The sequence below is a fragment of the Leuciscus leuciscus genome (genome assembly GCF_965113295.1).
Source record: "Leuciscus leuciscus genome assembly, chromosome: 5".
NCBI lineage: Eukaryota > Metazoa > Chordata > Actinopteri > Cypriniformes > Leuciscidae > Leuciscus > Leuciscus leuciscus.
Window position 1 is genome coordinate 33,392,316 of NC_138729.1, and position 138,085 is coordinate 33,530,400.

Genomic DNA, 138,085 nt, shown 5'->3' on the forward strand with positions numbered 1-138,085 from the left:
TCATTTTTACAATTTTAGCCAATCGAGCACAAAACCAAGGAATGTTTTTGAGAAACACAGCAATGAAGTAATGAGAATCTAGAGAGAAGAATTCAATAACATTTCTTTTTCAGTTATTTTAACATTGCCTGATAAAACCTTTTCAAATATTTTGAAGTGTGGCTCTTGTGCAAATATCTTTCTTATATATTACTTGCACAAAAGAGTGCTCAGTGCTTTGCTAATCTTCATCTATCAGTCATCAGTCATCGCCTAATGGAATCAAACAGTCTATAATGAACCAGTTACTATGCGGTGAAAGTTGTTGACTGTTAAAATGCCAGTCAGCCAGGTGGCCAATTCAAGTGACATCACTAAACATAACTTATGCTCTCATCTCATTATGATGATCTTATTCATTTCAGTCCATTTCAAGTGACATTATTTCTCAGAAGCTACTGGTTTCTGTAGAGGAAGTAAAGAATGTTTACAAACAAATATGAATGAACATTAATTTTATGCCTCAAAAATGTGTATCTTTCAAATATGACAGTGGTTTTGAAATATTTCACATTGTCTGTGTACGTCTTTCTGTAGTTCCAGTCCACTACTTCCACTTTCTGGCGCATCATATCACAGCCCTTGCAGAGTTGTCACTCACTCTGTGAAGGGTCTTTCAGACATGAGGCATTGTAATGACACTGACATTGTCAGTGCTTCAGCACATGCACTTACAGTACTGTGCAAAAGTCTTAGACATGTTAATATTTGAATTAGTTAATAGAAGTTAAATCATAAATAAATTCAATTTGTGATTTTATTTTTGAAAGCATTCTCACTTTACAGCATTTTAACACAGTACTGTAGCTTTGCAGGAAGGTTTCTTCAAGCATCTTGGAGACGTTTCCGCAGTTCTTCTGGATTTAGTTTGTCTCAGTTTTTTCTGTTTCTTCATGTAATCACAGACGGACTCGATGATGGTGAGATCAGATCATCCTGGCTGCTGTCAGATTCCTTGTGCATACAGAAATCTCACTGGATTATTACAATTAATGGCAAAAAGAATGTTTGGAAATGTAAACTGGTATTTCCTACTGACACACTACAGCAAAATATATAAATAACTGACTAAAAACCTTTTTTTGGGGGGAGGCATTAACATGCCTAAGACTTTTGCACAGTACTGTATGTTCAAAGCAAATTTAACCACAGAGTGATGGAAAGCATTAGCAAGACAGCAAAAGACGGAAGGGTGGTGTATTGCGTAGACAACCATTACTAGAAGTACTGTTATTCCATAATGCACTGAAGCATAAAACATATTGCCCATTAAAATACACCTCCATTAAACATGAAGAGAACATCATGATAGACTCGGCACCCAACAAATCTAGAGATGTAAATTAAATCAAAGTTAATTAATCGCATCAGGAGGTACGTAACACGGTGCAGGAGGAAGCATGCATGAAGTACCTTGAGTGTTACTCTGAATCAAAGTAATTATCCTCTCAGAGAAAAAAAAACTAAAACAATGTGCAACCTTCAGTGAGTGATGCTGTGGATTATCAACTAATTCTTTTTTTAAATTCATGTTCCCGCCATTATCCTTAATCAAAAAACTTGATCAAAACTTCCGCTCCCCCTCGACAATGGACCCGTTTCACAGATTGTGATGATGCGTTTTCAGAGTTATCAACATCGCCAATGTAGTAGTTTTACATATTTTCATTAAAAAAAATTTAATACACATTTATAACGCTATCTATTTAGTGTTATATTACCTTGGCAGTAAATGACAAAAAAACTAATTAACGCTTTGGTGAGGGTGCTTCTAATATAATTGCTGAGGGAGTGATGGCATATTTAAAAAAAAAATTCTCTTCTGACCAATGTAATCAATCTCTCTATATTTTTCCTCCTTTTGGAAAGTCGTGGAAACTCTATCACAGATTTGTTTTCTTGTGCTATTGAAGCAAATGGAAATACAAAATGTATCTTTGCTGTCGTCTCCTGTTCACTGCTATAGAAGTTTACCCAACTATAACGACTTCCGCTTCTAACCCCGGAAATGAGAAAAGGATCCATGACATCTCTTTTCTGATGACGTGTGAACCGGCGCAATGGCTGGACAATAATTCCTTCCCTCCAGCAACCTGTCAGTCACATGAGATTGCAGCAGTTAGCAAAAGACAACGATTCAATCAATCCTGACGGACAAAATGAAGTCATTCGAGAAACTGTTACACTTATGCATTTGGCAGTTTTACTTGTTCTCTCCTGTTTATCGAAAAGGTTTGTCTTAGAAATGTCCTTATTCAATGTCTTTTTTTCTTCCACATTGTCATGGTGGGTTTGTTTTCCCAAGGCATATTGAAAGTTTTGGACAGTCAATCAGCAGCAACAACAAAATATGGCTTATAACCGTAAAAAAAGAAAACAGTTTTTTTTTTCTAACTGCTTTATTAAAGTCTTAATCCGTGTGCACAGGTCTGAACTACTAACTTGCTCTTATTTACACGTTCTTTTGTCACTGTGACAAAAAAGAGATTTGGATCAAAGCTGTGATGCTAAACAGCTGTAGTTCAACCTGTCCATTCATTGTACTGGAGTCTGTTTTCATACTAAATAAAAACACTGTTGTTAAGCTGCTGTGCATTGAAAAAATTAATAATAGACAGAGAAAGAGAAGGAATAGACAGTCAGACTCAGTAAAAGTATGAGAGAGGGAATAAACCAAATTCTATCACACAGATGAAGTGGGAAAACGGCTCAGGAAAAAATAAAAGAGTTAGGCCAGGCAAAATCAGGGATGGAAAAAGAATGTGTGAATGAAAAGTGCAGAGAGAGAAAGATTGAATTGGAGCTGGTGTCATTGATAACTCAGCTCCTACTGACAGAACACCCCAGTGGTAAAGAAAAGGCTTAGGTAGATATCGATTTTTGAGAGCAGGCTGGTCTTAATTTACAAAGTCAAAGCTGCTTAAGCTGGCCAGTGTTTTTTGGTTTTTGGTTTTTGTGGTGTAAACGAAGGCACACTGCACTACCGAATAAATGAGGAAGAAGAAAGGCAAAGAAGGGCCTTTCAGAAACAGGCCAGAGACAGATAAAAAGGAGCAATGAAATGCAGCACACTAACTGGGCAACTAAAATGAATGCAACTGAAACAAGAATTAATTCTGAATGAATCCTGATCACTTCAGTATTACTGCATGTCCATGTAGCAAAGCATTAAATGTACAATTTAACATCAATCCTATGACTGTTTCTTAAAATGGCTTCTAAGATGCCACTCACCTCCCAGAAGCCTTGTTGTGTATCACCTTAGAGCAAGTTCAATTAGATGAACAAATGTCATATCAACAGTCAAATAAAATATTTATTATGTAAAAAAAAAATGTGTTAAAGAGGCTATTATAACAATAATTTTCATTTCTATTGCACTTTTCACAAAGGCAAGGACACTTCACAACAACTGGAGCTAAAACAAAAGAATTCCAAAACAAAGAAAGCACACAACAGAAAGAAATAAAAGATGCAAATGTGCCCATGGTCAGTCATATTTTACATACTTTTCCTGACTCGTGAAATATTAATATTTCATTTTTAAAGCTCCAGAGTTTAGAAAAACAAACTTAGTAAAATGAATGTCTATATTCATCTCCCGAGGTATCTAATTAGACTTCATTTCTGTGTGACAACCTTGAGACTTATAGTGCAGAAGTCATCAGCTTATCTTTCAATGCTCCAGAGACTGGGACTTATAGGAAACAGATCTGACTCTCTAATTACACTCTACCTCCCTTTGATTACCTGCCCTATGAGCAGAGCACGCTCACATGGGCGACTGATCTTCAAGTTCCCCCTTGATGAAGTACCCAACGGAGGGATCATGTCCAAGTGATTAGTGAATCACACTATGGCTTTTGAACAGAGTATACACACCTGTCAACTTGTTTGGTTCAAGGATCACCGTGCTTTCTCTTAAAATGACTCTAATTTTCTCTGAGTCTCGATTTTAATTTGATGTTTTTCTTTTTTTGTCACTCGTTTCCTTTATCCTATTTCCATTTCCATATTCTTTCTTTCTCTATCACTCTTTATCTCTCTTATGAGCGTTCCTTCAGTCATATCATTTGTAATAAGGAACCAACTGCAGCTTCAGTGAATGTCTTTTCGCTTTTCTTCTCCCTTACTGACAAGGTAGTAACCGTTAAGGAGGGACCCGGCATTACAATATTATACCGATATCCAGGTCACGATGCAATCATTTTGTAATTCTTTTCCCTCTTCTCTTATAACCACAAAAAACAGGTCTTTTAAATTTTTTTATTTACTTTTTCTCCCTGAGGTCCACTTACAATGTTGCAACAAAGACATTCTTTATTTAGATTCCAGATTCATATAATCTTTTCTAATGTTCTCTAAAGAATGCTTTTTTTTTTTCTGAACAACCATATAGGCATCATTGAGAAGTAAATGTGAGTTGTCATATAGTATTAATATTTAATAAATATCGTCTTTTTTTTCATTGTGGAGGAAGTTTTGAGTTTTGAAAGTCACAGTACTGTATGTTTTCATAAAACAACTCTCTTTTATCTCACAAGATCAAGGAAATAGTTGCTTAACATATGACCCCTTTAATGATGCAGCTCATCTATTTATAAATCAGTCAGATATAGCAGCACATTGTGTTCAGCACTAATTCTCCATAAGATCACTGAGAAAGCAGTTTTCACCTTAAAGGGATAGTTCAGCCAATAATAAAAAGTGATTTACACACATTCATATAATTTCTAAGCCTATGACTTTCTTTCTCTCTCTGTTTTGTAGAACACAAAGCAATGTATCTAAAAAAGTCTTCTTGTTGTTGTGAATTGTTTTGTTATCTTAAGGATTTCCCTTTTAAAATATACCAAACAGCTGATATTACATCCATCTCTCTCACCTTTCTCCCTGTGGAAATCCTTATGACAGCTTTAAAATACTATTTTTGAAATGTATTTTTTAGCATTCAGCTGCTCTTTTGTAAAAGCTGCTCTCGTAAACAACAAGAACAGACACATCATCATAAACATTCTTTGTGCAGCTTTGACTAGGACAGAATCATTTGACACAGTCACAACATGTCCCTAAAGGCATCACTGTGTCAATTTGGTTGGGATCATTGGACATTTTTCTCTCTATTCCTCCTTTTCCCTCTACTCTGACAGAACTCTAATGTATCTTCCTCTGTGTTTAAGGTGCTCAGCTTGTACACCACACTGAAAAGAACTTCGCCTTTCTCTACTCTCGTGGTACAGCAGGATCATGCACAGTCCAAACTAAACATCCAGCTAACAACTAAAGAGGTATGGACTCTGTCTTGTGGCTGTCTTGGTGACAAGGATTAAGTATTGGGGTCTTGGCTAAAGAGTGTTTCCATTCCACTGAATAAAACAGTTTGTAAAGTCCAAAAAGTTTGAAAAAGTATTTTTTTTTCTCATAGCTTATACAGTAAAGGCATTACCGTTCAAAAGGATGCATGGTTTTTGAAAGAAATCTCTTTTCTCACCAGGGAGGAGTTTATTTGATCAAAAATAAAATCAATTATATTGTAAAATATTATTACAATTTAAAATAACTTTTGAAAAGCTGAATATGTTTATTTAGTGCTCAAGAAACATGCTGAGAACAGTTTTGCTGCTTAATACTTCTGTGGAAATCTTGATCCACTTTTTTTCTTGTTCTCAGAGTATTAAGACAGCATAACTTCAGTCCCTGAAGACTAAGAATATAGAATGGTTTGGAATTATAGATCTAGAGAGTTAGATATGAAACATCTTGGGCGGATGTGAACTCTATCCAGCGGCAGATCTGGTCCTCTGGGATGTGTCATTTTCTTGCCCGTTTGACCTTTTTTTAAAAATGGTTGAGGCCTGCACTGAGATTTTGCTAAAACGAAGATAAAATGTAAGATGTGCTACAGTGTTTGTGAAATGAGATGTCTAGATGTCTATGAAATGAATAGTTTTTCCTGGTAGTTTTGATCACAGTGTCATATTCTCAAGGTATCACTGGCATTTCATATTATAAATGTGCCTCAAATATGACTAACAGCATTTAGTAAACCTCATTTCAAATGAAATGACAATAATTCTGGAGGGATGAGATGAGCTGATGTTATAACTGGCCTAAGATTAATATCACTTCATCTTAATTTTGTTGTTTCCATGACCATGAAAAAAAAAATTTTTGCTGCACTTAGTCTAATTCCCATTATTAAAACAGAATTAGGAATGTCAAGGCAGAAGGCCCAGACTGCTCTCTTCATTTATCAGTGGTCTGGCAGCATACGTTTTAAATGCTGCAGAGAGGAAATGTCAAATAAGCAGCCCTCCGCACCTTATCAACAGGAAGTGAAGAGAACTTTTCTCTGTCACACACCATGCCTCTGAATCCCTTCTCTCAGAGAAACACATACACACGTACAGCAGAAATGTCTTCTCTGTGAAGAAGGTACAGATTCGACTCATATGAACTGCGATCTAACCAGACTGCTGATGCAACTTTTTTAACAATTCTCCTGTCATCACCATCCAGAGCCATCTTTATGCAGGCTGTGCAATGAATAAATTAATGCCAAGGTTAAAATATATAGAAAAATTATTATGAGTTCCCTATACTGGAAATAACTGTGGACAAAGAAGGACTTATTTTATAAAGATTAAATTCATCTTAATTTAATGTATGTCTGTGTATGTATATAACAGCATACATAGGCTATGCACATAAACACACACACACACAGGATTGGTGTGTGTACAGGTTATACAGTATATATGAGCCAAAACATTATGACCAGTTACAGGTGAAGTGAATATCACTCAACATCTTCTAACAAGGCCACAAATTAAGATCTGGGTATTAGATGGTAAGCGAACAAACAGTTCTCGCAATCAATGTGTTGGATGCAGGAGAAATGGGCAAGAATAAAGATCTGAGCAGCAAAGGGCAAATTGTTATGGCAAGGCGACTGGGTCAGAGAATCTCTGAAACGGCAAGGCTTTTGGTTGCTCCCGGTCGGTAGAAAAGAATAGAATAGAATGAGGCATTTATATAGCGCTTTCATATGTACTACTGTACACCCAAAACGCTTTACAATCATATCAGGGGATCTCTCCTCAACCACCACCAGTGTGCAGCATCCACTTGGATGATGCGACGGCAGCCACAGTACAACGGCGTCAGTGCGCTCACCACACACCAGCTATAGGTGGAGAGAGGAGAGAGAGTGATAGAGCCAATTCAATGTAAGGGGATTATTAGGAGGCCGTGATTGGTAAGGGCCAATGGGTGGAATGTGGCCAGGACACCGGGGTTACACCCCTACTCTTTACGACAAATGCCATGGGATTTTTAATGACCACAGAGAGTCAGGAACTCGGTTTTACGTCTCATCCGAAGGACGGTGCTCTTTGACAGTATAGTGTCCCCGTCACTACACTGGGGCGTTAGGACCCACACAGACCACAGGGTGAGCGCCCCCTGCTGGCCTCACTAACACCTCTTCCAGCAGCAACCTGGTTTTCTCAGGAGGTCTCCCATCCAGGTACTAACCAGGCTCAGCCCTGCTTAGCTTCAGTGGGCAACCAGTCTTGGGCTACAGGGTGATATGGCTGCTGATAGTGATATGAATTTACCAACAGTGGTCCGAGGAGGGACAAACCGGCGACAGGGTTGTGGGCACCCAAGTTTCATCGATGCACGAGGGCAACGAAGGCTATCCTGTCTGATCCGAGCCAACAGAAGGTCTGCTGTGCCACAAGTCACACAAAATGATCATTATAGGAGGAATGTGTCAACACACTCTGCTGTGTTTGGGGCTGAATAGCCACAGACCAATCAGAGTGCCTATGGTGACCCTGTCCACCATTGAAAGCGGCTACAATGGGCACACATGCATCAGAGCTGGACCTTGGAGCAGAGGAAGAAGGTCACCTGGTCCGACGAGTTCTGTTTTCTTTCACATCACAATTGTAAAGTGTGCACAATTTACCTAAAATTTTACGTGCCACCTACCTGAAAGAAGGCACTGGAATGCGCATTACCAACAAGACCGTGAAACTGAATTTAATTCAAGTCTAACACGACACTATCTCATAACCAATTCGAACGAATTTGTACGAGTGATTAAAAGGTGGCTAATTCGTACGATTTGTCTAAACCCACGTGATGGGTAGGTTTAGGGGCGGGGTCAGGGGTAGGTAATTCGTACAAATTCATACAAATTGGGCAACTCATAAATTATGTACGATTTAGCAAAAATCATACAAATTTGTACAAGTGAGGTCATATGAATTTGTACGAATTAGCCACCTCCTAAAATTCGTGACTCTTGGCTTCACTGACTCAGTTCAGTGACTCTTGGCTTTCAGGTCTGTAGACGTTTTTTTTGCGCTACAAAGCAAAGAGCTCCTCCCAGGGAGGATGTGACCCTCTGCAAACAGGATTCAAGATTGAAAATCAAACAAAGCCTAGCATGCAAAAGTATGCCAAGATGAAGATGACAGCAGGGAATATTCAAATCACTGTCTAATATTTTTTGTTGTTTTGTTTTTTACAGTTTGTAACAAATTCTAAAGAGTTAAATTATGGTGTAAAGTTAGACAAGGGCAGATATTGATGGAAATATATTGGGATGCAATGTCCATCATAAGTAAATTGGACTTGTCAGATGTCTCATAAAATAATATTTACATTAGTTAATAAGACTTTATGAAGCCAAAAAAATAAAAAAATAAATCAAATAAACTGAGGATACCGACATACTGCATTCAGATAAAGCTCACAGAAGGGCAATACTGTATATTTAAAATCTAGATTTATAAGATCATCATCATATACTACTGTTATTTGAGAAATTTGGACAGCAGTCTGCTCTAGTTGTGATTACAGCTGCACTGTTTACTGCAAAAGAGAATATGTTCATTTGTGTCAATAACAGCTATTTAATAACAGTATTTCTGGAAACCTAGGGCAAGATTTGCGCGAGTGCAAACCTTCTTTTGGCATTAAAAAACTAGGATTTACTAAAGACACGCAGTGAAAAGGACGTGCAGAACATTCCACTCCCATCAGCGCTTTATTTGAATTGTTCTCTCACGCCAATTTGCCCTGTTTAGTAAATCTTGTCCCTAGTGGGTTTTTTTTTATGTCAGGATCCTGGAGTGAAAATGTAACATTCACTCCAATCTGACATGGCTCAAAGGATTACACCATCAACTGACAACAGATGCATTTTTCAAGCCTCTAAACCCACAGTTAACAATGTTAACTCAATTTATTTCAGCTTTGAATTCAATAAGCCAGTTTAAAAGATAAAGTTTCTCCTGAGATGCATGCCAATCACAGTTCATAACCATTCACTGTAATCCATCGCTTGAGGACAAACCTTACCAACTTCAAGTACATAACAAATGTATTTCAGTTTGTGTCTCTGAGTATGTCCTCCATTCTGTGCTATGAATCATGTAATTGTTGTACTTTTTTTTTTTTTTACAGTGTACTCTCAGTGTGCTGCTCTCAGCGTTCAGCTTTTGGCATCAGTGGCAGGCGCTCAGTGCGGCATGACATGGAGGTATTCAAGGGAAATGGGCCTAATTATGTGTTTTGCAGGCTCAGCCGTATTTGGAGAGATATAGCTGTTAGGAAAGTGAAATTCATAATTGATATAGGACCTTTACAGTATAGCCAGGTTTCCATCCAGATATTTTTATGTGAATTTAGGGGTATCACATTAAAAGTGCTAAATGGGAACAAAATGTAAAACTTAAAAAATGCACAAAAAAAAAAAAATGGTTTAACCCAACCCTAACCCTTGCTTAAAGTTTCTTTATTATTATTATTCTGTAAAAAGAAGTGTGCATAAATTACAATGGAATTACGATTCATAGATGGAAAAAAAGGGACCTAAAAAACTTTGCCTCAAGTCATGTGACTGAATAATTCGCTCAGAAAATTCATCAGACCAAATCATTATATAACGTCTCAAATGTTGCACTGGTCATTCTGAAAAGCATGCCGTCAATGATTGAAACACTGTCACTCAAGACAAGGCATCTGTTGCCTGCTAGGAAACATTAAGTTTGTTTAGAGCTGTGTGCTCTAAAGCGCAAGTACCGTTAATATATAGAATACACTATATATATATATATGTGTGTGTGTGTGTGTGTGTGTGTGTTTGTGTATATATATATATATATATATATATATATATATATATATATATATATATATATATATATATATATATATATATATATATATATATATATATATATACTGTGAGGAAAATAAGTATTTGAACACCCTGCTATTTTGCAAGTTCTCCCACTTGGAAATCATGGAGGGGTCTGAAATTGTCATCGTAGGTGCATGTCCACTGTGAGAGACATAATCTAAAAAAAAAAAAAAATCCAGAAATCACAATATATGATTTTTTAACTATTTATTTGTATGATACAGCTGCAAATAAGTATTTGAACACCTGTCTATCAGCTAGAATTCTGACCCTCAAAGACCTGTTAGTCTGCCTTTAAAATGTCCACCTCCACTCCATTTATTATTCTAAATTAGATGCACCTGTTTGAGGTCGTTAGCTGCATAAAGACACCTGTCCACCCCATACAATCAGTAAGAATCCAACTACTAACATGGCCAAGACCAAAGAACTGTCCAAAGACACTAGAGACAAAATTGTACACCTCCACAAGGCTGGAAAGGGCTACGGGGAAATTGCCAAGCAGCTTGGTGAAAAAAGGTCCACTGTTGGAGCAATCTTTAGAAAATGGAAGAAGCTAAACATGACTGTCAATCTCCCTCGGACTGGGGCTCCATTCAAGATCTCACCTCGTGGGGTCTCAATGATCCTAAGAAAGGTGAGAAATCAGCCCAGAACTACACGGGAGGAGCTGGTCAATGACCTGAAAAGAGCTGGGACCACCGTTTCCAAGGTTACTGTTGGTAATACACTAAGACGTCATGGTTTGAAATCATGCATGGCACGGAAGGTTCCCCTGCTTAAACCAGCACATGTCAAGGCCCGTCTTAAGTTTGCCAATGACCATTTGGATGATCCAGAGGAGTCAGAAAGTAATGTGGTCAGATGAGACCAAAATATAACTTTTTGGTCATAATTCCACTAAACGTGTTTGGAGGAAGAAGAATGATGAGTACCATCCCAAGAACACCATCCCTACTGTGAAGCATGGGGGTGGTAGCATCATGCTTTGGGGGTGTTTTTCTGCACATGGGACAGGGCGACTGCACTGTATTAAGGAGAGGATGACCAGGGCCATGTATTGCGAGATTTTGGGGAACAACCTCCTTCCCTCAGTTAGAGCATTGAAGATGGGTCGAGGCTGGGTCTTCCAACATGACAATGACCCGAAGCACACAGCCAGGATAACCAAGGAGTGGCTCTGTAAGAAGCATATCAAGGTTCTGGCGTGGCCTAGCCAGTCTCCAGACCTAAACCCAATAGAGAATCTTTGGAGGGAGCTCAAACTCTGTGTTTCTCAGTGACAGCCCAGAAACCTGACTGATCTAGAGTCAAGAGAAGATCTGTGTGGAGGAGTGGGCCAAAATCCCTCCTGCAGTGTGTGCAAACCTGGTGAAAAACTACAGGAAACGTTTGACCTCTGTAATTGCAAACAAAGGCTACTGTACCAAATATTAACATTGATTTTCTCAGGTGTTCAAATACTTATTTGCAGCTGTATCCTACAAATAAATAGTTAAAAAAGCATACATTGTGATTTCTGGATTTTTTTTTTTTTAGATTATGTCTCTCACAGTGGACATGCACCTACGATGACAATTTCAGACCCCTCCATGATTTCTAAGTGGGAGAACTTGCAAAATAGCAGGGTGTTCAAATACTTATTTTCCTATGTAGTTCTATGTTTAATAAAAAAGCCACAGTGGCTCCAACAATCCTTCCTAATTTGCACCAATTTCCACAGAATTTACAGTTTTGTTTTTATGAACGCATGCATGCGCTGGAAACGCGCTTTATTCGCAAAATGATATTCAAAATCAAAAAGCTCACTAGTTCAGTTGTCAATCAGTTCAACTTATAGGGATAGTTCACCCCCAAAAAATTTAATTCTGTCATCAATTACTCACCCGTTCCAAACCCGTAAGACTTTCGTTCATCTTCGGAACACAAAAGAAGATATTTTAATGAAATCTGCGATATTTCTGCCCCTCAACTGACAGTCTACGCAACTACCACTTTGATACTTCAAAAAGTTCATAAAGAGATTGTAAAAATAATGAATATGTGGGTCATTCTCATGTGTTACGCAGCACGTTTAAGCTTCCGCAAGATCCAATGAGGTTTGCTCTCTTGAGATGAACAACATGAGGGCGAGTAAATGATGACAGAATTTTTGGGTGAACTAACGCTTTAAGTTTTGCAATGAAATGAATGAATACTGTATGGTTTGCATGAATAAACTAGTCTAGTCTTATTGGTCGTAATAAATAATAGTTAATTAGCTGCCGCCACAACAACATAGTTGTGCAAACATTAATGCAAATAGAGATTTCTTAAAATGAAATACGAAAATAACCTTGCATACAAAGAGCTGCCACAGCTCATGAATAGCCTTCAGCACTGAGGGGGAAGTGAAGCGTTTCTCACAAAATGTGCTGTGCTGCTGACTGTTTTCCATTTCCCAGGAAGAGAAGGAGAGGAAAAAAAAGAGAAAGAGAGAGAGAGAGATGAGATTTGTTTTGTTCTTTAATACTTTAGATGAGTTCAGATGCACACACAGCTCAGTAATAAGGGGCGATCAATCTTCATCATCACAGTTGTTCACTGAAATAGCCATCAAACAGTGCGTCATCTTCATGCCTCATTTGGTCACTCCATCCAAACACCCTCACCCCACAGCATCACGTCACCCTCTCCTCTCTTGCATATCCAGCTGGTTTCTTGTCATGTTTTTTTGCTGTCTGTGATACTGAGGCAGTGGGTGGGCTTCCCTTCCTCCCTCCCTCTCTTTCTCTCATCCAGCACCCATTACCAATGCAGCACCAATGACTCAGCCTGCTTTCTTCCATCTTACACCCCACACACACAAACAAACCAACTCATATACAAACAACTCACTCAACACATGCAAAGCACATGCCCACAGTCACCCTTCTCTCCCACACACACAAATACATGCAAACGCAATTAAAACCCACACACAGCCACTGACCTCTCAATCCCTTCAGATCCCTATAATAAGGGCAGCAGATATGTCCAAAACAATTAGCGCTGTTGACTACTTGCATGCACATAGTCATAATAAGCTCACGTAAATGCAACACTTAATGAAACCTACTGATGGGATGACAAGTAGTCACGATGTCAGCTTGCGACTGAGCCACCTTCCTGCAAAACACACACACACTGAAAGTGTGTTGCATCATTCATATGATTGCTACAAACACATTTCAACAATAGATGTCCACATAGAATGTACAGATCAGGAAAAAGTATGTGAACCCTTAGTAACAACAATAGTCTGGTTAAACGAATAACACACAAACAGTGCAACGTTATTCACAGTGCAAGGGAAAAAGGTATGTGAAGCCCTAAGCTGAGGACTTTCCCAAAAGATACCATCGGTTTGCATTTGCAGTTGGAAATGCAAGGAGCTACTGCGGGTTAGTGCGTAGTCGAGCTACAGCCTTCATTTGTCAAGTATACATGACACATTGCATAATCAAATATTTAAAAGATTAAATACGCCTTGAGATTGTAGTGTACATACATTTTTTTTGTTGTTGTTGTGTGCAATCAATGAATGGTGCTCATAAACAGCTGTTTAGATTGTTGACGAAGTTGCTGAAAATCATTATAGGTCTATTAGTCAGACTATGCAAAAACTGGACAAGTAGAATTTCATTCTGACCTAAACATTTAGCGAAATAGAGATTTTAAATGTTCATGTAAACACACTTATTCAAAAAAGATTGGAGGTGTTGGCGCCTTATCCTATTAAAAATTCTTAGAAAAGTGATCTTAGAAGACATAAAATTAAGAATAAGAGAATAATCTTACGAATATGGTTAAAAAAGGTACACGCTTTGGCGTTCATCAGTTCACAGCAAGACAAACTGTCTATAAATGGACAATATTAAGCACTGTTGCTACTCATCCCAAGAGTGGGCGTCCTGCAAAGATGACTGCAAGGGCACAGATGAAAAATACTCACTGTTATTAAGAAGAATCAGAGATTGCCAGCTAAAGACTTACGGTACAAAACAATCGGAAACACGCAAATGTATTGTTGACGTGTCTATAAACAATAAACAAGAATGAAGTTTAGGAGAACATAATGGAGGATATTACTGCTGTTCAAAAACAAAATAAAACATTTATGCACATCTGAAGTTTCAAAAGAGCACCTGGGTGTTCCATAGCACTACTGGCAAAAATAATTGTGGACTGACGAATTCAAAGTTGAGCTATATGCGAGGAAGAAAAAAAGAAAGAAGGAAAAATAGGCAAGCACAACATCAAAAACTTATCTCACCTATAATCTATATGGTGGAGCAGCTATCATGGTTTTGGAGTTGCGTTGAAGTTGAACCTGAATTAGCTTGCTATCATCGGCAGAAAAATGTATTCTCTTAATTTTTTTAGGATGTTTGCAGTAGAATGTAAGGCCATCTGTTCGCAAATTGAAGCTGAACAGAATTTGGATGAGGCAACAGGACAACAACCCAAATCACAGGAGTAATCAACAACAGAATGGCATCAGCAGAAGAAAATACGCCTCCCGATGCGGCCCATGACCTCGAAAGCGATTCACACCAGACATCCAGAGAATATTGCTGAACTGAAACAGTTTTGTAAAGAGCACTCCTGAAAAAGTCCTTCTGACTGATCCGCAATTATAGGAAACGTTTGCTTGAGGTTATTGCTGCCAACAAAGGTCAGCCAGTTATTAAATCCAAGGGTTCACATACTTTTTTCACCCTGAATTGTTCACACTATAAGTTCAGTAAAGACACGAAAAAATATCATTGCTCGTGTGTTATTTAAGCAAACTTTTATTCTAGATATGGCATGTTGGGGGCCAATGTATACTATTGCGAGTTACATTTTCCTTCCTTCACAGCTTAAAATGCTGTGCTAGCTATGTTTGTTCTTTCTCTTTATATCAGATATGCTGTGCCGAAACATCCCTGTGGAACACAATGGCAGTTGGAGGCTTTAAATAAAACGATGGCCTGATTACAAGAGAGAGGGAGGGAGAATGAAAAAGGGAATGAGGTAGAGAAGGAGGCACTGCCAAGCTGAACCAAAGATAAAGCACATATTTTGGATGACTGATATTGCTTATTTTCAGTTGCAAGTGTGAGACAAAATAGGGTTTTTGTGTGGACATCCCAAGAAGAAATGAGAGAATACTACCTTCAAAATGATGGATAGATGCAAGTAAAAATGAAAAGATGATTGAGAGATAATGCCGATTTGCAATGCAAAAGACCTCAGACATGCAAATAGGCTTATTTGGTAGTAGGGCAGAAGGCCACACACAGATAAATGATTAGAGACAAGCTTAAGAATGAGAATGATCAAGGATTCTGGGAAATGTAGTTTTACATCAACTGCTCATGTATCTCAACTGATACAGCATGCCGCTAGCAACACCAAAGATGTGAATTCAATTCCTAAGGAACACACTTAATGGTAAAATGCAATGTAAAAAATGTAAACCAATTTTCTGTAAGTTTGGATGAAAGCATCTGCCAAATGCATAAATTCCTGTAAGGGCAACAAACATGAGTTTAATTTAACATAGTTTAGTTTGATGGAAATTTACAATGCCCCAAAAACATAAAATATTGACTTCATAGAATATTGACTACGGATTCATAGAAAATACATAAATAAATATATATAGTTAAATTGTCTAAGATAGCAGGCTAGTCTCAGGCAGATTCGATTCAACAGGCAGAGTAAACTGTTCATGACACCGGCTCAGGCATGAGAACCAGCACTATCTCCGTGAAAAGGGTATGTGGGATAATATCACTTCTTTTGATGGATCATAAAGACACAAATGTTTGAAGCTATTTTCTAAAAGAGAGATATTGCAGACAAGCAAATTCTAATAACTCTCCAGCGAACAGGACGTGGACAGAAATTTGAAAGTTGCAAAATGACTCATCGTCCTGATTCAGTTCAACTCTTTTCGGCAAGGTCCATTTCACCGTCACACAGGCACAGCCCACATGTGCATGCAAAGTGCTGTGTGTTTCAAACAAACAGGTCAATATCGCAACTAAATGCTTCAATTTCGTAATTAGCACTTAGTGGAACTGTTAGTTAACCAACACTGTGAGGCAGAGAAGAGCAGTGAGCTTGAAAAACCTAGCTAATGGCTAATTCACAAGTCATAAACATTAGATGAGCTCCACTAGCCTTGAGAAACAACGGAGCTTAACAAACATGTCTGTATTATTAATACTTGTAAATTTGTTTAATTTAGCCAAACATTTCTCTTGACTCGTAAACAATAAAAGCAGGAGTCAGTGGCACATTTACCCCCTACAATGTCAGTCATGTGCATGACACAGAGGCTGCATATTTAACTTGCTTAATGTGTTTCTTTTTGTGAGTGCTCAGGTGTTCTTGACAGATCCTTTTCTGTTTTGAGGCCAGCTGTCCACGGCAGTTCACACAGACGTCTTCATCTTCTTTCTCTCTTAAAACACATGCACATGAATCCTGTTGTTATGTTGCCTTCAAAACAGAAGCAACAGCACCACCGGCTCCATTGGCACATTCAAGGGTGCTGGAGTTAAAACTTTCATGAAGCCCTTTCACTATCGTGTTCTGTTCATCATTTTTCAAGGTCAGCACTTCATGGGTGAGACAAAGCCCGTGGAATAGCACAGAGAGACTGAAGTCGACAGAGCGTCAGGTTTCAGCATTTTTAGCCATCTCCTCTGGAGTGTGCAGTGTCAGGTTGTAGTCACGCAGCGTGAGAGCTTCGAACCCCCTGTTCATCCGTAACACTGCTGCGAAGCATGTGCTAATTAGTCTGTGTCTCTCTTCTGAGCATGAGGTGAAGTCAGTTCTGAGAGAAAGACCAATATAGTAGTAGTGAAATGTGCTTTGGAGCAAGACAAAGAGGACACTGTTGTGAAATAAATCCGGTTTCTATCTGAAATAGAATTTCATTTCATCTACAATTGGCTGACAAACACTGCATTGATGGTGCTATTAAAGGGATATTTCTCCCCAAAAATGAGAAACAAAAAAACAAAACATGGTTCCAAACCCGTACTTTTTCCTCTGTGGAACAAACAAACAAACATATATTTAGCAAAATGTCCAAGATGCTCTTATCTATAGAATGCAAATGGATAAGGACCAGGAGGTCACAGTTTATTTTCTTTGAATGGAAAACAGAAACTTGGAGTCAAACAAATTAGGAACAACAATGATGACAGAATTTCCATTTTTGGGTGAACTATTCCTTTAAAAAAAAAAAAGACGTTCTGCTGTTTAACTGAAGAACATTATGCTTAAAATGAGGCCTACTGCCAAAGGAATTCATCACTTATGAAGGTGACCTCTCAGTACATCCAAGAAGAGAATATATCCTCCTTGCTTTGAGTGAGATGAAAAAAAAAAAACCCTGCATTGTAAGCCAGTGAAGGTCATGGCTAGTAGCCACCGCGTAAAACCAGTTACCATAATAGAAATGCACCAAGCTCATCCTGAAAATATTCCATTGCCTCCCTTTATTACCTCCTCCCCTCTATCTCTTATATTTTACGCTCTCCTTTCCTCCCTCCTAAAATTGCTTTCTTCCTGATATACAGTCTTGTTGTCATTTGTTTGGACTCATTGTTCCCAGCAGCTCCCATGTGTCTTTCTCCTCCTCTTTTTTATGTCTTTACACTGTTTAAGATTTAAGTGACGGAGCAAGGACTGAAACATTCCAAAAAGAATTTTGGAAAAAGTCTATTTACTTTCTTTTAATGCATATTCCTGGTCGTATTGTGAAGGATTTGTCAGTTATTTAGACATTCGCACACCATTCTAGCATCAAAACTAATTTGTCTTAATAATCTGTAATAAAAAATGTGTGGTCATTGCTGTGTTCTGGTATGTAACATCCCCTTTTCACCACCCAATCAATTCTCAGTGGATTCCCAAAGTCCTGCCCTACATTTTTGTCTTGTTCGACACTTGTCACATTACTGTAATTAAAGGGATAGTACACCCAAAAATGACAATTAAGTCATTATTTACCCACCCTGGTGTTGTTCAATTGCTCAATGACCTTTCTTTTCTTTTTTGTGTTTTAATTGTCTTGATTTCTCAAAATGGTGTGCTTTTCCTAGGCGAGCCAGTGTGAACTGCTGTGCTAATACAGTCTCATTAACACTACACAGCAGACCAACGGCTAAGATCAGGACTTTCGCTAAATAATACATTTAAATTTGTCCTAAAACACTTGGAAAATACAATGTATAGGATCATTCTGTGATACTTTTGCATCTTTTTTTGTCACTATTCACTTCCATTATAGGAACGAGCATGTGCAGGACATTTAAAAAAAATATCCCCTTGAAAAAGAAAGAAGGTCAAGCATTATTAGAACAACACCAGCGAGAGTAAATAATGACTGAATTTTAATTTTTTGGGGTGAACTATCCCTTTAAGTAATGTGTTGTGCATGGCAACTCGCATTCACTAAGTAAATTAAACGAAACATTCATGTTGGTCAAGTGGGTGTGTGCCGTTGTCTTTACTTACAGATAAGGAATCAGTATATTTAGCAAGCAAATTCTACTAACTAATAACTACTTCTAGTCATTATTACTAAAAGGACTGTACTTCATGACTCTGAAGCTGAGGAAATGAAGCGAGTTTGATGTGAAATGCTTCTCGCTGATGCTGATGTTCCCTCACCCCCAATAAAATAAATATTAATAATAATAGCAATACACAATTTAACAATCTTAGATACGAAAATCTTAAGAAAGGAGGCAGAATACTCTCCGTCCCACTTTATGTTGTCTGTTTTAGACTTGGAGTGATGCACTGCAGTCCTGTAGCCCTATATATTTCTGTAGAGTCCTGATGTTTTGAGGTTACCAGAGACTGCAGCGCTGCAAAGCTATCACATGTGAACATCACAATTACACATCAAGCTCTTGCTCCAGGCATTAACATGGTGCAATTTTAGTATCACTGAACCATCATCCAGTCTTTCCAAATGACACCTTGTTCCATTCACCAACTGAGTGCTACAGTTTCATATCTAGATATCAGCAAGAGGCATCGTAATGACATTTGTGTTCACAATGATTCTTTACAGAGAAAATGGCATAAGGAATGATCTAATCTCATAAATTTGAAAGAGTGGCAGAGGAAGATCAAATGTTTATACAATTTACTCACCCTCACATTGTTCTAAACCTGTATGACTTGTATTCTTTGTGGAACAACATACAGTAACTGAACTGGTCCCCATCCACTGTTAATGTATGGAAAAAGAGCAGCTTGTACATTCTGCTGAATATCTCCTTTTTATGTCCAGCATATTAAAGAAAGTCATATGAGGGTCGGTAAACGATGACAGAATTTTCAATGATCACTTTAAGGGCAACTTCTCAGAAACATGGCGAATGAGAAATTGCACTTTCTACTGAAACTGTGGCACAATAAACCAATGAGTGGGTGAAGTCGCCATTACAGAGATACCCAGAGCTCACTGAGGAGATAATAGCATGACTAGCAGAACTTCACCTCAGCCTACTTAATAGCAATAACGGATATCATCGCAAGATTGATAGTACAAACCTTTTAAGTATACCATAAAAATAATGTTTTTTCCTTCTGTATTATATGAATTTGAATGTGGTTATGAATCAAGCACATGCAGTACAGCCCTCAAGTGTTTTAAGTTCAGGGAAGTAGGTGGCATTATGCAACACACGCTAGAGAGAGTCTGCAAATCAGAGGAAAAGTGAAGAAACGTACTGGTGAAAGAACAACTAGAGCTCTCAGAGAAGGTCTCCACCCACAGTTTTACCTTGAGTGGATAGACATTTGTGGGTAGATGAGAAGAAAAGGTCAAAACTTGTTTCTGGACTTTTCTTACTAGGTCTTTTCTCATTAACCTCTATTCTAGTTCTTTCATCCTCTAATCAACATATCTCCATCTGCAGAGAATCTTCCCCTCCAACTCCTGCTGCACCTTATCCTTATGGGAAGAGGGATGGACATACTTGAACGAGAAGGAGAAAGGGTGAAATCAGACTTTGCTAAAGTCAGTTTAACTAAGTCTAGAATATAATCTCAGCAACTTTCTAATCTATTTAGCAAAATCATGCCATAAATAAAGGTCTCTACATGTCAACAGATATTCCAGATATAAAGATTTGTTGGCCGTCCCTGTACTCTTACGTGATTTAATCTCAGAGTGAGACTTTCATCTATCAATCAACCCGGTCTTATGAAAAGTCAAAATCTTAAATTGTACGAGTTGAGAAACGTACAAATCAAACCAAAACCTAATAAAATAGAAGAAATCTATTAAAGTGTTTTCGTAAAATGTAAGTGGGATGTTACAATACATTTTCGCTATCTTGTATGAATTATTACTAGTTGTCATTTTGACTATTACCAACCAAGTATCACGAGAAGACCGTTATTTGTTCAAGATGTCAAAATTTGTTCAATAAGATGCAAATGATTTGTTCAAAATTGTAAAAAAAACAAAAAAAAAACATGTACAGTGTTACGAAACATTTTCGCAATCTTGTATGAATTGTGGCCTAGTTGTTATGAGTGTGTTGCTATCTGGACCACTTTGCGGACTTGTAACTTGTAAACAGGACTTTGCTTGTAAGTGGAGAGCCAAAAATGTGTGTACAATACACATCAAATGCTCATTAAATGGACTGTGCCCAGTTTGAGACTGTTCTTGATTTCTTCATTAACAGCATGGACAGATTAACTGAAGACCTGTGTTGTGGTCATAATACCTTCTGCTATTGACCAGGGCTTGTTTCCTTGATGAAAGGAGAGGAACAGGGCGGATTATGACAACAAAGCACCCAAAAGCCCTTATTAAGAATAATCAAACATATGCTAAAGTAGAAATCAAATCTAAAATAGTCTCCTGCGTCTCTCAGAGCAATCAGACATGTCCCTCTGTGATGTCATTAAATCTGGGTTAAAAGGCTGAGCGGGGTCTCGCTCTCGTGGGTTATTTAAACAAGCCAATTAGCTTGCAGGCAGGTCTCTGAAGAAGTGACACTTGGGAAACAGGAAGTAGGTCTCATTAGTATTGTGATGGGGCATTCCTTTAATGAAGTTCTTAGATGTCTGTGACAGATGATGTGATGTCATTTCTGCTGTGATGGAATGCTACATTTGATTCTCTGAAAAATGAGAGGATTTGGGGTGCCACATGTGAAATTAGGGCTAGAGTTGGGACTTGAGTTATCGTGGCTAAATGCTCATTCTGTTGGTAAAGAAATGACTACAACCTAAAACTGTTAAATGTTGCTTTTGACTCCAATTTTATACATACGAAAAAGTTAAATAAAAACAAAACAACTTACTGCATGACACAGGACTGCTGAATGAAGAAGCTCTATTAACCTATTTTCAATGTTCTGTTGAAGGACGAACGCTCTAAAGACAGTTTTATTTTTTCAACAACTACAAGGACGGAAGAAGGGTGGAAGAAAAGCTATAAAGTCTTCCATCATACTCATCAGAGATGCTAAAGAAAAAAAGGCCATGTTCAGAGAGGCATATTGCCATACTACTTGTACTATTTTTGAGGTATGCAAAATCTCTGAATGCATAGAACTCCCTATGCAAATGTGCACTATACAACACACTGAGGAATACTGTATCCCACAATGCAATGACTGTATTTATGTATGAACATGAAACAATAGCATTTCATCAGCATTTTTTTTTTTGTTCAAAGAGGATAATTGAACGCTTATTGCTGAATTCACCGTGTAATATAATGTGGTCATGAAACAGCAGTGCAGCGTACAGTCTGAAATAATCACCATGACATATTGCAAGTTGTTTAAGATATTTAGAGATACATTTTAAAATATGTTAAAACAGAAAACGCTTCACAATATTCACAATATAAATGCAGCCTCGATGAGCATTAGAGACAGATGACGTTGCAAAATGCTTACCAACCCCAATCTTATGAATGAAAGTGTATGCATTATATACCGCCTAGTATGCCACACTCCCTTCTGAACACAGCCAAAGAGAGAGAGAGAAACAGGAAAAATAGTCTAAAACTCTCATATTGCAACAATGCAGAGACATAAAGAGAACGATTTTCACAATGACGTCTTTAGCTCTGCCAAAGGCAAATTAAGTAGAAAAAACTGAAGTAAGCCGCAGTGTATTGACAGAAATATTTGATGTGTGTAGTTCTCGAGTGTCAGGAGACGAGCCACGGAGGGCAGCTGACTCTAGTGAAGCAGAACTCAGCCTCAGATCATCTCAGCCCGGCCCTGCACTGCCTACAGGCATTGCAATGGAGCTTGACATCAGAGAATTGAAAACAAATGCAAATATTCTCTCCCCAAACACACACAAAGCAAGCCTTTTCTCTCAGCCTCTTTCTTACATACAGGAAATCAAACCTGCAGCGTTTGACAGAAGTCAGAGAGCAGATCATTGCTTTTCTCTAGAGCACACTCACAGCAATGAGATTCATTTCACACAGCACTTTCGCCTCAATTTCATTTCGTGACTGGACATTAAAAGGACATACCGCTAGGAGAGTGTCTGAGACATTTGAAGAAAAAGAAATCGTATCAGTTAATGAACACGATGAATAATTTAGCTAAACTAGCTTCTAAGGGATCACGAGCTGTTTAACTATCATTTTCAACACATAGTAATCATGATGTACATTGGTGAACCTATGCAAATATGTTAATCTATTAGCTGACAAAACTTCCTTGGTCAAACATATGATGTTGCATACACTTTACTGCCAATAGTATGTAGACACCCAAATGTGCTAACTGAGCATTTAAATGTCAAAACCATTGGCATTGGACGGGACAAAGTGATGAGATACAAAGCAACATAACAGTTTGCTTCTACCGGTAAAGAGTACAGGCATCAAAGATTATGGCAGCAAGACACAAAAAGAGATCAGCAGCTTAGAAAAATATAGGATTGTTGCGCAATTACATTTTGTTTTTGACTTGCAGTCGTAAAAGACAACTTACTGCAGGCTCATTCTCAGTGAATTCATACACTCATAAAAGTTTTCAAAGGCTTTTGGATCCCAAAAGAATACACATCTTCCTGTTTGTGTAATAATAATCAAGTCCTCACATCCATTGTTCGTCTATGAAAGTGTCACTGTTTTCCTAAGAGTGTGACTGGTTCATGCGAATAAAAAGTACAGTGTAGATAATGTAACCCTGATGGCAGCATTTCTTACATGATTTAAGATGTAAATACAAAAATGTGTCGTTCCTGTGCATCAGCCCGCCTGTAATCTTGAACTAGCCTATATATTCAGAGTTCTTTAATTATAATGAAACTAGTAGCCTACAATGCTATTGGCAGATAGCCAAAGACATCCACACCATAAGAGCTACATACAGTATGAAAGTAAACTACATGACTGAGAATGTTTTCAGGGGTTACATATTCAATTTGGTTTCTCAGCCAGCAAAGTTGCTAGCTTAGTTGCTAACATGATGCTACAACTACCACAAGGATGCAATTCAGTTTCTCATGTGCCTTTCATATGGAGTTGGAAATATCATAATTACGAGTTCTGAGGAAAGACTGACGTTGCATTTACTAGGGGGAAACTCTGAATTCTAGGTGACGAGTTGCGCGAGTAACACAAGTTAATTGGATTAATTATTCATTTATTAATTACTTTCATGGCTTGCTCCATGAAATAAATATTTAGTTTTTATACAATATTAAATTAAGTGATAAAAATGATTCATTGGAATTCTTTTTGGAATTCAGATATAGCTATTGGGGTTTATTGTTCACAGTATAATGTTTAGTGTAGTAGTGTAGTAGTGTATTTAATGTATAGTGGTTTACTTTACATTTGTTGTCTCTACATACATGTTGCATTAATAATATTACTGAACAAAAATTTAAATAACTTTGCAAAGTCATTCATTAGGCTTACCATTTAGAACAGGCACAATACTTTGAGACATATAGTTGAGAATTATCTATAATTCAGAGTTTCCCACTTGTAAATGCAACATTGCTGGGTCATTCATGAGCTTTGAAAGCATAAATATGACATTTTCGACTCCACTTGAAGGTTGCATTACAGCACAGGTACTTTTCACTGTTTCTAAGCTGCTAGCAAGATGCAACATAAGGGCTACTACAGCTAACAAGGATGTGAGTTCAGGCGCTTAACGAATCAGCTAACAGTTGTAATTGTTATGTAGTCTTGTATCTGTAACTGGTTAGCAACTAGCACAAGTTTGAGTTAAAACGGTCTCTGTGGTTTATTTTCTTGAACAAAATGCATGAATCTCATCAACTGACGTTGACCACTGTCCATACTTTACTCAAATCAAAACCGCTATTGTAAAAATCCCATGGACATTCTTGGCTAGAAAATTCTAATTCTCAAGTATTAGAACTACAAACCAAACAGCTCAATTCTATAACAAGCATTCTATAGCCTACTACTGTATTCATCTAGTGCAAGCCCTTATTCCTGCATAACATGACGCCGAGCCAAAATACAAATCATCTGCTGTGAAAGCACCATTAATCTGGACTCCTCTTCAGCGAAGCCTGAATCACAGCCCCCCACCCCCTCCCGGGACCAGCACATCTACAGATTATCAGTTACTCCGTTTTTCACTTCACTCTCCCTTTTTCCCATATCCGAGGTGTAGGTGTGAAGAGAGAGTTTCGCGCCATCCCGGTGTCAAAGGCTATTTATACTTCTTCAAACCCACAGCCTCACGTCCCCACTGGGTGACTTCATCATCATCATCATCATCATCATCATCTTCTCCCCCTCTGCTGTCGCAGCTGTAGGGTCTCACTGCTGATGTCCAGCTCGTGGGAAGGCAGGGAGCGGGAGAGGAGGTGTGAGGAGAGCTGACTCACAGGTAATGAGGGGGATGTTACAGTTTAGAGCTCCTCTGAATCATCACTGTCTTCTCCAGCACAATCACCATCATCATCAGTGACACGTCTGTCATTCAGTGTTTCTGTGAATGGAGAGAAAGAGGGAGGCAGAGAGAAACACTGGTGGTACTATGAGGTAAATTTGTCCACTTTTATCCGTGAAGATGAGTTCCAGGGTGTGGCTCTGTCACGTGTCGACCGTGCATGCGTGTTTGTTTGAAAGCAAGAGCCTATATTTAGACGAACGGTTACAATAAAACAGCAGATGGTTTACATTCTAGGAGGGAAGAAAATGCTGACATGGGAGGGACTATTTGTATTACAAAAAAGGAGGGTCCATGTGTTTGCCAAGCCAAAACACAAACATATAGACGTGAGACCTCAGACACCTCTGCTGTTTGTATTCAATTGGATCAGGGTGCTGGGAATGGTGTTAATATTCAAATGGGAAAGGGGAAACGAACACAAAAACTTTATGTTGGCTCGATGTTTTAATGGACTTGTAAATGTTACATTTTATTGAAGTTAGAGTCAAGTTTCATAAAAACTGGATTATGTGTAATTTAGTATAACTTTCAGTAGCAAGCCACATTCGAGGCTTCAGGCTTCATATGTAAGGCAGTTTGAGATGAATTTATCCTTTCAGCACGGGGAAAAAAGAAGGATCAAAACAGAAATGACAAGATAAAACTTATTTAGTACTTATAAGTACATATGCAGCTCCATACGAAATGTGATAGCTTTTGTTAAACAGCAGCTGCACAAACTATATGGAATTTATTTTTGGGAAAGGTTTTCAAGGTCAAAGCGACATAAACCTTGAGGAATATCAATATGCTAGAAGTATGGCTGTAAAATTAATCTTAAATAGAAGCTGCATGGCAAATTTTGTGATTTCAACTTTTCAAAAGTTTTTTGAAAAATTTCAAAAGAATGTAAAATAGGCAAGGAACAATTTACAGTAGCAAAACAAATTGAATTCTACAAATCCAAGTGAATAAACAAAATGTCTTCACTTAAGTCCGCTCAATGCAGCGTTATTACCGTTAATGAAAACTAAATGAAAACATTTTCGTTAACTGAAATAAAATAATATGTAGCAAAAAACAAACTAAACTACATTATAATGACTCCAAAACTAAGTCAAATAAAATAAATATTGCTACAACAATGTAGCAATGTTTTTTTGTGTGTAAAGTATATTATAAAACTCATGATAAAACAACTCGCCAACAACATGCTCAAGTTTTGACTTCCAAGTAATTTTCTGTAAAAGAAAGAAACCCTTAGGCACATGAATTTGCATATCTTGCTTTTTTAATTAAAAACAAATGAGCAATCAACCCAGAGCAGATTTTTCTTTTTTTTTGCGTGACATTGCAAATCAATTCAAAAGGGTCAAGTGTAAACTTACAACAATATAGTACATTATGACATTTCTTTAATGTGGAGGGCTGATTTGAAAAATTATTTTCATATCAATTATTTATGCAATTGTCCATATTCACAACTATATACATTCATGTCAAATTCAAAGCAATTGAAGCCATGAACTCTGAGAAGAAGAAAAAAAGAAAAAGAAAAAAACATTCATAAAAATAAAATAGATAGAAAATGCTCCAAATTAAACTATATAATTTTCTTTAAAAATAGTTGAAGAGAGGACTTTTACAATGATATGAAGATTAAATTAAGATTGCTTCATTTTAAACATAGGCACATCGTTTGTTAATATCTGAGGCTTTATAGTGACAGGAAGTTTTCCTGGCAGACATTTTGAAATGTTCCACCCGAACTGAGGCTGAGCAGGGCCACCAAACGTAGCCAGTGCTCCATGCTAGTACGTATGTAAACAAAAACATTGAGGACTAAAGGATCTGTGTCCGTCGTTGGAGCTTTCTTTTCAATTACAACACCACCACCACCACCAACCACCCCCAATATCTCTTCTGGAAGATAAATATACATTTCTTTTTCAAACAACAATGATTCTTTGGCATAAATAACTACCTATCTCAATCTCTTTCCAACTAAAATTAAATCAAACTGAAATAAAAATCAAAGACCTGAATACCCCTGTCAAGAACAAAAAGCTATATTTCATAAAAAAGAGAAACACTTGGCTACAGGGCAAAAATGACAATTAATAAAATAGGCTAACTATTTAGATAAACATTGATTAGAACTAAGAACCTTTACGTGACTGGAAAAACAGCAACATCTCTCTCTGTTAGCCAATCAAATGCTTCACTCAAGATTCACCCTAAAATGTCCCTGTAATGATAATAAATATATATTTTTAAAGCAATACAACTTCCATAACCGTATCCATGTCACCACAGTTAAAATACTGGTGAGTCTCAATCACTAGATTAGAAGGAAACCGCTTCGATGGATGAAGTTTATGATTATCAAGTTCTGCACCTTTTGACCGTCCACTAAACTCGCAATTGTGTATCATTTAACAGATCAAACACTTAAGAACATCTCCAACCGCAGTAATATTACAGAATAGATCTATAAAACACCAACCAATATGCCCCAAACAGTAATGGACATCATGATTCAGTCCAGTGTTGCATGCAGCACAACATAAAGTGATATTTCTGTACATAGTGCTCTACATTTCCTGGTGGTATGCTGCACTACGAGTGAGTTGAGAATCTGGGACGTGACAATGTAAGACACAAGCACTGACATTCCACTTACTAGGACATTTCATAGCTTTGTTAACTGGCCCACAATCAGTTGAAAGATCACTTTGAGTTGCTCTCTTAAGGCAAACGGCGCCTTCTGTACTCGAATGGCACATCAAACTCGGTTTCATTTTTTTTAGATATTACTCGCAAACATCAGCCGCCATTTGTCTAGAAGCATGTGGTTTTCAAGTGTAACTGCTAGCTGCTAGTACTCAACAAACATCAGCTCATCAGGGTCCACTGAGGGTGAACAGAGACAAGGCCCCGCGGTTTTGGATAGATATCGAAATATTGTGAATCGTATATGTAGTCTCGGGCCACTTTGTGTCGGCAGCTTCGTATTTTTAGGCGATGTGTCCAGGGAGAGTGTGAGAGAAAGGGAAGGTGACCTGTTTTTACTTTGATGGATTGTCTTGCCCACGGTGGCAAAGAAAACGAAGGGGCGGAGAAAGAAACACGTGCTTATGAGTGAGAAACAAATTTGGCACAGCCCACTAAACTCTCATTGTTAAAGAGGAGGTAAAACAGACAAGGTGAGCCCAAAAAAAGAAGAAAAAGGAAAAATCCTTCGCCATCATTTCAAGAGGAAACTTTTATGATTATGAAGAGACACGAAACATCACCGCGCCCCTCACTTCATGATTAAACAGTGAAGGGTTGGGTTTACAGGTGGATTTTTCTGGAAAACGTATGTGGCCCGTTGCCGCCGCAGCCGTCGAGCGCAGAAGGCCGTGTCCATGGGGCTCTGGCAAGCTTCCCGTCTTTCATCTCCATCTCTCTTTCATCCCTCCTTCACGGAGACAGGTTGAGCAGCTTAGTGGATTTATTTGGGTAATTAATGGCCAGGCTGATGGCTGCGATGTTCTTCAGTGCCTATGCAATAAAACAGGGGAAAGAACAATATAAAGAAAAGTGAGTGCAGAAGGAGAAAGAAAAAAAAAGGGAGGGAGAGAGAGAGAGAGAATAAAACCATTAAGCAAAACATTGTGGGTAATTTATCAAACCGTTTCACACACCTGTGGCCCTCAGAGCTCAGCAAAAACACCCACACACAAACACACAATTATTACACTTCAAATATGCCACTGCTCAACCCATTTAAAAACTTTTTTGGCACAAAAACACTTTTTGGTTAACAACATAAACCACTTGTTTGGCTGTCTGTCATGAATATTACAAGCATGTTTTTATTGAAGCTAAAAAGGTGCTTGGGAGAAGATAAATACAGAGCATTAATCCCGTCCTACACATCACAATGTGGTCCTTTAGCCGCGCCACACCCAACGCGATAATGGGGTTAATGACTAAAAGCAACAGAGTTGCCCCCAGCCCACACACAAACACACGTATATGGAGGATGGGAACACATACGCCTCATGTGAGAGTCAACACAGGTGTTTTTATCAATATCCTTTCTAACGTTCAGCTGTTTTAGCATAATATTTGGTTAGAGCCATCATGTGATGAGGAGCGCAAATATTTATTTCACCAAAGGCAATTGTGTCACAATTGCCATTATCTCTACAAAGGTTGTAGACTCTTACTTTTAGAGAAGATAAGAAGTATTTTCTCAAATTGCCTTAATATATGTTACTGAAAAAGAAGTAACACAAATAAGCAAATGAGATCGCTACTGTATAGTAATAATAAAAATACACTTTCATTAATTTTTCATCAAGTATCCATACCGCACAATGACTGTCAGTCATCAAGTTGTGCTAATAAAACAAGCTTTACACATCATTAGACATTACAGGATCATTATTCCTCATCAACATATGGTGGGATCATCCATCAGAGCCAACCTTTTCACTTTGCTGTGGTTTTCCCGTGAGTTAACAGCTTTACAGCACAAGTTACTGCACTGGGCTCTGCCACATCTCACTTTAAGCAGTGAACCAATGCCACTGAAAACCCAATGTGGCTCCTGTTATACTGTAAATGTACTCATTTGAAGATGGGTGCATCAGTTTCTTGTCCTCATTTGTCTTAATCAACTGCACAACCCTTGCTTACTGTATATTGTATAACAAGATCTGTTATCTTTCTCTTCTTAAATGTCAAATTATTAATTGGTATATACAGATTAAAAATATTATTACAGAATTAATTACTAAAACTGGTCAATCTCTGGTACTCACGCTACTTGCAAATGTACTAAATTACCAGTTTAATTGACAGTCCATCATTATTTACAAGGGAAGACCATCTTTTTGCTTATCTAATTTTTAATGATACAGATGTGGTGTTTATGGCATATGTTCTCCAGACATGCTCATAAATGTTCATAAAGCCCGGTCTGGGCTAGGAAAAAAGGTTTTTCATTATTTTCATTTTCTAGGAACAGCTTACAAACTCTCTTCAAACTTACAGATCTTTAAACTATTGTTATGTAGGAATTTCAGTTGTAATCTGAATCACTGATGATTTCCATCCTACCTGTCCTTTTTAGGTAGTGCTTTTATGATGTCTGCTCTTGATTTTAAAATGAAAAATAAAGTCTTGAAAATAAAAAAAATTATATATATATATATATATATATATAAACTCAGCAAAAAAAGAAACGTCCTCTGACTTTCAACTGTTTTTACTTTCAGTAAAATTAATGTGTGTAAATATTTGTATGAACACTAAAAGAGTCAACACCATAAGACATAAACTAAAAATGTTTCACAGACATGTGACTAACAGAAATAGAATAATGTGTCCCTGAATGAAGGGAGGCTCAAAATCAAAAGTACCAGTCAGTATCTGGTGTGGCCACCAGCTGCTTGAAGTACTGCAGTGCATCTCCTCCTCATGGACTGGACCAGATTTGTCAGTTCTTGCTGTGAGATGTTACCCCACTCTTCCACCAAGGCACTTGCAAGTTCCTGGACATTTCTGGGGGGAATGGCCCTAGCCCTCACCCTGCGATCCAACAGGTCCCAGACGTGCTCAATGGGATTGAGATCCGGGCTCTTCGCTGGCCATGGCAGAACACTGACATTGCTGTCATGCAGAAACTCACGCACAGAACGAGCAGTATGGCTGGTGGCATTGTCCTGCTGGAGGATCATGTCCGGATGAGCATGCATAAAGGGTACCACATGAGGGAGGAGGATGTCTTCCCTGTACCGCAAGGCATTGAGATTGCCTGCAATGACAACAAGCTCAGTCCGATGGTGATGTGATATACCGCCCCAGACCATGACGGACCCCCCACCTCCAAATCGATCCCGCTCCAGGGTACAGGCCTCGGTGTAACGCTCATTCCTTCGACGATAAACACGAATCCGTCCATCACCCCTGGTGAGACAAAACCGTGACTCATCAGTGAAGAGCACTTTTTGCCACTCCTGTCTGGTCCAGCGAAGGTGGGTTTGTGCCCATAGGCGGCGTTGTTGCTGGTGATGTCTGGTAAGGACCTGCCTTACAACAGGCCTACAAGCCCTCAGTCCAGCCTCTCTCAGCCTATTGCGGACAGTCTGAGCACTGATGGAGGGATTGTGTGTTCCTGGTGTGACTCGGGCAGTTGTTGTGGCCATCCTGTACCTGTCACGCAGGTGTGATATTTGGATGTACCGATCCTGTGCAGGTGTTGTTACACGTGGTCTTCCACTGCGAGGATGATCAGCTGTCCTTCCTGTCTCCCTGTAGCGCTGTCTTAGGCGTCTCACAGTGCGGACATGGCAATTTATTGCCCTAGCCACATCAGGAGTCCTCATGCCTCCCTGCAGCATGCCTAATGCACGTTCACGCAGATGAGCAGGGACCCTGGGCATCTTTCTTTGGGTGTTTTTCACAGTCGGTAGACAAGTCTCTTTAGTGTCCTGCGTTTTTAGAACTGTGACCTTAAATACCTACTCTCTGTAAGCTGTTAAGGTCTTAACGACCATTCCACAGGTGCATGTTAATTAATTGATTATGGTTAATTGAATATGCATAGAAAACATTGTTTAAACCCTTTACAATGAAGATCTGTAAAGTTATTTGGATTTTTACAACATTATTGTTGAAATACACAGTCCTGAAAAAGGGACGTTTCTTTTTTTGCTGAGTTTATATATATATATATATATATATATATATATATATATATATATAAATGCAAAATAAATACAGGGTTCCCACACCTTGGTTAACTTCAAATTCAAGGACCTTTCAAGGACTTTCCAGGTCCAATACCCTCAAATTTAAGGACTTAATAGGGGGACACATTTGAAGTGAGAGCAAGGTTACATCGTGTTACCTTGTAAGATACATTGTTACAGTTTTCATGTGTCAAACACAACTATGCAAAAAAGCATTTTTTTTGCATTTTTTTTTGGCCATATGACAGAGATCTGATATTCTATTTGTCGTATTTCTGTTTTGCATAAAACTGAAGAATATTCGGTACATCCTATACTGTATTCTAAAATGATCTGATATTAACTTTTGCATGGATTTTATTGAAAAGAGCTTAGGCTCATGTAACCAGAAGTTTTCTTATACTTGAATATGCTTTTAAAGGAGTAGTTCACTTTAAAATGAAAATTAGCCAAACGAATAAAATCGGAGTTATATTAATAAACACCCTGATGCTTACGAGCTTTATAATGGCAGTGGATTGCAACCATCAGATTGAACCTCAAAAAAGTACATCTATCCATCATAAAATAACTCCACACGGCTCTGGGGGGTTAATAAAGGCCATCTGAAGCAAAGGGATGAGTTTGTGTAAGAAAAATATTAATATTTAAGTAAAATTCTAGCTTTCGGACACTTTTATAATGGATAGATAACACTTTTATCATGGATAGATGCACTTTGATGGACTTCAAAACAGAAACGGCCATTCACTGCCATTATAAAGCTTGGAAGAGCCAGGACATTTTTTTATATAACTCCGATTGTATTCGTCTGAAAGAAGAAAGTCATATACACCTAAGATGAGGGTGAGTAAATCATGGGCTAATTTTCATTTTAAAGTGAACTACTCCTTTAAGTTTTTCATGCCTCATGGGTTTACATTATCTTAGCAAGCAAAGCAATTCAACATTACGTTAAATAAAATATTTATTATCACAACGGTTTTATGTTTATTGAACACAATATACAGTCATTGACTGAACATATTTGGGTTAGTATGCATAGGCCACGAAGTGTTGGCGAAATAACACATTAGCGGACCGGAGGGAATAATACAGCATTTTTTTTTACAGAAAACTTCTTGCACAAAATAAATTCAAGCACTTTCAAGGACCTGTATCTATGTATGTTTATTTTTTAAAACTTTCCAGGGCCTTGACTTTTTTTTTTTTCAGATCCACAAACTTTCAAGGATTTCAAGGACCCATGGGAACCCTGTAAATAAATACAATTTATGAACACCATAGGGACTGTGGTTGTCTTACCTGTGCAGTGCGAATTACCAGCTGTTCATTGGTAGTGAGAGCAAGAAGGTACTCTTGCAGAACGTCCTGCTCCTGATGGACAAATGAAAAGACACATACCAGCTTCAGTATTCACCCACAACATGAACTAAACACATTTGATAAAGAAAATGAGCTGCAAAAAATTCTGAATTTATTCTATAGCACTTGCCAGGACAGCAATCTGATGAGAGGCCAGTTCAATTCAAGGCCAGTTAGACTATACTGTTATTCACCATAGACTGGCTCAACATGAGCTGTTAATCTGGGGTTTGGAACAGCACCATGCTGTTGATGACATGACTCTGAATCAAACCAGACATCATCTAAATCAGCCCTGCCTCTGCTATCTAATTTCCTGAGGTAGGAGGATTTGCACTCTTCCAGGTATTTCACATTGATCAAAGTCTAAAGCCTATTTCTGTTACGCATAATCTCCAGGGAACTTTTGAGGGTGCATGGTGGAACCCTAGAACCGTAAAGACCATTCAAACGTTACGTAAAGTATGCATAGCAATACAGTAAAGCATTGTGTTGTTACAAAAATCCCCTGAAAAGTCAGAGAATATGTTCATGTGAAGGTAAACTTTGTTCATCAGTATGTATAAACAACACACAACGAGGTTGATAAGGCTAATGCATACTCATGCACCAATTGGCACGAATTAGCCATAGATTGTTAAAATGTGCTCATGAACTCCAGAGGGCACGCTAGGCTAGAAATGCCAATGCTAATGGAAAATGGGAAACTGAACAATAACAGCACAAGAGTTATTGTAAAAAAATGTAAAGGGAAGTTTTCATACAGAAGTTTCATTCAGTCACTTTGATTTAAGACATTTATAATGTTACACAAGATGTCTACTTCAAATAAATGCTTTTGGATTTTATTTACTGAGAATTTTGGGGAAAAAAATTATCATGGTTTCCACGAAAATAATAAACAACACAACTGATATTAAAAAGAATGGTTTCTTGAGCACCAAATCAGCATATTAGAATGATTTCTGAAGGATCATGTGACACTGAAGACCGAAATAATGATGCGGATAGATTTTAGAGTAGTCAATGTGCTGCTTGTATAGCAGTATATATTTACTGTCCTCTGAAAATAACTCATCATACAGCCATTATTGTCAAAATAGCTGCCAACAAAAGTGAGTAGACCCTAAGTGATAATAGCTGTACGTCGTTTAACCATGCAAAGCCACATGTCCTATTCATCATGTTTATGTTTTTGTCTGCTTGACAGGACCATACAGATTTGTGTATCTTGTATTAGAGCAGTTAACATTTGTGCTTTGAGTACAATTCTCTTATACTGACCACTGGATGTTCAACATGGCACCTAATGGCAAATAACTCTCTAAGGATTTGAGAATTAGAATTGTTGCTTTCCACAAAGTTGACCAAAGCTATAAGATGATTGGTAACACCCTGAAACTGAGTTACAGTACAGGCCAGGGTCATACAGAGGTTTTTTTAAGACGGGTTCCACTCGGAACAGGCCTCGCGAGGGTCAATCAAAGAAGTTGAGTCCTCATGCTGTACGCCAGCATTGCCTTAGAGGTTGCAGAAGGTCAGCTTGTCAGTGCTCAGACCATACACCGCACACTGCAACAAATCGGTTTGCATGGCCGTCGTCCCAGAAGAAAGCCTCTTTTGAAGCTGGCTCACAAGAAAGCCTGCAAACAGTTTTCTGAAAGCAACCTGTCCAAGAGCATGAATTACTGGAACCATGTCCTGTGGCCTGATGAGAATAAGATAAACTTGTATGACTCAGATGGTGTCCAGCATGTGTGGCGATGCCCTGGTAAGGAGTACCAAGAAAATTGTGTCTTGCCTACAGTCGAGCATGGCGGTGGTAGCATCATGGTCTGGGGCTGCATGAGTGCTGCTGGTACTGGGGAGCTGCGATTCATTGAGGGAAACATGGATTCCAACATGTGCTGTGACATTCTGATGCAGAACATGATGCCCTCCCTTTAGAAACTGTGCCGAACGGCATGCTAACGACCCCAAACATACAGCCAAGATGACAAGGTGAAGGTGATGGAGTGGCCAAGTATGTCTCCAGACCTGAACCCTACTGAGCACATGTGGGGCACCCTCAAGCGGAAGGTGGAGAAGTACCATGTGTCTTACATCCAGCAGCTCCATGATGTCATTATGGAGGAGTGGAAGAGGATCCCAGCAACAACCTGTGCAGCTCTGGTGAATTCCATGCCCAGGAGGATTAAGGCAGTGCTAGATAACAATGGTGCTCACACAAAATATTGACACTTTGGACACAGTTTTGACATGTTCACTTAGGGTGTACTCGCTTTTGTTGCCAGCTATTTTGACAATAATGGCTGTATGTTGAGTTATTTTCAGAGGACAGTAAATATTATACAAGCAGCACATTGACTACTCTAAAATCTATCCTAGTTTCATTTCGATAGTATTGTCCCTTGAGAAGATATACTAAAATGTTTGCTGAAATGTGAGGGGTGTACTCATTTTTGTGAGATACTGTATATTTGTATATGCCTCTATTCATTAAGCATGCTGGAAAAAAGTTACGTAAAAAAAAACAAAAAAAAACATTACTTAAAGGGTTAGTTCACCCATACATGAAAATTCTGTCATCATTTACAAACCTGTATGAATTTCGCTCTTCTGCTGAACACAAAAGAAGATATTTTGAAGAATATGTATGGGGAAAAAATGGGACCCATCAACTGTTTGGTTACTGATTCTTCAAAATATCTTCTATTGTGTTCAGCAGCAGAAAGAAATTCATACAGGTTTGGAAGAACTTTATGGTGAGTAAATGGTGACAGAGTTTTCATTTATGGGTTAACCATACCTTCAATGTAAATAAACAGTTTTTCTACATAAAAATATTTTAAAAAAACTAAGATACATCCATTGCAATATCCTGTTCAGTCTTCTTAACCTTGTCAAACAACATCCTTACTGAGAGCTCAGCTTCGATTACTTTAGTTGGAAGAGTTATGAATGGATTGCCGTCAATGCTTTGGGTTAACAGAAGCCGGTCAGATCGCACTTTACTTCTACACCCAAACGAACAGCATCTAGACATCTAAACGCTTCTTGACAAAACTCTCTGAAGACTGTGGAGAGGCTGCAGCTTTTGTCATGTCAGAACACATTCGAAACCACTTCCTCTGTGAAGGAGGTTTTTTTTTGTCATCCAGCAGAAATGTGTGTTACTACACTACAGGAGAGGAAGACATAGCAAGTCTGAACGTCTTATCGTTTTTTTTTTGTTTTTTTCTCATTTCCGACTCAAACGTTGCAACAGCTGAGTATTCACATGCTGAAACACTCTTTCAAATACGCGTTGACAATCTCCCATTAGTTCAGTGTTCTGATCCCATTTTCTAGCATTGCCTAACTGAAAAAAATAAAATAAAATCAGTAATGATCATCTGGCTGCTGAGAGGTTTGAAATCTTTATGGTCACTTCTGAGAAGTGCAGCGGTTGTGGTAGAGATTAAGGCTCTTCATAATGAGGCCAAACAGTATTGAGTATCTACTGCCGTAACCACTCAACACTCTCACAAAACACTCACTTCATCCATTTGCCTGTCAGTCCTCAACACTAATGCTCACTTAAACATATCTCATTCAAACACACACACAAACAAACCACTTCATATTCGAGTCCAACTTGGCCGTTAAAGCATTATGGCTCAGTGATGAAAAAGTATTGTCATAAAAACTTTCCTCCCATTCACAGGCTCAAAGAAAGAGAGCCATTCACTCAGACATTACCCAACACGGCTGTTTATATCTATAAATATCATGTACTGCATATGTTCATATGCATCTCTCTGAACTGTCTGTGTGACTATACTGTGTTCTTGAAGACTATTTTGACTTACTTTGAATACAAGGAGGTGTCTTAGTGCCCCCTATTGCCCAGTTTTGTCTCTCCCACGCACTTATAAAATGTTTGGAAGCTGAAGCAACTTTTACATATGTATAATTGCCCTTGCATTAATATATAGCAAAAATATTAAAACAAGAGGATTTTATTTTTAAGAAATATAGCAAAACACACTAAAAGTTAAACATTTCCCCAGTTTAAGTGTGTTACGTTCCAAATTATAAACAAAAGGTGTGTTTAAAACTAAGACAAAGTATGTTGACACTGCTTGTCAAACATTAGTGTAACATAGTTAATGTGATGAACTACACCTGTGGTTACTCTGCTATGAACAGGAGAGAAACTTACTTCATACATTCACTTAAAAATTACCTTGAAAGCAATTGGTAAAAATTCATTGCATTCAAATACTTGTTAACCAGTGAAAAGTGCCCAAAATTCTTTGTGCATTCACATGAAAAAACTAAAAAGATAGACAAAGAAAGACAAATATAGAAGTCTATCTATGTTGCCTTTCACACATTGTTTAAGAGGGCACTGCAACAAATTACCATGAATATGGATGCAATCTGTGAAGGATCTTGGACAATTTAGTATTGTTGCACAGATCCATACATATGGATTATCAAGGAGATCCAGTTAAACCGTGAGTTTGAGCTGAGGATCCACCATCGGTAAACAGGACATGTATTACAAACAGCCATAATGCTTTATCGAGTCTTGCAGACTATACCCATGTAAATAAGGCCATTGAGGCTAATGGCAGGCCTGTACGTTTCTGTGTGGGTGTTTCTATTATTTTTGGAGTTTGAGTGTAGCATACAAATGCTGAACTCCGGGACTGAGACACGTACACCCAATAGACAGTTGCGCATGTGGATATGAGAAACGCAGTAAATCATACGGGAAGACTCACTTTAGTGCAGCTCCCCTGACAGACACTCATAGACCCTGGCATGATTCAGACTGAATGAAATCTGACACTAAAAATCGAATGCTCTCCAGTCCAGTTTTTCACTTTTCATCACAGAACTATTTCCTTGTGCCAGCAGAAAACAATTACTTGAACGTCACCTGGACGCCTCCCAGAATTCAATAAATATGCTCCATAAAAAGCAACTGTCCGGACAGAGCAATGCCAGGATAAATAACTTAATGGGGTATCAGGAATTTTGGAAGGGGACACATCTGTCACTGTTTTATCATCACTGTCTGAAGGACAGAACAATTCACATCTGTTACACATGCATATCCCTAAACACATACCAAAATAAATGATGAAATAAAGATTAAGAATCAAAGATACAGACAAATGATGCACCCTAAATGAAACTATACAAAAATATGACTGATGTTATCACCTGATGTCAACCGTTTTCTATTTTAATATACTGTAAAATGTAATTTATTTCTGTGATGGTAAAGCTGAATTTTCAGCATCATTACTCTAGTCTTCAGTTTCACATGATCCTTCAGAAATCATTCTAATATACTGATTTGTTGCTCGAGAAAAATTTCTTCTTATTATCAATGTTGAAAACAGTTTCTTAATATTTTTTTTGGAAGTTGATACTTCTTGAATAGTGAAAGTTCAAACAAACAGTATTTATTTGAAATAAAAATAACATTATAAGTGTATTTGCTGTGTCATCAAACTTCTGAACGGTAGTGTAAATAATTATTTAAAAGCATGCAAATATTTCAAATATCTCATTAAAATGAGGAATAGTGAAATAAAAATAAATTAATAATTTACTCAACTTCATGGTGTTCCAAAATCCTGTGCTCTTTTTCTTTATGCTGCTTTTGCCATTCAATGGCTTAATTAATTGGGTTTTGGTGATTTTATTGGTGTTGGACAGACGTGATTGCGAACAGCATACATGAGGGATAGATTGCTTCCTCAAGAATGTTTTTAGAAGAGCTGCTTGAGAGGAAGAAGATGGTCACTCACCATGGCCTTTGCTTCGGCGATGAAAAAGAGCTCTGTGAGAGCGCGGTGGAGAGGAAGGAGGACCGTGATGCTGGTGGGGTCCTGACTCAAACCACTTTCCATAGTAGTGAAGAGCTGCCACAGTGGCCGCAGAAGTGTAAGGTCACAACCCCTGTGTTAATACACACAACAATCTAAACGTGAGGTCATTACATTCTGGATGATCTTAGATTTATCATTACTCATATTTGAACTATGTGGCAATCTCATTCACCCGATTAATGTTCCCCTTGCAGAGAGCAGGTGGTCATTTGCATGGGCTATTCCTCAAACTCGCTAACTCATCTGACACCACAGGTTAATGTCTCTATTTCTCTCATACACGGTCTCTCTGCTGATGATGATGATGTAACTGTGTCCAAACACCATGGAAATTATGCAAATCAGCCTGACATGTGACCTTGTTGCCATGGGAACAATGAAGGCAGAAAGCCACTGTCAGATGCGTTATGCAAAAGCTGTGTTAATCTGGATGCTCACCAAAACAAAACACACAAAAGAATGAGCCGGAGTAGTATAAACCACTCAAGAAGTGGTTTTGAGGAAAACCACCAATAAGATGATGACAATATTTGTGTGCTTAAAAGTCGACCCCTTGATTCAATTTTCAAAAGCATTTCTGAACTCATAGATTTTCAGACACAAGAAGAAAAGTTGCAGAGCGAGAGGAAGACAAGTTCACTTGAGGCGTGTTAAACTGGGTCAAGTTGGACCTGCCATCCACTGAGTGCAGAACTGACCTGACAGAACCAGGTTCTGAAAGGAAGTTGCTGCCTCATCTCTCCAGAATATTGGGGCAGCACTGCAGGATGATGCGGCTGCCTTTTGTTGGTTTTAATAAATGCTGTCAGCTTTTAAAAAGCGCTATCAGAAAGGTAAGAAGGGACACACCATTGAGACGGACACTGCAGGAGCCGCAGCAGCAGATGAATAGCTTTCAGCCGCTGGTTTCCTGTTTGCCGACAAGCCACGCCCACCTGCCACTCCCAGATGTCAGACAGCGGGAGGTGAGTGAGGGCCTGCTCATCCGCTAGCATCTGCTTCAAGATCTCAAAACCTGTTCAGATTCAAAAACATAAATGTGAACATATTAGTTAAAGGGGTCCTATTATGTTCATCATTGTTTATGAGGTCTGCTACAATATACTTTCATTAATTAATGTTCAAAAAAAATTTTTTTTCTTATAATTTACATTGTAGCAGCATCTGTTTTCACCCCGTGTCTGAACTCTGTTTTAGTTTAGATTTCTTTAAAACCCGCCTTTCGAAAAGCACAGTCTGCTTTGATTGGTCAGCCGGCTCTAGTCTATTATGATTGGTCTACTGCTTAGAGCACGTGTCGGAAATGCAACGCCCCTTACCATAACCTTCCTGAGGTGCTGTAAACACTACTGTAACTAGGGCTGCACAATATATCGTTTTAGCATCGATATCGCGACGTGTGCCTCTGCGATAGTCATGTCGCAGGATGTGTGATGTCAAGTATAGGGATCGTAGTTGATCTGTGATCCGTACAGACCAGGCCCCACAGTGAAAGTTTATCATTTACACGCGTTGTAGGTTTAAACATTTAAGTGATTTTAAGCCATTCGAGTGGAAGACGTGAAAAAGAACTAATTTCGGAACACACAGTTTCGTTCTCTTCTGCCTCTATCAGCGTTATTTTACATTTGATTATTCAATTTCTGTACCTGAATACTGTTAGACTTAAATGAAAAACATAAAGCACTATTTATTTCATTTATATCTTATTTATCTAATGCTTGTACTTTGTATTCACTCCCCTACAATATCACACAATAATTGAAGAATTCTAGAATGATTAATTCTTTCCAGATACAGCTATTCAAGTCATCTGGCAAAACTGTTTTCATATTGCAGAAAAACAAAATAATCGCAATGTCAGTCGCATATCGCATATTGTGCAGCCATAACTAACTATTCTAACTATAACGTCAGTTCAACAACACACTACTCACGCAACTCAATCAGGCCTCACCTCTTTTATTGTGTATGCCTTGGGAAGGAAATATTTAAATGAGGAATTGTGAGGTGTACGTTCCTGGAAGAAAACTCAAGACTACAATCAAAGCTGTTCAGCAAGTTCAGAAACGGTTCTTACTGATATAGGGAATAACTCCCTTTAGAGTGGACTTTATGCTTTGTAACATTGCAGACCTTTTTTATACTCAAACAGCAACATTACATACTAAAGAAATTTGAGGAAATGTGAAAAAACACAATAGGACCCATTTAACTTGCAAATTGAAAAGAATATAAAAGGAAGAACATAAATCCACATGTGGGGCTGTTTTCTTTCTCTTGTTTACCCTCTTAAGCCTCATCTGTGAAAAAACCAATGAGTTGGCAGACTTCATAAATGAGGCGCTGCTTTCATGGCAGGGGAAACTCATTTGATATTCCATTTTAGAATAATAACGTCAGAAACAGAGTCTATTAAATAATTCTTTGATTATAAGTGGACAAGGCTCAGGAGAAGAGTTCAAAGTGACTTGTGTCGTGACTCACTACTGACAGTCATGATCAATCATATGCTCAGAGGTTTACATACTAAGGGCCATTCACAGAATTCTTTTAAGTATACCAGTAAGTGTTTTACATTGTTTACCCAAGCAAACATTCTCAATATGGAGGTGTATGACTGTTGCGCCCACGTTCTAAAACGTCTGTGTGTGAATGGCCTGGGCAACTGGGTTGTGGATGAGAATTCTGTAATGGATAAATGATCAATATATTGGTATATATACAATATATTTTTCATTTATCAATATCAGTAGATATTGGATACTGAAGTGTTCATGCTCATTTTACATATTTTATCATTCTTTAAAACACTAATAATTTAACACTGTTAAATGTAATCGTACGGTGTTATTTTAGTATTATTTATATAGTAAGTGACAGTAACATGACGTGAAGGCCAAGTATGGTAACCCGTACTCAACCCATAGTTTTAGTTTTCTATACTGTACAAAATGAATCTCAAGAAGCCTAAATTCAGAATTTAAATGACTGATTGTAGTTTGTGTTTTATTTTTTCATTTATTTAGACAAATACTCAGATCATTATGGTTTAACAGTCAGTGTTTGTGATATGTCACATTTGCGTTTTCTGTTCAGCATTAGAAGTAGCTCACTTGTAACCCAACTGACTGCCTTCATTCATTTTAAATGTGTTAGTTATGATCGGAGGGTCGGCAGGGCCATTGACTCAGCAGGAAGTTGAGTTTTTTGGGCTGTTAACGCTCTCACACGCTGAGAGACACGTCCGTGCACACCGACCCCCTCTGATTCTCAAACTGCAGTGTAAATGAAGCTTACTACTGAAAATCAGCAAGTGAGACACCAACATTACATCTCTAAAAGACTATAAGAATTCAAGTCTCAAGTGAAATGCTTGATGAACAAGATGGACTTTTTTGGGGGGGCTTATTAGAGGGTGTACTTGTAGAGGACAGTAACCAGACAGGGATATGATGACAGCACAGGCCGAAGAATAACAGTGACTAGAGGACATTGTTCACAGACATCAAAAGAGACATCAAGAGTTAAGTAAATGACTGCAAAAGCATACCAGTCTGGAAGCGCCCTCGATGGCCACCAGTCACAGTGAACTTGTAGCCCCATTCTGTGTTACTCATATCTGATATAAACCTGAAGTAGAGAGTGTCCCCTAGAGGAGAAAGAGAAAAAAATATGTTTTCATTTGTCATTATAACTAAAGTTAAAATGCATGTACATCAGCAGATATACAACTGCAGGAAAACATATGTGAACCCTTTAGACTGACCTGGATTTCTATAAAAAGTGGCCATACATTTTTTTCTAATCCATCACAACAATTGATTTAACATTATATTCTTTTTTTTTATGTTTATCTTAATATTCTATATTATTATATTTAATTACATGTAATATTTAATTAAAAAAGTCAATATTTTCCAAATTATATTTTAACAATTTGCTTTGGCCTTAGTACAATTTGCTTTGGCCTTAGCACAGAGAAAAGTCAGTTATTTGATTTGGGAAGTATTGGATATAATATATGGTTGTTTTTCTTTTTGGCAGCATAAACTCCTCCAAACGTTTCCTGTACTTATGGATCAGACCAGCACAAATGTCAGCAGGAATACTGGACCTCTTTACAGTTTCAGTTTAGCTGACAGCGAACCATCATGTTTGTGTACTACTTTTAAAAGCAGACTTAGTCTCTTGTTATGATTTAATTATATGACCAATTTATGTAGAAATTCCAACTCAAGTAAAAGTAAGTCCAAACCAAGTAAACGTAAGTCTGTTATGATTTATTTATAAACCACTAGCACTCAAACATGCCACTTTCTCAAACTCTCACCAGGAATCTCAAAGTCCGTCCATTTCTGGTGAGAACCACTGAAAGTGTGCAGGTCCTGCAGGAAGTCGCTACTGCTGGCCATCAGGAGCTCGTCACATCCTTCCTCTGTGTGACAGCGTGAGTCGAACTTCACAGACAGGAAGATCGCTCCGGGGATGTGCACCTTATCCTGAGACAATGCAAAGGATGACATTGAGTGGACCAGAAAGACTCAATCGTGATCAATGGATTTTGAATTAAAAAAATAAAATGGAATTCATACCTCAAAGTTGGTATTGTTGTCATACGGGTGCTTGGACTCACGGACCTGCACGGCCATCCCAGGCTCCTCCATAAACTGACATGCAGTCAGTGACAGATTACCCAGCATGCTCTGGCTGCAGCCCCTCAGTACCTTCTGCAAGATCTGAGATGCAATATGTGAGGAAGAAATTTATGCTAGTAATAATGGTAGTTTCATTGAAAGAAACAAATACTTCCTGCCTTGTAAATTTTCTCAACTCACTCACAGGTTTGGCATTTTAGATCCTGACTACAAATCCCCTTCTCACCTTCTCCCACATCGGTCTCTCCTCTAGTTGCATGAGCATGTCCAGTATGTAGGCCATGTGAGAAGCTCCACTCAGCTCAAGGTCTTCCTCTCTGATGGGTGTGTCAGAAGGCCAGTTGGACAGCAGTGTCGCCAACACATGACGCGCGTACAGGATAGCAATGGCCTCGTTCACCTTGAAAAGGTACTGTCGCACTGCCTTGTTACTGCGGGCGTCCAGCTCTTTATGCAACAGAGCTGAGCTTTTGGTGCGCCGCTGTTTGGCGTAACTCAGCTGCAGGTCGCTCTCGCTGTTGGTGATAAGTTTCTGTGTGATGACGTTCGTTTCTTCTGTGGCTCGTTCACACCGGGTAGGTTTAGACTAAGGTCAAAGAAAGTAGAGTGAATTAAATTAATTTACCCAAGATCACAAAATATACTCAAATATAAGTTTAATCTTAAAAATTAGTCTTACCACACAGGGCACAATGATAATATCAGTATCTACAGCCTTGGTGCTTCTTTCCTCAGAACGAGGTCTTTTAGATGGTTGCCACTTCTGTGCCAGCGTACGAATAGTCTCATCGGTTTTTATAGCATCACCGTCAAACCTTTGAGATGATATTTTAGAAAAAAGGATTATTTGAGAGAAAGTCTTTGATTTTATTTAATACAACTGAGTTACACACAATATTTATTTAGAATTCTGCTTATAAGTTTGCACACCCCTCACAAAATCTGCAGGAACTTTAGCACTGTGTAGATATTAAGGATAGATAAAAATGGATGATGCTATTTTAAATATTTTCTAAATTATTTGTTTTATAATAAACCGCTCACTGAGAGATTACAGATCAAGAAGTCACTGATGCACAGATTTGTGTAATTTCAGTCAAACTATGGGCCAGATTTACTAACAGCTTGCGCCAGCGAAAACTTTTTTTGCCGGTAATAAACTACTGTCAGGATTTACTAAAGACGCGTAGTGAAAAATTAGCACTGAAAATGTGTGAACAGATATTTTTATGGCTGACCTTATTGCATATGCAGTTGTAGGAGTTTCACTTTCAGACGCAAAATTTATAAGAGGAGAGTATTTAAATGAATCATGCAAGGTGATCACAAGCAGAACTTTACACTCCCATTGGCACTTTTTGGGAATTGCGCTTACGCTACTTTGCCCTGTTTAGTAAATCTGGCCCCATGTCTCTTATTTTTTCATATATTATTTCTGATTCTGCAAGGGGTATGCACATTTTTGAGGTCATTAGCCCATAAAATTTACTCACAAAGTTACAAAGTGTAACTCACCTTTTCTGCACCTCAAGGAAGAAAGAGTCTGTCCTCTTCATCTGGAGCTCATACATGGCTCTCAAGATGTGCAGTGGGGCATTGAGAGCATCATGGGTAATCTAAGAGCAAGACAAATATCAGAGCTAATTATTCCTCTACAAACTAATTTCTACATTCTAGTACTGTGAATTATCCAACCCCTTTCCTTCTCCAATTCAGCTGGTGAGAAGCAATTACAACACTCAATCAATCTGATGATTCAAGATCAAACTTCTGGAGGAGATATGAGAAGAACAGAAGGAGGTGAAAAAGGCCCACGTCTAACAGAGGATGAGTGTCTGAAGCCTAACCTGGAAACAGATCTTTGTCTCTTCATCCAGTCCTTCCAGTGGATCCGGTCTGTTTGGATCAGCATCATCAGCGCAGCAGCTGGAGTGATCAGAGTCATGCTCTTTCTCTCTCTCCTTCTCTCCATCTGTCTCCGTGTCTCCGTCCTCTGCCATGGAGTGGATCTCTCGCTTGGAGGAATAAAGCATGATGGAGAGGATCTCTAGGTCTCGTAAAAGCCACATCTTGCTGAAGCCTGTGCCTTTGCTGCACTTACGGACCAGGAGCTGCATTAGGCCGGAGCCTTGGATGGCCTCCTGGGCTTGATCCACACCGTGCTTCTGCAAGAGAGGAAAACATGACCACTCATGACTTGTGTATTTATATAATGACCCCAAAATGTATTTGGAAACTAAAGTTTATATAATGTGTACACACAGAGTTTAGGTGTCTGGTGAATACCTTCAGAGTGTTATAGAGTCCTTTAAGAGCGAGAGAGAGCACCCAGGTGGCCTCCACAGCATCTTGGGCGCTGCTGTCCACCTCGACCTGCAGCAGGTGACTCACAATAGAGGTGAAGTTCTTCAGGTAGCAGCTCAGGTGGGCGGAGGTCAGGGACACAGCCTGTCCCTCATGAGACTCCACATCATTCCTGCTGCTGCTCTCATGCGCCTGGACTAACTGGTAGTCTTTCACTGAGAGGAAATACAGTAGACACAGAGAGTCGCATTAACGCCATTTCTTACCATTACTTACCATTTTGAGTGACCATGGGTGTTTCTGAAATGTCCTCTACGCAGCCATTAACTGCGGTTAAGAAGTCCTAGTTGAATGTTTATTGAACATCCTGTCTACTGAGATGTCTTCATCGACTTAAATTCTGAAGATAGTAGCGAATCTGTAAGATGCTGCCCATTGTACTACCTACAACATACTTTCAGTGGTCGAAATTTGAAAGCCAGTTCAATCAAAACAAACATTTTGTTTTTCAGCATATGATTGTTTTACAATGGAGAAATACACATTGCAGTCATCAAATATTTGCTCCGTTGTATTAAAAGCCTTAGAAGCCATTAAGTTTACTTAAGAGGTACCTTCATACAAAAAGTCTGTTAAACAAGGGAGTAAAGCAGACACACCCTTTGTAAATGAAGGTGGGTTTGAATATCATTGGCAGTCATGTGATTTTAGACTGAGCTGAAAGACTCGTGCATATCTGGTATTTTTACAGGTCAGAAAATTTGAGAGATGAGTGTGATAAGTGTGAAGAAACCATTGACAGCTCTAATCGCACCTGTTCTTCTCTTACGAGTCTTGACGTCCACCACAGCAGCTCTGTTCTTCTCAGTGAAGTGTTTGAGCAGAATCATGTTGTGCCGTTCGTTGGCATTATCGATGAACACAGCCTGAGTCCCCATGCACAGAACCTAATATCAAGAGACACATTTATTATGAGCAGCTTTTTCAAAATGTTATATGTAAAGGGATTTTGCATCTTCAAATAAGTGTGATTGTAACTGCACATTGTTATATAATTCTACATTTAACTTAATACAGGCCTATATTAAGCGTGTTAGCATGCACGTGTGGCATGTTCGTTCATACCTCAGGGAATCCCACGAGCACCAGCAAAGTGAAGAGGTTGGTTCTCTTAAGTTGCTGTGGTAACTGCTGGATGCAGTGATCAGTGAAAGCTGCCACAACAGCACACCACTGTGAAGAAACGTTCAGGTTCCGCAAGATTTCCGCCACTGAACATGCCCAATCCAGACCGATACGACTGTTGTCATGTAAAGACAGGTGATGGACACAGACACAAGTGAAAAGTGTTATATAAAACATAATTTTGTTCAAATTCAATTAAAAATATATAAAAATACAAAAACTTCCAACAAAGCTGAAGTAAAAAAAAGGTAAAGTTCAGCAAAATGTTTCATTGTCTCTTTTGTGGTCAGTAAGATTTAAAAAATGTTTTGTTTTTTTAGAAAGAGTTCTTGTTCACCAAGGCTGCATTTACTTGACCAAAAATAAAGGAAAAACAAATAACCATTTTGTATTTATAATTATTTTAAAATGTCATTTATTCCTGTGACGGCAAAGCTGAATTTTCAGCATCATTACTCCAGTCTTCAGTGTCACATTATCCTTTAGAAATCAAGCTAATATACTGATTTGCTGCTCCAGAAACATTTCTTAGTATTACAAAATTTGAAAAACAGTTGTGCTGCATAATATTTTTGTGGAAAACATGATGCAATGTTTTAGGATTCTTTGACAAACAGAATAGAAAACTTCTGTTAACATTATAAATGTCTGGTAAATTTAATACAATAAAGTACAATATATATATATATATATATATATATATATATATATATATATATATATATATATAAAAAAAAATATATATATATATATATATATATATATATATATTACATTACTGACCCCAAACTGACACTGTACATAAAAATGATTATTTAAGTGGCTTTGCAATGGCAGCATTATTTATAACATACAATGTAAGTATCATAAATACATTAATATGGTGCTAAATGCATTTTAATATAGGTCAAAATGCACATAGCTCAATATTTATACAATATTGAACCGTAAAATGTGTTCAGCTCTGTCTCCCTATTCAGGTTGAAGACCTCTCATACGCATTATATTCAGCCATATGTTACATATTACATCACACTACCTGTCCAGACACACTGCTCCCAGACTGAAGAGCAGTTGAGTGGTCTTCCAACCAGGAACATCAAGTGCTGCTCCATCTCCGAGGGTGAGGAGCTCAAATTTATCTGTCAGTGCCTCGGACACAGCTGCATCAGCCTCAGCAGGAGCAATCCTTAACAGAAGCTGTCCCAGAAGACCTAGTGTCAGGTGGTATGTTTCATTGAGACAGCCGGCATTCGAGATGACCACTCTGAACAGCAGTGGCAGGATGGGACTCAAGCTGGACAAAGATACTGGGCTGCCCTATAGAGGATTACATTTGAATATTAGCATATTTTGTAGATTAGAAATGTGAAAAACAAAAGAGGCATTTAAAATGGTTACAAATCAAACATTTTCCAAAGTAATCTCTGCCAACAAACCAAAAGCCAACAATTACAAATTAAACTTGAATCTTTGTTGTTACCGGTTTGGTTGCAGGCAACATGGCTGCCAACAATCCCAGAATTCTCTCTCTGGAGCATTCAGCAAACACGTGTTCCTGTAGCGGCCCCCGGGCTGTCTTTTCCTCCTGGTCTTTATACGTGTCCAAATTTTCGGAGGTAGGAGATGTGATAGTATCTCCACTTGACTCTGAAACTGAGACACAAAAAAAAACAAACAAATACACTAAATTAGCTACCTATAATGCTGTCACAACATCTTTACTCTAGTAGTTTTGTCCTCATTTACACCTTCTATGTTCCGTTGTCTTTCACTGAATCCCACAAGACATTCAAATGCAACAAATTTACACCAAAAGTAGAAATCAAACTTTGACTAAATAAAGATATTATACTGTAGACTAGAGCTTTTGATTATTGAAGACTACTAAGAGAAAACGAAACCCCCACAGGCTCACCTCTGACTCCAGGGGACAGTGTGTCCTCACTAGACACAGAGGGTGTCTGACTTGCACTGGACGAGTCTGACGTATCTTCAGAGACTAGCTTCCTCCTCCTCGCATCACCTTCTGCATTAGGCTCCTGCTTTTGGAGTTTCTTGTCAAGAGGGAAAAAAACAATATCATGAGGACAGATTGTACATTTTTTTTGTCACAGATAAAAAAAAATTTTTTTTTAAAAAAAAGGCAAAGAGCTTCAGTAATGTAGTGTGTGCAGTGACTGACTCTGTCTCTAGGTAGCAAAGGGGAGCAGATAGCTGTAGTGCTGCTAGGCAGTGAGGAGGTGTCTGTGCTGCTGATGTCCTGAGAGGAGCCAGCCGTCGCAGGACACAGTTCACTCTCTGTGGCCGATTCATTCGAAGAAAGCAGGGACAGCAGGGCAGAGGCTCGTAAACCTACAGGAAACAACAGCAACTCTAACTATACATACAAACCACTTCAGACTTCCATTTCTAGTTAACACACATAATATAATCCCTAACAGATCATGAACATTCAAATATACTGATTACCTTTCCCAGTCTGTCCCTTCAGCAGGCACTCATTGATGATGTCAGAGCAGTGGGTCTGCAGAGCGCTGGCATAACCGAGGGTGACATCATCCAGAGGCTCTCCGTCCTGCGCTCTCTCGCTGACCAGCTCAGAGGTGAACAGGGCGAGCGTGGCAAAAAGAAGCCAGGAGTAGTTATGTATGTAGGGCTGGATGAGTCTGTGGCGGTCACTGATGCGGATGGTGACCATAGGGTACACTGTGATACGGTGGGTGGGCAGATGGCTGGAGAGAGGGGAAAAAATTAATAATAAATAAATATAATTTCTAAGTTTATATACAGTGTGTGTGTGTATATGATATCTTTGTATATGAGCTATCTTTCCTGTAGCTCAAACAGTAGAGCGTTGGTGCTTGCAATGCCAAGGTCATGGGTTCGATTCCCAGGGAAAGCAAGAATTGATAAGAATGTAAATGTGTACCTTGAAATACGATGTAAGTCGCTTTGGATAAAAGCGTCTGCCAAATGCATAAATGTAAATGTATATATTATATACATTGTTGTTTATTTTGAAAAATAGTTTGGGAATGGTTTGTACTTTAATGACCATTGTTTAGTTGCTGTCTCAGACTATAAACAACCCATACATGCTAGTGGTTGTCTTCACAATTGTGTGGCACGTGTATTTAAGGGTGTGCGATATTGAAAAAATCTTGATATTTTCTGGGATTTTAGAAACGATAACAGTAATTAAACTATATTTTGCTGAGTGTGTTATTGTGCTGGTACTTTGGCAGGTTGAAGACTCCTAAAGTTTTTGATATTCCGCATATTCTGTGTAGTGGTTAGTTCGCAGCAGTGACAGAAATTAAATTTACCAATAAGTTTAAATAGATTTTTACCATTTATGGGCATTTTTGTCTTTATAAAAGCATTTTTTCTTACCTAATTAAATGTAGCCTACGCATCTTTTGTGTCAAATTCTTGATCAAATTTAATAAATAAATTAAATTAGAATAATAAGACACTATAGGGTTGTTACCAATCAAATGAAATCAGTATCAACCAAATACGTCTTTGCAATGGAGAGATTGAAATCATCATGGGGGGAGCTTGAGATCAGCACAGATATAATATTATTATTATTCAACAGATTTGTTCAAATGGCCAATTATATCAGGAATGAGCATTTGACTTTCTTATTGAGGGAGTCATTGAATCATTCATTCAACAAATTCATTCAAGAGGACTGATTCATTCAGTAACAAAACACTGCAGTGTGTTGCTCAGATGCAAAACAGATCTGCTGTGGCTTTGTTTAGAACTATTTTTGTTGGGGAAATGGAGCATAAACAGGCAATATCGTGTATAAAATGTAAGTTACTTCTTGTTTATTAAACTGTTGTATAAAATAAATATCACATTTGCAACCGTGCTGATATAAAAAAGAAAACACACAAAAAAAGTCACTCTTTGTGTGATTGCTTAACTATATCATAGGATATAAAAATAGCCTAAAAGACAAATATTCTTTTATATTAATAAAAGTAAATGATTACACTTTATTTTAAGGTGTCATTGTTGCAGTTTAATTACATATTTAAGTACTGAGTAATATTAAGCAACTGCATGTACTTATTATAGAGTTAGGGTAGGATTAGGATTTGGTTGAGGGTTAGTTGCATGTAATTATGCATAATTTACTGTTATTACTATGGTAAGTACATGTAACATGGAAACTACTAAATAAAGTGTTATCAAGTAAATCTTGCAGTGAAAGCATTCAAGATCTAAATGCGCATGTGCAGAAGTCCTAAACTTAAAAGGCTACGTCACGCAGTGTATGCGTGGAATCTCTAGGATTGTTTTTGGGAAGTAAGGGACATATTCGATAATGTCAGATCCCATCATTAAAACAGATGATATTGCACACCCCTGCGTGTATTACCTGTCTGGGTATTTCTTGGCATTGTAACAGCCAAAGCACAGATCAAAGTCCTCACAGACATTACAGTTAATCCTGCTGCCCACAATAAGGCCCTGGCAGTGGTCACAGGCATACTCCATGTTGACCATCTCATGGTCATCCTCATGGCCTTCTGGTTTAGCACCACCTGAACAAGAAGAGCAAAACCGTTCAACACACGCACTCCAGAGAAATGTGCTGCTGCTGCTGCAATAGATTCATTGCATAGTGTATAACTTTATGTTATTGTAATAAATAAGTGGAAATAATGCTTCATGACAATGTTGCTTTCCCTTCATTACAGCGTAAGTGACTCACTGAGGAAGCAGGTCTTGCACAGGTCCATGTCTGTGCACTGCAGGCACCGGTAGCGATGCCACGGTGCGATCCGCTCGCAGCCGTCACACGAAATCTCCACATTTAGCAGGTCGCAGTAGCGTGCAATGAACATGTGCATCTGCAAAGGTCAAAGGTCAGTGAATGAGCAACAAAAATATACAATATGTTTATTGGGTAGGTTGCATATGGAAGTGTGTGAAATCTGTGCTTTTGCAGATGTTCACAGATGATAACAGATTTAAACTTAAAAACTTTAATATTTGCTCTGCCTGAACAAAGTGAATGTATATCTTATGATCAGGCATTACTGTGGATGCTGACATTTACTTGTGTTTGCAGAGATTAACCATTGGTTTGCAGGAATACATTCAATAAAGATGACAAGCATGAATAATAATGCAATACCTCCACCCAAAAGTTACTTTTTGTGTTAAGTTAGCTGCCTCATTTAATTGTAATTAAAATAAAATGTAATTAATATGAACTTTGATGGTCTTTTGTGATCTACAGTTTTACTGTACAGGATGATCATTTGATGTGATATCTGTACCTTTCTCTTGTCCTCCACTGAGGCCTGGCTGATCTTGTCAAACCATTTCTCAAACATGCCGTCCAAACACTCATCCATCCATTCACAGTTCCTCTCGTAGTCAGCGATCTCATCCTCCTCCGTCCACTGACTACACCACCATGTCACATGCAGAAAAGGACAGATGAGAAGCCAAATAAAACATTTGATACATTTTAAGCCTAGTTTTTGAGATCAGGATTAAGTGTAGTTAAATTACGCTCTATTAACGGTTTCAATAATGCAAAGCAACTAACAACAACAAAGCTCACGAAAGTACTCAAGACATGTTCAACAACTACACGTTAGAAGTCAACAGATAATTGATTTGGACATCCACTGTCTGTCTGTCTCTCTCCTTTTATACTGAAGTCTTTAAACAATTGAAGTCCCCGTGGCTGCAGTCATTTGTCATACATTTAATTTGGTGTTTTATTGGAAAAGACCTTTCCTTCAATTCTATAGGGACATTGTCAAAGTCAACATGAGCATCATAAATTAATATGGTCATAACAATACACTATTTCAATAACGCACATGCTTCATGTGTCTTTTTTAATAAAATACCAATTTAATAATCAAGTTTACTCTAGATCAGTGGTTCTCACCCAGGGGTCCACAGGATGACTTTAAATGATTAAATTATATTTAAAAAACGAACCCAATTTAAACACTAAAAACCAAATAGATCAGATCTGTCCTGAGCCAGCTCATACCTGATGGCAATGTCATGTACACTGATGTTTTCCTGTGACATGGTGAGCAGAAGATCAGGCAGTTTGATGTCCTGAAACAGTGACAAATCTTCGGCCTCCCAGCTCATATCCAGCAAATGCAACAGACATGTCTGCACACATGACAGGGCAGGCAGCAGGACCCTGAGGACATAAAGACGACATAACGGGCATAAAAGATAGAAAGGACATAAAAAAGAATATGTTGTATATAAGGACTACAGCAGTTGTCACGATTTATCAAGCATGTATTTGTAGTCCTTATGTGGCAACTTTATTATTAGCAACTTCTAAAGCACACAAGGGTTTCGTGTTCAGGGTATGACTATGTAATTTATGTTGTAGAACAGATGTTTAAAAACAGGGGAGAGAGAACCCACTTTTCGTTCAGTGCGTTGAAGCCCTGCACGGCCGCTACTAGCATGAGAACCAGCTGATGATGCGAATGCCTGACCAGCTCCCTCATCTCCTGCCCGCTGCCCGCCAACTGAGAAAAGTAACTGAGAAAGAAAGATAGAGTTAAAATAATGATTAGGATAGTACTAGTAGATATTATTATTACCATAAGAAATGACAGCCCATTTTGTTGGATAACATACTTGGTGAAATCTTTCTGACAGGCCAAGAGTTCCTGGAGAAACAAAATACAGGGTGCCTGGAAGAGGTGCGGTTTCCCCAGGGTGAGTATACACTTCTGCACGAGCTCCAGCACCTCACACACACTCAGAGCCTGCGCTTTCTTCAGAGCCAGAGTTTGAAGAACACTGAACACACACACACAAGAACACTTCATTACTACTGATCAGAGGCATGTCACCACATACGCACACATTGAAAATCTGGAAATAAACAAAGTTTTAGGATTTTGACCAGAGGTTTGGGCTCAGTGAGACTATTAAAGAAATAAAGCAGGACAATGCCTCCCACATTGTGACTGAAGACTGTGCCGTTATCACAGGAATAAATTACATTTTAAAATATATTAAAGTAGAAAACAAATAAATACAGCCTTGATGTGAATAAGAGACTTCTTTTGCATTTTCTGCCAGTATTGAGTATCGAACCCTCAACCTTCGGGTTACCAGTTTGCTCCCAATAAATTAACTATGTCTTAATTATAAACTAATACTTTGTTAATGATTTGTAAGTAATTTATTACTGTATATTTATTACAAAGTGTTAGCAACATTTGTAATAATATTTTAATTACATTAAAAAAATGCACAACAAAAAGAAGCATTTCTCAGAAGTACAGTATGCTACCATAATTCAACAGATTTTAATGCATAGATAACGGTTCAAATATACATGATATTTCAGCAACTAATAGCTGTAATTTCAGTCAAACTTAGCAAACAAGTTGTAAGGGCTACTTGTAAGATCATTAACACTGTCACATTTAGAGCCCAGGTCACTATTCAGTTTTACTGTGTGGAAAAAAGCCAACAGGACATTCAGCATAGTATCTACTAGTATATACTCTACTAGTATAACAGTGTGTCAGATAATCATACGGGTTAGCACGACGTGTGTGAGTTTATGCATCAAAATCTGTTGAATAATGGCATCATACTTCTAGCTATTCACATCATGAGGTGAAAATACTCAGTTCATACCTGCTCTCATTAATGACCATGTCCTTCAAAAAGCTGAGGATGTGTTTGAGGATCGGGAAGCGCTCTTTGACAGGTGGTGCTGTGCGAGGCTCCTCCATAGATCGTAAGGACAGGAGCCTCAAGCGTCCCCGACTGAAAGGTGCTTTACGTGGGAAGACTAACGGGGACAGAGGGTCTCCTGTTTGAGACTGTAGACTTTCTGAGGAGCCCGTGGCACCCTGAGAACTGATGCTGCTGGAAGGACCAGCATCTACTGATGCAGAGAATGCCTGTTCCTGTGTCCGCTCACTCTGACCTGGCCCTGCTGCTTCTGCTCCCTCAGGGGTCTGGGATATGGAGGGACTGGGCTGGAAGTCTCCCTCTGTGGTCGAAATAGATCGGAGAAGAGGAGCAGCACAGGCGCCATCTTCAGGTCTGGAAGACTCTTGTTCCGGAGGTGCAGAGATTCCTCCGCTCGGGCTGAATTGAAAGAGGAACAAACTTCTACTGATGCAAATTTCAGCTGTTAAGAGAGTGAAAAAAGGGAAAGTGAGAATGCAGCCTCATTATAAAAAATTTAAAAAAGTGTATCAAAGGTGCATTTATAGCATCAATATTTACCAAGGGACTCCATCGTAACCTCATTCTGACTTCGATCTTTTTCCTCTACACCATTCATTTTCCCCATAAGGTAGCGTTGTTTCATCTCCAACTACCAAAACAGTTTAAATGAGAGAGTAAATACAAATAAATATGGCATTTTAAAACCAATGATCAAAAGCCATACTAACCATCCATGTTCTGATGCCATCTGCGAGGGTGTAAACCTGCATAATGTCCTCGCTAAGAACGCTCTGACCGTTTTTAGCAACTAATGAAGGGAAGATGAGAAAGAAAAGGAAATATGGTCAAAAGGACATTTACATGTGTGACCACTGAATTGTCCTGTTCATTCAAACATCTTACAGAAGCAGACTAAATACTGCCTGTCCCAAGGAGTCAAGGTTTTGATGAGCAAGCATTACCCTGATGAATGAAGATGGTGTGAAATGTGAAAGTCTATACTTGTGTACACATCGAAAATCTAATTTAAACCAGGACAGTTTTAGGATTTTGAGTTTTAAAATAAAGAAACATTAATAAGAAATATTTAAGATTCAAGACGCATGCAGTTCTGTTCCGCAAGAGCGGCAAAAGTTACGGACTCCAGCTTTAAATATAACAATTACATTTTAGGGAATTTAAAGGGGTGGTATAATGCCCCTTTTTACAAAATGTAAAATAAGTCTCGGTTGTCCCCAGAGTGTGTATGTGAAGTTTTAGCTCAAAATAACCCACAGATAATTTTTTACAGCATGTTAAAATTGTCCCTTTTTGAGGGTCAGTAAAAACGCGTTGTTTTCTGTGTGTCCCTTTAAATGCAAATGAGCTGCAGCTTTTCCTAGTATTAAAAACTTGTGTCATTCTGGAATGGCCTATTCCACAATGGGTATAAACAATCTGGTCCCATCAATTTGAGAATTAATTCATGGAGTTTGTTCATAGTACATAGATTCAACAGTTTCACCAAGTAATGATTTAGAGTGTCAGCAACATTTCTCTGTAGTGTTTGCTCTCTTAAACCTGTTTAAAACTCTTAAAAATGTCTTTACTTACCAAAGCTCCTAAGACTGTGGTGAAGTGCTGGTGTGTGATACACCATGGCCGCCCAGGTGGCGTTCACTGCCTGGTCCACTTTTGAGCCCGGAGCAATCTCGTTCCTGAATGGCTGCTTCTTGCAGGTCATCAAAAGAGCCCTCATGAGCTCCGTCCTGCCATCAGAAGAATCCTGCAAAGGATCCCAGCGAGCAAACTCCTTCAGGAATTCCACCAATTCATCTCCACAAGGAGCTGGCTCTTCCTGTTGAACAAAATTGCACAAGACGCACAAATGAAATTAGACTTTTTTCGGACTGAAACACACATACAGATACACACACACAGTAATATTCCTAGTACCCTCACCTGGTCGGTGTCTGGGCAGGCCTGTGCTAACGTTTTTTCTGCGGGAAGCCCACTCAATCCTTGTCTGAACACAGGCTTCCATAGAGGACAGGACAGGACATGGTTCATCAAGCCTGCAGGTAACTCCTTCACACCACGGATTTCTTCAAGAGGAAGGTAGACATGACACAAAACCAACACCATAAGTCAGTGTGTTTTCACACTTCCTCAACTATATGCAATTTATATTGTGACAGTTTAAAAGGTTAGTTCACCCAAAAAGGAAAACATTTTCATAATTTACTCACCCTCATGACGTTCCAAACCTGTAAGACTTTCTCTAATTTTCAGAACACAAATGAAGATATTTTTAAAGCTACACTGTGTAATTTTTCTAGTTGATTCTTAGCAAAAAACACTTAGTTCTTTCAAAAATATATGTGCTCATTAATGTATATTTACTTCTTTCAAGTAATAAAGTATTCTCGTAAGTTTATAATCTGCCATTGAAAGTACATACGGGTGAGGGGTTCGAATGCCGGTCGCCATGTTGCCCCTCCATCTTGAAACTACATTAGCCAAAGAGGGACATACCTGTAAATTCAAGCTTCGCCTTTCGCCCTTTACACTCAGTGACACAGAGACGAATGCGAGGGAGAGATTACTCGCGACTGCCGGCAGATTTGAAAGATTGCTGATGGAGGATCACGCCTATTTTCGAGGACATGTAGCAGAGTTGCCAAGGAAGCGAAAGAGAGAATTAAAACGTCAACGCGGCAGGCAAATCAGCAAGACCAAAGTCAATACTGGAGTAACTTTTCCCAGATGGAAAGAGCTCATGAGGAGCAAAGATTTTAAAACGGACGCCGAAGTTGCCTGCTTTCTTCTCGACAGGTAATTCAGCCTATTTGTGTAAATTCTAAGTTTTATAGTTGCTTGTCTAACCATAGCATGGTTGTGCATAACGCCAGAACGACCTCTAGTATAACTTGCGTTACTTTTCCTCACGTCAATGGTGAAAAAGTATGGTTTACCTTGTAACATAAATCTGTGCTGCGACGGATCACAGGTGATAGTTTTTAAAGGCGCAATTGGACGAAGTCGAACTAGAAGCCATGTTAATCTTGGAATAATACGGCCACCGTAGGAGTTAAAACGCCCTCGAAATTGAAAGGAACAGAAACTAATATTCACTGGGTAGTCATATACAATTTCACCGCTAGATGGGGGAAAATATCACACAGAGTAGCTTTAATGAAATCTGAGAGATTCCTGTCCCTCCATTGACAGTCTACGAAAATACCACTTTGATGCTTCAAAAGGTTCATAAAGAGATCAGAAAATTACAGACTAAACAGCTCAATTCATATGGATTAGTTTTACGAAGAGACTCGGTTGCTTTAAATGATGAACAGATTTAATTTAGGCTTTTATTCACATATAAACAGAACACTGATCAGCGAACATTAACAGAAGCTCAACCAAACCTGCTTTGACACGCAAGAACAAACCTCATTGGTTCTTGTGGAAGCTTAAATGTGCCGCATAACACAAAAGAATTAACCTCATTGGTTCTCGTTCTCGTACGTCAAGAGAACATGCTTGAGCTTCCCTTTACCATAAGTGATGTTTGAGTTGATGAATGTTTATATGTGAATAAAAGCCTAAATTCAATCTGTTCATCGTATAAAGCGATCAAGTCTCTTCAAAACCGCTCAATTCATATGGATTAGTTTTATGATCTCTTAATGAACTTTTTGAAGCGTAAAAGTAGTAGTTGCGTAGACTGTCAATGGAGGGACAGAAATCTCTCAGATTTCACTAAAATATCTTCATTTGTGATTCGAAGATGAACAAAAGTTTTACAGGTTTGGAACGACATGAGGGTGAGTAAATAATGAAATAATTTTCATTTTGTGGTGAACTAACCCTTTAAATCTTTTTTGAATTAAAAGTAGATCCGTCCACCAACTTTTAATGTAAGAGCAGGTGCGGCCATTTGAAATTTGAATATGTAAGGCTTCCTGTGTCATTCACTTCCAGTTATTATGTCTGTGATGCTCCTTTATATTGCAAACTGGCATTTGTTATAACCGTGTTTTATTGTATATTATGATCAAACACACTGCTTTCTTGTTCAAATAGTTTTACCAGTTACTACACTTTGTTATACTTCTAGTTATTTATCAATAGCATCTAATGAACCGGAAGTCTCACACATTCACAGAAAATCGCTTACATCCACATTGCAAAATAAGGTGGATACATTTACAATTATTTTTATACAGCTTTAATTTACAATTTATTATTTGAAGGAGAACACATTTAAGTGGAATAGAGTTTTTGGAATAAATACAGAGAATAAAATTTGCCTTTTTAAAATAAATTAAACAGAGAAATAATCAACTGATTAATCGATTTTCAGTGTGTTCTCTCACCGTAAGGTGATTTCAAAGCCATGGTGCGGGAGGCCAGACGTCCCATCAGCTTGGACACGAGGAGCTGCAGGTCTGAGGTCCAGGACACAGTGACGTCTGGCAGGCCGTACGCCGTCACTGTAAACTTGTAACCCCATTCGTTATTACTGCTGTCTGAATGAAACAGAAACTGCAGCTGGGGACCCGCTTTAAACGTCACTTTCTGAAGACAAAAAAAACAACAAAAAAACATTATTTATTATACATAACTTTTTTTTTTCTCTAAGACACCAGACCAGACAAAAAATTATAATAATTGGAATTGCGTACAAGCACGGGGCAAAAGTAATTGCATTCATTTTTAACGCTGTGAATTGAATAGCATTGAATTGCATTCATTTTAAACAGAATGACCGCATATGGAAATTGTCTATAACCGTTAAAATATTAAATGTTTTGAGGAAGTTATTTTTCTTGCAAGATAATGCATTTTAGAATTATAATGATTTGGATCCAATTTGGATATTGTTTAATTTTTATCAATAATTATAATAATTTGGATTATGGATGTTTCATGTTCGCATAGTTGCAGGTTAATTAATATTAGGCTTAACAAATATAAAAAAAATTGTAATATCACACTGCCTGTTCATTTTGGCCATATGATTTTTGGGGGGGGGGGGGGGGGGGGGTTTGGCTGCTGTTACCATTACAAACACATTTTTATATATATATATATATATATATATATAAAATTACACAATTAACACATTCAGTTGACCCTAGTTAAAATGCTACAATAAAAGTTTTTGTACCTTTGGCCATTTCTCCGTTCCGACCTTCATATCATATCGCACTTTCCCTCCCCTAGCATCAGTGAATTCCAGATAGTCATACCTAAAAAAATATATTTAAAAAAACATCTCAATCACTTTGAATATAAAGCATACTTAAGAGCCACAAGGAAACAACAGGAAAATGAGTGTTTGATTCCTTTTATCACCAGAAGGTAGCAGTTGAGTTGTTGCATAAGCCTTTCACACCTTTTCTCTGTTTCACAGCGTTCATCAAACTCCACCTCGAAGGATGTGGCACCAGGGCAGACAAAGATGGTGGTCTCATGCCTGCTGTTCTCATAGTTATGAGGCGACTCCATTTGCCATGTCCTTAAAACAACAGGCTGCTGTGTCTGTTGACAGCCCTCCATATCAACCTACAAACACAAGGGGATAAAAAAGAAATCTGATAAACATTCTTATTAATTATCATTCATGGTTTTTAAATGGCAAGTGAAAAAAGTCAAATACTAATTAATTTTTCTTTTTATTCAATTTATTTATTTAAGACACACAGTGAACTGACCTTAGAGAAGATGTCCTCTGTGTCACTAGACAGCTTCTTGAGCATGTCTGCCAGAGGGTAGAATCTTTTGAGCAACACACAGTGAGGAATATTCAAAGCGCACAGCTCCAGCAGGAAGATGGTCTACAACAGGACACAGTACACACTTTTATATACATACACGCAGAAGCATAATATATACAGAAACATAAATAACTAAATAATGAAATAAAGATATATAGTGGTGTGCTACCAGCTGTCTTGCTGCCATGGCAAGGATAGAGCCACTGAGTTTCTCCATGATGTCAGCTCCAGAGAAACGCTTAATAAGAGGACTCAGTATGTCTTTGGTACCTGACAGGAACTGTTCCACATCTAAGAAAAACAACATAGATGTATTCACACTGTGACAGACCACTGCAAATAAATCACAACCGTTCAAAAGTCTGTACGATTTTTATTTAAGAAAAGGCTGCATTTATTTGATCGAAAATACAGTAAAAAAGTAATATTGTGGTTGTGAAATATTACAATATAAAAATAACGAATAATGAGTTATCATTATTAACAATGCTGTGCTGCTCAATATTTTTGTGGAAATTGTAATATTGTTTTTTCAGAATTGTTTGATGAATAGAAAGTTTTAAAAAATGTATATTTATAAATGTATTTAATAAGACATTATAACTGTCTTTAATGTCTCTTTTGATGAATTGAAGGTGTCCTTAATGAATAAAATCTTACTGCAAAAAAAAAACTCGATCTTGACTGAATAACTTTTATAACTTTAATAAGGATTCATCTATATTTAATTTATACAGTGAAGAATATGCAGTGTTATTTTACATTTGATTACTTTATTCAATTTCTGTACATAATCTACCTAATCTGTATCGAACTACTGTTAGATCTACCTGAAAAACACTCTTTATTTTATTAGCATCTTTGTTCTGTTGTATATTTGTGCTATTGCTTGTTGATTATTTGTTCTTATTTTATTACAGACTGTTTATTTGACTTTAATAGTGTTTAAAATTCTTTCAATTGCATTGTTCTTGCATTCCATGTAAAAAGTCTAGTAGTGAGTAATATAAAAAAATACTAGTAAATGGCGACTTATGCTTCCGAATAGGGTTGACTACATCATTATAGAGATTGCAAAACTCTTTGGAGTACAGTGGGATCAAAAGTGATCTCTGAAAATCTAAGAATAAAAATCTAAAATCCAAAACTAAAATCTCAAGATATTGGCTCTTTGAAATGTTCTCATGATCAAACTCTTCAATTCAACTTTTCAATTGTTATTCTGATAATACAATGTGTAATGAAAAAGGCATTAAGATATTATTATTTTAGTACAATCGAAGCATTTCCACCAGTGGTCTCAGACTTCTGGAACCCACTGTATTTTGAAGGGCTCTTGGCAAGCAGACTGGAAAACCAAGAAAATCACACTAACATTTAAGCAGAATATCCCTGGCCAGATCAGCAGAGGTGGCCGTTCCTCCTTTAAGCTGCAGGAAACACCAGGACAGCAGGCTTCCCTGTAGAGCCCAGAACAGAGACAGCAGGACCCTCCAAATGGACCCTCCTTTGGAGTCCAACATCAACACCTCACACTGAAAAAAAGAGAGGAACATTCTTACATGGATAAACATCACATTACTCTTTACAAAGCTACTAGACAAGGGAAACCTATTAGCGAGCTGTAATACAATGCATTACAATACGAGGTGTCAGCTAACAGACGTTAATGCACAATGTAAACATCTAAACACGTGTCAGCTATTTGCAGGAGATTGTATGTGAGCAGGGGTGAATAGACGAGGTTGGCAGCTGTCAACATGCCTCTCTAGTGGCCACAATGAGCAGTGTGTCCATGACAGTCAGGATAGGCGAGATGTCAAAGTCAGACGGAGCTCCTTTAGGGGGCAGCATAAGGAGACCTTTCGGGTCATGATCACTGCGAACAGAGATGAGTGAGAGACAATGTGTGAGCAGGAAATTAAGTCATACAGTTTACAGGACAGGACTGGGAGTACAAGTTTAAAGGGAGGTGTTTCATACCTGAAATAACTGCAGAGAGACTCGAATGTCAGTTTTACAGACTCCGGTTGATTTTCCTCAGTTATGTTTTGCTGAGAAAAGCAAAAAAAAAAAAAAGACTTAGTCCATATAAAAGCAATTCAGTAACAATATTCAGCCAAGGCAAGGACACTCTTGCAGTCTTACCATCAAGAGGAAGAGTTTGTCCCTCCGGCTCTGTTTGTCAGGGTAGAAGATGGCGGCTCCATTGAGAATGGCTTTCACAGCTTCTTTCCTCAGAGCTTTATCCACTGCAGTCTCTCCTTCAGGCCCATCCACCACTGCATAGCGCAAAAACTATGGGTTACTCTCTTAACCGCCAATCAAAACACAATGGCATCACTACATGGCTTTTACGCGAATGTTTTAAAGACGAAACTCCTTCGTTTTCAGCTATCAATTTTAACTGATATTATTTGGAAAGTTGATACTATACTACTGTTCAAAAGTAGTGTTAGTACGTTTTCTTTTTTCTATTAATACTTTTATTCAGCAAGGATGCATTAATTTGATCAAAAGTGACTGTAAAGACTTTTATAATGTTACAGAAGATTTCAATTAAATGCTTTTCTTTTGATCTTTCTATTCATCAAAGAATCTTGAAAAGAATTATCATGATTTCCACAAAAACATTATGCAGTTTTCAACATTGATAATAACAGCCATTGAGTCAAACAGAGCAGTGTGTGAGTCTCACCATGACACAAGTGACTGTAGAGCTCTCCGACAGCTTCTGCAGGGTCCACATCTGCGCTGGCTGAGGGTGATGCTGATGCTGAGACGTCTGTCGGCTGGGACTCTGTCAGGCTGGGCAGCATTGGGAAGCAGTTCTGGAGCAGCTGAAGCAGGAGAACTCGTGTCTTTACAGCCTCTTCTCCCTCACTGAGTGTACAGACACACACAACAGAGAAATACATTAACACAGACAAAAACTGATCAATCAGCACATTTCCTAAAAGCGAAAACATCATGAAAAACACAAGTTTGTCCATAAATGGTCCATGCACACTCCTTTTAGTCCTCAAAAATATTAAGCACTACAGCTGTTTTCAACATTGAGGAGGATAATAATAAATGTTTCTAGAGCACAAAATCAACATATCAGAATGATTTCTCAAGGATCATGCTGAAGATTTAGCTATGCCATAACAGGAATAAATTACATTTGAAATTTTACAATAGTCAAGGCCACACTACTCTCATCTCAATGCCTTGTGGCTAGTCTGTATTATATAAAAAAACGGTTTATAATTTGTATTCTATTTTTGTCTTCATTAGTTCATTTTAAAAGATCCTTTAAATGGACACATTTCTAAAATATACTGTATACATTTTTTATATTTTGTTTAAAATAATTTTACATGAAGTAGACTGTTGAAATTTAATGTCAAGTGGACTTGTGTAAACATCTGTAGAAAGAGTCACATGAGCCGCATTTCCAGCGCAGGAACTTTCCTCAGGAACTAGGAACTTTGAGGCGGTACTCGTGTGTATCGACCGCAGGAACCAGGGTCTAAATGAAGTTCCGGGTAAAAATTCAGGAAAAGTACTTATTCAAAGTTCAGGAACTTTAAGCGGAGGGACTTGGGAGCGCTGAGCATGCTGATTGGTTGAGTTCACGCAGCATTTTAATTGGTTGACTCAACGTCTGTGGGAAGTGGAAAGGAGCGCGCCACCCTATGTCAGCAAACTAATTTGTCTAATATAATATAATGTACACGGTACTTTAGACCGCGATGGAAACGCAGACAGCAACAGGTCTGGGGGAAAAAAGTTCCTGGGACAAATTGTTCCGGGTAATTTCGGTGGAAACGCGGCTATGATCAATGTCACAAATGTACTTTTCTGATTAGTGGCCTAGAAATAGTGCACCATTTATTTTTTTATTTTTTTTAGAATGCAAAATCCCATTTTAAAAATCATTTAAAATAAAATCCATGCACATAAATATACACAAACATTCATATTACAGCTTTACTCACATGGATCTGAGTTTGCGGTAAAAGTCCCAGAACAGCAACAGGTTGAGGTCACTTAAGTCCAGCAGAGACTTCTGCTTGGACAGAGACACATCCTGTAACATAGGCTCAGGGTTTATACAGCTCTCTTTAAAGATTTATGCAAAAAAAAAAAAAAATGCATTATGAATTTCAGTTGTGAGTTGTGTTTAAATAAATCAGGTCAAAGTCATGGTGAGACCCCTTGCAAGAGGACATTTGGTGGGTGTACCATATCTCTGGTGAGCTGCTGGATGAAATAAAGGGTTTTCTTCATGAGAGTGAGACCCGTGACCAGGCCTGAGACGCTCCCCTCGGCCTGAGCACTCAGATCCTCCACATCCTCTATCCGCTCAGAGTCTGGACACAAATAACCACTGAAACTCATCTGCTGAACCCCCAACCGGTCTGCTGTGTCCTGCCTAGCACACAGGAACTTCACCATCAGAAACTACATGCAGAGACAGAAAGTTCAGGTTAATCAAGTGTGTGTTGTCTTATGCATATAAATTCAGATTTTTGAGTTTCCATATTCAATAGCAAGCACTCAAAGATGTTTTGAATTAAAGTTAAGATCAAATCATTTGTGACATAACGACATTCAGAACATCATTTCAACTCGTCTTTCAATTCTTATAGTAAATATATACTTCCAATCGAAATAAAACAGACAAGCACTGCAGAGAAAGAAAAAAGTAGTGAAAAAGAAATCGTAGGCGTGAATGAGAAGTCGCCATTTCTAAACACGTTATTGATCTTATTGTGAATGATTCATCCATGCATGTTTAAAAAAAAATGTTGACCTCATCATTTTTAATCAATATGTCATAATTCGGTCTTCCAGTAAAATAACAGACTTCTCTCTCGTGACGTATGCCAGACCCCAATCTTTAGTCTGCTTAAACGTTTCTTACAATCGACTGCAAGCTTACATTAAGATTAGTTGATTTCAAAGCCTCTAATGTTGTCTCAGTCATTCATTCTAAGATGGGAGTACCTCAGTAGGTGGATGAAAGGCCAATGTTTTGGACATACAGAAATTCCTGCAAGTTTAGTTTGCTTTGCACATTTGTCTCACTTGTATTTATATCTTTGCACTTTTGGTATGAAAGCTACTGGGTTACTTTCCCAAGACAGAAAAGTTAAAAGACTGCTTTAACAGTCTGTATTTTATTGTTTACAGTCCATTTTAAGGGTTTTATCATAACCATGATTTTTGCTTTAAAAAAAACAACAACAAAAAAACAACAGAAAGTCGCAATAAAGAAAATGATCAAACTGCGGTGACCATTTCAGTGTATTTGATAAAAATAAGTAAAAGACAGAAAGACAGGCAGCAAGTCATACTTTTGACACTCTGCATTGTTGCAGCTTGATCTCCACGTCGTTCCAGTCCTCCTCCACCTCAAACCAGCCAATGGGCTCCTCCTCACTGGTTTCTAGTGTCCTTGTGCTGAAGTGTATGTGTTTGTGTGTGAATGTGAAAGGGGGGGGTACAGAGGCAGATAACAGTGAGAGGTCAATTGACTGACAAAAACATTCTCACTAAATTTACAGCCATCTTGGCCGTGTGCACACATGCAAAGACCAAAATACACTCAAACGCACTGGGCAAGACAACACATTCTCACACACACTCCTAAACAAGCACCATTTAAAGTTCACGTTATCAGCATTTGCTGTCTCTTATGAGCAACAATGTTATGCAAATTAGCGCCATAAAAAATTAATCGACAGCTAGGCACATGTTACAGACTAAGAATGTGACATACCTGTCTTGGACAAATTCTTTATAGTCTTTGTGGTCCCAGCTATCATACTTTTTGAATCTTTTGAAATGTTTATCGGCATCAAAAGGCTCGCTGTCATTGTAGGCAAACAACAAGCCACATTTAGCACCAATGGCTCCTTTACGCACCTGAGGTGGAAGAACACAGCAGTGCTTTAAAACTAGGATGAGCAGATCAAATCAGTTTGTGCTTCCAACTGAACAACCATACAAGCAGAACATATTCTAATTTCATGTTTATGTAGTATAAAACACAAAAGTTCAAGTGTGTACTGAAGCTTCTCTCACTTTTATCTTGATCTGTGTGACTTGGAAGCAGCTCTGGTTTTCAGTGGACAGAATCACACTGGCTTTCCTCTTTCCATTCTCTGTCAGAAAACCTGCAGTTTCAAATGAAACATCTACATTAAAGTCTCAACTTTTACTATGTTTCTAAGCAAAACAGATGATGTGAATAAAACAGAGCAGCTCAAATCATATTCATTTTCTCCACAGAGAAAGTTTAGTAGCAACGTTTGCTTTTCAAGTTTCAAAAGACGTCCCTATCCATCCCAGTACTCTGGTGATTTATCTGTGAAGTACTTGACCACTATACTCCTTCCCAACACATATTTTAAAACCAGGATCATTTGGAATGTTATAAATGGTTTGCGTACCATCTCCAGAGTTGGGCTCCATCAGCATGTTTTCGGGGCCAGACTTCTCCTCTTTACTCTTCACATCACATGCCTGCAGATGGAGCTGGAGGGGTTTACCTACACACACACACACACACACACACACACACACACACACACACACACACACACACACACACACACACACACACACACACACACACACACACACACACACACACACACAGAGGTTTACATGCATTACAATGCTGCGTCTTTCAACGCTGAGAGTGAAATTTTGTGCAGTTATGACTAATCTCTTCTCATCAATATTAGATAGTTATAATACAGCTATGTGGAGCTGCAAATGGAACAATTTGACACTAAAGTCAGGAAAACAAACAAACAAAATGAATGTATTTGCTCTACGGCAGGGGTTTTCAACCTGGATTGAAAGGAGCTTCTAGGGGGTCCATGGGAAATTTAAGAGAAAAAAAAATATTTCAGAAAATTTGTTTTAGCAATAATGAACGAGGCTTTAAAAAAAATTCAAATTAAGCAAAATCAGTGTTATTAACTAAAATCACACCTATTAAAACCGGTTTTCATTAACTGAAAGAAAGCTGAAATAAAATAAAATATAAATATTAGAAGAAAAAAGTAATGTTTATAAATATTAGATGCAAATTAGAAGTGTGGTGGAGTGGCACCTGCAATATAATAAGTTTAAGTCAAAGTACTAAAATGACTAAAACAAAAATTAAAATAAAAGCTAAATAGAAAAACGTAATAAAAAAAATGACAAAAGCATATAAAATTTCTCAAACTTAAACATTTAAATGTAAACTAAACATATAAAAATAAAAGCTAATTTAAAATATGAATAAATACCATAATAGTATATAAAAGATACTAAAATAACCCTGAAAAAAATAAGTGTTCTTCTCTCACTTCTTGCAGTGCACATTCATAAATAGTTATGAGGATCATCATATGTAGAAGTTCATTTGATCAAAGTATTAAAAATCCTTTGTCTATGGAACTAATGTCCATTACCGTTGCGGTAGAGAAGTCTTAACCGGACCGACGCCATAGAGGCCAGCAGTGAGGAAGCTGTGTATTCTGAGTCCAGATGCTCACAGATACCAGACAGAGAGATGAGGACTTTAGCCACGCTGCCTCGAGCCAGAGCGAACGCTAACAGAGTCAGCTCAGCCTCAGGAGACACACAGCAGCTAGAGAGAGGTGGGACGGTTAAAAGCAAAGCACTTTCTCAGCAGAGAATGGCAGTGTCAAATTACATTCAGATGAAACAGCTGGAATTATTCACTGAGAGAAAAGAGTTTTCCATTATTATCAGGCTGATTCGTATTGTATAAAAACGAAAGGGGTTTTGCATTGTTTTGACCTCTTAATAATACATTTAAACGTGCTGAGTCGAGTTTGTACAGCTTGATTCTTACCCTGCTATGCGCAGCAAAAAGCTGTCCACCTCTTCCAGAATGTTCGCAGAGAAGAATTTGGGGAACTCCGTTGAAGACGGTGTTAAGGACAGGGGTGGCATGTGCTGTAAGGCTTTCCTGGAGAACAAAAAGTGTAAAAAAACACAGTGAAATTAATTGTTCTGAACAAATGATGGGATTTATCAGAACAAAACCATACTACCATTCAAAAGCGTGGGTAAAAATAATTGTATGTTATTGAAAGTCTCTTATACTGAACAAGGCTGCATTTATTTAATCAATTAAAAAACATCAAGAAACATCTCTTATTAATATCAATGTTTATGATGTTATAAAATGGTTGTGCTTCTTAATATTTTCACAGATAACATTATATATTTTTTAAAGATTATTAATGAATAAAAAAAATTAAATAACAGCATTTTATTTGAAATAGATTTTTTTTTGTAACATTATAAATGTCTTTACTGTCACTTTTGATCAAATTAATGCAACATTGCTGAATACAAGTATATCGTTTTTAAAAAAAGAAACCTTTGAATGGTTACGGTAGTGTAAATGTCTCAAATTATGACTGTCAATTTTAGCAAAGTAGAGGACGAAACATTAAGCTCCCATCTAGGACACTATGGCCTGGTTTCACAGACAGGGTTCAGAGATTAAGCCAGGATTAGGCCTTAGTTCAATTAGGACATTTAAGTAACTTTTATAAATATGCCTTAGAAAAAAAACATTACTGGTGTGCATCTTGAGACAAAACAGTGGCACTGACATATAGTGCAAGTTGTTTTCAGTTAAAACAGCTCAAACATACATTTTAGTATAGGCTTAATCCTTGTCTGTGAAACCAGGGTATGTAAATAAAAAAAATGATTCATTAAGCAATGTAAATTGTATAGTGCTATCACTACTGAGCTTTCGCGAGAAGCAAAATTCAATAGTAATTTTTCTTGACTCACTGTGTGCTCTGTAGGACTGTCTGCGCAAGCACAGGGTTGGTTTCCATGGAAGCGGTGACCAGAGACGTGAGGAGAGACAGATACCATATAGCCGAGGCGTCAGATACTGAAACCTCTTTGCTCTTGGTGATCTGGTAGCCCATTGTCTTCAGACCGTGAATACGCGTGTCACAACCATCGCTAAGGCAGCGCTTAATGTTAATCTGAATATCTGAGAGACAAAAGGAAGATCTGTGTAAGTTTGCAAGGGATTTCTGACTTCTAACATTCATGTGGATAGAATTATAGTATTTACTTGAAATACACACAAACACTTTACATTCTACTCACAATATTCAAATTCAAAATACATACACACTAGTGTGCAAAAGCTTGGGGTCAGTAAGATGTTTTTGAAAGAAATTAATACTTTTATTCCACAAGAATGCATTAAATTGATCAAAAGTGACATTTATAATGTTACAAAAGATTTATATTTCAAATAAATGCTGTTCTTTTGAACTTTCTAATCATTAAAGAATCCTGAAAAACTGCATTACCGTTTCTACAAAGATCATCAAAGTTCTCAACATTGGTAACAATAAGATATGTTTCTTGATTTCACCAAATCAGCATATCTAAATGATTTCTGAAGGATCATGTGACATCGAAGACCAGAGTAAATTGTAATACTATTTCACAATATTACATTTTTTTAAATCAAATCAATGCAGCCTTTGTGAGCATAAGAGACTTCTTTCAAAAACCCCAAACATTTGAACAATAGTGTCCCACTTTAAATTTCAAACAAAACACTGTGCTATTCAAGCGTGTGCTCACAGGGATAGCTGATGTTGGCATTTTCTAGCAGTGGTACATATCCCGTGACGTTACTGGGGATCCTCACATCCCTAATCTCCTGCATGGAACGCCGGCTCTTCCCTACAGCTACAGACACAAGCTGTGGCATGTAGCTGTGGTCATTAGACGCAACCGCAATGGCCAACCGTCTCAAAACTATGTCTGGCTTCATTTTTAACCTGTGAAAGAGATGAGTCAGAGGAAGTGGTCACATCTAACTACATATTTAGCAAATAACGGAATTTGTGACATCATCAGCTATATTTTAACTGTATGTAGATGCACCAATGAAATAAGCAGCTTACCTTATCCAGTGTGAGCGTGCGCTGCCGTCTGACTGCCAGAAAGACACTGTCTCACCGTTGGTCAGCTTGTTGATATCTGCACTATTGGACGAGGCCTCGATGAAGCTGTAGCACTGGGTGACCACTTTGAACTTATCCATGTCTGGGTCATGATTGAGCTCCGCTCTGCACTGGATGTCCAGATCTGAAAGGAGATTCATCAGAATATGAAGATGAAGGCCAAAGGAGGAGATGGAAGAAAATATTCTTATATTTTATCCACAGTAAATTTCACCACTAGCAGCACAAAATGAAAATTGTTAAATTCATGTTTTGTTTTCAACAGAATGCAGCAGTAATGAGTCCTAAAACCTGCAAATGAGTTAGCATATTTGCCCTTGTGGTTAGAACCCAAACCAAGTCAGTGGGTTTTTGGTTAAATGACTGAAATAAGGACTGTGGTTAACACATACAGTATTTACATGTTTTATTCTTCAACATAAAATCAGTAATACCTGATTTGTGACTTTTTTTTTTTTACGTGTCTTGACGAGATTATTATAAGATTATTTTTGTGACAATACATTCTCTTAACCCAGTTTATTGTTCATTGACTACTATTAGTATGCCATTCATGGTTTATCTCCCCCAAAAGTGTAAACATTGAGAGTGATCCGCTCAGATCTGTCAATCTCTTTCCAGCTCAACCAATAGCATGAGTTTGGGGCGTGGCTACTGTAGCAGGCTGAGCCAGAGGGTGTTTAGCCAGTGTGGGATCCATGACTGATGTTTTACATGGGAAAAGACTTTCAGCTTTGGGTACAAAAGTGCAAGCCAAAATTTACTACATTTAGACCTTCAAAGCAAAAGGGGCATTGCAAAATAACTTGCTACTTTTGATGCTGAAAATATGTTTTAATTTTTGTAATTGCCACTTGTGTCGCAGAAACTACATACTTCATCTTTAAACATCACGCCGAACAGAAAATCTCATCTACAGACTAGTTCATTTTTACAGTTTCGTTGTTTATGCTCGTGCTCTTGCAAACTATTCTAACTTTCCAACTAGTACATTTTAACCCCTTAACTGTCACCCCCCTTTTTGAGAATGGACATTAAAATGCACTATTCAAACTTAAATGGTTGTAATTCAAGAACGCTTTGGAATATAGACCTAAGTTTGGTCTTGTTTTAAAGAAAAGACTCAGCAGATTATTGCTGAAGTGAAAGCACTTTCAATAATGATTTAAATTTAAAGAGTTGTCAGAAGCTTAGTGGTGGTGATGTTGAAATCATAGTAGTTTGTTATTATAACTTCTGGTGAACCTATTTGAAGAGTTCAGATGCAAAAGTGCCATCTGAAATTTTCTTCTAGAATGATCATTTTTATCAAGCTTGTATATTTAAGTTCAGTAATTTCACTTAAATTACAATTAATAGGTAATTTTCATTGTCATTTAAGTGAAATTACTGAACTAAAATATACAAGCTTGATAAAAATGATCATTCTAGAAGAAAATTTCAGATGGTACTTAGATGCTTTTGCATCTGAACTCTTCATTTAGGCTTTAAACTTCATAAATGTTGTGTTCATTTACACAAATTCCCATGATCGATCGTTGTTTAAATTAACAATCCATCAATTGATTAATTGTTAGCCTTAATACTGCAATATGTTTCTACTGCAGTGGCATATAGCCAACCGCATGACAGGGTCTGCAATTTTCTGCAAAGGGTCTGCAATGTTCCTTGCTAAATGAATGAGAAGGGTTTTAGTCTAAATTAAGGGCTAGTAAGATTGTAAAATAAGTCAATGTGATTGATCATTTAATTTGATTATTTAATAATCAAATATAACAACTAATACAACGTGTCACCAACGCCGCCTCAGATGCGTGCTATTCAGAATGTGTAACTCATGTTAACACAGCAACTAAATCCAAATAATTTATTATTAAAATAGTGTTCTCATTATATTAGTCCCAATCATATTAGTCGTGCACTGCTGTTTGACTGCGCGTGCTAAAGCTGAAGCGCTGAATGAACACAGGGAAACTGAAGAGCATTGATAGCGGGTTATTTAACTCAACAAAACACATCCTATATGAGATTAATCAGATATACTGTATACAAAATAAACATATTACAAATTATATCTGCACAAAATTACACGAATGCATAAGCTAACTTGAACTAAGCTACATGCTAGTGTGTAACTCCGGTTGTGAAACTCCTGTTTCACGGTTGAGCAGCACGCACGCGCATTGCCTTGCTTAATCGATGATCGATAAGTTTTATCGTTTAAATTATTAGCGACAATTGATCGTCGATTAATCGTTAGCATCCCTAGTTCACTCATTTGTGAAGATTATCTTGATGAATAAAATGTGCAAGAATATTAAACCTTTGTTGTTCACAGAGCTTATTTTCTGCAATAATCCACAAACCAATGGAAATTCCTATTGGCTTTTTGTCGAGGACCAGGAAGATGCTAACTTCTGGGTTGGCCTATGCACACACACATACATATACATAATATATATACATAGTTGTAATGAGCCCGCCCCCCATTTGCCATTCACCTTTCTCCTTCTGCAGCAGGTATTCCAGGAAGTCTTGCAGTACAGATGACCTCATGGTGCAGATGCTGTTGTAGCCTTCCAGCACAGGGAATGGGATGGCACTGCTGGGGATACGATTCCGGTGCAAGAATTTCAGAATTTTGGAGGCATGCGCTTTGAGGCGGTCCTTGGACTTGGAGAAGATATCCACAAATCCTGAATAAGCATGAAAAGGGTAAAAGAGGAACACATCTGGGTCAAACACTGACAGTCATTCGCATAATACCCGGAATGGTCAACTATGGACATCTGTGCTCCTGTCACCAATGCATTAATAAATATGCCTGCTTCCACACCTGGTGTCAAAGAGCACGCCTGAAGTTGCCTGATCACATGACTGAGTTCTCCCTTAAGATTGGCTCCATTGGAGTTCTTCAGTGCCATGAGCATGTTCTCCACATCAATAATCCCGTCACCCTCAGCATCAAACTGACCAAAGGCCTAAAGTGCACAAAATGAAGAGGTGATTTTTCTGTCTGTATATTCTATTACACAAATATCAGGACACAAAGGTGAAGACAAACAAAAAAAAGGTCATGCTGCTGCTAGTCTCTCTAGCTCTCTCAAACCAGCTGTCTATTTCACCAACATAAACACACTCGAGCCAGCATGCAAATCATTTGTAAAGCAAATGAAAGAGAGTCATGGTTAAATCAGGAAAGGCACAAAAAGTACCATAGTTCAACCATGTTTGGATATGTCTTAGAACACCATGTAAATACCATAGTACATGAATAAAATAATCACTCAGCACCAAGGTACATATAAAAGTAGTAGTACCACACTGTAAATTGTATAAACAATGTATAAACCCTAGCCATAACCAATGGTGATGTTGTGAGCCAATCCCAGAAGAATAACACATTTATTCAATATCATATGCTCCGGATAAGCTTTAAATTTAATCAGGGTTGCCTTTGGGGACATTTTCCCAGGCCCTGTGATTATGGACACCTACTAGTCCACAACTCCATAAACAAGACTTCTATGGTTTAGCCTATCCCACACATATTGTATACATACGTGTGTGTGTGTGTGTGTGTGTGTGTGTGTGTGTGTGTGTGTGTGTGTGTGTGTGTGTGTGTGTGTGTGTGTATCCGTGAATGTAAAAATATATATTTTACTTATACAAATTGGCAGCCAATAGTCAGAAGTCAAATGCAGAAAAACGTTTTAAAAGTTAGATTTGTGAAATTTCATTTGCTAAAGCATTTATTATAATATATTTATTGTCAAGAAAGTACAGTACAGCAAGACCTGGCACTAGATGGGTCTGACTCCTCGGCGGTCAACATGAATTGGCCAATCTAATCAAAACCTGTAGCTGCCAATCAAAAAAAAAAAAAAGACAAAGTAAATCTAACAATGCCAATCCTACAATACCTTAAAGATTGGAAGTAAACTAGGTGGAGACAGCCAATAAACAACCTTTATCAAACGTGTGATACAAAGATAGAGAGAGATTACACAATATAACCACTCCCAGATTAGTAGAGCTGTGGGGTCAATTACACAACTTTGAGTTGTTAGTCACAGTGAAATATTACTTCTATACTTTTTCCGTATTTAGTTAACCAGGGCTACCAGACACATTGCTCGTCTGAGAGGCATGTCTCCTCACCTCCTCGCACTCCTCCCTGGTGGCGTCTCTGGTCTCCAGCATCTCGCAGAACTGCTCCAGGGTCACGGACTCCTCTCCGCGGCTCAGACGCTCTTCCAGCCAGCGCACCAGAGCGCTCTCGTTGCGAGCCAGCACCGACTCCGAAATGGCGACCCATGAGTCGCTCATACGGGCCGCTGCTTCTCGCAGCTTCACCTGTTCCAGTAGAGCTTCAGGGGTGGGAAGTCCGTAGATCGGTGCTGGAGGGTTCGCCGCACTTCTTACGCTTTTCCCCTGGCCGGAGCCTGCCGCCGCCGCTGCTGCTGCTGCTGCTCCCCCTCCACCATTACCACCACCACCACCACCACCTTCGTTGCCGGCCCTGGTGCCTGTGGCCGCAGAGGCCGGGCTGCCCTCGGCGAACACGGGACTCTCCGTTTCCACGTCCTCCTCATCGCCGCTCCCCGCGCCACAGCCGCTCTCCGCGTTCCCCATGCTGTTCTTCTGCGGCCTCGGGCTCTCTTCCGATCGCCTTCAGCCCAGGATTCAAGCTTAGTTTTAGTGTCAGGCTTGTGCTTTTCCAGTCAGTGCGTTCCTCCCCTGTCACTACCGCATTGACGGGCTTCGCCAGCTGACGTCATGTTTGTCAGCAAAAAACTTTGGTCCCTTCCGTGAGCTCAGCGACGCCCGCTACGTTGGAAACACGCCCCCTAGCGTATCACCGCCAGGATTTGATTTATTTCATTTTTTAATGTTGGGCAGAAAATAAATGCAATATTAAGCCAAATAACTGTGCTAATTTTCGAAGCTGTTTAGTTACACAGTTGGCTATCTGGAAAGGTCATTCTTTATTTCAAAAAGGCGAAACCACTTTAAAGGAATATGTTTAACAAAGGAACATTTGAAATACCTGTGAATTTTGTGGACTGGAAAAATAAACTCATTTTGTGTTTTATAATTGTAATTACTCAAGATTATTTTTAAAGGATTTAGAATAGATTTCGATTACGATTAGATGTGTTTTTTATATTTTTTATTTATGCCTACTTTTTTGGGGGAGAAGTGGGCTCTTTGCAAACCTTTTTTATTTATTTATATATTTTACATTTTATTAATAACTGTATATACAGAACCTGTCAAAAGTTTGGAAACATGACTTTTTTAATGTTTTTGAAATAAGTCTCTTATGCTAATTTGTGGCTATGCCAGGCTGCATTTATTTAAACTAATCATAAATACAATTAAAAAGAGTAATATTGTGAAATATTATTTAAATTTAGAATAATTGTTTTCTATTTTAATATATATTAAAATTAAATTTATTCCTGTGAGAGCAATACTGAATGTTCAGCATCATTACTCCAGTCTTCAATGTCACATGATCCTTAGAAATCATTCTAATATGACGATTTACTGCTCAAGAAACATTTCTTATTATTATTATTATCAATGATTCAAACATTTGTGGTAAGATTTAAAAGGGGGGGAGGGGGGGAGGGGGGGAGAAAATATATTAATGAATTAAATTAAATAATTAAATTTGATAAATGCAAATAAATGCTGTTAATTGAACTTTTTTATTCATCAAAGAATCCTGAAAAAATTTCACCATTTCTACAAAACTTTTAAGCAGCACAACTGTTTTCAATATTGATAATAATAATAAATGTTTCGTGAACACCAAATCAGTTTATTAGGATGATTTCTGTGCAAACCTTGTGGAAACCTTTAAACATACTAATCACTGGAATCTATTATGTTACTTTTCTGGCAAATGGTGTTAATAATAAATGCAAGTAATTCCTTACTTGAGTGAAAGTACAGATACTGGTCAAACTCTGTTTCAAGTAAAAGTTGTAAAGACCAATTTTTACTTAAGTAAAAGTACAGAAGTAGCCTACTTGTTTTTAAAAGTACTTAAGTATCAAAAGTAAAAAGTAAATGTCTATGCATTGTTTTCTTATTGTTGCATTTATGTGTAATACTTATAGCAGGCTACCATATGCCTCTGAATCTATGTCTGCCTACCCTCATGTCAATATACAATTTATTTCTTCTGGAACACAGTTGCAGGGGGGTTGAATGTGAGATAATGTGAATAAGTGCACTCAATAACGTCCTCAATGGTTTCGGACACCCAAATGTCTGTTCCCTCAAATAGTGCCCTATTTTAAGTTTTTTGGCTTTTAGAATGAATATGTTTACCTTACTGTTATCTATAAGCTTGTGTGCTCCAAAACAATGACAAAATTCACATTTAGAAGACCAAACCCAACGTTGAAAATGAAAGTCAGGTTGATGTCAGAATCCAACGCCAGATTGACATTAATCTCCAACATTGGACAAACGGGTTGACGTCAGAAACCAACATCAGTCGGGTTCTGACGTTAACCCAACTTTCATTTCAAACCAAAATCCAACGTCGGACAGACGTTGGATGTTGATGTCAATCTGATGTCGGGTTCTGACGGCAACCCCTGCAACCAAAATCATCCCCTGACTGACGCTAACTACGAATTGTAGTAGAGTAAAAAGTATGATATTTGTCTTTCAAATGAAGTTTGAAAGTAAATGTGAAGTTAAAGTAAAAAATTTCCAGAAAAAAATCATTCTCAAGAAAAGTAGCTACAGATACTCAAAAAGTTAACTTAATTACAGTACTCAAGTAAATGTACTTTGTTACTGTCCAACTCTGTTAATAATGTGACAGAGAATTTATTTAAAACACTTGAAACTTCAATTGGCAAACTAAAGTGCATTTTAATTGTAATTTTGACAAAATTTCATTTAGCCTAGCCTATTAAAAAAATATATATATATATATTTTTTAATCATTTACTAATAGAATACCCAAATATATCGATTTATAAGACTAACCAAGCCGTATTTTGGCCGTTTTTTTAGAGACCCTTTCAATTTAAAAAGCCAACAAGACCCAAAATTCATATTTATTTGAATTCTGTATAGGCCTACTTTATTTTGAAATTTGTCACAGTGTACATTTTTTTATTCACCCTGGCGTTTATTTCTCTCTTATCTTTCTTTTGGTTGCTGTCTATAGTGTCGATGTATGTTCACTGAATAAAAACAAATTTGTTGTTCACTGAATAAAAGCAAATTTAAGCTCTATATTTAAAAAATAAAAATAAAAATAGATTTGCGCATGCGCATTACCACAACCGGAAACATGTTGACAGGTGTGATATTGTTGAATCCGATGCGATACTCGGTACGGAATGCAATTGCTTCTTATTTTAAATACTGACTGCCTGACAGTTTGTCTGTACAATGCTGAAGTATTTAGTAGCTCTTATTTCAATGGTCCTGGCCGTGTGGACGGTGCCCGAGTGGCTCACATTCCCGATCTATGGAAATGTTGTGAATGTACTAGAGTCGTGGCTGCGGCAGCAGGGCAGTGATGTGTCAGCATCTCCACCTGGGCGCATGCTGACAGAAGATCAGCTGTCTTTATACAACGGAGGAGACAACAGTAAAGGATTGTACCTGGCGATCTTAGGACAGGTGTTTGACGTTAAAAAGGGGAGGAAACATTATGGCCCTGGTGGCGGTTACCATTTCTTTACGGGTTAGTTCACTATGCATTTTACAAGACAGATGTTTGAGTGATGCTAACGCATAGAGATTCTTTAAAAATGTGTGTTTGTGCAGGAAAAGACGCGTCAAGGGCGTTTATTACAGGTGATTTCACAGAGTCTGGCTTGTCTAGCGATGTCTCGGATTTCTCGGACTCCCAGATTGTGGCTCTTTATGACTGGCTATCATTTTATCAGAGGGACTACACTCCAGTAGGTTGGTACCACATGATGATGTCACTCATTTGCTATAATTCAACCACAAATAAAAAAACTCAGATCTCTTTACTTGCCTGTATACGTTTTTTGGAATAATTAATTCAATGCTGCCATAAAAAAATAAAATAAATTTTTTTTTTTTAAATCTGGCTTTGACAAAAATGTAAAAAATAAACTTCAGACGTTTATTTTAAAATAACTCATAATTGCTACTCAGTAAACTTGAAAAATAGTCTGGAATAGTGTTTATTTCATAGTGTTTTACAATTATTTTTACTATTCCATGCAAAATGTTACATTGATAAACATATTTCAAAGAAAATACTTTTTATTTTCAAGAAAAATGTTGATATATTTGAATTATTTAAAGAACTGATCATTCAATTACTTGCAAGACTTCTATGGTGTAATACTTGTAAGAGCTTAGATACTTTGATATAATGCACTCCACATTAATGTCTTAAGTTGTTGCAAAAATACACACACAATACAATTCACCCACAAATGAAAATTGTCATGAGTATGAGAGATTTTAGGGTGAACAGTCCCTTTAAGGTCTCTGTCTGTATGACCCCTGTGCTTGCAGGTAAACTGATAGGCCGATTCTACACAGAAACCGGGCAGCCGACTGACGCTTTGCTACGTGTTGAGGCTTTCTTGTCAGAGGGGTTGAAGAAAAAGGCCCAGGCTCAGAGTGAGATGCAGCTGTACCCAGCCTGTAACTCGGAGTGGAGCGAAGCCAGCGGGGGACGGGTATGGTGCTCCACAATGAGGTACTTTGATTTATTTTTATTTTTTTCTTGGACAACATTTGATACATTTATTGGAAAAATGTAACACAAATTTTTACTCTGTAGCGGTGGCATTCACAGAGACTGGGTTGGAGTACCCAGAATGCTTTTCTCCCCTGGGTCTGGTCATTCCCGATGTGTGTGCATCCAACCGTCCGATCCTGTTCACTCAGAGAACCGAAACCTCAGAGAGTACAAGGACTGTCCTCCTCTTGCAGAATCCTGCCGAATCACTAAAGACTGAGCTACAAGTCCTCACCACACTACAAGTGTCAGTACATTTGGTTTGGATTTCAAGGACTCAAGATTTTCATTTAGTTTTCTTAATGTTTTTATGATTGGTTTATTATAGGAGGCACATGCCAAGAGACCAATGCTGCTAGTTCTGGTCCAATTATATTGTTTCTCTGATTTAGTTTTCTTTACTTCTAATTCCTTTGCAATTTGTGACAAGAGTACATTATTTATGCCATAGAATCAAGACTGTTAAATAAAAGACAATTTTATAGATTTGTTTTTTTCAATTGTCCTTTATGTAAAGTTGTCCTCCCTTTCTTGAAAAGGATACTAGAGGCGGCGACAGGCTAAATATCTGAGCATACAGATACCATACAATATGCAGAAAAGATTAAACAGAGGCCAATTGTAGGTTTGTCACATAGACAAAAAAGCACAACCTGCATTAAGTACAAAACAGTTGTAGTGGTCAAAAATATTATACATTTATCTGTACAGTTTAACAATACCAATAACAGACTGTGGACTTGGCCCTTTCCCTGCCCTCCCCCCACAAACAAACCAATCTCCTTTGAAATGTGATCAGAAGTGTAAAAAAACCAAAAACTTTGATAAAGTGCACCTGTTAAGCATGGACATGAAAAAGCATTTAAAATATGATAGGAAACATAATGTGACGTATTACGCCACCAAGAAGACTTTTGAAATTGTTAACTGGAATGTATCATTTGGTGATCAGAAATTAATAAAGTGTAATTTATGATGTAATGATGACAATAATAACAGGTTACAAATGTCATGCATATGCATAGTAAGCATATCATAATTCTGCGCTTGTATTTCTGCACCTGTCTGACTTAATAGAATCACAAGTAACGATTTTCTCAAATTTTAGTATGACGTTAACTCTAATGGATCAGTTAAAATAAAGTCCACTGAATATGCAGATTAATACATGATTGAGTGATCATTTTACTAATAACAAACCCAGCAAGGTATATTTCTCAATCTCTCTCTTAGTGTTTTGAACTCCAGAGAAATGTCCTTGCCTGGATCTCTCCAGAGGTTAAAATGTGTTCAAAGCCTAAATCTAACACCTCAAAGACCCTGCACAGTATGATTAAGGCTTCACACTACTTACCTTTTATAGTTCCTTTCATATCAAACAACATTCAATACCAAACAAACTTCCTTGAAATATTGATCGACCAATCTGTATAAAGTCAATTCGACTGCTGACAGCAGGATTGCATGTGGGAATACTAGTCTTGTCATTCTAATGGGAAATTAAGTAATATTTAAATCATAATTGTCCATATAGCACATTAGCCCTGTATAAAACCCCTATGGTTCTTTTTTTCCTTTTCTTTTTTGTAGTAAATGATATTTGCCCTTCTCAATCACACTTGTTTTTTGTCGAAAGCTGAACTCGGAACTACATTTACATTTGCATCTGCATTCCACTTGTTTTAATCTGGATCCTCGACACACAATATTTTGGTTCTAAAAAGAACTGCTAGAACAAACACATTGTTATGGTTGTATTTTTTCCTTTGACAAGAATGGAATGGTTTTGTTCAAGGGCTCTTTCTCTCAATGTGTCTTACTCCATTTCTCCATCCTTTTAGTGCTAGGCCCAGCCTGTGAGTTCATACTCAGCTTGGCTGGTGCCCATCCTTCAAGTTCCTCTAGTGTGTTAGGACACGCCGCCCAATGTCAGCACATCAAAGCAGATGTCGCATACACGCACAGGTTTGTTCAGGTCAAATTTGATGATGGGGATCTCTTTTATAGAGCACTTATGGCAGAGCAGACGCCCACAATGGCGGCTATGAGAGAAAGAAAAGACAAAGAATGGGTTGTTAGGACAAGGGAAGTTATGGTTTGAAAAGAAACAAATGAAAGGAGGAAACAAGGTCTTCCTTCTTTATAAAGGCAGACAGATTAAACTCATACATACCAGTGATGTTTCCTGGTGGTGACTCCAAATTTGGTTATACATTCATAGCAGTTTGATCCATCACACCACGGGGGCTCTTTGGAAAGCATGTCTTTCAAAACACGATACAAAAGACTAGTTAGGTATAACTACTACAAGCACTGTAAATGTTGTAGAAACACTAAACCTGTATCTTTTACCTAGCAGACGGAACAGAAGCTGCTTAGTGGCAACTTGATAGTTGAAGATGTTGATGCCCTGGTTGTTAGTGACGCCGAGTCGAGCTCCAGCCCTCACGATGGCACGACACAGGTTAGCGTTTCCTTTCATATAGGCCAACAGAAGCACTGAAAGGAGAAAAAACATCAACTATCATTGATCCAGTGTTTGTTTCTGACAAGCAAAAAAGCTAAATTATCCATTTAAAAATGCACATTCAGTATATTCAAATCGGTTGTGCTTCACCAACCTGTGTTCCCCTCATTGTCAGGTTTATCCAGGGGATACTCAGGCATGCATTCTAAAAACAGCTCAAAGATGGCTGCCGCGTTCTCCTTCCCATACTGGCCGAGGACATGCATGGGAGATTGACCTCTAGACAAATGAAAATAAGACAAAAAAAATGTGTGAATATCCATGAATAATGCACAATTTATTTGAATTCTTTTGTGAATTAAATAGTGTAAATAATTCATAGTTCAGCTATATACACACATACACTGTGTATATATTAGTGGTAAATAATAACTACTTATATATTACAGAGTTTAAAGGTGAAGTACATAGTTTCTGCTACACTAGTGGCACTAGTGAAATTACAACAATTCAGCATATTTTGCAAACACCCCTTTCGCGCATCACACCTCCCCAACTCAAACATCACAATAACAGCTCTTATGGGTGCTTGTGAAGACATGTCTCAACATGTATAAGTAAGCTACTTTCAATAAAAGCTCCAACATATTAGGAATACATTTTTTAGATGTGTAGCTATCGCTGTGTGTCATGAGTAAGCAATTGAATCGTCTCGCTTATAATAAACCCATCCAACATATCTGAACCGCGAGCATTTTGTTGATATGACGCGCCACAGCTGTTTGAGGCTGTCTAATTGGGACACAAAGTAAACAATTTAAACTGGAACATTTGAAGACTTCAGCCTTCAAAGAAATCCTTTAAGTCCATCTAACGTTTTTCTTTAATGTTAACATTTTTATCAGGCTCCTATGATAGGTTTCTACCCAAGTACCGACATTTCTGAATGGGCTGAGGCTGGCATTTAGTGAGTTTGAAGCGAAAGTATTTGATGAACGTATACTATGTGCGGAGAGCATTCACTCAATATTATCATCTAATTTTTGACATTGTATTGAAGCATCGATTTTAGCACAATGCCCCGTTTGCTTTGATGTGTTCATGACCCGTTTTATCTTTGAAGGTCTAAATGCAATTTGGCTTCTGTAACCGAAGCTGAATGTCTTTTTCCCAAGTGTCAGCCAGGGTCTCACATTGGCTAAACACCCTCTGGCTCAGCCTGCTACAGTAGCCATGCCCTAAACTCACACTATTGGATGAGCTGAAAAGTAATTGACAGATCTGAGCGGACCACTCTCAATGTTTAGATGGTGCCTGGGAGGCTCAATGTTTACACTTTTGGGGGAGATCAACCCATGAATGGCATACTAATAGTAGTCAATGAACAATAAACGGGGTTAAAAATGTATTTTAACAAAAAATCTTACATACTTACATACTTCACCTTTAAGTGTGGAGTAATATATTTTGAGTCAAACCTGAGATTATAGGCCTCAGCATCTATGTTGGACTCAGTGAGTAGCGCACGCACATTATTCAGACGCCCCTGCATCACAGCCAGATGAAGTGCTAGTAGAAGGAGATATAAAGAAATGAGTGAAATGGAATTTAGTCATTCAAGAATATTAAATTAAATAAGTTTAGCACAAAAGTCTACCATTGTTTCCATTCTCATCTACGGCAGCAAAGTCAACGCCATTCTCGATCAAAACAGAGCAGATTGTGGAAAGGTCCTGTTGTGCAGCGAGATGCAGCGCTGTCTGACGATGCTTGGTCAGCTCGTTTACTTTTGCACCAGCCAGCAGCTACAGTACATCAGAGAAAACAAACATACATACATGTTTCAGTGTTTGAATTGAAAATAAAAAAAATTAAAAAAATTCCTCCATCACTTTTATTCTCTTTGCTTTACCAGATTCCTGACAATGATCTCGGATCCTGCCTGCACGGCCAGGTGTAGAGGAGAGAGTTTGGCACTGTCCTGCACTCTGGAGTTGACATTGGCCTGTACGCTAATCAGAAATAGCACACTCTCTATGTCTGAGTTCTGCACAGCAACATGCAGGAAGTTGCGACCTTTGTTGTCCACCTAGACAGAGAGAGAACATTTATAATATTCAGTGGCTTGTGACGTCACATATCAAAACAACGTGGAGTCATTTCTTGGACAAATCGGAATTTGTCCTCTGCATTTAACCCATTCAAGTTAGTGCACATACATTATGAGCAGTGAGTAATGAACACAAACACACTGCAAGCAGTGGACATGTACAGCCAGAGCAGTGGGCAGCCATTCACTGCGGCACCCGGGGAGCGATTGGGGGTTAAGTGCCTTGCTCAAGGGCACTTCAGTTGTGGGTTATTGAGGGTGGAAGAGAGATGTTCATTCACTCCCCCATCTACATTTTCATTCATATATATATATATAATATTATATATAATATATATATATATATGCAACAATATGTATCGTGGATAGTGACAATATGTATTGTCTATATAGTTCACCCAAAATGAAAATTACTGTGTGAGAAAAAATTCAAGTTTTCAGAGTTTTAGTGTCAGTACTACATTAAACTACTATATATAATGTTGAATATAATGTATAATAATGCAGTGGGGGAATGTTTGTGGGTCCTGATAATGGCAAATGTCTGATGTTACCAGTAAAAGTGTCCTACATTATTTTAAATATATCTAGTCAGTGACAGTGAAAGCATATTCGTCTAAAATAATTCTATATTTTCAGCTTCAGAATCATGAATATTGTTATTCTGGTGTCTCTATTGTCCTGTGCTTTGGGTTTCAGCACCAAGTCCAAGACTATTCATTTACACACTCAATGAAATACCAAATTTACCATTTTAATCACACAGTACATTTTTTGTAAACCTTTTACCATATGTCTTGGAGTATCGCATTAATATCGTATCGTGAGTTCAGTATTGCGATATGTATCGAATCGTGACATGAGGGTATCGTTACACCCTAAATATAAATATATATAAATAAAAATCATGCCCACACACCTGTTCGGCAGCGCCAGGCTCTCTCTTGAGGATGGCTTCGGCAGCCTTGTTGTTCTTGTGGGTCATGGCACAGGCAAATGGCGTCATGCCTTGTCTGTCTCGAATATTCAATCGGATTTCAGGGTGGGAGATGAGCAGCTGGATGATGATGCTCTGCTGGTTGCTGATGGCGACGTGGATCGGAGCACGGCCTTCTGAATCCTGCATGCAGAGAAATGGGCATTGCAGTTCTCAGGGCATTTGAAAACAGTGAGTATATGGAACAACATATATCATAACATCTGCATAAAGCCTTGTCATCTAAAGAAAAAGAGAAGAACTAGGGTGAATGTATGCATCTGCTGTATATCTGTATTAACCTGTGCATTCACGTTGGCTCCAAACTCCAAAAGGCACTGCGCCACCTCCTCCAGCCCCCAGGACGAAGCCAAATGCAGTGGGCACTGTCCATCCCTTGCCTCCTCATCTCCCTCACCGTTAGGACCAGGCCTCCTCGGGCTGTTCACATCACAGCCACTGAAAACAAATGTTGAGATCATTTATAGGGAAATAAAACTTCTACAGCCACTTTTTGCATAACACGCAAATAATTTGATTAGATTTTTTAAACAATTGACAATTCAATTGTTTTATATAAGCTTTTAAAACCTTGTGTAAAAGCCCCAGTCTTCATTATAGCCTGAATAAAGTGCTGTGGTGATGACATAGTTTTGTAGGACAACCTGAAAGTTAGCATCACCCTGGTTCCTTTGACAAAAATGCAATGAGATTTTTCCACTGGCTTTTGGATCATTGTGAAAAGTGAGCTTGTGACCAACAAAAGTTTATGATTATTACACGTTTTGTTCATTAGGATAATCTTCACAAATGAACAACTTATCTTGAGCTTATGTTAACCACAGACCTTACTCCAAGCATAAAAAAAAAGTCAAAATGCTAACTAGTTTCAGGGCTTTAGGCCCCGTCCACACTACTGCGTTTTAGTTTAGAAACGGAGAATTAAAACGAATACGATCTCCGTCCACACCAGCGTTTTAGCTGCGTATTAGAATTGATCTCCGTCCACATTAAAACGACTGAAAACGCGGATCACGTGACCATTCACCAACACTGGGCATGCGCGTGCCGGTGTAAACACAACTTCATTGATAAAATTATCCCACCATGCGCTGGTTCTTCCCGGGTTAACCCAAAACCGACGCTCCCCCTTTACGGTCGATACCGCCGCTGCACACGGGAATTGTCACAGATCGCTCGAATAATAGCTTGCCTCCGGCACATGTAGGCAGTTATAGCATTAAATTGCAGAATTTACTTGCACAACAGCTGCTAGCAAAGATATACGCCATGACTGATGATACCCAATCATAGAGCCGAGCGTGAGCCTCTACTACGTCATCGTTTCTAAAATCCTCCGTTTTGACCCGTCCAGACTAAAACGCCCTCCGGAGATTCAAAACGAAAAACGGGTCGGCAGCGTTTCTAAACTTCTCCGTTTTGGGTCTCCGTTTTAGTGTGGACGGGAGGTGCAAACGTAGCAAAAGGTCTCCGTTTTTAAACGAAAACGCAGTAGTGTGGACGGGGCCTTAGCCTCCAAATATATGTAATCCCTGCAGCACTCTATAGGAATGAATCATCTTCTTAGTTGGTGGTTTTTATTGAAAATATAAATTTGATGAATTGTCATACAAATTTTTTAAAACACAAATCCTGAAGCAAGAGAAAAAAAGGAGAGGTGTACAAACCTGCGTACAAGGAAGCAAGCAGTGACCTCGTTGTTCTCATCGATGGCTCTGTGGAGAAGATTTTGCTGACAGCCTCCAGGCCCTGAACTCCAACAAGTTGCATCACACCCGTGCCTGACCTAATCCAAAAAATACATAACTGACGAATTAAATAAACTCATCATAATCAAGCATTATTAAAAAATATGGAAAAATAAGCATTAAGGTAGTTAAGAAAACTAATGCATAAAAAAAATGCAGTTCTCACCAATGTGGACGCGATGTCCTCCAAACCATTCTCCAAAGCCAGCCAGAGTGGAGGATCACCCTTCTCATTCACAACTGACATGTCAGCTCCTCTTGTGCAGATGGCGTCCACTACTAACGGGAGCTGGTTACTGATAGCCAACTGCAAAGCCGTTTGCCCCTCCTGGGTCCTAAAACAAAGTCAAGTCACCTTTATTATACATTACTGATTGTTTCAAAGCAGTTTTACAGCGAAGACAGGAAAATGATTCAATGATGCAAACAGTTCATTTCGGCTGTACTGCAGCTCTAAAAGAAAACGGTGTCATTGTTCAGCTGAAGTTAGTTCAGTGTTGATTCAATTTCGTTTGTAAAGATTATTAAATTATTTAATTTACTCTATTAAGCATTTCTGCAGAAAAACAGTGTCCAATAGTGTCAGTGCAGTCAAATCAATAATATTGTTCAATAATAGTATATAACATAAAGTATGATTTGTAGTATTAGGATTTGTTTTCATGATCGAATTATCAGCTATTATATGATTCAGCTCATTCAGCAATAACTATTTGGGGAGACAGAGAGGGAATGGGATTGATACACACCGCAGGCAGGACTCGAACCTTCATTGTTCACATGAACTCCACAGCTAAACATGTCTAAAGGGATGTCTGCTAGTGCTAACCGATGTTTTTTATAGCAGTTCTAGTACCTGACGTTGATGTCGGCCTGGTGCTCTAGCAGGAAGAGGGCGCTCTTGCTGTCCTGTCTCTTTATAGCCATGTGCAGTAGCGTCTGTCCATCAGACATGGTGTCATTAATGGCTGCTCCAGAACCCAGCAGCTGTGCGGCAATAGTGTGCATACCTAGCAATGTAAATAAGAAACATTAAATTATCTGCATGAGCAGTGAAGTCACTGATGGCGATTTTAGCAGAACCCACCGGTCCAGAGTGCAAGACCCAGAACGGTCTGATCCATGGAGTCTTTCAAACTGAAGTCAGGGATGATCTGCAGGTTGTTGGTGGCATGTAGTGCATTGGCTATGGATCAAAAATAAAGTTATGAATGACAAGAGATGGCACAGCTGCACAGATCACTATTCAAATCAAACATTCTCCCTCATCCCTCACCTTTCTGCTCTAGTATGACAGACACCACATCTGGGTGGTTGTGAACGATGGCCAGGTGGAGCGGGCTCTGGAGGAAGACTCCTTGGCTCTTCTCGACTCCGTCAGGCAGGGCGCTGTCGGTCTGCAGGTTAGGATTCGCCCCCTGCTGGAGCAACTCCACTGTCAGCCCTGCCAGGCCACAACGGCACGCCGTATGGAGGGGGGTCTCAGCCTACAAACGAAAATGTGATCATAAGAAATCACAAGGGGAAAAAGGAATATATAAAAAAATTAAAATAATAAATATTTCATTTACGACAATCCACCCCTTTACTACTACTCCTGCATTATAATAATTGCTAGTTAATTCATTTTTACGTCTACAAGTTTACACATTTTTAAGTCTTAAGCTCAGCAAGGCTGCATTTATTTGATCAAAAATGCAGTAAAAACAGTAATATTTTGAAATGTATTAAAATAGAAAACTTAAAATGTAATTTATTCTCTGATGGCAAAGCTGAATTTTCAGTACTTCAGTGTCACACGACCCTTCAGAAATCATTCTAACATGCTGTTTTAGCACTCAAAAAACATCTTAATATTATCAACATTGAGAAGAGTTGTGTTGCTTAATATCTTTGTGGAAACCATGATGCATATTTTTTCAGGATCATAGCAGAATTGCCATCCTTTAAATTTGTTCTATTTAGTAGTTTTGTTGACTACACTAAAGTTGTGTAAAAGGAATATGCATGTTCAAACATTTGACTGGCAGTGTATTTCTAATAAAAGCTGACACACACACACCCATTTGTTGGTGTGATTGACTTTAGCTCCATGTGTGGCCAGGAAGATAGCGGCTGCTTCACTTCCTGTGATGGCTGCTCTCTGCATGAGGCAGTTACCTGAGGAGGAGATGTCATGATTAGCAGGTATAAAATGGGTAATGACTAAAGGGACACATAAACATTTTATAGAGTGCAAGATGTTTGATACCATTGGAGTCTGGTGCATCAGGATTGCTCCCTCTTTGTATAAGCCTTGCTGCGAAGCTGTTCTCGTCAAATGAGGTTCCATTCACAACAGGAGCTTCATCCTCAAAAGGGTTCACGGAGGGGTCAGAGGACACAGTGATGTACTGCAGGGCCAGCCACAGTGCAGTGCTGCCTTCGTGATCTTTCAACTCCAGGTCCAATCTAAGCAGGAAGGGGAGGGATTACAGTGTTACAAAAAGGAAACAAGAAATGGACAATATTACACCAGGAAGGCAGAGGTAAATATCTCCATGTTCAGAACACTAGCTTACTGAACAGTATACAATGTATACTATTTTTTTTATCAGAACACATGAAGAAACAGTGGTTAAGGCAGTCCAAGTCAAGATTACAAATCACAGTTTGATATTACATCAAGTTCCTTTATAACAATGGGAGGTGAGATAATGCATCATGGGATACACTATCCCACATTAGACTCTTGCATTTGTACATTTTTGAATACAAGTTTTAGATCATTCTGTGTATTCCATACGTACAGAAAGTAGTTAGGTTTTATGCTTTTCCATTACCGTCATAAATAATTTAAGATCATTCGTTTTGAAAAAGAGGGCGAATTCCAATCGGAAGTGAGCATCCCTGTGCCCTACTAACTCTGAAGGCCAGATCTCTTGAAGTAGGAACTTTGAAGGGAGCAGGGCACTTGCGTGTCATAAATAATGTAGTCGTTTGGAACGCACATGGTGAAAAATAATTTAATTTCCTCATTATCGTCAACTGGAATGTTACCATGACAAAACAGCATCCATCAGCCCATTAGCTGATCTTACAACAGGAATTTCTTATTGCTGTTAATTTTATTGTTACTAATAAAATAAATACATATATGTGTGTGCGTGTATTCCCTATTTGCTCAACTTTAAAACTTGCCGTCTCTTCTTTGGACTCTATATTCATATTTATCGACAATTAAAGACCCCCTGTGGTGAAAATCAAGTTTTTAATGTTGTTTATACGTCTATGTGGTGTTTTTAATATGCTTTAAGACAAACCATTCATAAGTCAACACCATTGTGGAGTATTTTCTCTTTAAAAACTGCAGTGATCTAAAGACAGTCTCAAAAAAACACGGTTTGAAATCGCTGGTGTTTCTTACATCAAAAAACTAACTTGTAACCAATCACGTCAATGTGCCGATGGGCTTTAGCATATCATATCATTAGAGTCTCAAGAGAAGCCAGGTTATCCCGGTATACTTTTCTGTTGATATGAAAAATCAGGTACATTTATCAATAGGGGATTATGTATGTATATGACGATATTATGATAAATTTTATGCCTTTCTCCGCTGACGTTCATAGTTGTTCAAAGTGTTTCTAAGGATGCTGATTGTTAGAAGGCAGCTGTCTGACTGAGGTGGCGAACGGGAACATGGTTTGTGTAACATAACACATTATTAGCTCTTTGACAACATTGTCAAGCAAAAGGCTAATCATATTAATTACTGTTATGTGTCTGACGCTGTAAAGAGCGATACATAAAATGCATAACCATTCTGATACATCTACTTATACAAGCATGTATATTTCACTCTTCCACTTCTTTGGAATCAGTTTCTGGTTCAAACATTTATGGCTGAATTAAACCAGTATTTCCACTTGCCATTTTGTAGCATTTACTACAATAAAGTTGACAGAGTAGATAAGCTACATTCAATCTTTAAGGCACGAAACAAATAAAACAAATTTAAATCACATTTAAACGTTTTTTTCCTATGTCATTTTGGTGATCAAAGAGGATTTTTAAGGGATAAAATTGACTACAGGGGGACTTTAAACATTTCTTACCTATGAACTTATTTAATCTTCATATGAATGTATGACAAAAATCTGTGCAATATATCACAAACAAAACAACTTTAATCATTCTGTTTATACGTTAACTCGAACTCTCCCGCCATCTAGCTTTAAAATGAATCGCGAGGATTCACCACCCTGGGTCACATGACCATAAACAATCAAATTACTTATTTGAAGTGACCATTTGATGTACCCCTTGCTAACAGACTTGTGGAGAGGCCCTTCGTGAGGGGATTCAACTATTCACTTTCGTTTAGAATGGCACTACAAATGGCATCCCCTTCCCAAAGTTCCCTTCAAGGGCACAAAAACACAGTTTTTCGAATTCGCCCCGATAAAGCCTGTTTAAGCTTACTGTTTGCATTGTAACAGCTGGTTAAAGACTGCTTCATTTCCCGACACCACAGCCTCATGTAATGGCGTCCTAAGAATTAGAAAAATAAAACCAGGTCATGAATACAATGAATAAGCTTTACTCCCAAAAAACATTATTGCAGATATAATCCCCAAACTCTTATTGCAGAAGAAACCCTTGACTTTTGTTACCCACCGTCCTTTGCTGTTTTGCATGTTTGGGTTGGCACCAGCTTTGAGCAGAGCCTCAGCAATGTGGGCCATGCCAGCCATAACTTCACCACTGTGTTTCTTGGGGCTGAAAGAGCAGACAAGGTGCAGAGGCGTCTCAACTGCACCCACTGTGGCAGCATTCACCTGCGCAGAGTGACGGATCAAAAAAGTGGAAGCAAATTCATCTCCTAAAGAGAGAGAGAGAGAGAAAGATACAGGATGGGGACAATATTTAGACCACACACACACACCAAAAAAAAAAAAAAAAAAAAAACACTTCTCAAACGATTTACGACATATCTCAAATTTCAGCCTTTTGTGAGCTAAACGACTTTATGCCAACTTCAAATTCATCATAAAATAATATTCCCTCTGCCCAAATACAAGCGCTCCTCACCTCTCTGGATGGCCTTGTGTAGAAGACTCCAGCCGCTCTGGTCCACCATGTCAACATCTGCTTTGTTGTTGACCAGTGTAGTGGCGATGCTCTCCAGCTTCTTGGACAAAGCCAGATCCAGCGCCAAATCTCCATTATTGTCCAGCTCATTCAGCTTTCCTGGTAACTTGGGGATGAAATGAAAGAAACATTTATCCTAATGAGTTTACCATGCAATAAACAAGCTTATAAATAGAGGATAAAACATTTATCAGTGACTAAAAATGTGCTAAAAATCAGGGGCAACACAATGATTATGTTGTAACAATTTAAACAATAAATAGATACATTTTGCATGCGAGTCATTCAAAATATAATCAGTAATAATCATATTTTTCAAGGCATTTTTGTTATTTTTTATACTAGAAATATTTTAGTATGTTGGGTCACTACTAGTTGTTCAATGTAAAACAAAGCAAAACATAACCATAGAAAAACATCAATTGATATTGATTTCACTACATATAGGACCTTGCACTTTTTATACCACGGTATATAAAGCAAGAACACTTCTTTGATTCAGTGCTGGCTCTTTACCTGTGCATCCATCTCTATTAGATAAAGGAAGACAACATCTTCTCGTTCTACTTTAATTGCTTTGTGAAGGGGGTATTCAGTCTTGGATTTGATCATTTTATAGAGCAGCTGAGCATCCATGGTACTGAAGTCATCTTTCCGTAGATCATCCTGTTTGAGAGGGTAGAGGAAGTAAATATTAATCCTACCTTCTGCATGAATACACACTAAAACAAAAAAAAGAAGAAATTATGCAAATCTCCCTCTGGTCTTTTTCAAGGTCTTGCTCAAGGTCTGCTGAGCTGATATTGATGCGTTTAGTTTACTCAGCAGAGAGCGCGCCTGTAAAACCACCACAATGTTTCCTTTACCATCCCGATCTTAGACATTGCCTTGAGAATCATCACTACTAGGTGCCATAAAGAAGACCCCAAACATCGAGGACGACAAGATCCTGCTGCTTTTAAACAGAGCATTCAATGGAGGAAGGCTATCTTTCACATTGAAATTGTCCATTTATTAATTATTATTGATATATTTCTGGCAAACAAAATAAAGATCCAGGCTATGTGCATCTATAGAACAAATTCCCCATCTTTCAAGGATGAGGACGATGGCTCTGTTCTTCTGACTCACCCAGTGACTGGCAATGATCTCTCCACAATAGTTCATCAATGTTGTGGCGTCCAGCTCTTCGGCTGTCTGGTAGAACCTGATACAGTTCCTCACGTTCACTGATGACATCACTCCTTTCTCACATCTGCATTTGAAAAACAATATCTACGTTTAGAGCTCACTTTGCATAGAGAGCCTAAGTCCCCCCGCTTCCGGCTCATTGGACCTTATTTCGGAAAAAATATGTATGGTAGTCAAAGGTGAGAGACAACTTATCTTTTTATTCCGTCTGAACTGTGCCCTGAATTACACATATGATGTTTGTCAATTTAAAAGATAATTATGAAAGTCAAGAAAGTCGCAGTTTGTCATAAAACAGAAGAGTAACATTTAGTTTTATGTGAAAATCGCTCAATGAACTACATCTCTCGTCTCACACTATGTACGTATGTGTGCAGTCTGGTACAAAACACTCAGGCATGACGGCGTAACGTTACGATTAAAACTTAAGTCTTATAACGTAAGAGTATAGAAAAAATGACAGACGTTAGCTGTCTCTATTATATTTTTGTCGTCTCTTGCCATTGACTACCATACAATATTTTTCCGAAATAAGGTCCCATGGTGGTCCACCGGAAGGGGAGGGACTTAGACTTTCAGTTTTTAAATTAACTAGATATTTATAAGTAGATGTATCATTAAATGCATAATTTCTAATTCTTTTCTCTTTATTTTATTAAAATGACAAAAATTATTATCACCTGACTTCAGACAATATACTTGATACTTTATATAAATTAGGTCCATTTTCTAAATTTCACCTGCTATGAGTTCAGCATCACACATTTTTTTTGTACTGCATGCTTGCATTCAAAGGTTTGGGGTCAGTAAGGTTTTGTTTTGTTTTTTAGAAATTAAAGCTACACTGTGTAGGATTTTCTCCCATCTAGCGGTGAAATTGTATGTGACTACCAACTGAATATTACTTTCTAGCCCCTCCCATTCCGAGGGCGTTTTAACTCCTATGGTGGCCGTATTATTTCAAATCTGCCGGCAGTCGCGAGTAATCTCCCCCTCGCATTCGTCACGGTGCCACTGAGTGTAAAAACACGAAAGGCGAAGCTTGAATTTCCAGGTATGTCCCTCTTTGGCTAATGTATTTTCAAGATGGAGGCGCAACATGGCTGCCGCCATTCGACTCGCTCGTATGTATTCTAAATGGCAGATTCTACACTTACGAGAATACTTGATTAGTTGGTAGAAGTAATTATACATTAATGAGCACATATTTTGAAAGAACAGTGTTTTTTGTGAAGAATCAACTTAAATTACACAGTGTAGCTTTAATATTCAGCAGGTATGCATTAAATTGATCAAAAGTTACAGTAAAACATTTATAACGCACAACGGTTTTTACAACATTAAGCAGCACAGCTGTTTTAAAACTGATAACAATAAGAATTGTTTATTTAGCACCAAATCACCATATTAAAATGATTCCTGAAGGATCATGTGACACTTATGATGCTGAAAATTCAGCTTTGCCATCACAGGAATATATAACATTTTACAATAGAAAACAGTCGTTTTAAATTGTAATATTTCACAATATAACTGTTTTTACTGTATTTTTGCCAGCCTTGGTGAGCACAAAAGATTTACCGACCACAAACATTTAGACAGTAGTGTATATATTTCCCGTCACAACCATGCTATGTCAACTCACAAACTGATTTTAATTGCAATTTTATTTCTGTTCTGCAGTCCCAGTGCTCGAGAATAAAAGCTGGTCATTAGCATAAAAGCACCACACATATAGGTTGTTTGCTTGCCATTAAACAGCTGCTTTTATCCAAAGAATACCTATTGAAAGGAGAGGACTCAAGGGCAGAGTGGTGATGGGGCATCACTGCAACTCTCCAGTTTAACTAGAAGCCTCTTTCAAGCAAATGCCAGGTAAAAGAGCATATGCTTTCAGGGAAATGTCTATTTAATTTGATGAACATGACCAGAGTGACAAAAATGATGGCGTGATGCATATGCAGTATTAATCATCAAGTGTAGCATTCATCACCAAAATCATTCATGTTCCACATCAATCCATGATGAGGGGTGCTTTTTATTATTTTTTATTTTTTTTACTTGTAGTTGATATTCTTACATATTGAGTGACCAATAAGAGCAGTTACATGGTGTTTTTGTTGGTGAAACACTATGAGATGTAAAGCTGCAACATGAGTCATAAATGATTATTCTAAGGGACCGTTCCCACCTTTCACGCAGAAGATTGAGCTGGAAGCGGTTGGCTAACTTCATCAAGTCAATGAGGAAGCCGTCGTCCCCACTCAACTCCAGATCATCTGTGTACGCCCAGCGCAGCATTGCCATGGCAACCTCTGGTTTGGCATCTAGGAAGTCACATGGGGATGTACAGGAAAGAATCCAACAACAAGTTCAGTTTTGAGGGATTACTGCTGCATACTACATTAGAACAATAAGGAGAAAAAACAGCCAAACATAATCTAGACATCCTACGTTTCTAGTGCTGGTTGTAGGAAACAGAGAAGCCATTGTTACCTGAGAGGTCCAGTTCTGTAGTGGAGGCCATGTTGGCTGAACTCCAGATTTCACTCCGAGCAGCCAGCACGAATTTATGAGCACTGAGCCTCTGATCTCCAATCTTCACCTTCAGATCGCTAGGAGAAAAAAGACTGATGTGGTCATACTGATTTTACACACATCTCTGTGAAATATGCAGTAATCAACTTCCATATCATTTGACGCATTAGACTCATGTATTATGCATTGGTCTCAGGGGGGTCAGATATGAGACAACAGTCCAGGCTCAAATCTCAGACAGGTCATTCTGTAACCTCATAAGTGGTGCAATAAAAAGAAATACAATTGTAATAGAACTTCCTAACTTTACAGACCCAGCAGACATTAAAAACCTTTCAGCCAGCTTTTATACACTGAGAAGCAAAATGAAACTGTAAATCATAACTTTTATAATTTGGTGGAAGCAGACATTTAAATCGGGACAAAGCCAATTACTAATTATTTCAATTACAATGTGCATCTTATAAAACTGTCAACTGAATTTTGACTATTTTCATGACTGATTAAGTACATTTAAATGCCGGTTTCATTCTCAATACAGCAACACAAAAAAAAAAAAAAAAGAAATATTTTATTTAAATACGCAAAAAATTACTGATATATAATATTAATATTTTTAATTATATGTGCGTGTATGTGTATACATAGCTTGAGCCTTGATGGTTAAAAAAAAAATCATTCGGAATTTATCATTTTTGCATTGGCATTGCTAATAAGAAAAACTATCACAGTAAATGCAATTTTCTTTTCACAAACATATACATATACATATATATATATATATATATTTTTTTTTTTTTTTTTTGCAAAACATCTTTCTTTTTCTTATTTATTTTGCTTCTGGGGTTAAAAATGACCTGAACATTACTTGGTTAACATTTATCTAACAGTATGTGAGCATTCATGTCCAGCTCTCACCTGTACTGCTCTTGCTGAAAGAGGTCAGCCACGATGGCCAGCAGGCGGCTGATGAAGGAGTCACTGGCCTGGGACACCGAGCCGGGGAGAGAGGCCTGGGCAGCCAAAACAGAGCATCGCCTGTCCGTCTCCACCAGCTTCTGTTGCATCTTCACATACTCCTGCCTCAGCAGAGCAAGGTGCTTCTGCAATTTCTGCACCTCCTCTGCAGGCATGATGGAAACGATGAAGAGAGATGAGTAGTGGAACAAAAGGAATGAGCACATGGAGAACAAGGAGAAAATAAGGGTAAACAAATAAGAATAAACCGTCAAATGTGATGGGTAAAGCAAAAGGGAAGTGGAAATGCCATGTAGACGAGAGAAAGAGGGACAAAATACAGATTTCACATGAAAACTGCTGACACAGACAGACTTCCTGAGCACGCTCACGGGAGGAGAAGTGGACCTACGATATGAGAGCAAAATTGCCTTTACATGTTACAAGAAGTAAAAACTTTTAACATGGTCCGATTCACGATAACCACAAACGCAAAAGTTAATATACAACCTTGATCAGTCTCATTCCACTCAAACCTCAAAATAACAACTTTAAACTCGCCATCTTTAATGTGATAATTGCCTTGGATCTGTGACTAGAGGATTTCACAGCTTAACCTACATTCCAACACAGCCGCTTCCTTCCTCTTTCCTTGAATTTATTTCATCTCTCCAGAATGCTGAGGCTACACTTTTCCTTTGCTCCACATAAGCTCAGGTGCTGAGAGAGCTGGTCTAGTAATGTCTTACCATTTGACATCTAGGAAAATCTTTGAATTCTGCTAAAAAAAAAAAAGAAAGAAAAGAAAACCCCAGCAAGCTAGCCAGCACCTTGTATTGTATAACATGCCAAAGTTGTACATTTTGTGAAAAGAAAAGTCTACCCTGTCAGTGCACACCATTAAACCTGCGTGTGTGTGTGTGTGTGTGTTGTGAGCAAAGGATTAGAATGTTTTCAGTTTAATATGTGAGCCATTTGTCTTCAGCCTAGATTCAAGAATCCAGTATGCTGAGCAATCAACAACTCAGATGTCCAAATAGGTCCCATAAAGTATTTAAAAAGCTCATCAGCCAATCAGATGACGGGAAACCTTGTGAAGCAATAATCTGCTTGCATCACCAACAAGCATTAACACGAATTTTAACAACTCATGAATTACTCAATGGACTCAGATTAAGAATAAATCATTCTAAAGAAATTGTGCAATTAATAGCCTATACATTGTTCTAGCAGTTTACTAATTCGGAAATGGGTACAGAAAATTAGGTACAAAAGGTAAGGTACAAAATATTACCAAGATAACCAACCATGGCTTTAACCACTATGCTTGTCAATGTTACATGGTTGTGTTGATACTACAATAAAATTTCTCTAGCCTGTTATTAACCACCCCATCTTTAAATGCGAAGTAAACCAAAATGACAGAAAGACAGCTAAAGTGTTCTTACGCTGTTTGAAGGCAATTCCACTTAAATTTATTATGATTTTACAACATGTTGAGGGAAGATAAAGAAGGGAGATGTCACACATCAGCTGATAAAAGTAACGGTTACAAACGCCTGCTGCAACGTCACTAAATGCAATCATGATATGAAAGTTATTTATAAAAATCAACAAGGCAGAGCTATAAAATTATTTTCTACTGTTATTATATATAAATGTCGAGTTATATTCAATTGTATCACACATGCTACATTAAACAGAGCAATGTATTGACAGATTTAATCATCAATTTGCAAAGCCAGATGAATTACTCATTCAGGGTGAAGAAGACTGCGACAAAAGACTAAAAAGGGACATTTCTGATGAGAAATGACTTGGGAAAACCAGCGCAAAATGAGAATACAGGACGACAATGTCACTAAAATCAACCATTTACCTTTCAAAAGCATAACGTTGTATGATCTGCGCTAAATGCAGCTGAATATATCATTTGAAAAAGGATTCATTGGATATCTCTTTACATGAGAGCTCAAATCACCCGGCGAATTATTACTACCACCGCCCAGCCCACCACCTGACTTGCAACCAGCTAGGCTGGACAAAAATCTATGCAATAAAGTGGTTCATTTCAGCGTTATGCAATATTTATCACCAAATGGCTGTGGTGATAACACTTAAATGCAGTATTAGGCCTATCCATCGCGTAAAGAAATAACAGCTGTAGGTGTTAAACAGAAAGGGCGTGAAAAATAAGAAAGAAACCATCCTCATACCTTCTGCCATGTTGGATCCGTGGCTCGTCGCCTAATATCGCGAGAGAGCGCGGGAGGTAGGGTATGATTTGGGAGGAGCGTGCTGGTGGAAGCAAGCAATGACCCAAAGTTACATTACGTTTGTAAAGTGCAGATTAAAAACATTTTTTGCAAGTTTGTGTGGCAAGGTAACCAACTGTTACACGGGGTCTTTATTATTCAGTCGTATTTAAGTTTAATTCTGACCATCAGCCTGTGTGTTACTGTTCCTCAAGGCTGTTACAGATAAATTAAGGATAAGGAATTATATTTATATAAATGTCCTCTTTGGCACATTCCCAAACCCTTCTAAAAATAGGGCCTAGTCTGTTGTATAAAAGTCTCAGTAGACCTACATGGCACCTGCACCATTGAGCATGTTAAACTGTTGTACATCCAAATGCACATTTTGTTACAATTCAGTTGTCCTTATGATGGCCAATCAATTGTCCTGCTAAGCAGTGTTGTTATTGTTAGCCAACACAAAAATTATTCAAACTTGTTTTCAGTAATTGAAATTAAGTGAACTGAAATCAAATTAATATAGATTAAAGGCTTAAAAATAAAATGACATATTCCCTCAGCAACTAACTGAAAAAAGTATAAGCACTCAAATTATTTTACTTAAAAATAAAATTTAAGCTACATAGAAATATAACAAAACTAATAACAAAGCATGTGAAACTACTTAAAATAAAATGAAAATGTGAAAAATAAAACAAATTTAAAATATAAATACTATAATAGTATATAAATACTAAAATCACACTGGCCCAAATAGATGTTTTTAAAACTACAGAAAGGTAGATACACTTTTTACCTAGTGGTTTATATAAGACTGCCATGTTCTGAGAAGACTATTAGGCTACACTTTATTTTAAGGTGTCATTGTTACAGTGTAATTATACATTTAAGTACTGAGTAACAATTAACTACATGTACTTACTATAGGGTTAGAGTAGGATTTGGTTGAGGGTTAGATGCATGTAATTATGCATAATTTACTGTTATTACTCTGGTAAGTACATGTAACATATGTAACAAGGGCACTGTAAAATAAAGTGTTACCGAAAAATTTTAATAAAAAGCTAATACATTTGTAGTTATGCTGGTATTGATGAATGGATGATTGTCCTATCACATCCAGATTTGTGGCAACACTTTGAACTGAACACAGATAGCACACAAGTATTGGAAAAAATTATATTTTAGAAGAACTCACTAGAGGTGACAATTTTCATAACATGAAAAATATACATCGGTATTTTGTCTTTGTACATTAGGCAAAAGAATTGCAGTAGTCTGTCAGAGCCAGAATAAAATTAACCAGAGAATTAAAGATTATGGGACAGAGGATGGGATACAGGCATGCACACGCGCACACGCACACACGCGCACACGCGCACACGCGCACACGCGCACACGCGCACACACACACACACCTCTGCATAACACTTAATGCTCAATCACCCTTAAACACATACACCTCATCTGAAATCCCAGAAACTGTTAGCAAGAAATCTACACTTAAAGCATGGCTAAGAAACCTATCAAAGAAACCACACAAAAGAGATGTCAAGCACACACACACAAAAATCTGCTCTGATACAAGGGAGAATCTTTACTAGAAATCTTATATGAATATCCAATTTTAGGATGTCCTCGGAAAGTGGGCAACGCAGTTATTGCTACACCAAATAATTTAGAATGCTGGTACAAAGGTTATGAAAAAAAAAACAACCTTACACATTCACACAAACTTGAGAGGATGTTAAGCAGTTCTTAAACGCGTTCCTCCCTTTAGCTCCTGTTTGATGCAGGGCATGTAACAAGCCAAGCGATTTAAATTGGAGGCACTTTTGAAAACAAAAGAGAACTTAAAACATGCAGGGGAAAAAAAGAAAATCACATCTGATGGGTTTCCTCGCCATTGCCTTCCCGCCTCAAACGGACAAAACAAGAGAAAAGATGAGAACCTGACACTCAAAATGCAGTCATCCTTTCAGCCAAAATAAGAGCACCCCCCCCCCCCCCTTTTAAAAACCAAATCAGAGAAATACCTTCATGACCCCTAATTAATAAGAAAATGACGTGCTTTACAGCTATTTTTACCTGAAGTGTCCCGAGTGAGAAAGCCATCCAACATGACGAGCATGCTTTGAGTTCTAATTATAGCTTACCCCTTCCTTCCCCACCCTAAAACTGGATTGAGTTTGAGTGACTTTTGTTCAAGCTGACAGGCGGGTACGTGAGGCCGCTTGCACCTCTATCAGATCTGATGCACACTAAGAGATGTGAGGCAGCAGGAGGTGGAGGGTAGGAGATGAACTATACTCTTCAAGAACTGTACATGATGTCACACTAACTACAGAATTGCTATTTTATTTGGTACTAAGTCCTGCTGGATGGATAGGAACAAGTTATTATATATTATCCGGTTTTTGTCTGTGCTATGTACACGTCTTTACAATCTCTTCCTGAAAAGTTGTATCAGTTCGTAGACTTGGAGAAAAAAAAAAAAGAAGGAAAAAAGCGTAATTGTTTGTAAGTTTTTTTTTTTTCTCTTTTTTGTTGGCACTTGCTTGGCGTGTTCTGTCAGCATCTGTGATGGCCTTATGTTCTATTGCAGCCTATTAATGCCAGTCTGTTACTGCCAACATTCAATGAAAACCAGTCCAGCAATAGGGTGGTAGAGTGCAAGAAAACAGTGCCGTGTTGTTTCTCAACTGGAGACCTGTGAAAGACACAGACAGAAATATTAGAGTAGATATTTCAGACTAAAAAAAATGTCAGACTAATAGACCTTTAGACATCTAAAGCCTTCATCAGTTCATTTTGTCAGTGACATACATCAGCAATATCAATCTTTTGAAACTTAACAACTTACTTTAAACACATTAAAGTTCAAAGGTTTGGGGTCAGCACAATTTTTTATTGTATTCAGTAAGGATGCATTATTTTGATCAAAAGTGAAAGCATATCAATAATATTACTACAATTTCTGGAGCACCAAATCAGCATATTAGAATGATTTCTGAAGGATCATGTGACACTGAAGACTGGGGTAATGTGTGAACGAGGGGGAAACAGTACAACCAGCTGAAATGCTCTGGACTAAAGGGTCTATGAGTTACCTACGAGAGGCTAAGCAGACAAAAGAGCCACTGTTACCTAATAATCTTTAGCATCGAACCTCTATTTTTAAACAAGCCTTGTGAACCTGTTCTAACAGGTTAGCCCACAACATTACTATGACAGAACTCTACTCAGACTGACAAAAGCCCTATTCCAAGGGGATTAGTTCTGTATGGGATAGTGAGGCAACATGAGAGTTGTGTGATTTTTAACCCTGTACAAATCAGCAATGTCAGTAATATTTTCCTGATTTTTTTATGTGCTGCATATTCATATGCACATAAAGCACATTTGACCTTTTATTTAAATAAAAAAAACAACCTGAAAAAAAAACAAAAAAAACATAGGTAAAAACAGAGCAGGGTAAATCAACATGCTAATAAAAAGTCACCTGAGGGAAAGCTTTAAAACTTGCGATAAAAATTCTCTGCATCACCTGGCTCTGTGCTCGTGAGTTTTCAATTAGTCAGTCGGAGAATAAAAAAATAAAAAAAATGGTCACAAGACATCAGCAGTAAAACAAGATGGTAAAAGTCCACTTGCTTACCCTGAAAATAGTGAAGCTACAAGCTGCTAGATGAATTTCACTCAAAGGCAGTCTCTTGGCTCTTTCTCACACAGCGGGCAACTTTTCTTTTGAATTCACCATGTCTATCTTCCCTCCACTCTTTCTGAAATAAACAAAAATGAATGTATAAATACACACAATTTATCACTGAAGTGAATAAAAAGTACAGCAGCTTTACATTCAGCTAACATGCACACAATGGAATACAAAGCATATATTATTTATTAGATAGTTTTAACAAGTTAGCATCAGACTTACTGCTGCATCAACATTGGCAGGGGAATCTCCATTGGGGTCAGCTAGCATAGAGATTACGCTAATCATAATGGTCTCTACGGTGTGAATGGGGAGCCAACGCTCTTCTGGTTTCTCGTAGCCGTATTTATCCTCCCCCGGTTCGTGCAATATCGAAATACAAACATCACCATTCTTGTCAACTGCAAACACAATACAGAAACAGGACATGAGATTGCATGCAAGTTATTACAGTCTTACACAGTTTGACATACATGAACCATTTTTTTCTGTTGCCATTCATATAATATAATAGATAAATATGGTTGCTAAAAGAATTATTAAGTCAACACAATAATAAACAAGTGGCAGGGAATGTGAAGATTTTTAAAGGTTTATTCCATAATTTTTCCCTCATTAAAATATTACACAGAAGAATAAAACTTTAAAAAATTTCTTTAAAATCATGTACATGCACATGAAAAACCTCCTGTCATATCAATAGATTTTATCAAAGCGATTTATTTTATATAGAGGAGGTCTCCTAATGGGAGCAGACAAGTTTAGATTAGAAGACCAGCCAAAAACACACACAATAGTAGGCAAGCCCATTACTAGACATTTTGCCAGTGAAACAAAATGTTTACATTCTGAATAAGCAACAAAAAGCATTTGCATGAGGCTGAATTCACAACGCTAAGTGTCAGTGTAAGTGCAATATAGCTTTTAGATCAGCCCAAATGGTGCTCACTGCAGAGCCAAATGACCTCCAGCTATTCGTGGGTTGAGCTTGACCTAGTCCAGCTCCACCTCTGTGGATATAATGGGTGGAGGGATAGAGTTATGGGTAGGGTTATGGTGTGGTTGAACCTTCACCCATTACACCCAAATTACAACCAGAGAGGAGGAGCTGAACTTCACGCTCCACCCATGGCTCTGCAGTGAGCAGCCTCTCTATCAACCGAGGGCAACCTGAATAAGGGATGTTTACATTCTGTGGAAATCTGCCAACAACAAATCTCACAAAAATGTGAAAGACCCAGTGGGGTGAACCCACACTTACCATTTGGATGCCATATTTCTGTTATGAACTTCATTTTAGGAGGCCTGAGAGGATAGTCTTTGGGAAACGTAAGATGGGCTTTAAAGACGCCACCCTCACTGTAAACAGAAAAAACAAAACATAACAGGCTTAAAGTGTTATTCAGCAACAATATTGTGGTGGCAAATTCTTTGCAATGTATTAAAATATTCTGCAACTGCTTAAACTGTGCCAGTTAGGATCCCCTATGGCACCACTAAAGCGTGTGTGTATACATATTCATCTTAATTAAAAACAATCACAACCAGACTGTCATTTGCCATGGGGCAATCCATATTAAAGTCATAGTTCACACAAAAATTGTAATTGTGTCATAATTTACTCACCCTCATGCCTATATTACTTTCATTTTCTTCTAAACAACACAAAACTTACATTTTGAATAACTGTACTGCTCATCCTTTGTTGCACTAATCCTTTAACTGATGACATAATTTAAATTTGTAAATAAAAGTGTCACATGGTATTTCATAAGACAACAAAAAGACTTACTAGAGTGTATCAGGAGGACCGATTATTAGCACTTCCCATCTGTAGAGGTCATTATCATCTATCAAACCGGCTGAGAAACCTTCCACAGGATTTTTATTTAGTTCTGTCAGGAAGAGAGAACATGAAGATACTGATTAGCTATTTTAGATGAAAGATGAAAAAGTAAATGTGGTATTTCAGGCCACTAGGTGCATTTGTGCTTACACATGGGTGTTGATACTTGGACCTACACAGTAACAATACCAAAAACTGTTTTCACATCTGGGGAGAATTTTAGACAAGAAATGAGCAATTTGCCTGTTTGTTATCAGTTCAACTGACTGAGCCTCGAGCCAAAGAACGTCCATCTATTGGTGCCTGTGGTCTCAGACGCTCTGTCTGAACTTCTGTGTTCTTATAAGAGAGAGCAAAACAAAATCACTGTAGGTTTGGGGATGACCACCTTGCTGACAAAAACAAGTTGACAGTTGGGTAATCCAGTCATATGGATATGTCATTTTTATGAGCGTATTAAGATCTCACAAGTTCCACATTTTCCTGGCCCGTATCTTTTAAGTCCAGCATAAATGGATGTTGTGAGGCTTTTGCTCCCACAGAGGGTTCACTGAGTTTGGAACAAGGCCCTCACCAGCCTTGTTCCAAACTCAGTGAACCCTCTGTGGGAGAAAAAGCCCCACAACATCCATTTATGCAGCATTCACCATGCTGGTCCTGCTGAAAGGAGACAACCAAAACAGCCCCGATCCCCTGAATTAGTCAATCAGCCGCAGAACCTAACGCCATGACAGGCCCAGGGTGCCACTCACCCTGTCAACCCTTGGAAAGAAATAGACGAGTTGCCTCTATGAGTGTGTAAGATGAGACATTTTTTTTTGGGGGGGGGGGGGGGGTGGGGTGGGGGGGGGGGGGGGGGGGGGGTGCTTGAGCTGTCTATGCAGCAGAGAGACAGCTGTCATGAATCAGATCTAACATTTTTAACATGATCTGAAATGTTCACGTTTAAACTGAGAACTCATGTAATCTGCTTAGTTTTACCCTTTTACAAATAATTCACTTCACTGGGTGCACTGCGCAAATGGGGCCCAGTGGAGAAATCCTCCTCTGGCTTGAGCTCAGTAAAGCTGACACTCACGGATCATGTTGCTCAGTGTGTTTATTGGCCAAAGAACAGGAGAAACTAACTAGTAACGACTCTAGTAACAGCTAAGTTCGTATATAACCAAAAAATAAAATAAGCACGTTATGTGTTGATCACGTATGTATCTATTATGAACAGTACAGTTGGACTGGACTGTACAGAGTCTGACTGTAATGTAGTTCTCTCTGTACCAGTGAGCTGGTGTTCAAACGGCAACCATCCATTTGTTAGCTTAGCCTGTTAGCCAGCTAGAAAAACAAAGGGATTTGATCGCCCCGCTGCGGGGACATGGTACACAACGTACGGCTTGTAAATCCCAATTTTGCGCCTTGTGATAACAATACTGGTTTGACGGATCAAGATAAGATGGTGAACGGAAATGGAACCAATGACAGAGTTTCCCTGAGACTATAACCGACGGCTGGTGCTCCTATGTAAACTGCGTCCGGAGTCCGGACACAGATGTCAAAACACGGACTGGCCGACTGCGAGCGGCCCCGCCGGAGTGATTACAGACAAAACTGCCTCACATACATTTAAACAAGCAAACTAAAAAAAAACTTTAAAAAAACGAATGCAAGCGTATTATTACTTGAATTAATTCTTAACGGCTCTTGGATGGATATTCCATCATAAGTCGTACCAAAACATAATTTAAAAATAAACAAAAGACGGCGGAGATAGCCTTTAGCCGGCTACTTAACTGCTAACTCGCTAACGAATGCTTTACAATAAATGCAGCGCTCGTTAGCAGCTAAACTAGCGGCTAACGGCTAACACCTCCGTCTTGACTGCATTGACAGGCTAAATGTCCACCGGTTTGTTAGCCTGGCTTTGCCAACAGCCTTGAAAAATTACCTGCTAGCTGTCTCCTGAGTAACAGTGCTGACTGGGGCTCCGTCATGTTTTTATAAGTTATATTCTAGGTCGACAGTCGTTCACTTCGCTAAGGAGAAAATATGTTTGAATTTGCTTGCACGTCTTTCCGTCTCTTCTCTAGTCCGTTTTGCTCAACATTCTGATACGGTGTGCGCATGCGCTCTGAGTCTGCTCTCTACGAGGCCGCGAGGAGAGAAGGATTCGCGCATGCGCTCTGAGGCCAATAGACCGACGAGGCCGCGAGAAGAGAAGGATTCGCGCATGCCCCAGCATACACTAACAAACAGTGATGGCTTTTGAGTGCAGGATTGTATGTTAGCTCTCCAATGATGCTGTTGTGTGAGTCTATTGAAAACGTTTTTCCTGTCCAGAATTCGCGTAGAAGACGATACAATAATAACTATACATATACATTTTAATTATGTTGTTAGTGAGTCTATTGGGAACGTGATTCCAGTCCAAAATTCACGCTGAAGATGATACACTAATAACTAGACATACATTTGAAGAAAATGTGTGTAGTGCTTGGCAGGCAGTTGCTAGGGCATTCTGCATGTTTGCAAGAGAACAAGTTCATATGATGCAAGAGAACACGATAAGCACCACTATAACACCAAGTAACGTTATATATATATATATATATATATATATAATATATATATATATATATATATATATATATATATATATATATATATATATATATATATATATACATACATACAGGGTTTTTCCTGGCTCAAAATGAGGTGGAGGTGGTAAAATCCTAATAATGTATTTTAATAATAAGGTCATTAAATGTTATTTTTCATAGATCATCATATAGCCTAATGTGTTTCCCACATTATTTTTGTGGGTGTAGCCTGGTACCCCTAGGGGGGTCCGGGGGCATGCCCCCCCGGAAGAAATTTTTGTACATTTTAAAGATAAATTAATTAATCTGGTGCACTTTGAGTCACCCGAATCCACTGTTAAAAATAAATAATCGATCCGCAAACCGCCCTTATTCTTTGATTTATATATCTGCATCTGATCATCACAATACAATTATTCATATTCTCAGTGTTAAGCATGATAATATGTTAACATATCACACTGAAGTTGGCTAATTAAAAATTAACATTTATTTAAAATAAAAGTTCTTCTTTTGGCAAAATTACAATTCCTTAATAGCCTTAACAGAGGCTTTACTCCCTTCAGACTTAAATTGTCAATGTTTCATTACATCACTGTTGGAAAACACTTTTTTAAAGGGCATTTTTTCCCTAATTTTATTAAATGTTTGCTCCATCTTTCATTTCAAATTCTTAAATTTGATTATTATTCAAATAAATTAAAATAATAACACTATAGCTGTTACCAATCAAATTAAATAATTTACATTGAAAATTATAACTGTATATTAAATTAGATTATTTTATATATTTTTGTACAAATAAGGAATGTTGAAAAGAATGATACTTTATGAAACTAAACCGCCAGTAGGAGGCGGCAGGCGACCGTCTTAATGAGCGAGTCATTGAGTCATTCATTCAAACGATTCGTTCAAAAGGCTGATTCATTCAGAATGAGGCAGTTTAGGAATAGGTAATTGAATCTTTGACTCAACCGATTCGTTCAAAACGCTGAATCATTCATTAATGAAACATGGCTGAGTGTTGCTGTGATCTTTGTTTGGAACTATTTTCGCTGCTGAAACAGAACAAAAACAGTCATTGCGTCTAAAATGTAAGTGACTTAATTTTAATGATTTGTTTATTGAACTGTTATGATTATGAAATCAGTCTCGGTTTCAATCTTGATGGCATTCAGGAAAACAGCACTCAGGTCGTGTGTAGCCAAGGCTATATATTGTTTTTTCTTAACTATAATATGTTATAAATAACATCGCAAGCCTCAACAGCGCAACTTTGTTACCGTTAGTAGCCTACATTAGGTAGGCCTATATTATCAACTATTAAATGAAATAAAACAGAATCATCCTCACGTTTTCGGTGATTATCTAGTTTTTTATTTATTTTTATATTAAACATTGTTTTAATCAGGGCATTTGTCCGGATGGGCTACAATTCTCTCTCACTTTTCCCTTCAAAAAAAAAAAAAAAAAAAAAAAACGTGTCCCGGACACAGTCTATGGTTATTGTCGAGTCCTGATATGTTTTCCTTGATTGGTTTTCCCTGAAGAGAATTACGTTGTTGAAAACGAAAGTAGAGTGACGCACGTTCATTAGCGCGATGAGAGTTCCGTGTCTTTATTAAACTCAAAACAAAATTATTTATCTGTCATCCACCCTCGATTAATTGGAATGGAATATTTTTATTACTTGGCCCACCCGACCCGCGGATTATCCGCGCACTGCGCGCAGCACTATACGGTTTGAGAATGGACACAAGCGGTCCGAGTTTTGTCGAGAGCCGGAGGCGGCACGAAATTTGACGAAGGCGGCCGCCTCATAATTCTCTATGCAGGAAAAACCCTGTATATATATATATATATATATATATATATATATATATATATATATATATATATATATATATATATTATATATATATATCAGTATCTCACAAAAGTGAGTAGCCTACCCCCCTCACATTTCAGCAAACATTTTTGTATATCTTCTCAAGGGACAATACTATGAAATAGGATAGATTTTAGAGTAGTCAATGTGCTGCTTATATAACAGTATGATATTTAACTTACTGTCATCTGAAAATAACTCGTCATACAGCCATTATTGTCAAAATAGCTGGCAACAAAAGTGAGTAGAGAATGTCTAATAAGGGGAGAAGTTCCACTCTCAGTAAACTTCCGGCTTCTGAACTGGTTGCAGTTCCACTCTGGCTCCATATGAGGGCGCTCACAGGACGAGTGCAGAATGAATGGAGGTATTTGGCGCTGTAACCCTCAAAATCCACTTTTCTCAGGATATAATTTTTTGTCTAGTAATTTGAATGTTGTATTCGAAAGGAGATGCAAAGAAATTACACATTGCTGGGTGTTAGATTTTTCAGAGTCACTTATTTCCTTTAAAAAGTCTTTTAAAATGGCAATGACGTCATACACATCGTACGACCAGAGATACTGCTTTACGGCAATCCTTCAGTCACTTTGGTGCTTTCGCCATAGACATGTATAGAAAGGCTAGATGGCTCAAGGCGGAGTCAGCTGTGTCGTCACTTGGCGGCCATCTTAGGTCAGGAGACTGCGCTGCTGCTCCCTGCTGCTGTGGACGGAAGGTGAGTGACATACGCCAACTAAAATGCTCGTAACTTGCTGAATTCTTGACGGATTTACAAACGGTTTGGTTTATTACAAACCTTATTAACGTGGCTATGATTTGTGCTGATGCCGTTTGTGGCTATAATTTTTCACAAGTATGCAGTTAAATAGCCGCATCCCTGACGTTTATGACACACCAAGCCGTTTGAAAATCGGTTGAAAATTGAGCAAAATATAGTTATTTCAGCACTACATGCACAATAGACTTTAATGTTATAACTGGACGAGCGGTCCTGTCCTAAGATGGCCGCCGTGTGACGTCGTCGGGTCCCATTGGCTCTCAGCGCCGGTAAGCTATCTAGCCTTTCTATACATGTCTATGGCTTTCGCGCTCTGCACTTTCTTTTCTCTCGAGGCATCAACAACACAGCTGACACAGGTAAATACACGTGCTAGAAGAGTTTTTGTTTTGTTTGTTTCTGGTCCCGCTTCGGATGCCACGATGCCATCAAGCGGTATCTCTTGTCGTAATCAGTCCTTCACTGACCAATCAGCGTTCATTAGCAGAATGCAAGCGTGTTATGGGCAACAACAACTCAACCTGTAAGAAATCGAAAGGACATAAATACTCGTTCATTCAACTTTTGACCTATAACCCATGTTGAACTTGCAAAACCTACAATCAAATCTGAGATTTCTCAACGGCAATCGGGTGAAAGAGACAAATTTAGCCGTCTAGCTCCATAGACTCCCATTCATTTTGCACTCATGGGCGATCGCCCCCGGTGGAACTCTGGTGGAACTACAACCAAAATTCGGTACAATAGGACTTAATAGGGAGTGGCCAGGCTCTCCGTAGACGGGCTCTGGTCGAGCGCAGTTGCTCTCCACTGACTGCGCTGATCAAAAGCATGATGGAAAACGACTGGCTGACGACACAGCTTAATGCTCATTGGTTTAAACAATCGTGATGTAATGTTCTCTTTTAAACTGATTTTTAAACTCTGATCTCATGTTTTTATGTGTATGGGTTATTTGATTGTTGTCATATTTATACAAACATATATAAAACATGTCTGTAATTAAAGTAAAAATGATTGATAAACATGTCTTTGGTATGTTATTAAATGGGTGTCTTGTTCATTATAATTATTTTCATATAAAAGCAACAGAACTTAAATTACATCCAGTTTATTAGCAACACTGTGCATGAGCGTGAATCCCGCGATATCCATCTTTGATCTCACAGGTGTCAGATCCACTGCGAGAAGAGAGAACTGTCCGTCTTGCCTGCGCTACTCCGCCTACTCTCGCATACATTTCAGGCGAGGCTAGGCGCATCGCAAACAAGCCAACAAGAATTGAGATGTCCTTCAAGCTCAGCGGCTGAGCTCGATTGGTTTCCGGGTCATAGGATGGAGGACGGAGGAGCGAGGAGACGAGGAGGGATATGAGGAAGACCACGAGTAGGGGGTTCCGGCAAGATGGCGGACCGGGTGCATTGCATGTTTTGAGCTCTCTAGGCCTGTCCCAGATGTTAACAAATATTTCGCTATTCAAATTGCCATAATGTGCTCCTTTTGAAATGACAAATAACAGGGAATTTTAAACCACCAAAAAAGATTGTGCACAATGACGTAAAAAAAAGAATCGGACTTTATCCCGCAGCAACTGACGACCATGAGTGTGCTGCAAGGATGGAAGTGGATTCCACTGAGAAAACTAAAAGAAAAGATCCGTTCTCACCGTTAAAGATCACACCAACTGCTAAAAGGCAGGATAGGGGGACAGAAGGGAAAGAAGGTATGAATTTGTGAAGACATAATGAGGCGGTCGCTGATTTACTAGTTAAAATCTCACCATCATGGTCCTCGAGCATCAACCAGATTGTGGACTCAGTTCAGCGAATAGGGAGGCGTGAAGAAAACAAAACAAGACACGTCATAATTCAGTTCACTCAGCATCAAGATGCACTGTGGAGAATGACCAAGGATCACGCGATCTGCAAAGAACTTCGAATCAGCTTCATCGAAGACCTCTGCAAAGCCGACAGGGAGACCCGAGCTGCACTGTGGCCTAAAATAAAAGAAGCAAGAGTCAAGAGATGCTGGAAAGCGTGCTTACTTCAGAGGTGGTGCTGGATACATTAACGGACAGAGTCACATAGGAGCACACAAGGTAACGTTATAGGGTCGAGAGGCCTTGTTGTTCAAGGTTTGGAAAGGCCTTTTGACTTTAAGATCATTTTGGATGGTTTCATTTAATCCATACTGAAGGGACATTGCCTGTTTGGGCTTTCTTTTCTCACTTCTCTTCAAAGCATAGTCTGTTGGACATTAATATTTTCTGATGGTTGTTAGTTTGTTTGTTTGTTATGAATATTTTTTTTCGTGCATTTCACTTAATGCTAGGGGCTTAAGAGAGAACACTAAGAGGAAATCAATATTTTTGTTTTGCAAGGGCGAAAAAGCACACTTTATGTTGTTGCAAGAAACACACTCACCAGAGGATGAAAAGTTTTGGGTAAACCAATGGGGTGACAAAATTATCTTTGATCATGGGTCTACTATCAGCAGGTGTGGCCATCTTGTTCTGTAACTCACCTGGTAAAATAGTGACATCTAGATTTAGCAATAATGGTCACTGGCTAATTTCTGTTCTGAAAACGGATGATCACTACTTTATTCTGGTTAATGTTTTTGGGTTCATTAATTTAATTCAAAACAGACAGTTGATTTCAGATGTTTCTAATGTCATAGTAAACCTCAAACTCATTTATCCAACTGCTATTATAGTTACAGTATGGGTGGTGACTTTAACATGGTTAGTGATGAATGGCTTGATAGATGTCCATCCAGATGTAATCACACCCTGTTTTAACTGATCTTTGTCGCACTCACAATTAATTGGATCCCTGTAGATTTAAATATCCTAACGCTAAGCAATATTCATGGTTTAAACCAAACAATGTAGCAAAGTCAAGAATCGATTTTTGGTTAACCTCAGTCTCCGCTATAAACTTCGTCGGCGACTGTTGTATGTCAGCAGCTCCCCTCACAGATCATGCTGTTATTAAATTGAGTTTTAATCCTCCTGGTGTTAGCCGACAGAATAAAGGGTATTGGAAATTCAGTTTATTAAAAAGCCAATCATTTAATGAAGGTATCACAGCCACAATCTCTAATGTGATGTCTGATAATTCTATAGTATCATGTCTCCAAATGGGAATTCCTTAAAGGGATACTCCACCGTTTTTTCATATTAAACTATGTTATTCCCTTAACTAAGACGAGTTGATGCATACCTCTCTCGTCTCAGTGCGTGCACTCAATCGCTCTGGCGCGCCGCGACACTTTGATAGCACTTAGCTTAGCCTAGTTCATTCATTAGGAACCAAACAGAGATGAAGCTAGAAGCGACCAAACACCTCCACGTTTTCCCTATTTAAATACAGTTACACGAGTAGTTACACGACCAAGTATGGTGACACAAGATAAAATGTGGTGCTTTTCTAAGCGGTTAAAAAGGATAACTATAATGTATGGCGGAATAGCACTTGAAGTTGGGAGCACTTCGACTCTGCGCAGTAAAAAGTCACGTTGGTTCTAATGACAGAAGTGAGAGGGAGAGGATTTTTCAGGAGTGACTTTTTACTGCAGAGTCGAAGTGCTCCAAACGTGGAGGTGTTTGGTCGCTTCTAACTTCATCTCTGTTCGGTTCCTAATGAATTAACTAGGCTAAGCTAAGTGCTATCAAAGTGTCGCGCCGCGCCAGAGCGATTGAGTGCACGCACTGAGACGAGATAGGTATCAACTCGTTTTAGTTAAGGGAATAACATAGTAGGGAATAACACTCCACCTACTGATAATGATAAACAGAAACTGCAAAATCTTCTAAACAAGCTTGATGAAATCTATCTTCGTAAAGCGGAAGGGGCTTTTATCAGGTCCAGAGCAAAATGGATTGAGGATGGGGAAAGAAGTACCTCATACTTCTGGCGTTTAGAAAAAAAGAAGGCAAGAGAAACTTTCAATTAAAGCCTTATCGCTCCAGGGCCAGGTAATTACAGATGAAGCTTCAATCACTAAGGCAGTTGTCTCTTTCTACAGCAATTTATATTCCTCAACCTTTTCCCTGGACGATGAAATATTATTTTTCAACCATATTAAAGATCTTATTCCCCATATAGATGATGAATCTGTAGCGCTGTGTGATACTGATATTACTTCTGTTGAGTTGGATAAAGTAGTAGGTAGTTTGTCTTCAGACAAATCTCCAGGATGTGATGGCCTTTTTATAAACAATTTTTATAAACACTTTTGGATCTTACTAAAAGACCCTTTTTTGCTTATGTTAAAAGAAGCAACTGAAAGTATGACTTTCCCTCTCACTATGAAACAAAGTATCATAACCTTAATCCCCAAACCTGATAAGGACCCCAAAATCTTAGATAACTTTAGACCAATCACATTATTAAACACTGATTATAAAATGTTAACCCTTATATATGCTAACCGATTAAAATTATTTTTACATAAAATCATAAGTGATTCCCAATCCGGTTTTATGAAGGGAAGATCCATACACAACAATATTTGTTTTGTGCTTGCATCTACATTCACATCTAATAGAAAATGATGGCTTTATTCTTTTCACTGACTTCTACAAGGCATTTGATTCAATTGAACACCTATTTATTTTCGATTGTACCTTGTTTGGTTTTGGAGATAAATTGAGAAATATTATAAAATCCCGTTACTAAAATTCTAATAGTTTGGTTTGTTTATCAGGAGGTACATCACCAAGATTTCAAATCAATCGTGGCATAAAACAGGGTTGCCCCATTTCCCCATTTATTTTTATTATAACCACAGAAATGCTTTCTATCTTTATCAAGAAGTCAAGCATAGCCCCATTAGAGGTAATTGGCCAGCCAGTAATCATCAGCCAGTTTGCAGATGATACTACCATTTTCATGAAGCCGCTAACAGAATTTACCCAGTCCCCACATTTTTTTACAAATAATTCACTCCTTCTCTAAAGCCTCCGGTTTAAAAATGAATTTGAACAAGTGTGAATTAAAGGTTGTATCAGTGATTTCACAACACCCACCCCCTGTCGGTGATTGGTTGGAACACTATTTGTTTTGGTTTTGAGTGGTTGGTGAAACCAATTGTTTTTGTGTGCAGATCTCAGAGCCTAGGCTGCCTACAGAGACGCGGTTTTCTGACGGCCTGCTTATGGGGCGGGCAGCTAGCGGATTGTTAGGAAAGATTAGATGAATATGATCATTTATGTTTGGGCCTGAAATCACTGATACAACCTTTAATGCGAATTCATCAATGTCACTTAACTGAGGCTTATAACATCCCTATAAAATCTAAAGTTAAGTGAATGCTTATTTCAAAAGATTCTGTTGAAAATGAATATATGAATGTGTGGAAAGTATAAGTTAAATGTCGTAACTCTTGGCTATTGCGAGATATAAGCTTATTTTTGACTAAAATGGAAAGCATTTCAAGATTAATCTATACTGCATACACAATAGCTATTTCAAATAGAGCCATTAAAAAAAAAAAATCAATCAGGTTAACTTTGGTTACATCTGGAGAAAGAAACCCATTACATTTGAAGGGTAAATGACAAAAGATTATAAAGACGGAGGGTTACAAGCCATTGATTTTGATTCTATAAATGGGAGCCTGAAAATTAATTGGTTGAAATCCTTTTTAAACCACAATCATTTTTGGTTTCATATTCCCAGAGAATTGTTTAAGAAATTAGGAGGAATATAATTTTTACTAAGTTGTGATTTCACCATCAACGTCTGCCAATTAAATTATCCCAATTTCATCAACAGGTTTTGTTATACTGGAAGATTTTATATAATCATAACTTTACATCACACAATAGTACACCATTATGGAATAAAATATATATTATGAACAAATCACTGTTTGACAAGAACTGGATGGAGAAAGGTATTTGGTCAGTGTCCCATTTAATTGATAGTAATAGTGGAATTATATCATATGAAAATTTCTGTGTTAAATATAATTTCATTAGCAATCAGGCCAAATTTGAATATATTACTAAAGCCATCCCTAATTCTAATAAAGGTGAAACCAATGTTCTGTGCTTTTCATGGTGAATTATACAAAAGCCCTCAAAGTGATAAAAAAGATATACGCAATTAGTCTTTTTTCCACCATAGAAGAATATGATTTAAAAGAAAAACCTTAGCCCCTTAATTTTTTGTGTGTGTGTATTTGTATACTTTTCTGTATGTTTTTATGTAAAGATTTACTAATATTGCCATATTGTTTGTACATGACAATATTGAACAATAATTGTTCAATAATTTTTTTATTTTTTTTAAAGACAAGGAGGGATATTGAGAAGCACCCAAAGACTGCGTTCGAAACCGCATACTTCCCTACAGTAGGGGAAAAGCAGTAGGCGAGCGAAAAAGTAGGTATGGATCCTTAGTATCCATAACAGAGTATAGGCAAGAATTACCTGGGTGACGTAGCCTACTAATTCTCGCGAGATTCGGACGTGCGTATACTTATATGCGTTCGAATATGCGTACTGGGTTTTCTGTTTCAGAATAGGAGGTATGTCAAACCTGAGAAAGCAGTGTAAGTCAAGCCCGTTTCTGAAAGAAAGGTAACTTATACTCAGAGTCAGTTACCATGGTAACTTACTCTGTGAACCTAACCTGGTCGGGAGCAAGGGCCTGTACCATGAAGCCGGTTTAGGTGGCTAGCCAGCTATGTTTCAGTTTAGTTTCCGCCAACCCTGGGTTTTAGGTACTATGAAAGTAGCTTGGCTTTAATCGGTGTCCGTCGCCATGGTATCTTACGCTGCATGGCTAACCTGCTCCGGGGCAGGTTATGCTCTGGATTCAAGATCTCAGACTGAAGTTTGACCAATCAGCTGAGAGCAAAGAAACATATAGGTGACGTAACTTATTCCAAGTGTCTGTTGCAATGACTTCACCTTTTCTTCCAAATCCGGTGGACATCTCAGCGCAAATTGTTTGACGAGCACTTCGTAGAGAAAGAGTTTTTAGCCAGACAAAATCCCCTTGCCTTTCCTGATAGTTACTTGTATGAAAGATACAGATTTTCCACGGAAGGAATGTCTTATCTTTGCAAACTTCTTGAGCCGCACATAAATAATTTAACACGTCGAATTCATGCACTTACTGTACCGCAAATGGTATTGCGTTGCGTTTTTTTGCAAGTGGTACATACTTGTACGGTGGGTGATGCACAGAAGCTATGGGAAAACATATGTTTTTCAAAACCATTCGCAAGGTGGTCCTCGCTCTGCAGGAGTACATGAATAGTTTCATTAATAGTGTTCCCCGGACATTTATCGACCATGTCCATAAAAGAGGGCTTTTATAAAATTGCCGGTAAGATATATTGATAGGGTGACATCACATGAACACATTTTCCAAAAAGCAAATTTCACAAATGTACTATACAATATAATACATGTTAAGAATTATTTTGAATCTTTTTTATTATTATTCTGTTAATCTTATGATAGGATTCCCAAGTCATTGCAACATGTATGCAGTCTATTGCTACAATCTCCACTGCTCTAGGGAACATGAGGCAGATTATGTTAATAGGAAGTCCTATCACAGCCATAATGTTCAGGTAGAGATGATGTGAATATGTGAGATGATTATTTTCTGTGAGATGAATCTTTAAATTAATAGTAACATTAACAGAAGATAGAGATGACCTTTGGCATCCTAAAGGCACATTTCAACTGTGTCCGGCGCTTAAGAGTCACCAGAGCATCACAGATAGTGGCCGCATGTGCCATTCTGCACAATATAGCCACCAGTAGAAAGGAGCGAGAAACACCACAAAACCAGCTTCTCCCCGATGAAACTGACCCGATCACACTTGACCACCCAGCTGGTGCAGCTGTAGATGCAATCACCATACAATATTACACTTAATAAAAGCACAATGAAACTGCAGATAGGTCTCAAACTGTTTTATTGGTTTTGTGGGATGGGAGGGAGAAAGAGAGCAAGAGAAAGTTGCATTAATAAATATTCATACTAAAGTGTTACCTGGTTAAAAAAGTTATACTATATATACTATATATATACTGAGATCAGTTTTATCCAGCTGTTTGATTTTTTTTTTTTTGGAGCCTCCTCAGCTCACAGTCCAGCTCCTTTAGTGTGCAGTCTAGTTCAAGACTCCTTTTGTACAGGGACCTGACTCAGGTCTGTTTCCTGAAACATAATTCCACCACAAACACCACCACAAATCATTACAAGTTTTCTGGAGGCTCATCAAATCACAAAAAGTTCCTTGACTTCCTACAAACACAGGACTGACTGTAATTTATGTCAAGGGTTTTAAATCCTTTCACATTTCTTCTGAAGCCCATTGAGGTAGAGGCCTCAGTTTCTGGGGCAGGTTGTGAAAAATCCTACAATAAAAGAGATGTGTAAGGGCCAGTCCCTTTTTTATGCCACACATTCAAATGTTTGCCATAATAAAAAGCCCAGTGCATTCACATCAGCAACTGTCTGAGAACACACAGACAGAGTGTCTTCATTTCCTCCACCCTAATTAATAAAAATAGGCCAATGTAAAGCATAACTGTTGTAAAGCAGGTTATGTTTGGTGTTCTGCTTGCTGCATACTGACCTCTGTGTGGGAGACTGTGTGCATTTGTGCTGGCTTCAACAGGGACACTGTATTTCCCTCTATTGCAGAACATAGTCAGCCATATTTAAAACTTAAAAAAGTAGTAATGTATTGCACACGTACCCAGTGTTACTTGCTTAGAGGAGCCAGCACCAGGGACAGATTGTACAGCACCTGTAATCCCATCCATAATCGTCCGTCCCTTATTGCCTACTCAGAGCCAACTCCTCCGCCACAGTTTATTCTGGTTTTCTGAATTTAATTCTTTATTTCTGTTTGCTGCAAACAAGTGTTTGTGATAAAATGTTCACAAAAGTAATAAAAGGTTGTGGTAAATACTCACCACTTTGAATTATATTTTTATATTTTGTCTTTATCTGCTGCCAAGAACATTTGGAGTTGGGGTTGCATCTAAAAATCAATGAATATTAATCTTTCTTAGTACATACATGCACATTTTTTATATATTATAAAAATAGGCTATAGGCTATATTACACATATAGGCTACACATACATATTATATACATAATTTTACATAAATATAGAACGTATTTGTTAAACTTACGCATTAACAATCAGCAATCTTTCTCCAACAGTCTTCTCTTGCTTTGGCAGCAGAGACCGTATTGTTTCGAGCTTGAAATACCTATTTAAATTCATCGTAATTCTGAATAATTATCTCTTGCTCCTCCGCGGAAAAATATATCGCTCTCGCTCTACCCGCGATTGGTTGTTCAGTGTCGACGTCACTCTTTTATGTGCACGCGCGCGTGGAGTAATCATAGCTTAAGGATCAAAGCCTGAGTTGACAGAGAAAGATGATGAGCTGCATCATGGTACCAATAAAGCCTGATTGCATCGGTTTGGTTTTGTCAACTCAAAACTAATCCTGTAACCCCGAGTTAGTTCAGCTACCTTCATGGTACAGGCCCCAGGTTTTCTTCGGTAAACCCAGAGTTTCTTTCAGTCTCCTCCCCCTTTTTAAAGAGGAAGCGGTGTTTAAACACCTCATTCATTCTTTCAGTAAATTTATTCATTGCTGTTTTTACTGCTGTTTTTTTCTATTTTTTTTAATAAGATGAAGTCTATATAACTCCTTAACTGGCAACTGAAAATACAGTAGTAGATTAGAGTTACACAATGTAGTTCTAAACTAATTCTACAGAATTAAACTGGCATTTACTGAAAATCACGACCCTCCTCCTGCTGTTCTTCCACAGTCTGGGGGCGGGGGGAGAGATATGAATACCCGTTTATACTTAGATTTAAACTTAGATTATAGGCTACTCCACATAAAAATTTGAAAAAATCTGAATGTGTAGATTGTTTGATGTGTAGACACATAATATTAACATTACCTCTGTAGGCCTCTCTGTGGCAGCAGAAACTCTTTATCCCCATTGTCCTGTGAAGATGAGCATTTGGTTGAGTATACTTTATAACACTATTTATCATCATTTCTGGTGTATTGAGTATGCTACTTACAACTGCCTGCAGGGTTCTGTTGGGACAGGAGGCAGAATCTGTTGGGACCAACAAAAAACCCAACCCAAAGTAAAATAAATGGAAATATAAAAAATAGCCTATATATACACTGTAACAGGTTTCTGTAATTTGAACAGTATTTTACTGTAATATGTACAGTAAGATACTGTAAAATATGTATACAGTATGTTACTGTAAACAGCAAAGGATTACTCCAATAATGGGACAATATATTGTCACTACTGTAATTCTTCCCTACTGTAAATTCATTTACAGTAGTGAACTTGCCTGCGAAAAACTGACCAATGGCAAGAGAGATTTCTTTTCAAGTGTTTTTTTGACGGGTTGAAGTGGCAGTTAATGCACGGACAAAATATCATGTAACTCACCAAAAAGGTTAGTATATTATTTCTATTTTATGTAAAACAAATGTTTTCAAATGTTTTACTTATGTTAACAGCAAACTAACATGATTTATCGTTTTGTTTTCGTCTGAATGGTTTAAGTGCCTTCCCTGTCAGAATGGCCTTACTGCCTTTTTTCCTGACTGTCGGCCGGGTCGCTGTCACGGTGATAATATTAACTTGTAAGTTAAGTTCACCTAATAGAGACAGAGCGCAAAACGTCATAATCTGAAGGCCACGCCCACCAAGGGGGAAAACAAACCAACTGCCTCCATTGACTTTGCATTGCGAGAGGCTTCCTCCTGTCCTTGTCATTTCTTGCTTCTAACAAAATACAGAATAATGCCTAAAAGCTGCTATGTGACAAGGTGTACAGCAAACAAGCTAAGAAACCCAGAAATAATTTTTCATAAGCTGTCGTCCCCAAAAAACGAGCGTTTGAGGACATAAAAGTGGATACAGGCTGGAACGAATGGGTAAATTGTGGGATCCTGACACTCAGTATGCACTAAAATACACTACGTGTGCAGTAAGTTAAACATTTGGTCTCTGGTGAGTCAAATATCCAAATGTCAGTTTTATATATTATATTTCTGTAAGATAAACTATCCTGTGTTGCCGATTACGGTCTCCTCCAGCGGACGTACATTAGTTCTCAGAGTAATGAGACACGTGACGCTCTGTCTCAACTGCCTGTATCCACTTTTATGTCCTAAACACTCGTTTTTTTAGGTCGAGAGCTAATAAAAACGTATTTCTGGGTTTTTTTGCGTGTTTGCTGTACACCTTGTCACACAGCAGCTTTTAGGCATTTGTCTGTCTTTTGTTAGAAGCAAGAAATGACAAGGAGGCAGCCTCTCGCAATGCAAAGTCAATGGAGACGGTTTGATTGTTTTCCCCCTGGGTGTGGGCGTGGCCTAAATACGCTCTGTCTCTATAGGCCTATTAGCCGAAATATTCATTAGTTAAAATGATAAAAAAATAATGTTTGTGTGTTCCTCTGCCTCTTTAACGCAAGTTAGCTCATCAGGCGGGCGGAGTCGTCGGTAACTTAACGTTAACCGCAGCGAACTAACGTGAAATACTGAGCTAAAGTGAGATAGACAAAACCCTTGTTTAAGTGCGGGTTTTAAGCAATATTTTCACGTATATGCTTTAATTTATTTTCAGGTTTGTGATCTGGATAATGTCATCTGCAATCTGCAACGATGGAGGTGTGTGTTAAGCCTTTTAATTGGCGTCATTATGAATAATAATGATAACATCAACTGGTAACGTTAGGTTAACTTCACTTAAATTAGCCTAGTAAACTTATTAAACAGAGAAGCATAATAACTTTGGTATGTTCTGTCATATATATATATGAAGAGTTCAGATGCAAAAGCCTCTAAGTGCCATCTGAAATTTTCTTCAAGAATTATCATTTTGATCAAGCTTGTAGCCTACTGTATATTTAAGTTCAGTAATGTCACTTAAATGACAATTAATAGGTAATTTTCACAGGCACCTTTTCTACCCCTTTTCTGATGTGTGTCTGAGAGCAACTCGTTTTGGTGCGGTCTCTTTAAATACAATTGAGACACTTCATACCCCGCCCCCTCTCCAGGTTGTAGCGGTGACACTCGGTTCAACTCCACCCCGTTCGGCCATTTTTGTAGTTTGATAGCAGAGATACGATTATCTAGCGGCACAGAAACGTTTTATTCACACGTTATTAACAAAATGTCAACAACGGAAGACTTGTCCAGCCAGCCTTACATGTTCGAGCCAGAGTCGGAGCTGGAGCAAGATGAAAATGAAGACGACGAACCAGCAGAACAACGTCTTCATATGGATGTATGTATCGCAATGGTGTGTTACTGTATTTACACATGAAACTTTGGTCTTCCGACCTTTTACCACCGTATCAATTTATTTTGATTAATATGTGCGAGGGAGAGAGAGCAAGACAGCATCTAGTTTAGAGACGGTGAAGTCTTGTTTACACTTTCGCCTGGCTCCGAAGAGAGAGAGAGTGCGCGCGCGCGCGACCGTGTCTCTCTCTCTGCTCGTTCTTTCAGTTAATCATGCGCCCTGTCACAAGTGCGGCAGTTCATCTTAGACGGTGTAATGAAGCGTGTGGGTTACTACATCCAACAACCGAACATTTTAACTTACCCTCTCGTAACTTCTGCATCCTTTAGCTTGGACTACAAAATTGCAGCGAGAAATAAAAATGGCGGATTGCTGGAAGTGTTGGGCCGGAAGTCAATGTCCTTATTTGGCAGTTCCGCTGCAAATACTGTGACGTAATAGTTCAAAAAACGTCATGGAGAACAGAAAAATCTGAACCGGTTGAAAAATATGACCAAAACAGAATATAAAGATATCAACGAAGCACCTGAAGAGAATAATTTCAACTTTTCTGTACTTCTAAACACTCCAAATATACAACAAAATGCATTTAAGCCAAGGGCTAAAAAAGTGGATTTAGCATGATATGTCCCCTTTAAATACTAATTGATCATTTAGCAATGCTCAAAATAAATTCAACTCAACTTTAACAGCTTTGTCTATTGTTGAGAAAATGGTGTGTATGTCACTCCACTAAAAATACAGACTCATTTTGCAGCATTCTGATGAGCATGAACGGTACTGGCCTATTCCAGAGTCAGACTCAACGCTGCTTTGACACGTACCACACATCGGGTGTTGTGCCATCCCAATTGAAAAAAGTGGAGATGGCACAATCTCATGGAGTCACAATCTTCATCTTCATGGAGATACTTTGTCAAACTAATTTTCTGGCGTAGATAGTGATGGTCTTCATCCGTTTAAAGCCCCGTTCACACTGCCAGCGATTTTGTCGCTGCATGTCGCTAGTCTCTGTACTGTGAAGTCGCTTGTGGGCGTTCATAGTGCTGTCGCTCTAATGTGACTGGTAGACTGCACGTCTGGCCATATCTATACAAAATACCATCACAAGTGATATATACAACTATATCATTTTAATTTGACTAGGATTTAGGCTCAAAAGAAACAGTATGCTGTTGGGAGAGTGTTTTTATATTACCACAGCAGTGTTCAGTGGATTAAATCATTTAGCCTACTGGATTAACGATCGATCAATCAACAGATTAACTCATACTGTCATAAATTACTAAAACGTCATTCGAATTTGACAAATAATCAATTTTCTTGTCCCTAATAGTCAACATAATGCAGGGGAAACTGTAAAATGATCTGCAGCAGTGCTAAACTTGCATCATAATTACAACACTCGAACTAAATGTGTGAATTAAACTCACTGAGACTGTCGACAGTTTCTTTTCCATGCATCATTTTATTATATCCATGTGTGGTTACAGTCAAATCATATAAAACAGTGAAATCGCCCTCGAACTCCTGTCTTGCCTGCACTCGAGACGATGACGTGAGCTGAGCTCCTCTGAAAGTCTTCTTTCCTATTGGTTGTCGCTCGCGAAAATCGCTTCTCATTTGCATAAAGTTGAAATTTCTGAACTTTTGTCGCGCGTCTCGTGTCGCTTGACACGCCCACATTCTGTCGCCAACGGTCACTGTCGCTCGTGTCGCCGGAAGTCGCCAGCGCTCCATTGAAATGAGTGGGATCATGTCGCTTTGTCGCTGCGTGTCGCTGGCAGTGTGAACGGGGCTTTTAAGCCTCAAATTCAGGAGGCTGGGCTTAGAATAGTGATAAAGGTAATTTGCTGGTAAATCGGTGTACACTGATGCACTGTATTTTGTTTTATAATACATACGTCATATAAGACATAGGTCAAAGAAGATGGTAATAGTCAAAACATCCTAAGCTCATCTCTATAATTTTGTGCTGGATGTTGAAGTGCTAGTGACTTCCATGATATTTTCTAGCATGAAGCTTTGTCTGGATCACTCAACACAAAGTTTTGTGTTCTGACCTCACAAAGATTCACTAAGATTAGATTTCTTGAGTATTGCATGTTTGCACTGTACACTGAAACTTGGAATCAACATGTATCCCTTGTGGTTGTTAGACACCTCAGGTATCATGTGAAATGTAGGTTTGTCAAAAGAAAAAAAGGTTCAGTCATACATTTAAAAAGTTTATAAGTGAAAATTGTGTTTTACTCATTTGAGGAAACAGTTCGGCTACAGTTCTAATAAAAGATGCTGGTCATCAGTCTTTTTTAAAGAATAAAATAAAGTAAAAGTTTTATTTAAAGAAAAGAGACAACTTTCATTGCTTTTTGTGGCAAACAAATGTATAAATGTTTGAATGTTTAAAATCCCTATGCGTCTTATTTTACTCAGAATTTTGAAGTAAAATATGCAATTAGTGGTTTTGCAACGCACGCACGCACGCACGCACGCACGCACACACACACACACACACACACACACACACACAGTTGTTCTTAAAACATCCCCAGACATGTTATTTTAATGAATATAGCCAGTGTGTTGTAGGTGTAATGGTATTCCTGAATGTCTTGACTCAAATATTTTGACTCAATTAACATATAGGTTACCCTATTGATCAAACAGCAAAGATTTTGACACTCAGGATGTCAACATTGCGTAATATACTTGCTTGGGTGAATCGAGTGCTCGAGCACCTGCCCTTTTGCCCCTTGGTGCCCAAAGTGCCCTTTTGTCAAGGCACAATTTCCTCTCCCTTTTTTTTTTATTAAAGGCCCTTTTGTGGATGCCTGCCCAATCTAACTATTAGTAAAATTAATGAATAATAATTTAGCCGTAAATAAAATGACCCACATGATGACCTTTCACCTGACGAACTCATCCGGGACGATTCCTCACGCTGCACGCACATTTTTTTAATTTCGCGCGGCAACGCGCACTACCAGAGGTTCTCTTACGAGAGGTTCTCTCGTATTGCGTAAGTTAGCTTACGCTACGGGAAAGTCATCTTTTCTCGAGATCTGAAGCCCAAAAATTATCCTTAATTTTTATAATTTTGTCAACGCAGTGCAGCAGCACGCAGACCTAGGGCAGGCTTACTAGCGTGCCCATTGGCTGCCCTGCGGCAACTGCAGCAGCCTATTGCTGAGCCTTAGACGTGACGTCACGTCCAATGAGCGCGCTTGGCGCGCCTCATGCGTCACAGCTCGCGAAAGAGGGGGTGTGGCTTAGCGTATACAAGCGAGGCTCAGAGGCTGCTTCACTGATTTCTGTCTCTTCAGCGACGCTCTCCGCATCGCTGGACTCTGAGGAAGCCGCCACCGTTGAAACAAGCGACCAGCACGCCGAGGATATCAGCCTGAGGAAGCCGGCCGTCTTCGCCGCCTTCAGCCTTCCCTGCCTGCTCCGCTATCCGGCGGATTATATCCTTCTTTGCTCTGTGTTGTGTGTGTTTGTGTGCTCGCCCCGCGACACACTGCATCTAAAAGAGCGCGAGGCGTTGTTGCAAATGCCTCGCTCCTCCTGTGGCTCGTGCAGAGCCCCGCTCAGCGACCGCCTGATCTGCGCTCTCTGCCTGGGCCTCGACCACGCAGCCCTCGCCCTTACTTCGGGCGGCTGCGAACTCTCCGAGGAGATGCCGATGTCGACCCTGCGGCTCGACTCGCCTTGTTGGACCCTCCTCCTGCCTCTCCGTCTGCCTCCGCCGCGCCGCGTAAAGAAGAAACGCCGCGCTCAGAGGCCTCCGGAGCCGGATGCAGTAGCTGAGCGCTCGCCCATTCAGCCCCTCCCGCGAGCCTCGCTATCTCCTTCTCCCCCCCACCTCCCGACGCGCAGCGGCCGGCTTTCGCCCGCACTGCCGTCGCCTCAGGGGATGAAGCAGACAACGCTGCTATCATAGACAGCTGCTTACCCCCCCTCTGTCAAGCCGCGCAAACGGCGCCGCTCACAAGGAATGTCAGAAACGGACGGTCTCGGGCTATAGCTTCCTTTACGTTACAAGAAAGCTACCCCCCCGTCACTGGCGAAAGGAGAGAAGAGTGTTTAGCCCCACCCAGGTCGGACTAACCTCCATGCTCACATATTTCTCAGTCCCCTCCTAAGCTCAGGCGACTGGAAATACATATATTGCAGTAAACGAGCCTGTTTTTTATACACGCACGCCTGCAAACAAACGCTGACGCAAAACATAATGACACTCGCTCCTTCCCGCGCTCTCCCTCTCTGTTCGAGCCGCGCAAACAGGCGCCGCTCACAAGGGATGTCAGAAGTGGACGGTCACGGGCTAGCTTCCTTTACGTTATAAGAAAGCTACACCGCGTCTCGGTCGCGCGCGTCACTCACCTCCATTTCTTACACATTTCTCAGTCCCCTCCTAAGCTCAGGCGACTAGAAATATCAATATTGCAGTAAACGAGCCTGTTTTTAATACACGCACGCCTGCAAACAAACGATGTCACAGCACATGATGACATCTTCCCACTCTCTCTCCCTTTGTTCGAGCCGCGCAACTGCGCCGTTCTCAAGGGATATCAGAAAGCTTACGTGTGCCCCTGTGGCTCAGTGGCAGAACATTAGGCTTTCGCGCCAGAGACCCGAGTTCGAATCCGTCCCTGGCGGCAGATACAATTTTTTCTGTTTGCTTCTCCGAGCTCGCGGCCAGCTTTCTTACATACAGAAAGCGAACCCGCATCTCGCACCCTCCCGCTCACAAGGATGGTGCTTGAGTATTTATGAGCCATCAAAGCGCCCAGCTCTGTCAGTCCCCTTACAAGAGGCTTCTGCAGCAGTTTACATCGCAGCCAACGAGCCAGTAACACAACTCGCTCGCCTGCACACAAACGCCGTTTTTAAGGCGGCCCAGATAAATCTCATAAAGAGTATAAATTTGGGCTGTCCGGCTCACGCCGAAGGTGTCATAAGTGTAGAAAATGTGCCCACACCCTCGTGCTCACTGCTACACACAAACACGGTTCACCTGGTAACGCGCTCAGAGTGCACTCTCATAAAGCGGGCACGCGCCGCTCGAGTGATAAGCGTAGAGAATGTGTCCACGACTCTGTGCCCACACCTACCCACTGCCCGCTCTGCCACACAGTTACCCCGGGTTGCAGACCCTCTAAAGCGCTCAAACACTGGGCGTGTGACAAATGTAAGCCCTGCGCCCGCTCACGAGTGCGCGCACTTACTAACAAACACGATACCCCTCATGCCGCTCTCGCGACACGGGTTTTTAACAGCGAAATGTGCCCCATCCATAAAGATCGAGCCGTCATACGCTGTACAGCCAGTCACTACTGTCTACCAGCCCCCGTGTTCAAGCACCGGCGGCGCGCGCGCCGCCCCATCTTCTCTGATACAGGTTCCTCATCTCGCGCAGTGCGGCGATCTGAACCCAGAGACCATTCAACCCCTAGCTATGCGTGCGGAAGCATGGGAAGCTATCCAGGGCATGTCAGAATGGGTGCTGAACACTATAGAACACGGCTATTCGCTTCAATTCGCTCGCCGTCCCCCGCGCTTTTTAGCACAGACGGAGACAAGAGTGAATTCAGAAGCAGCGCATCTGCTTCATGCAGAAAATAACAAAGCTGCTGCACAAAGGGGCTATAGAACAGGTCCATCCTTCTCTGAGCGAGTCGGGCTTTTACAGCCGTTGCTTCCTCGTACCCAAGAAGGACGGAGCGCTAAGACCTATTTTAGATCTGAGACATTTGAACAAAGCCCTCATGAGACGGACGTTCAAAATGATCACAACCAGACAAATCCTCGCGCAAATTCACCCAGGAGACTGGTTTATCTCTCTCGATCTGAAGGACGCGTACTTTCAGATCCAGATAACACCCCGTCACAGGCCATTCTTGAGATTCGCCTTCGACGGTCGGGTATATCAATACACAGTCCTGCCGTTCGGCCTGTCTTTGGCACCCCGTACATTTACGAAGTGCATGGACACGGCTCTCGCTCCCCTCAGAAGACGGGGAATGCGTATACTGAACTATCTGGACGACTGGCTTATTCTGGCGCAGTCAGAGACAGAGCTTGTGTCTCACAGAACAGTGCTTCTCAGCCACTTGGAAAACCTGGGTCTCTCGGTTAACTGGACCAAGAGCTCATTATCGCCCCGCCAGTCAATCTCCTTCTTGGGATAGAACTGGACTCGGTGGCTATGACGGCCAGATTATCGGAGCAGCGCGCGCGCCGCATCCGTCATCTCGCCGCATCCTTCCAGGTGGGCAGCCAGGCTCCGCTGAGGACATTCCAGCGATTCCTGGGGCATATGGCCTCAGCTGCAGCAGTGCTTCAGCTGGGCTTACTGCGCATGCGCCCGCTTCAACGCTGGCTGAAAGCGCGCATGCCTCACCGAGCCTGGGCGGCCGGCGACTCGCGAGTCAGGGTGAATCAAGGCTGCATTTCAGCCCTGCAGCCCTGGCTGGCAGCCGAATGGTATCGCACGGGAGTGACGATGGAAGCGATCTCGCACCGGAAGGTTGTCTCGACAGACGCTTCCAACCAAGGTTGGGGAGCGCTCTTCGAAGGCAGACCGGTCTATGGCCGCTGGTCAGACCAGGAGAATCTCCTTCACATAAACTGTCTAGAGATGCTCGCGGTCGAGAAAGCGCTCAGGCACTTCCTCCCAGTCCTCCAAGGTCACCATGTTCTAGTCCGCACGGACAATACATCAGTAGTGGCCTACGTGAACCGCCAGGGCGGCGTCAGATCCAAAATGCTCTGCACCCTGGCGGAACGCCTCCTCGTGTGGGCTCAAGGCAAGGCAAGGCAAGTTTATTTATATAGCACATTTCATACACAATGGCAATTCAAAGTGCTTTACATAGAAGAAATTAAAATAATAAAAAGAAATAAGAATAATTAAAACAGTTTAGAAAAATAAAATGAAATACAGTACAGTACAGTCGGACGAACAGCGGCACAGTGCTCATTCAGTAAATGCATAGCTAAACAGAAGTGTTTTGAGTCTGGATTTGAATGTGACCACTGTAGGAGCACATCTGATCTCTTCTGGAAGCTGGTTCCAGCTGCGGCTGGCATAATAGCTAAAAGCAGACTCACCATGCTTAGAGTGAACCCTTGGTATTTATAGCTGATATGATCCTAATGATCTGAGTGATCTGTTGGGTTTATATTCAGTGAGCATATCTGCAATGTATTGAGGTCCTAGGCCATTGAATGATTTATATACCAGTAATAATACTTTGAAATCAATCCTAAATCTAACTGGGAGCCAGTGTAAAGACCTGAGGACTGGTGTGATATGTTCATATTTTCTGGTTCTGCTCAGAATCCTAGCGGCAGCGTTCTGTATGAGCTGCAACTGTCTTATGGTCTTTTTGGGAAGGCCAGTGAGGAGTCCATTACAATAATCCACCCTGCTGGTGATGAAAGCATGCATAAGTTTCTCTAAGTCTTGTCTGGAAACAAAGCATCTAATTCTTGCAATATTTTTTAGATGATAGTATGCTGATTTAGTTATTGCTTTGACATGACTACTGAAACTAAGGTCTGACTCTAGTGTCACACCAAGATTCCTGACTTGATTTTTAGTTGTTTGACCCCTAGAGTGAAGGTATGCGTTCACCTTGAGAACTTCATCTTTGTTTCCAAATGCAATGACTTCAGTTTTATCTTTGTTTAACTGAAGAAAGTTTTGGCACATCCAACTGTTGACTTCATCAATGCATTGGCACAGGGAGTCAATGGGGCTGTAATCGTTAGGCGATAGGGCGAAGTACAGCTGTGTATCGTCTGCATAGCTGTGGTAAGCGATTTGGTTCTTTCTCATTATTTGGCTCATTGGGAGCATATACAGGTTGAACAGGAGTGGCGCAAGAATTGAGCCTTGAGGGACTCCGCATGTCATGGATGTCCACTCAGACTTATGGTCTCCTATACTCACATAATAACCTCTCCCATCTAAGTATGACCTGAACCATTTTAGGACTATCCCAGAAAGCCCCACCCAGTTTTCCAGCCTGTCAAGAAGTATGTTATGATCGACAGTGTCAAATGCAGCACTGAGGTCGAGTAGTACCAGCACTGATAATTTGCCTGAATCAGTATTTAAGCGAATATCGTTTATTATCTTTATGAGCGCTGTCTCTGTGCTGTGGTGCGGTCGGAAACCAGATTGAAAATTGTCAAAGTATCCATTCGAGCTTAAGAATTTGTTCAGCTGATTGAAGATAACTTTTTCAATGATCTTGCCTATGAAAGGAAGATTTGAGATCGGTCTATAGTTGCTTAATATGGTCTTATCCAGATTGCTCTTTTTCAGGAGGGGCTTGACAACTGCAGTTTTCAGGGAGTTTGGAAAACTCCCAGAGAGAACTGAGGCATTTACCACTTCTAGAAGATCTGCTTCTAAACTGTTTAACACACTTTTGAAAAAAGATGTGGGAAGTGTGTCAAGAGCGCATGTTGATGTTTTAAGGTGCTGTACGGTTTCTACCAAAATTTTGCTATCAATTTTTTTGAAATCAGACAAAGTTACTACTTTTTCAGGTGGTCTGATCTGTCTGACCCCAGCGCAACTCAATGATGTGCTGATCACCTTTCTGATATTATTGATTTTGTCAGAGAAGAAAGAAGCAAACTCACTGCACTTGCTGTTTGAGAGCATTTCACTGGGAATCTGGCTTGGGGGGGTTGTCAGTCTCTCTACAGTAGCAAAAAGAGTGCGTGTGTTGTTTAAATTGCAGTTTATAATATTTGAGAAGAAAGTCTGTCTAGCTTTGCCTAGTTCCATATTGAAAGCATGAAGGCTGTCTTTGTAGATGTTATAATGGACTACAAGCTTTGTCTTCCGCCACATGCGCTCTGCTTTTCTGCATTGTCTTTTCATATTTTGCACTGCTGTTGAGTTTCTCCAAGGTGCTTTTTGTCTGCCACTCTTCTTCCTGACTTTCACAGGAGCAATATCATCAATTGCACTTTTAACTTTTGAGTTAAAAGAATCAAGGAGAAAATCAACAGAGTAAGCAGATATGCTTGGTGTTAAGGATATAGCCTTCATAAATAGTACACTAGTGTTCTCATTTAAGCATCTCTTCTTGACAGACACAGATCTAGCTTCAGTGGCAGGAGAGATCAATATATCAAAGAAAATACAGAAATGATCAGACAGTGATACATCCTTAATAACAATCGATGAGATGTTTAGACCCTTACTGATAAGTAAATCTAGAGTGTGTCCATGATTGTGTGTGGGTCCATGTACATGCTGAGTCAGATCAAAAGTTTTTAAAACAGTTTTGATTTCTTTTGCCATATTGTTTTCTGCATTATCTATGTGAATGTTAAAATCTCCAGCAATGGCAAAAAAGTCAAACTCTGAGGTAATTGTTGATAACAGATCTGTAAATTCCTCAGCAAAGGCTGGAGAGTATTTTGGAGGCCTGTAAATAATGATAAGTAAAATGCATGGAGCACCTTTTAATACAATACCCAGATATTCGAAAGACGTGTAGTTCCCAAATGATATTTGCTTACATTGATAGATATCTTTAAAAAGAGCAGCTAGACCCCCACCTCTCTTAACAGCTCTGCAGACACTCATAAAAGTAAAGTTAGGAGGGGATGTTTCATTGAGGATTGTTGCACTGCAGCGGTCTTCTAGCCAGGTTTCATTTAGAAGCATAAAATCCAGGTTGTTTGTGGTTATTAAGTCATTGACTAGAAGTGATTTATTTTTAAGTGAGCGGATGTTTAAAATTGCTAACTTAACAGTCTTACTTTTTTTCCCTACATCAATCTTAGTTAGACGTGCAACAGGCACCAGATTAGTTGAGTTTGCTGTACGGCTATTGAAGGCCTTAGACTTTCTATCTTGTAATAGAACAGCGATAGAGAAAGAAACAGGCACACTGGGTTCCCGCTTGTTCTGTAAACATATGAGAAAGTTACTGTTATCAGAGCGGGCACCCGACACATATCAATGAGAGCTGGTATCAGTTGTTTTTGGTTCACCTCGAGCAGATGGAGGAGGGTGTGGGCCCTGGCGTTGTGGCAGAGGCCGAAGAGCTCTCACAGAAGGAGGGGGAGGGCGAGCTCGGCCCGCAGGCTTTGGTGGTAGCGGTGCCCGACGTTTTTTGGTTGATATCTGGGGGCTTGCAGCAAAAGAGTGGGATAGTCTGGTTCCAGCATGCACCAGTTCTTCCATTTTCTGTGAGAAGCACAGGAGTGGAGTTGCTGGCGAGAGTGAGAAAGTATCTGGTGAAAGGGGCTGTTGCTCTGGTGTTATAGGAGGCTGTGATATGCTGTCCTGGCTTCCCTGGCTGTTTTCCAGGAAGTCGTCCTTGGGTGCTGAATCTTGGAGCAGTTCTGATATGTCTGTCTGTGATGAGCTCTGTGGGCAGGGCTCAGCTGAGATTGTGTCCGTGAGCAGAGGTTGTTGTGGCTCAGTGGTGTTATCATTGTCCTTGTGTGATATGTCAACATCATGTCCATTCTGAAGTGAAGTCCTGTGGTCATTCATACTGTGTCCAGGTGTGTGTGTGCCGTTCTGATTGAGTGGATTGGCACACACTGCAGAAGGATGATTGAGGGAGAAGTAGATATTGTCCTTTAACACTCTTGAACCAAGTTTGTTTGGGTGATGGCCATCCCGATGAAATAGTTGTCTCTGACTCCAGAAGAGATTGAAGTTGTCAATGAAGTTTACTCCTTTTAAATTGCAGGTTTTTTGCAGCCATGTATTAATCCCAAGCAACCGTGAAAACCTGTTTGTCCCTCTTGCTGGGAGTGGTCCACTGATGAATGTCTGAACTTTCAGTTTTTTTAAGTGTTTCAAAAAGTTCATTGAAATCCTTCTTAAGGAGTTCTGACTGCTCTTTATGAATGTCATTCTTCCCCACATGAATGATGAGTCGATTTGCAGTCTTATGTTTCATTAGAATGTTCTGAAGTTCCCTGTTTATATCAGAAGTTGTTGCTTGTGGAAGGCAGCACTCACTGCGCTCGCTGAGAGCCGCGCATGTGCCTGGGCACCTGAACGAGGGTCCCGACAGACTGTCCAGGGACAATGTTCCCCCTGGGGAGTGGTCCTTGCATCCCCAAACAGTCCAGTCACTGTGGCGCCATTTCGGCAAAGCGAAAGTCGACCTCTTTGCGTCAAAAGACAACGCTCACTGCCCAAAGTTCTTTACGAAGAACGAGGACGCGCTGGCCCAGACCTGGCCCAGCGGCCCACTATATGCCTTCCCGCCGGTCTCTCTGTTGCCACAAGTCATCAGGAGAATCAGGGAAGCGCGCCACACGGTGCTCCTCATAGCCCCGTACTGGGAGAACCAGACTTGGTTCCCGGAGCTAATACAGCTGGCAGACACAGTCCCCTGGCCGATTCCGGCGAGAAGAGACCTTCTCTCTCAAGGCCGCGGCTTGATCTGGCATCCCCATCCAGAGCGCTGGTCTCTGCATGCATGGAGACTCAACGGATACCCGTTGACCTGCCAGAAGGGGTTGTGAACACGATCACCCAGTCTAGAGCCCCCTCTACGAGGCGGCTCTACACGTCTAAATGGTCTGTGTTTAAAAGTGGTGCACTGCCAAGGGGCTGGATCCACAAGCATGTGGGGTATCGCAGTTATTGGTTTTCCTTCAAGAGCTGCTGGACACGGGCAGGTCCCCTTCCACGCTCAAAGTCTATGTTGCGGCCATCTCAGCTTTTGCCGGTTCGGCGCTGGGCCGCGCATTAGGAAGGAACGAGTTCGTCACCCGCTTCCTTAGGGGAGCCAGGAGGATGAACCCCCCGCGACCCCCCTCGGTTCCTATGTGGGATCTTTCGCTGGTCCTAGAGGCCCTGAAAGCGCATCCCTTTGAACCCATAGAAACTGTGGATATGAAATACCTCACGCTCAAAACCGTTTTTCTGATAGCTCTGTCTTCAGTCAAACGTGTGGGAGACCTTCACGCGTTATCCGTTAACGCCGTGTGCCCCGAGTTCGGACCAAATGACTCGAAAGTCATTCTTAAACCGAGGCATGGTTACGTCCCCAAAATATTGGGCATTCCCTTCAGCGCACTCCCTTCATTTCTCTCTCAGCCCTGCAGCCTTCCGGCAGCGAGGTCGATGGTAATCTCCTCTGCCCGGTCAGAGCGCTGAGAAATTACGTCACACGCTCCGCCGCTATCAGGCGCTCGGAGCAGCTTGTCGTTTCGTTTGGTGGGCGCACCAAAGGTCTCGCCGCCTCGAAACACAGCCTGTCCAGATGGATAGTGGACGCTATCGCAGCTGCTTATGCGTCTAAAAACCTGCAGTGCCCTCTGGGCATCAGGGCTCACTCCACCAGAGGCATGGCCTCTTCGTGGGCTTGGTCCAGCGAAATTTCCATTCATGACATTTGTACGGCGGCGGGCTGGGCCTCCCCCTCGACATTTGTTAGGTTTTACAACCTGGAAGTTCCTGCCTTGCAGGCGAAAGTTTTATCAGTCTAAGTCACGCGTAGGCCGGCCCACTGTCTGTGTGCGGGCTAATGCGGTTGATTTAGCTCTCCTGGTTGAGCTGCATTATACAAGGGTTTATCAGCTCAGACCGGCCGTGCCGCTCTGAGCGCCCTAGTGTGTGCTTATGTACTGCGCTAGCCATTCTATTGGCCGCCCGGTTCCCACTCATCGTGTTCCCCGGACTTCCCCTGGGACTCATTTAGTGGATGCTGGGCGCGCACGGCGTTGACAAGGGAGTTCCCGTAGCGTAAGCTAACTTACGCAATACGAGAGAACCTCTCGTTAGAGAACGTAATCGGTTACTAACGTAACCTCGGTTCTCTCTAGAAGAGGGAACGAGTATTGCGTAACCCGCCGTGCTCGCGCCACGAGCTCATTCGCTTCAACGACAGAAACCAGTGAAGCAGCCTCTGAGCCTCGCTTGTATACGCTAAGCCACACCCCCTCTTTCGCGGCTGTGACGCATGAGGCGCGCCAAGCGCGCTCATTGGACGTGACGTCACGTCTAAGGCTCAGCGATAGTCTGCTGCAGTTGCCGCAGGGCAGCCAATGGGCACGCTAGTAAGCCTGCCCTAGGTCTGCGTGCTGCTGCACTGCGTTGACAAAATTATAAAAATTAAGGATAATTTTTTGGCTTCAGATCTCGAGAAAAGATGACTTTCCTGTAGCGTAAGCTAACTTACGCAATACTCGTTCCCTCTTCTAGAGAGAACCGAGGTTACGTTAGTAACCGATTACGATATCTTCAACTCTGCGGCTGCTGGTAAGTGGTGTTTCATTCTCAGCGAAGTGCTTTTGATGTTTGTTTACTTATTATTATTTTACAAGAACGACGTGAAGAGAGCATGCAGACAGACAGAGATGTTGTTTATATTGCTGTGTGTAGGCTGTAGAAGTAACGTTAGCTTGCTGTTTGAGAGAGAAAAGTTTCAGAGGGTCTGGTCTTTTTACAGTTTTTTTTATTCGCTTTGGTACTATTTTCACAAGTAAGGTGTACATTTTCAAAACTCTTAGTCCAAAAATCCAAACTGATCACACTTGTAACACAGCTAGTCATTTTTTCAAAACCTGATCTCATGCTTTCATTACAGTTATACACTTTTCAGTGTATAAATCACTGTATGAATCATTGTTTCAAACACAAGATTATTGTAATATGTAATGAGATCATTTGGTTTAATCACAGAAACACAACAGTATGATCTTCTTTCAATTTAGTACTTTTAACAATCAGTTCATTCAACAGCAAACAATGCAAGATACATGTTTCAAATCACAGTTGTTGCTGAAATAATTACAGTATTTCAGGCTACAGTTGCCACATTAGAAGTAATTGAATCCATAATTGTTTGTAATAGTATCTATCCAGTGTGTTATCAAAAGGTGTGATGAAGTACAGCCATGAGGTTCTGTGCTAACAGAGTTTGCTGGCAATACAGTAAATGATTTCACTCTATACCATTTGACTGAATCTATACTGTAGTGGACCTTTACAGATGAAGGTTGAGTTACAGTAATTCGGCAGTCGCTACCATGGTAATCTGTTCACAGTATTGCATAGATGGGCATAAATACATGGAAATGTATTTAAAATACAAATACAAAATACTGTGTGGAAAAATTTATTTAAATACAAATACAAAATACTGTGTGAAAAAATTTATTTAAATAAAAGTGCTGTATTTTGTATTTTGAAAATACACAAAATACATGTGAAATTGGCCATCCAGTGCAGGTATAGGTCACAGTGAATGAAGAAACTACATAGGCCTACTGACTTTTCATTCCTAACCTCATCTCTGCCCTCTCTGTCTTTTCTGTTTCTCTTTCTTTCTTTCTTTCTTTCTTTCTTTCTTTCTTTCTTTCTTTCTTTCTTTCTTTCTTTCTTTCTTTCTTTCTTTCTTTCTTTCTGGCAATTACAAATAAACTTCTGCAAAATAGCAGCCATTTATATACTAATTTCTAAGTAATTTTTTGTTTATTTTGTATAAAGTTTATTTGTTTCTATAAGTTTATTAAAATTCGAAAGTGTACCTAAAATTTAAAATTGGGATTAATTTAGATTCATTTGACACTATTTACCCCTTTTTTATTATTATTTTTTATGTACAATAAAACTAAAAGCTGAAGAAGTTTGTGGTGTATCATTCATCAGTGCTTCTTTTTTCACTCCAACGTTCCAATAATTCCTGCCCACTAAAAGCTGCACGGATAAATTTGCTTACCCCACAAATAGGTCCATCTATGTAAACTATTTAGAAAAAGTTCCATCAATTCAAACTTTATATCATCGTTATATAGTGTCATATCACCCAGCCCTAACAAGCAATAATGCTTTAAACACATTTGACAAGCTAGTTGATAAAAATCAACAACCGGTCAAGACTGATTGGCTTACACTATTTTCCCACTTGTCTGTGCTCATTTATTCTTTCATGTTAACTGAAGTGAATAATGCACTATTTTAACTTTAATCAACAAGTAGAATTGATCATGACATTCTCACCTTATAAAAAAAAAAGAAAGAAAAAAATCGCTGATCCAATGCTGAGCTAGTGAATGTCTGAACTAGTTGATGCACAAAATCAATACCCTGATGAAGAGGTTGACGGGCAAAAAGTATTTTATGTATTTTGAAAATACAAAAATACCCATCTTAAATGTATTTAAATACAGATTACATTTGATTTTTTCCAAAGGCTTTAAAATACAAAATAGTATTTTGTATTTCAAATAGGTATTTTAAATACATGTATCTGAAATACTGCCCATCCCTGCATACATACTGTAATGCAAAATGCTGTATTTGCTGCCGTCTGTCTCCCTTCTACTGATGCATCTCTGATCAATGTGATGTTTTACAGTCATTGACTGTTTCCTCTCCCTTATACTCTATTCTGTTTTACAGCATTTGCACAAATGGCAAATCTCTCTCTCTGTATCTCTCTCTCACACACACACACACACACACACACACACACACACACACACACACACACACACACACACACACACACACACGCGTGCACACACTTTGAACATTGTGGTGATTATTATCTATAAATCACTTATGTAAACATAATTCATTACATTTGGTTATCCATATAGAAAATTGCAAACAAGTTCTATAGAAACTGTGTATTGAATCAATATCTATAGAAATCTATAGGTGTACCAAATGATTCATTGATTATCCATTAAGATCAGTTGGATTAAATAATAGACAAATGTATTAAACTGAACAAGAAGAGATGGAAATCAAAAGTTTGATAGTAAGAGCTTTATGAAAGGCAGTGACTGTGAATGAAACATTTATGTAGATGAAACACTTATTTTGTGTTGTGAAAAGGATACTTTGTGATTT

At 39.0% G+C, this 138,085-nt stretch overlaps 4 protein-coding genes across 7 annotated transcripts; 1 reads left to right on the forward strand and 3 right to left on the reverse strand.

Moving 5' to 3' along the window:
• Positions 1-26,483: 26,483 nt before the first annotated feature.
• zzef1 (zinc finger, ZZ-type with EF hand domain 1) lies at positions 26,484-75,976 on the reverse strand. Of its 2 annotated transcripts, none has more exons than XM_082169559.1 (54): positions 75,032-75,976; positions 73,707-73,851; positions 73,372-73,566; positions 70,811-70,994; positions 70,485-70,684; positions 69,666-69,876; positions 68,707-68,823; positions 68,300-68,478; positions 67,283-67,381; positions 66,915-67,006; positions 66,610-66,755; positions 66,185-66,290; positions 65,070-65,288; positions 64,823-64,893; positions 63,538-63,722; positions 62,988-63,121; positions 62,823-62,893; positions 62,604-62,718; positions 62,215-62,374; positions 61,009-61,130; positions 60,777-60,899; positions 60,458-60,627; positions 60,230-60,311; positions 59,436-59,637; positions 57,019-57,161; positions 56,671-56,914; positions 55,806-55,885; positions 55,636-55,726; positions 55,036-55,537; positions 54,019-54,183; positions 53,800-53,919; positions 53,402-53,563; positions 52,668-52,797; positions 52,097-52,235; positions 51,761-51,926; positions 49,834-50,096; positions 49,547-49,716; positions 49,280-49,418; positions 48,845-49,017; positions 48,401-48,681; positions 47,302-47,476; positions 46,991-47,123; positions 46,159-46,391; positions 45,720-46,037; positions 45,388-45,488; positions 44,552-44,687; positions 44,099-44,458; positions 43,810-43,953; positions 43,548-43,716; positions 42,768-42,866; positions 40,064-40,229; positions 39,134-39,284; positions 33,264-33,335; positions 26,484-28,758 (listed from the first exon to the last, which is right to left on the reverse strand). In XM_082169559.1, the coding sequence occupies exons 1-54, from the start codon at positions 75,503-75,505 to the stop codon at positions 28,678-28,680; spliced, it is 9,108 nt and encodes a 3,035-aa protein (XP_082025685.1). In that variant the 5' UTR covers positions 75,506-75,976; the 3' UTR covers positions 26,484-28,677. The 2 variants fall into 2 exon arrangements, with proteins under 2 accessions (XP_082025685.1, XP_082025684.1); XM_082169558.1 differs by having other exon boundaries at positions 64,823-64,914.
• A 2,213-nt stretch (positions 75,977-78,189) lies between these two features.
• cyb5d2 (cytochrome b5 domain containing 2) lies at positions 78,190-80,123 on the forward strand. Its single transcript, XM_082169784.1, has 4 exons — positions 78,190-78,596; positions 78,680-78,820; positions 79,409-79,595; positions 79,680-80,123. The coding sequence occupies exons 1-4, from the start codon at positions 78,299-78,301 to the stop codon at positions 79,855-79,857; spliced, it is 804 nt and encodes a 267-aa protein (XP_082025910.1). The 5' UTR covers positions 78,190-78,298; the 3' UTR covers positions 79,858-80,123.
• Positions 80,124-81,290: 1,167 nt separating this feature from the next.
• ankfy1 (ankyrin repeat and FYVE domain containing 1) lies at positions 81,291-99,141 on the reverse strand. Of its 3 annotated transcripts, none has more exons than XM_082169783.1 (25): positions 98,995-99,141; positions 96,740-96,944; positions 95,780-95,898; positions 95,475-95,610; positions 93,224-93,347; positions 92,609-92,758; positions 92,033-92,198; positions 91,619-91,823; positions 91,424-91,492; positions 89,211-89,410; positions 89,022-89,119; positions 88,236-88,446; positions 88,047-88,145; positions 87,816-87,969; positions 87,126-87,294; positions 86,879-86,997; positions 85,493-85,649; positions 85,134-85,334; positions 84,017-84,193; positions 83,762-83,909; positions 83,583-83,673; positions 82,259-82,383; positions 81,990-82,136; positions 81,811-81,901; positions 81,291-81,679 (listed from the first exon to the last, which is right to left on the reverse strand). In XM_082169783.1, the coding sequence occupies exons 1-25, from the start codon at positions 99,002-99,004 to the stop codon at positions 81,547-81,549; spliced, it is 3,504 nt and encodes a 1,167-aa protein (XP_082025909.1). In that variant the 5' UTR covers positions 99,005-99,141; the 3' UTR covers positions 81,291-81,546. The 3 variants fall into 3 exon arrangements, with proteins under 3 accessions (XP_082025909.1, XP_082025908.1, XP_082025907.1); XM_082169782.1 differs by lacking the exon at positions 98,995-99,141 and adding an exon at positions 98,658-98,967; XM_082169781.1 differs by lacking the exon at positions 98,995-99,141 and having other exon boundaries at positions 96,740-98,616.
• Positions 99,142-100,201: 1,060 nt separating this feature from the next.
• ube2g1a (ubiquitin-conjugating enzyme E2G 1a) lies at positions 100,202-106,718 on the reverse strand. The gene is made up of 6 exons (XM_082169785.1): positions 106,540-106,718; positions 104,544-104,646; positions 104,013-104,110; positions 102,974-103,152; positions 102,695-102,818; positions 100,202-101,746 (listed from the first exon to the last, which is right to left on the reverse strand). The coding sequence occupies exons 1-5, from the start codon at positions 106,583-106,585 to the stop codon at positions 102,732-102,734; spliced, it is 513 nt and encodes a 170-aa protein (XP_082025911.1). The 5' UTR covers positions 106,586-106,718; the 3' UTR covers positions 100,202-101,746; positions 102,695-102,731.
• Between the last annotated feature and the right edge of the window lie 31,367 nt (positions 106,719-138,085).

What these genes read in the sequence shown, in the direction of transcription:
- ankfy1 (XM_082169781.1), bottom strand. Translation starts at nt 97,005, where the DNA reads ATGTGCTCATTCCTTTTGTTCCACTACTCATCTCTCTTCATCGTTTCC. An exon ending in TTTCAGCAAGAGCAGTACAG is followed by an intron (nt 95,899 to 96,739) that starts GTGAGAGCTGGA and finishes TTTTTCTCCTAG; the next exon opens with CGATCTGAAGGTGAAGATTG. An exon ending in TACAGAACTGGACCTCTCAG is followed by an intron (nt 95,611 to 95,779) that starts GTAACAATGGCT and finishes GTGACTTCCTAG; the next exon opens with ATGCCAAACCAGAGGTTGCC.
- ube2g1a (XM_082169785.1), bottom strand. Translation starts at nt 106,585, where the DNA reads ATGACGGAGCCCCAGTCAGCACTGTTACTCAGGAGACAGCTAGCAG. An exon ending in GGTCCTCCTGATACACTCTA is followed by an intron (nt 104,111 to 104,543) that starts GTAAGTCTTTTT and finishes TTCTGTTTACAG; the next exon opens with TGAGGGTGGCGTCTTTAAAG. An exon ending in CTGCCAATGTTGATGCAGCA is followed by an intron (nt 102,819 to 102,973) that starts GTAAGTCTGATG and finishes TGTTTATTTCAG; the next exon opens with AAAGAGTGGAGGGAAGATAG.
- cyb5d2 (XM_082169784.1), top strand. Translation starts at nt 78,299, where the DNA reads ATGCTGAAGTATTTAGTAGCTCTTATTTCAATGGTCCTGGCCGTGTGG. An exon ending in CGGTTACCATTTCTTTACGG is followed by an intron (nt 78,597 to 78,679) that starts GTTAGTTCACTA and finishes GTGTTTGTGCAG; the next exon opens with GAAAAGACGCGTCAAGGGCG. An exon ending in GTATGGTGCTCCACAATGAG is followed by an intron (nt 79,596 to 79,679) that starts GTACTTTGATTT and finishes TTTACTCTGTAG; the next exon opens with CGGTGGCATTCACAGAGACT.
- zzef1 (XM_082169558.1), bottom strand. Translation starts at nt 75,505, where the DNA reads ATGGGGAACGCGGAGAGCGGCTGTGGCGCGGGGAGCGGCGATGAGGAG. An exon ending in GACTCTATAACACTCTGAAG is followed by an intron (nt 46,038 to 46,158) that starts GTATTCACCAGA and finishes CCTCTCTTGCAG; the next exon opens with AAGCACGGTGTGGATCAAGC. An exon ending in TCGCCGAAGCAAAGGCCATG is followed by an intron (nt 33,336 to 39,133) that starts GTGAGTGACCAT and finishes TTTGTCCATCAG; the next exon opens with GAGCAGGACGTTCTGCAAGA.